Here is a 144179-nt window from a genome sequence, read left to right as displayed (position 1 = left end):
CTGCAGAAAATGGCGCACAGTTCTCCCACACCGGCAGCATCAGCAGTTTGGTGAGTAGATTCAGTAAGAACAATTCAGAATGCTCCATTCACAAGAAGGACCATGACATCAGAGAGTCACAAGACAACTCTCGTGCGTGGGATAGTAGCCTCCACAGGCTGGTTCGAGCAAGATGGGGGGCAAGGGATCTACGAAAAGCTCATTGAATTCTGAGAGTCATGTGATGTCTTCTGCGTTCGAGAGTGCAGAGAAAAGTCCAAGCAGGCCATCTCCTTTATTTCAGTCAGGTGGGATGCTGCCCCTCATCTGCCATTGTGGCTTTAGAGCATCTCCAGAGCAGCAGCTTTAGGACATAGAAAATTCACCGAAAATTTAGCCCTTTTTCCATCTGTAGGACAATGATTCAAATTCTGTTTGTGTAATTATTCTGATATTCACGTCTGTGCTTAGACACCAGTGTGTGCTTTGAGAGGAAAATAACAACCCTGACCCCAGCAGCAGCAAACATAAACTAAGCCCACTCACCGTTTCAGAAAAATCATGAACACAACTGAGTTTGATTTAGTAACTCCTGAAGCAACCCTTTATCAAAGACAAGGTTATTACTCACAAGCGCGTCAAGTGTCTCAAGGGTGGTTTCACAAGTGTGTCATGACGTTTTTAGTGTCAGTGTTCAAGTGTGGCAGTATACACCGCAAAACTGAGACAAACTACTGTGAAGCGATCTTTTTGAAAGCGCATTTATAGACATATACAATTGGATTTAGTAACTTCTGAAGTAGCTCGTTCTGAAAGACAAGGGTATTTTCTACAAAAGCGCGCGAATTGTCTCAGGGATGGTTCCTAAGTGAGCCACGATCTTTTTTTGGAGTCCACATGTAAGTGCAGTGGTGGTATTCCTCGGAATAAAACATGTAACTACATCGCAAATTGTTTAAATATTCTTGTGACATCTTCAAAGCTCCCTCACTCTCTTTGTGCAGTGGTACATTTAGTTCCTGTGACATATTCAAGTTATGTATGTGACAGTATTCCGCACATTCCTTGAACACCTGATGTAATAACTCCCAAAGCAGTTCATGTTCAATGACAAAGGGTGTCTGTGCGCCAGAGATCGGTTGAGGGAAGGCTGCGGGTATTTGCAATCCAACATGAAGGACACGGCTGCTCCTGCAGATACCACACAGTGGTGCTGTGAGCCCAGGGTGTGGCCTCTCTTCCAGTGGATGTGGAGACTCCGGGCTGAATGTCTTGCCTCTGGCACTTCAGAAGACAGACTGGACTTTTAACGAATGACCTACAGTTAGCCCACCCAGCTAGTCGCGCAGTGTAGCAGACTGCTTCCCACAACCATAAGGCGTGCCAGTCCCCAGCACGAACCCAATGGCAGATTAGTGTCGAGGTCCAGTGTGCCTAATAGCTTATGGTTGGTTTTAATGCGGTGTTCCATCTGGCTCAGCAAATGCGGGTTGGTTCCCCTTACTCCACCTCAGTTACACTATGTCATTGATTGCTACCCAAACACTGTCTCCTCATATGCATACACCATAATTACTCTACCAAGCAAACATCTGGGGCTACACTCATCTGGTGTGAGACATTCGCTGGCCGGTGTGGCCGTGCGGTTCTAGGCGCTTCAGTCTGGAACCGCATGACCACTACAGTCGCATGTTCGAATGCTGCCTCGGGTATGGATGTGTGTGATGTCCTTAGGTTAGTTAGGTTTAAGTAGTTCTAAGTTCTAGGGGACTGATGACCACAGATCTTAAGTCCCATAGTGCTCAGAGCCATTTGAACCATTTGTGAGACATTTTCTGGGGGCGGGGAGGGGGTTCCACTGGCGCCAAACCACACAATAACCCTGGGTTCGGTGTGAGGCGACGATGGGGTTGGTGGACTGTTAAGGCCTGTTGTGGGCTTGTGAACCACTGAAAGCTACAGTGGGACGAAGACTCTCCGTCGTTTCTAGGTCCACAGTTCAATACACACACACCAACATTTACAGCACATTCGTTTACCAGCATTAGTTGCAAAGTGTAACTTAGCCCCATCCTACTGCATCTTCATTATTTGATTAAGCATATTTATCTTCTTCATACACCCACCAAATATAATTGCTTTTCAAACATCATGCAACTGGCTATGGACACAGTCCCCAGGAGCATGATTACTGCTAATATACCTGTTAAACTCCTCCTCCTCCATCACAAATATCTCATCCATTGAACACATAGTACACACTGTAAACAATTATGCCCAGCAGCTAGGTATAGGGTGAGCAAACTTCTCGCCATTTTCCCCCAGACCGCTGTCTTTGATTACACGATGGGAAGGGGAGGGGGCAGGGCCAAAGTGCCCTCTGGTGGTGGTGTTGTGAACTAGGTCAGTTGGACTCTGAACATCAAGGTGAACACACCAAATAGAGCTACTGCCTATGATAACTCAAATTTGTAGTGGCTGGGTGCCAGGAGGTGCCGTATTAAAACTCAGCAAGAACTTTCCAAGTGATTTATTGTTTCTTAGCGACAGTGCCCTTGTTCCTCTTGGTCTGCATCACAGGACCCCATAGTGCTGAGGAAGCACACCAGCGGCTCATGTAATGCAATGGTGTGTCGAGACGGCTTTGTATGCCAGTGGAGTTGCGCCACAGTTGACTCGGCAGTCTGCATTCCTGCTGACTCAGCTGTCCCCATCCTAGTTGTCTCTGTACCACTCCGAGGAGCTGCCAAGCAGCCCGCTGACAACTGCAAGATGGTCTCTTCACTGGCATGGCTTAGGATGTGGCGACGACAAGCGGCTGTGATCGGCAGCAGAGTCTGCGCCCCCTGCCTCGGTTGTCACCAGCGTGTGTTTGAAGCCAGGATGACTGCCCACAGTAACGAGCTGGAGTGGCCCAGTGCTGGCTGGTTAGCTATGGACCCTGTGTTGGCCTCAGAGGGCGCAACCAATGACCAGCCGTGGACTCGAATGCTGGCGCTCCACCTGCTGCTGTGTGAAGCTGGTGGTGTCATGTGCCCTGCCATCCAGGGAAGCTGGCCATCCAGGAGAGCTGCCACACTTGAATGAATCTCGTTAGAAAACGGCACCTATTTACATTCGGCTGTGCAGCTCTATTTTGCCAAGCGCGCCACTTCATGTCACGTACACATAGCACGCAAAGTTGGCCAGTGGCCCCTTCTGCCTGTGACTTGTGCCTCATTCAAACTGCTGTGTGTACCATCTCTGGCAGTTCTACGTGGCCTCTATTTGACTTTGCAACTGTTGGTATGCGCAACTCACTGCAATCCGGTCCGCACCTGGCTGTAATTCGTGCTCTGAATATCGCACAAAACTAACATTCCCTATCCTAAACGGTGGTGCTGCTACAAGTCGTTTAAAGTAACAATGCATGCAAAATAAAGACTTTTATCCATCCTATGCAGCAGCTCAGCTCAGCTTCTTCCACCAACTGCCAGATAGGGGAGTGGAGAGTTGGTGATGGGAAAGGGGCGAGGGGAGGGAGGATGGAGTTAGGTTAGTGGAAGTAGCCAATTGACCTGTATGATTGCCATCATGTATTCATCATCTTGTAGAAATTTGGCAACAGTGCAGAGTGGAGTGATGCCTCCTTTGTCCCATAATGGTGGTCAATACAGTGTGCTATTTGCGCAGATCTTACAGGTTATCTTTTATATATAGCTAAATATTTTAATCTCTTTAATTTACTAGTAGACCAATTATTTATACATATGACACTCCCAGAGAGTGCAGTAGCAGCAATGGCCATTTGCTAGACTAGCAGATGCTTAGGCAGGACAGCCAAGAATTGGGTACATGGGCAGTGCACATGTGGAAAGCTTTCCCACCTGGCTGCACACTTCCCATGTCTCCACATCTGCCGTCTGAGTGTGAGAAGTAGGAACAGATGGAAAGTGTGAAAGCACCCCATTTAGATGGCACTACTTTCACACTGCATATGGCTTAGTTTGATATTTTGCAATAGATAACAAACAAAACAAATTTTCATTATTATTTTACTATTTTCGGTTCTGCTAAGGAATAATATAATTTATATCTGGTAGAAAAGTCCGTAATGGACAGACGCAGATAATTTCACATATTTTCATATTCAAATTGCCACAGAGTAGTGACTTAAGGAGGTAGCTCGGAAAGTAAGTTCCGCTTCGATTTTTCTCTACGACACTGCTACGATCGCAGTTCCACTCATGCCGATAGCAACTCTGGTTGAGGCAGAACGAAATGATTCTATTTCGAGCTCTCTCTGTGTTGAGTGTCGTTCGTAGCGATTGTTTATAATGGCATCGCTGTTAGAGAATCCCACCCCTTGTGAATTCAGATCTGTGATTGGTATTTTGAATGCCAATAACGGTAAACCAAGTGACATTCATCGACCAATGTGCGAGGTTCACGGAGAAAATGCAATGAATATTTTATTGGTGAGAAGCAGGTTCCAACAATTTAAGGAAGGGTGTGATCAATTGCATGACGATGAACGAGGTGGGTGTCCGTTTGTGGTTTCTGATGAACTGGTTAGTGCAGTCGAAGCAACGATTAAAAGAAACCGTAGGTTTACGATTAATATTATTGCTCGTTATCTTCCACAAATTCCATTTACGAGATTCTTACTGAAAAACTGGGGTTTGATAAACTTTGCATGCATTGGGCGTCTAAACTTCTTAGGGCAACTTGCGACGAATGTCTATGACAAAGGAATACATAAACTTACACCACACTATGAGAAATGTATGAAACTATATGGATGGGGGGGAGGGGGGGCTATAATGAAAAGTAGTGTAATTGTTATAGATTTTTGTGAAATAAATTGCTTTCTTTATTTGTATTCAACTCCTTTTTTTTATTACCAAATAGAACTTACTTTTCAAACTGCCGTCGTATTTAGTTTCATAATCGAAAAAAATTTTCACACATTATGCTGTTCGAAATCTTTATGACGTTTGCTATCTCTTTGTGGAGATGTGGAAAAACTGATCAAGGGAAACAATATAGACCACCTAAACAGCTTTAACGTAAACGAATTTCTCTTTCAAAAGAGAATTACTTCGCAGGTCAGTCAGTACAATCTGCACATGCACAGGTGCGCTTTCAACTGAAACGGTATATGGTCCCGAAAATCGATGTAAGATTGGCAAGTCCACAAAATGTTTAGAAAACCTTCCTTGTAATTCTTTCAAAGCCGCCATGAATTATCCAAAACTCGCGATTTCTTTAGAGCCAGTGATGTTAGGGAAATGAATGGACAGTGTATGTAGTCAGAATTAATCGGTTCCTCAACACAATTTTGCAGTCTCTTTCTGTGGGCAGTCTGCAGTCGAGTCCACTTAAAATACAAGGTCTGCAACCAATTCCGGATATTCTAATATCAGTTCCTGCTCTGGTTTTTCCTTCATAAATTCAACAACAGCAAGTTTTAAGTCAAAAAGTTGTTCCAGGCCTCCCCCTTGAATTAAACAACGTACTTTGCAGTAGTATATGAAGTCTCCATACCCTTCCACAATTCCATCGAACACAGCTGCAACTGAGTGTTTAATAATGCATGCGCCATCATTAAATTTACTATTTGCACCATCAATTTCATCACGTTCTCAGTGCTTACAGAGCTAGCACTATTTCTTGATGTACAGAGCAATGAATCCCTTCGTCGATTGTCATAATTTTTAGCTCTTTTATCGTCAACTAAATCTTTAAATTCTTTCCATATAGTGGTGTCATTCCATAGTAAATTTATGCTACACATCCATAATGCGACTGCATAATAGATATTGAGAATTCTCATCCTACTTCTCTGTCATTCCCATTCATTGTAAAAGCTTGTGATGACAGATCTCCCAACTCCCTCTTTTTTAGCAGATAGCTACTAGATCTGTCAACTTCCTTTACACTACAGCACACATACAGCAGGGAGCGGTGATGTAAGCTGGCGGCTGAGTTGAGAGGAAGCCCAGGCGGCTCCAGAGAAAGGTGGCTGCAAAGGTAGCATGTTCTTAATTGTTGCAGCTGCACTGTGTAGTACACAGATTTAGTTGCCGGCTGACTGTTGTGTTCTCCTGGACTGGCTGCTTGCATGCCTCATGATGCTGACATGGAATCTCTGCTGTGTGCCAGCGGCCTTGTTACTTGAGCTGCCCATGTGGCTTTCAAGCTAGTGTAATGTACACGTGATGATACCGTATTTACTTTTGCCCCAGGCGATGCTTGGTTGTACCATGGCTGTATTTCCACCACAGCGAAAATGTCCACAGGTAGCCCTGGCTTCACATTCACCCAAAGCGATTTCCCAGTGCCATGTTTCACTGCAAAAAGGTGGGAATTTAAGGAGATGGGACCTGGATAAACTGACAGAACCAGAGGTTGTAGAGAGTTTCAGAGAAAGCATTAGGAAACGATTGACAAGAATGGGGGAAAGAAATACAGTATAAGAAGAATTGGTAGCTTTGAGAGATGAAATAGTAAAGGCAGCAGGGGATCAAGTAGGTAAAAAGACGAGGGCTAATAGAAATCCTTCGGTAGCAGAAGAGATACTGAATTTAATTGATGAAAGAAGAAAATACAAAAATTCAGTAAATTAAGCAGGCAAAAAGGAATATAAACGTTTCAAAAATGAGATCGACAGGAAGTGCAAAATGGCTAAGCAGGGATGGCTAGAGGACAAATGTAAGGATGCAGAGGCGTATATCACTAGGGGTAAGATAGATACTGTCTACAGGAAAATTAAAGAGACCTTTGGAGAAAAGAGAACCACTTGAATGAATATCAAGAGCTCAGATGGAAACCCACTTCTAAGCAAAGAAGGGAAAGCAGAAACGTGGAAGCAATATATACAGGGTCTATACAAGGACGAAGTTCTTGAGAATAATATTATGGAAATGGAAGAGGATGTAGATGAAGATGAAATGGGGAATATGATACTGCGTGAAGAGTTTGACAGCACACTGAAAGACCTAAGTCGAAACAAGGCCCCCGGAATAGACAACATTCCATTAGAACTACTGATAACCTTGGGAGAGCCAGTCCTGACAAAACTCTACCATCTAGTGAGCACGATGTATGAGACAGAAGAAATACCCTCAGACTTCAAGAAGAATATAATAATTCCAATCCCAAAGAAAGCAGGTGTTGACAGATGTGAAAATTACCGAACAATCAGTTTAATAAGCCATGGCTGCAAAATACTAACACGAATTCTTTACAGATAAATGGAAAAACTGGTAGAAGCTGACCTCGGGGAAGATCAGTTTGAATTCCATAGGAATGTTCCAACACGTGAGGCAATACTGACCCTACGACTTATCTTAGAAAATAGATTAAGGAGAGGCAAACCTACGTTTCTATCATTTGTAGACTTAGAAACAGCGTTTGACAATGTTGACTGGATTACTCTCTTTCAAATTCTGAAGGTGGCAGGGGTAAAATACAGGGAGCGAAAGGCTATTTACAATTTGTACAGAAACCAGATGGTAGTCATAAGAGTCGAGGGACATGAAAGGGAAGCTGTGGTTGGCAAGGGTGTGAGACAGGGTTATAGTCTATCCCTGATGTTATTCAATCTGCATAGTGAGCAAGCAGTAAAGGAAACAAAAGAAAAATCGGAGTTGGAATTAAAATCCATGGAGAAGAAATAAAAACTTGGAAGAGCAGCTGAACGGAATAGACAGTGTCTTGAAAGGAGGATATAAGATGAACATCAACAAAAGCAAAACGAGGATAATGGAATGTAGTCGAATTAAATCGGATGATGCTGCGGGAATTAGATTAGGAAACGAGACGCTTAAGGTAGTAAAGCAGTTTTGCTATTTGGGGAGCAAAATAACTGATGATGGTCGAAGTAGGGAGGATATAAAATGTAGACTGGCAATGGCAAGGAAAGCGTTTCTGAAGAAGAGAAATTTGTTAACATCGATTATAGATTTAAGTGTAACGAAGTCATTTCTGAAAGTATTTGTATGGAGTGTACCCATGTATGGAAGTGAAACGTGAACAAGAAGAGAATAGAAGCTTTCGAAATGTGGTGCTACAGAAGAATGCTGAAGATTAGATGGGTAGATCACATAACTAATGAGGAGGTATTGAATAGGATTGGGGAGAAGAGAAGTTTGTGGCACAACTTGACTAGAAGAAGGGATTGGTTGGTAGGACATATTCTGAGGCATCAAGGGCTCACCAATTTAGTATTGGAGGGCAGTGTGGAGGCTAAAAATTGTAGAGAGAGACAAAGAGATGAATACACTACGCAGATTCAGAAGGATGTAGGTTGCAGTAGGTACTGGGAGATGAAGAAGCTCGCACAGGATAGAGTAGCATGGAGAGCTGCATCAAACCGGTCTGGACTGAAGGCCACAACAACAACAACATGATTGACATAGTTGTTAGCAGTGAAAATCGCAAAATATACTTGCACTTTTCTGCATTTATTTTCTTTTAACGCAGCAGTATTGCTAAGAATATTCCCCTCTTTTAGAAATGCTTATTACACGATATACAAAGATAGGCCCACTCTTTTCTTCTACAATACAAAAAAGCACTCCGTCTTCAGGCCACAAGTGGCCCATCGGGACCATCCGACCGCTGTGGCGTCCTAAACTAAGGATGCGGGTAGGAGGGGCGTGTGGTCGGCACACCTCTCTCCTGGTCGTTACGATGGTTTTCTTTGACCAGAGCCGCTACTGTGTGGTCGAGTGGCTCCTCAGTTGGCATCAAGAAGCTGAGTGCACCCCGAAAAATGGCAACAGCGCGTGGCGGCCTGGATGGTCACCAATCCAAGTGTTGGCCACGTCCGACAGCACTTAACTTCGGTGATCTGACGGGAACTGGTGTATACACTGTGGTACGGCCGTTGTCCCTTGTACAATACGCTATAAATTAACTAATTCGTAAGTAATTATTTGTGAGATCTTACCTCCATATATTATTGTAATGCTATAGCTATTGCTGTAAGTACTTCTGGCAATGCATGTAAAGCGGAACATGTACAAACCAGAAAACTATAGATCCATAGCTTTCTTGCCAGGCATATAAAAAATAATAAAAAAGTGAAGCACACAGAAGAAACGGTTTGCAGATGTACATACAATCAGCAGACATGTGAATGATTAGAGTTGCAATTCTCTGTGGCAAGTAGAACTGCCAGCAGAGTATATTACTATTGTTCATGTCGATACCAGGTCTGGCAGAGTATGTAAGTGGCATGAGAAGCATTGTATGTGCGTTCTGGAACAGTCTGGATTATTACCAGATTTCTGATGATGTCACCACCTAAAGACATCACCTAATGACATCTGCCAGATCTCTACCCCACTCTTCTCCCAGTACTCTGACATCATAATTCAAGATGGCGGAACAAGCCAATTGCCCTAAGTATAAAAGGGTGGGAAATTCAAAAAATGGCGCTAAATTGAAAAACTCCTGGCTGTCATTGATGTCATATCTCACTTGTGATAAGAACTCAATTCTCCTAAGAGCAAACTAGCGGAAAATTCAAAAAATCCAAGATGGGAAAATGCTATATTGGTGGGATAGTCAAAAAATCTAAGGCAAAGAATCAGGTAACTTGTGCTAGGTATAGAATCGAAAATAATGGACCTGAGGCTACTGGGGCAGACTACTGGGACTGGCTGTAGACTTGCCATATCCCATCTCCCAAGTACAGAATCCTAGGTGATGGACCTGAGGATATTGGCATAGCCTGCTAGGTTACCAGATGACTTGTGCTAGATATAGAATCCAAGACGGCCACTTCTCCTTCTGGGTTTTCCCATTACATCATAGCTCACTAACAGAGCCAGCATAGTTGCCAGGTGACTTGTGCTAAGAGCGCACTTGTGTCAAGTTAAAATTCCTAGTTTAAAATAGTGTCAAGCATTTATAGTGTGTTTATAACGATAAGATAGGAACAGCTACATCAGCGTTTTGTTTGTTTACACGAATGCTACACTGGGAAGGCATCTTGTGCTATGCAGGAGAGAGCTTCCACACTGAACTGCCAACCTGCAGGCCACCCATGCTCCACTGGTTGAGAGCCATTCTGTCAGCTCTAGAGTCTAGTGTGGAGAATTGCTATAGCCAGCGGCATATTTCCTTTCAGTTTTGGTTTTATATCACTCATCACAATGTGAGATTACATCTCAGTAATCTTCTCCCTTCATTTCAAATAAGAATATCTTACACTAAACATAAATTATCCTAAGAGTCTGTGATAACATTGAACACAACTGGCTACTATTAATAAAGTGTAAATGCATTATTTCTTGTAGAAATCATGTAAGCAGTTCTGTTGTGACTGCACATTGTGTTATCTACCAACATTTATTGAACTGTTATAAACAATTATTCGAAAAATATGGCAGAGTTGATGTAGAAAAGAAACAATTAGGTATAGTGTAATGAAGTATACTTACTTTTCTCACAGATACAAACTGTATGTTCTATAGGTTGGAACAGTTCATACAATTTCACAGTTAAGCCAATAACATGTTTTCACAAATAACAGGCTATAAAACTGTGGATAATATTTTACAAAATACTATTTATAATAATATAGTAGTTTAACAGTTTACAATAGGGAAGTATTTACAAAATTTAGCTCCTGTAAATTTAACAGCTTTACAGTTCGCAAACACATGCACACACACCAATACATGTATATATGGGTCATTCTACTCTCATCCTCTCTTGACAAATGACTTGCTTATTCCTATGGCATGACAGCGCAATTTTCAGGTGCAACACACTATGTACCACATGTTCTTATGATTGATAACTGACTTGACACACCAATTGGGAAGGAGGAGGAACTCCATCTGCACTGTCAATATTACCCTACAAGCACTCAAAGTAATCTTCAACCATGAGAGCCATTGTGACCACATGCTCTACAGCCTTAGCCTATCTTAGGATGGCACCCCTCTCTGTAAGGCATCTGTACATTTTTAGTGGAAGCCTACAAACTCCACAATCTGTGGCCCTTGCACCTCATCTTTCATCAAGCTGATAACCGTATTGTCTGTCAGCTTTATTTATTAGGATTATCAGCTGCATATCCAGACATGTCGAATGCATGGGAGTGGCACCTTACTGCTTCTTATGGATCACACCCTTCACCAAATAAATAATGCTACCCATCTGCTTATAAAACAACTTTGGGTCTTCAAAATGCAACGGATACATGTGGAGTTTAGATGGATTTTATGTACTCATACTTACGTAAACAGTTGTCATGCACTGTATCAAAACTTTCACCATCTCCAGAGCCACATATTCTTTTTTTGAAGATTGTAGCCCATTTAAAATTTGACTTTACGATCTATTGTCTTCCACCTTACTTTACTTTACTTTTTCGTGTCCGGAGATTTTTTTCAAAGCCTTTCAGCCCAGTGTCGGACCAAGTCCAATGTTTCTCTCTTCTCAAGCCATAGTTCGCCAAGGGTACACCTTGTGGGGCAGATGGAACACTGTAGAAGGTGTTCCATACCCTGAACTTCACCACAGCCGCATTTGTTGTCTCCTTCATCCTTGAAGCCCCATTTGACTAGGTTTGCTTTAACTGGTGCTACGCCTGTTCTGATGCGGTTCAGTGTTCTCCAAATCTTCCAGCTTGATGTACTGCCGCTGGGTATTTCTCGTGAGGCAGGATAGTCCTTCGGAGGCTCGTTCAGTTCACTAATGAGAAATCTCTTGCGGGATTTAAGTCTGCTACGTCCACATGAAGAACCATGCAGTGGGTGGCGCTCGTCGAAAATCTGTTTAAATTTTTCTGTATGTTCGTGCTCAATTCTTCGGGATTCAGGAGATGAGAATTCAGCTGCTTTGTATATTTTCCCAAGTGGAGTGGGTTTCATGCATCCTGTTGTTAGCCTGCATGTTTCATTAAGGACTGTAGTGACTTTTTTGGCATGTTTGGATCGAGACCATACAGGGCATGCATATTCTGCCGTGGAGAAGCAAAGTGGTTGAGCAATTGTTCGTAATACAGTTGGACTAGCTCCCCATTTACTATTCGTCAGTTTTCTTAAAATATTGTTCCTGGCAGCAACTTTTTGGCAGGTTTTTTCACAGTGATCTGTACGTCAGTGATCTATCCAACACGACACCAAGGTATGTTGGTTTGTCCGTATGGTCTAGTTTGTTGCCATTCCAGGTGACGTTCAGCTTCCTGTTTGCCTGTTTTGTGCGGAGGTGGAGAGCGCTAACCTGTGTCTTAGATGGATTTGGTTTGAGTGAGTTCTCTTTATAGTATTCAGACATTACGTGTAGCGAACTTTCTAATTTCCCTTCTACTTCCTCGAAGCTATTTCCTTGGGCTGTAATGGCCAGATCATCGGCATACAAGAAATGGGTAGTACGTTCTGGTGTTGGTTGATCATTGGTGTATAGGTTAAACAGTAGGGGGGCCAGCAAACTGCCCTGGGCGAGACCGTTCTTTTGTCGACGCCATCGGCTTTTTTTTCCGTCAGCATTACACAGAACTATCTGTTTTGCAGCAGAGATTCAATGATTTTTGTGAACTAATGATCCTTAAATGTACAGTACAGTTTTTCCATGAGCTTTCTGTTGTTGACGGTGTCGTATGCATAACTTCAGTCCACCAATGCTACACCTGTTATTTGTTTGTTTTCAAACCCTTCCTCTATGTGTTCTGTGAGTGCTAGGATTTGACTGGTGCATGATTTCCCGGGTCTGAACCCAGCCTGTTGGGGAATGAGCTTTTGATCTGTGATATTTACTATGCGGTTTAGGATTATTCGTTCGTACAGTTTGTACAGATGGCAGAGGAGTGCTATTGGACGGTAGTTCTTCGGTTGATCTCCGTCTTTCCCAGGTTTTAGTAGCGCCACTACCTTTGATTTCCTCCACATCTTTGGGATCTTACACGTTTTTAAGCAATGATTAAAGAGCTGCAGGATCCATTGCTTGGCACAACGTCCGAGATGTTTGATCTGTTCCACGCATATATCGTCGACTCCCACTTCTTTCGCGTTTTTCATTGAGTTCATTCCATGATTAAGATCTTTCATGGTAAATGGTGTTTCGAACATGCTTAACTCTTGATTCTGAATTCTCGTGATTTTTATTTTCTGACATTTCTTGTTGGGTTTTCCATTTAGTAGGAGCTGATGGGCAATTTGATTGGGTGTTACTGAAGAGCATTGTTTAGCTTTCCCAAAGTTACAATTAAGTTTTTTTATTAAGTTCCAAGCGACTTTGCTACTGTGGGTCATATCCATTCTTTCCAGAGTTTCGACCCATTTCCGTTGTCTTGATTCGCTAATCATTTCCATTAGTGTTTCTCCACATTGGACTACTTCTTCACTAAAGGAGTCCTGTTAGTAAAGCATTTCGTTCTCCCTCAGCATGTTCTTTGATTTGTCAGAGAGACCTGGGATGAAATGCTCTCTGCAGCCTCGGAGTATGTGTCTTCGAGAAATCGTTTGGAGGGTCTCTACGAAAGATTGATAATTTTCTGGAATTGGGTGTAGATTTTTTATTTTGGGGTCATGGATCAGGGATACGTTATTTATTTCCACCCACTGCTCTAATTTATGTCCGTTGTCGTCTGTATGTTTGTAGCCCCATGATGTGCTGTGGCAGTTGAAGTCTCCTAAGATGAACTGTGTTTTATGGTTGTTGAAGTTTGGTGGCAAAGTCAAGTTGATCTTCTCTCCGGGCGGCTTGTATACTGACGCTACGGTGAAGGTGCTGCACTCAACAGTCAGTAATTCTATGGTATTGTATGTAGTTCTGTTAGTTATGGCCATCTCAGGTTTTGTGAAGACAGCGCTGCCATATTTAGGATGTGGATTTTCTACGGCTAATTTCATTCCTTCTATTTCTGGTCTTATTGCCCCTTCTTTCTTGTGTGTTTCTTGTATACACAGTATGTCCCATTTGTGCGTGCGGTAAAGTTGTGATATGATTTGTTGTTTGTTGTTGGTGATACCCTCTACGTTTAGGATTGCAATCGTCAGAATTGGCTCTGAGAAGGGCCCATTCTTTTTGCTTTTCCGGTGTTGGAAGGATGGGCCATTGTCTTTTATTGCAACGTTTCTGGGGGACGCCGGTATTATCTGACAAATGATTCTCGGTCTCTTATCTCAGATAGTGCTCGCGTGGAGGCACCTTCCTTGTCCCCCTGTCTTTCACCACAATGCTTCTCCCACAAACTGACTAAATAAATGTCATAATGTTTCTAACATTCTGCATTGTTTCCTAAAAATTGCATTTGTCATTAACCTTTAGAAGTCTTTAGCAAATGAACATGACATAGAAGCCCTATTTCGCTATTTTTATCGATGTATGCCTTTCAGCAAGAGATTCTAGTTGAAGTCAATAATGCTGTTGACTCTATTCAGCTGCAATCCTAACTTGAGACATTTCTGGGGGTTCTGGGGGTTTCAGTAATGTAGTATGTGTCATGTTTTTTCCTCTTGCGTTGTAAATAGCTTGTGGTAGGAACCATTTTGCTGAAGTCACTGTGAGCATCATGCAAACTGCAAGAATACATTACGTCTAACGCCAAAACGTATCCTCCACCAAAATATGGTGCCACAGTTGATAAATTACGTAATCTGGCGACTGCAGCACTAGACATCCCCTTAAACCCTGCAGTGGATAGAAATTGTTACATGTCAGCCTGGTGTAAATTATTGACATCTAAGTACAGGATGTAACTGTAATGGTTAGATATTTTATTGAACTTCTCATCCATCTGTGGGTTATTTGCCTCAGAATGCTTATGGACACAGTGGCAAAGTCCTCTGTGAATCTCATGCTAAAAAGAAAAGGAAAATGACAAGACTGATTAAGAGTTCGATTTCAACACCTGTACAATTCTGCACGGTGTTCCATGAAAACTCTGGTATGTTGTAGTAGAATCAGGATGTAGAATGTATGTTTCCATGCATACATTCCAGAACTGCTCAGAAATATCTCCAAGTATGATATTTCTGTGTCCAAGTCTTGCATGCACACCTATATTAGAGATGTTTAACTTCTGCGAAACACTCATTTACTATCTGTATTCCATATTCATTATGGTATTGCCTGTAAGTTTACTGGAAATGCGATTATGTTGGACAGTGTGGTTTCTCTGTTGAATCTAAATATTTGTACGGGAAGATCCCTTTCTTTGTTATGAGCTAAAACATACCATCATCAGGATGCGCAGCTTGAGTGAGATGCATGTGAGATATGGAGTACTGCAGGTCTGATAGCAGAATAGTGACACAACACAGAGATACCTTTTCCATATTATTTATTACTGAACACAATGTACACAATTCGTGTACTCATTACAAGTGCACAGAACACACTAGATTCTCCTTGCCTCCTTTTCTTCAGTCAGGCTCCACTGATCTCTTACTGTAAAATCTGGATCGGCTCCCAGGACTGGTTCAGTTGTCTCTTCCACTAGAAATGTTCTGAGGTCGAGCGTGATGTGTGCAGTTCCAGCAGCTGTGATTACAGAGTCATTGCTGCCCGCAGTTGCAGCTGCTATGGCGACAGAGTAGTAGGCGTGAGGGCAGGTGATACAGTGCTCATATCAGCGCCTGTATCAAATAAGAAATACGTGTGCAGGAGACTGTCTTGGACGAACAGTCGTCAACTGGCTGCCCATTAAAACGCCGATTCGGTGCCTGTTTTGTCATGGTGTGCAGAGGCGTCTTGTTAACGAAGGGCGGCCGGGAGTGCTGTGCACCTGCCCGAATCTGGTGTGAAACCAGCAGCAGCGGTGCTGTGTTTTGGGCGTGGAAGCAGGTGATGCACTTGGTCGACGTGGGTTTTATTTATACACAGGGTTAGGACACTGACCGGTTGGTGGGAGGGAGAGGTGGTTAACAGCCTTGGCTATCGCAGTAGGTGACTGTTGTGAAGTTGGAGCCACGAAAGGCGCTCTGGGTGGTGGAGGCGTGGGGTACATCTCGGTTCGGGTCCATCAAGTCGTCGACGGGCAGTCCGCAGCTGAGCAGTAGGTGGGGTGACTTGGCTGGGATCGTGCAAAATCGGTTTCGGTGCAAGTGTACTGGGTGTCAACTGCAGTGTAGTGCTCTTGTTTGTTGACTGGAATGCTTTGTTGCGATAGTAGCTGCATTCTGTCAACGAGGTAAAGTTTTAACTGCAGAGGTACCTTCCCATGCGCTATCATCGCTATCTGGAAGTCCTCTGGCAGTTTTAAGAGCCAAAGTGGCCATAGCGTACGATCAGGCAGTAGCACTGGATCAATTAGAACTCTCAGGTGACACCACATCGAAGACAGCGTGCTGTTGCTCAAAGTGGCCTCGTTGATGACGAGATGTAGCTGCTGTTCAGACGAGCGTCTTAGACATTGTAGCAGTGATGCGGGTATGATGTCATATGAACTGGGAGGCAGCAATATCTGATCTTTCCGAGGCGAGGTTGTTAAAAACGCGTTCACCCTGTCCATTGTTGGTTTTGGTGTTGGGTGTGAGTTATACACATGCGAAGTCCGATGCAGGACTGGAAGCGATTCGATTGTAATGACCTGTGTGGCTGGGATATGAATGGCGTCATAGTCTGTTTCGTGGACCTCGCATTTGGTCGGAACCGAATTTGGAAAATCGGAATGCACAGGAACTGAAAGATGATGTAAACCTTGACCCCACAGTCCATTGGCAGATGGATGGCGAAACAGAATGGCGGAGTGGTATGGTGCGGCCATTGTTGTCCAACTGTAACGAAACTGTGGGAGGCGTCCATATGGTTCAGGTCAGTAACACGAGTGTCATAACGTTCATGAAAACGAGCACTGGAACATGCGGTGTTTTGTTCTGTGAGAAGCTCGAAGGCGTCTAAATTAAAGTTTGTTACAGAAGCAGGTGGCCATAGGTCATCACGGTCCTCTGCAGCACTTTTGTCTGAAGTACCAGGAAGTGATTCACTGAGTGTCAAATCTGGCAATATTTATGGTGAAGTCACTCTGTAATTTTGACACTCGTTGTGGCACAATTTGCTGCTTGACATCTGCGCCAAAGATGTTGGCGAACAATGAAGGTATTGTTGCTACATCGTTCGGCATTGTAGTATCGCCCAAGTCTTGGTGGGTACTTAGCTACTTTGCCCATGGAATGATCATACAATTCATTAGCACTTGTTGAGAGATGTTGTCGGTGAGGTTGTACCGTTAGTAATGGCAGCATTCTCTATGGTGCAATCGACGTGGCAGATTTTCGACTTAACAGCAAAATCGCGGCGCGATGGGGAAATTCGGGTCACCACTGGGACAGAATGAAGGCTTTCACGACCGGGTGACATGGCTGTTGATTACTTTTAGGGATGTGAGGCCGTGGTCCAAGAACTTTTTCTGCTCCTTACGTTTCGTCCAGGACTGCGCTGGACTTTCTCGGAGGCGCTGCTCCGCTGAGTCTTGCCGGCAGTCGGCAAGACTCAGCGGAGCAGCGCCTCTGAGGAAGTCCACCGCAGTCCTGGACGAAACGTAAGGAGCAGAAAAAGTTCTTGGACCACGACCTCACATCCCGAAAAGTATATCAACAGCCACTACTGGGACAAATAGAGTATCGGAGGTGTAGTGGTAAAATAGTGACACACCACAGAAATACGATATCCTCATTATTTATTACTGAGCACAATATACATAACTAGTGTAATCATTACAAGCATACAGAGCATGCTAAACTTTCCTTTCCTCCCAGGGCAGCGGTCTTCCTTTTCTCCAGCCAGTGATGTTACTCTGTTACGTGTATATCCTCCTAGTTGCAGACATCTCTTCAGAAATTGGTTTCAGCAACACATTTGAACATTTTTTTTTTTAAATCACAGCTTCCTTTGCAAGCTCTTCAAGCACAGAAAGCAACCATCTTCAGGATCTTCCCTAACGTATTATCTGAATTAGTTACTGCTCAGGTTGTATGAACATGCAGTCTGATACACTATTGCAAATGGCAATTGTCGTTTTATCTGAGACAGTGGTGCCACCCTCACAGCCTGCCACAGAAGTTCGTTTATACTATAAAGTCTATATGCTCCTTATGCAGAAAATACTTCAACTTCAAGAACTTAATTTGATCATCCCAGTAAGCATTTCTACATGTGCTGGCTCCTGTGTAGCAGATGCACTGTTAATTCCTCACTTGAATAAAATGGGTATCTAGGACAAATATGCAATAAACCATGACATCCTAAAATTGGGATGAAATTAGGTGTGACATTTTCTTGATCCATCAGTAGTGCTGGTTCTTCTCCTAGGAGATCATCAACAAATCAGCATATTTCACATGCTGACTAGCGATATTGGAGAAGTGAAGCGATCCAGCAAGTTTATGAAAATCATTATTGTGCTTATCAGGCTTGCACTCATCCAAGCTGTGTACACAAATAAGTATATGAGAATTCTGTCACTGAAATTTAGCGACATCCTGGAGTTTCATGAGGAATTCACTATCATAATACCTATGAATATCACCCATGAGTTACTGACATTTATATTCAGGATGTATCTAAATATTTCTCTTGCAGTCCAGAAGTGAGCATGAAAAGCAAAAGTTGTTGTCATTTTGATCATTAATAAAGTCCTTTTTACTAGCAGTACCCTTTGGAAGAGGAGTGAAGGAAAACCCCCTCTTTACTGAATCAAATACATGTCTCTGAAAGTCCAAATACCAGAATCTACGAGGGTTAGAACTTTAATAGTGGCAACTATTTATTTACAGGTCATACAAAATAGATAAATGTTTCAAACTTTTACTGACCTTCAAACTAGTCACCAACATTGTGTATAACCCATTGCCAATGATGTGGAAGTCGTAGGATACTCTTAGCCGTGCCAGGTCTATTGCCCGACGAATTTGTAGCAGTTCTGAAGCGAAAGCCGTGAAGCGTTTCCTTCAGTTTAGTAATCGAGTTAAACTCATGAGGGCTTAAGTCAGGGGAGTGCAGTAGGTGGTATAGCACTTAGCAGCGCCATCAGTCAAACGAATCAGTAACACCTTGCACTGTAAATGCTTGAGCATTGTCCTGCAAAATGATGGCCAGGTCGTGCAGAAAGTGTCATCACTTCTGTCTCTAAGCTGGTCATAGGTCGTGTTCCAAAAATGAACAGCATAGAGGTAGAAGTGATGAAACTTTCTGCAGGACCTTGTAACGGAACATATTAAAGGCTTTACTTTACCGAAGTATGTGATACCCTCCAAATTCAACCAGTTTAACGAGTATTTATGATTATAGAAAAGTTATTGTGTATGTTAACAATGATTGCATAACATGTCTCCATAAACAGTCAACCCATTAAATTATACTGAATAACTGACCCACACAAAAGTTAATATCACTTGATCACTGATACAGCAAATGTCATCATGTAAAAACACTAAGTTCATCTTAAATAATTAATATGAAGTACGAAAAATAGTGACCACCGTAGGTATTTTGGATCTCCTTAAATAAAAATCACCCAGTGAAACCTGTTTGTTCACTAGGAGTGTTTTCACTCAGTGTTCACTTAATCAATCCTATTTTAGACGAAAACATGTCTCTGAAAGTCCAAATACCAGAATCTACGAGGGTTAGAACTTTAATAGTGGCAACTATTTATTTACAGGTCATACAAAATAGATAAATGTTTCAAACTTTTACTGACCTTCAAACTAGTCACCAACATTGTGTATAACCCATTGCCAATGATGTGGAAGTCGTAGGATACTCTTAGCCGTGCCAGGTCTATTGCCCGACGAATTTGTAGCAGTTCTGAAGCGAATGCCGTGAAGCGTTTCCTTCAGTTTAGTAATCGAGTTAAACTCATGAGGGCTTAAGTCAGGGGAGTGCAGTAGGTGGTATAGCACTTAGCAGCGCCATCAGTCAAACGAATCAGTAACACCTTGCACTGTAAATGCTTGAGCATTGTCCTGCAAAATGATGGCCAGGTCGTGCAGAAAGTGTCATCACTTCTGTCTCTAAGCTGGTCATAGGTCGTGTTCCAAAAATGAACAGCATAGAGGTAGAAGTGATGAAACTTTCTGCAGGACCTTGTAACGGAACATATTAAAGGCTTTACTTTACCGAAGTATGTGATACCCTCCAAATTCAACCAGTTTAACGAGTATTTATGATTATAGAAAAGTTATTGTGTATGTTAACAATGATTGCATAACATGTCTCCATAAACAGTCAACCCATTAAATTATACTGAATAACTGACCCACACAAAAGTTAATATCACTTGATCACTGATACAGCAAATGTCATCATGTAAAAACACTAAGTTCATCTTAAATAATTAATATGAAGTACGAAAAATAGTGACCACCGTAGGTATTTTGGATCTCCTTAAATAAAAATCACCCAGTGAAACCTGTTTGTTCACTAGGAGTGTTTTCACTCAGTGTTCACTTAATCAATCCTATTTTAGACGAAAACCAATGTAATTCTCAATAATTCATGTTATTTACTTATTTATGCAAATTAGAGAAGTCAATGGACACACTTATAAAAAAACAGCCTTTTTGTAACAAAGAATTATTCTGTCAAGTCAACAAATCTGTCTGTCCTTTTAATAACATGTTAACTTATGACAGTCAATGTAAATTAATAACTTTTCTGCACGAATTATGATAACAGATGTACATGTGACTTATAAACTGTATCTCTTTTTAGTAGTTCTTTGACAAGGTTATAAATACATGCAGCAAGAAGGGTCAGGAGCGCAGTCGGAATGTCACTTTGGTAAAGTGTGTACTATGTGTGTTATTGTCCGATGTGGATAAACAATGCAAAGAACATGTAAAAGAAGTACTACTTTGTGTTGTGTCGTTGTCTTTGGTGGACAGTGGAATTAAGATGGCCACCAGAGTAATAAATAATTGAAGTTTAAATATTTGTTGGTTTCGCTCGTTATGTATCATCAAAAACACAGGACCTCATCTTTTTAACCCTAGGAAACCAGATTTAAAGCCAGCATCAACATTGAAACACAGCAGCGATCGAGCAAGCAGCAGCGATTACTACAATGCATTTTAATGGCGCCAACCCAACATCAAGTGCTAACAAGCTCCTTAAATGGGAGTGAAATAGCGCGATGATAGCAATTAGCAATATCTATGACTAGGCGATCATTACAACCTGACCATCATTTTGCAGAACAATGCTCAATCACATACAGAGCAAGCTACTACTAATTTTCTTGACTGATAGGGCTGCTTAGTGCCATACCACACACTGCATTCCCCTGACTTAAGCCCTCGTGAGTTCAACTCGATTTCTAAACTGAAGGGAACACTTCACGTCATTCACTTCGAGAACTGCTGCAAATTCGACAGGCAATAGACTGCGTCACGCGAACTGTCAACACAACTGGCACTGCTAAGAATATCCTACGACTTACACATCACTGCAACGCGTTATACACAATTCTGGTGACTACTTTGAAGGACAGTGGAACTTTGAAACAGGTATCTATTTTGTACGATCTGTAAATAAATATTTGCCACTGTTAAAGTTCCAACCCTCGTGCTAACAGCTTTTCTGGAATCTCTTCCTTTGAATCACAGAATCGCACAGGTATGTGTTTTAAGATAAAGTTCCCACACCACTAACCAATTGAAGTGCCTTGCAAAACCATGTCAATTTCATCCCAGACATGTATGAGGGATGTGTTAGCAACACCTTTCAGTTTTGGCAGACCTATGAACTTACAGCATATTGCATCACTACACTTAATGGTGGTATATCATGGATTGCCTACGATCTTGGAAACTTCTTATTACAAAACTTGTTGACAGTTGGTTAGGAGTAGGGTAGACTCACGATACCTAACTCAGTTATCGATGTGAACAATTTATTTACTGTCCTCAAGTGATTTTCAAATTACTGAGTGTTACTTTGCTGTGGTGCAACATACATGATGTTTACGGGCACTAACTGAAAAGGCATAGAAGCTGCTGCTGCTCCAAAAAATGATCATTATTAACAGTTTGATATTTCCATCCAGAGATTGACAGTCTGGGTGAGATTGATGTAGATTTCATCAGTGTGGGTAATGGTGCAGGCGAGAGTGCTGGTGACAGACCAGATGACACCACAACGCTCATGACAGTCTGAGTGAGGGCGACGTTGCCTGTGGCAGTGCTAGCAATGGTCCAGATATGGACAATGACGCTGGTGGTAGTGCTGTCACTTGTTATGGTCCAGGTGTGGGCATAGGTGGTGGCAGACTGAAATTATTCAGAATTTCTGAAAACAATACAACAATCTGTAAGTACCACGTGAAAAAAATTATATAGACAAATATAGAGATAGAAAGACTGATACATATAATCTCATACGCAGCCACTTCAGTCCAGTTTCCTTGTGAAAATGCACAATCCTCCAGCTCGTTCTCGAGTATGCATGCACACTCTTAGTCATCTGCAAAATCAGGTTACAAACCCTGAGATGGTGCAGTCAACTCATTACCCAGATTGTTAGGCCACCTGCCCTGATACACTGCCTACGCAGTGTTATTTTTGCCTAGGCAAAAAAATAATGATCTGAAAGTATACATATACACATATATATAAAAAAAATATTGCATGATGGTTATACTTCTTTCTTCATCAACTTATGGTGAGTTGGGTGCCATATAATCAGAGCCCTGAGATGACATGAACTGGTATGAATCACTGTTCCAGATGTATCGGCCCATGATGTGTAGACAGCCTTACAATGATGGCACCTTTTTAACATTTCCAAATAGAAAAAAACAACTGCCTCTAAGTGCCGGCCGGTGTGGCAGTACAGTTCTAGGCGCTTCAGTCTGGAACTGTGTGACCGCTACAGTTGCAGGCTCGAATCCTGCCTTGTGCATGGATTAGTGTAATGTCCTTAGGTTAGTTAAGTTTAAGTTGTTCTAAGTTCTAGGGGACTGATGACCTCAGATGTTAAGTCCCATACTGCTCAGAGCAATTTTTGTCTCTAAGTACACACACACACACACACACACACACACACACACACACACACAGACAGACACCTGAACATGTGGGTGCATATACAGTGTGGAGAAAAATAGTGTCACAAAATTTTAATCCTCGATAGCTGATGCCAGTAGGAACCAAAATTACTAATGTTGTGCAGGTTGACAACACATAATTTTTAAACTATGGAAACTTGGCGCCACGTGCTTCGACTGGCCATGGGTTTGCCCTGTTGCTGGATGCTCTGGACAATGCACGACCAAGAATGCTTTGCCTGCTGGAGATCGTGACGTATCGTAGGTGGCCTGCATGCTCGGTGGTAGCCCGCCAGCCTTCCAGTCAGGGGGCCTGGAGGCAAATCCTGAAACATCCTTTGTAGTTTCATGATAAGACGTACCAGGAACAAACCCATCAACAGGTGTTAGTTTGCATACACAGAAAGTCTTTTACAAGTTGTGTCACTGCTGAAAAGGGCCTTTTTTGTAGCTAGGACATTGTTTACATAAAGCGGTCCTCGAACTGGAGTCCCTCTGACACGACAAAAGTTTTGTAACGTCGAACAGTGTTTTTCTGAAGTATTTCAAAGATTCCTGGCATTACCCTGATGTGATTGGCAGCATGTTGAATGCAGTCCATTAATTCCCCTTCATTTCTAGGTGGTTCGTGTCGAGGTGGGTGAAATAGAAGGTTGAAGAATCTCCACAGGGAAAAGTCGAGTGGGATGATGTCTGGTGATGGCGGGGGCCATGTCCTACGAGCACCTCTGCCAATTACCCGACCGTCGAAGAATTCATTCAAATATCTTCTCACAGCACTGCAACCACATGTGTAACGGTATGTCCAGGGAAACATCTTCCAGCAGGCCAGTTATAGTTCTTGCCAAAAGTGAAGGTAATTTGCTCCGGTAAGTCGAGGAGGTAGACAGACCAGCCAAATCAGTTGGTCATCCACAACGCCTGCCCAAATGTTGAACCGAAATCCTTCCTGGTGTCCATGCATCTACTTGATGTGAGGATTTCCCCTTGCCCAGTGATGAACATTTCGAGTGTTGTAAAGGTCATCCTGATAGAAGACACACTCGTCAGTAAACAACACAATGGCAGGGAAGTTGGGATCTCATGCAACACGTTGCAGACACTACCGGCAAAAACCTAGACTGTGTTCATAGTCCGCCACAGGATTTAGGTCTTGACCAGGTTGGAAACTAATTGGATGCTAGCATCATCCCTCAAAACACACCAGGCTAACTGATGAGTGACCCTCGTGTCATGTCCAACCACTCGAGTATTTGTTGTAGGTGCTTTCGAGAAGTGCTCGAGAACAGTCTCTTCTAATGCAACATCCCATTGAGTTCGAGGTTTTCCAGCATAGTCATGATACCCCACTAACAAGCCTGTTTCGCCAAGTCGCCGGTGAATTGTGGGTGTGGGTGGCGTCTTGCTGGGTACCGTTCCATATACAACTGTTGAGCTTCATGTGCATTACCATTGGCTAGTCCATAAACAAAAGCCATATCTCGTTGTTCTTCAAATGAATACTGTGCCTCCATGCTTACTGTATGGCTAAATCGTAGGTGATGTGTGTGTGCTCCTCAGCAAAGCTTATGTGAGAATGCTTCTGATGTGAGGTGAAGACAAACAGCAATATCACACTGGGGCAATGATGGGGTGAGGGACGTTTGTACGTGTGAACTGACAACCATATTGCTGCTCATCTACTGATGAATGGCAACAGGGCAATCCCATTGCCAACCAGAGTGTGTGGCACCAAGTTTCTATAGTTTAAAAATGGTGTGTTGTCGACCTACACAGCATCTGTAATTTGGGTTCCTATTAGCATCAGCTACCTGGGGTTAAAATTTCGTGACACAATTTTTCTTCACCAAGAAACTTCTGAAAATTTTGTTGGTACTGACCATCATTCAGATGCCTTATTTTATCAGTAACCAAAAACCCATCCCTTGTCTGATTCTAGCAGTCTCTGCATAAATTTATAAATTCACTGAATGTCATGTCAATTCACACATTCGTTAGATAAATATGTTTTAAATTCATAGTATCTTGCTTGAAAGCAATAATAAGGTTCGAATTATCTCTTACCAACGATTTGGAATCCTGGAGTATGTCTGGCTCAAACAAAACACATTGCTTTAAGCACTATGGGACTTAACATTTGAGGCCATCAGTTCCCTAGACTTAGAACTACTTAAACCTAACAAACTTAAGGACATCACACACATCCATGCCTGCAGCAGGATTCAAACCTGCGACTGTAGCAGCAGCGCGATTCTGGACTGAAGTGCCTAAAACCGCTCGGCCACAGCAGCCGGCACATCAACTTCATATGTTACCTGTATGTGACTGATCTCCATTTTCCATCAGTACATCATCAAATATAAAGACAGGATTCAGCTTTACTTCTTGAGGTTGTGGGACGTCACTGCTTTGTCTGGAAATTTTCTTTGTAGTACCATTGACACCTGTCAGTATCTACTACAATAATTGATGTGTGAGCTAAAATAATGATTTTGAAAATATTTATAAATGTTTGAAGTGAAGTGAAGTCAGGATGCACTAGCAGAACCACGAGAACATTTCTCTTGTCACTGTCCAATAGACCTACAACTATCGATCGTATATTGTCTGGCAGTAGTGAACCATTCCTCTTCTTATTCTGTTTTTCTGCGTTGTTCTCAGACCAATCAATTGCCACAAAGTCCTTCTGCAGGCAGTGTTTCATCCATCCACTCATCCCAGGTACGTTTCCTGGCCGGGATGGGGATTTCCTCTGCCCAGGGACAGGGTGTTTGTGTTCTCATCATCACTTCAACATTATCATCATCATTCGTAATAGTGGATCGATTTGATTGTGTAAAACTTGGACTGTGTAAAAATTGGGACTTTGTATGGGCGATGAAGACCACGCATTTGAACGCCCCATAAACCAAACATCATCATCAGCAGCAGCAACAGCAGCATCCACTCATGATAACAACTGTGTGATTATATTAGCATACATGGGATTTTGTAGGAAAAAACATACACATATCTTACACATTTCTTTTCGTATTTTGTAAGCTCCTACGTATAGTTGGATATATGTAAATGCTCAAATAAGAATACAGTTCTAAACTTGCTAAACTCATACATATTACTGCATATTGATGTGTAACAAGTGTCAAAATATTGAACTACGTTTTCTACTGGGGGCTCAGCTGTTTGCCATGATAATTTTATTAAACTGATCCATAGGCTTTCATCAAATCTGAACATATAAGGCTGCCCGCTCAGCCTCTGGTCGAGTGCACACTATATGGTGTAACTGCAGTTCAATTCTTTTTATCTTGGCAGTTCGCGCATGTCCGCCCAGACGCCGGTGATTGCTGCGTAGCCAGTTGCACGCGCCAAGCATACTTACGTGTAGGGGGGAGCGCGCAGTTTATGAAGTAAAGCCACCACGGCCGCATTAACCCTTTCACTGCTACAGAGACGTACTCCCCGCACTCCGCGCTGTGCGCGATTTTATCATCACTGCACTGCTTGCCTGTGTAGACACATGGTGTTCCGACTGCTTTGACACTCTTATCATTCGATTTTACAAAAACTATTTGGCCCAAAAATTTGATTTCTACACATCTTCTTGACTGATACTTTCCCCCCATAAATGACTTAATTTTGTTTCGATGATCAACGCACTTATTGTGCAGCATTAAATGTAGTAAACCACTGCACCAAATTTTGAATAGTTTGCAGAGGTAAAAGTCCATAGCGTATACTTTCCGTATGGTTGATATCAGTCGCAACTAGAAATTTCAAAAAACTACATTCAAACGAAAAAATTCATGAAGTAGGACACTTTGATATTGTTTTTAAATAGGGAAAATATGAAGCACTGAACAAGGTTTGAACTCGGGACCTTCCACTTAGCAGCCATATGCTAACTCAGCTCTTCATTCAGTGTAGTACTTAGAGGACTTTAAATTAGGACATAAAATACCGACAAACACTGTTCGTATGACCATGAATTACTCACGTTTTGTTGAAGTACAATAGGAAATAAACAATTACAGCTGTTTTTAATTGCGAAAAAGCGGTTAGTGAGAATGATACGAACACCTTTCCTTGCTATTGCCTGAATTTGGAGGCTTATTGCTTGTTTGATTTAATTAATTAGTAGAATATGAAGCAATTGGTATAAAGAATGCTTTTTCCAAACTTTCTATAAAAGAAATTCTGCTATCAAGACATTGCTTTCGTTCAGTTACTTTATTTATGACTGTACGATTCTAAAACTGAAGACACTTATCCGTGCTCTGTACTGCAGGCGAGCTCTGGCAACGTAGTTCTCTGTTCATTGGCTGACTGTGTTTTGTGACGTCAGATGCGCAGAACGAACCTAAACTCGGCCGCCGTCATAAATGACACGCACTTTAGCATACATTAAATTCTTAAGAGTCTTCGCCTGCATATGAGTGCTCCCTGTTTCATTGAGAAGTTCAGCTGCCCATGGAAAGTCATCTGCAGTGATCTTGTGTTCGCCTAATAACACTGTGGCAATCTATTTCGAGCAAATGTTCCTGCTACTGCAACTCAGTTATTTCATAACCAACACTATTCTGATCCAGCTAGTATCATTGCAGCAGTATCATTGGTTTTCAAATACCACAACTGTATAGAACTCACTGTCAGACATCATTCCAATACTGACACTTTTATTTTGGCTAGAATATAAATTAAGTAATACATTGAATACTGATATGCTCTCCTGTTGTAGTGTTTTTATCACTGGTGTTCACCATGTTACCTGGAAATAACAAAAAGAAAAAAAATCAGTAAAACCATGCACATACACAGATGCACACATATACATGTATACTGGGTGGTCCATTTATCGTGACTGGGCCAAATATCTCACGAAATAAGCGTCAAACGAAAAACTACAAAGAACAAAACTTGTCTAGCTGGGAAACCAGAGCCGGCCGCGGTGGTCTCGCGGTTCTAGGCGCGCAGTCCAGAACCGTGCGACTGCTACGGTTGCAGGTTCGAATCCTGCCTCGGGCATGGATGTGTGTGATGTCCTTAGGTTAGTTAGGTTTAAGTAGTTCTAAGTTCTAGGGGACTAATGACCACAGCAGTTGAGTCCCATAGTGCTCAGAGCCATTTGAACCATTTTTGGGAAACCAGATGGCACTATGGTTGGCCCGTTAGATGGCGCTGTCATAGGTCAAACGGATATCAACTGCGTATTTTGAATAGGAACCCTCATTCTTATTGCATATTCATGAAGTACATAAAGAAATATGAATGTTTTAGTTGGACTACTTTTTTCGCTTTGTGATAGATGGCGCTGTGATAGTCACAAACACATGGCTCAAAATTGTAGATGAACAGTTGGTAACAGGAAGGTTTTTTTAAATTAAAATACAGAATGTAGGTACGTTTGAACGTTTTATTTTGGTTGTTCACATGTGATACATGTACCTGTGTTAACTTATCATTTCTGAGAACGCATGCTGTTACAGTGTGATTACCTGTAAATACCACATTAATGCAACAAATGCTCAAAATGATGTCTGTCAGCCTCAATGCATTTGGCAATATGTGTAACGACATTCCTTTCAACAGCGAGTAGTTCACCTTCCATAATGTTCGCACATGCATTGACAATGCACTCACGCACGTTGTCAGGCGTTGTTGGTGGATCACGATAGCAAATATCCTTCAATTTCCCCACCGAAAGAAATCTAGGGACGTCAGATCTGGTGAACGTGCGGGCTGTAGTATGGTGCTTCGACGACCAATCCATCTGTCATGAAATATGCTATTCAATACCACTTCAACTGCACACGAGCTATGTGCTGGACGTTCATCATGTTGGAAGTACATAGCCATTCTGCCATCTTGTAGTAACATCAATAGAACATTCCGTAGGAAATTGGCATACATTGCACCATTTAGATTGCCATCGATAAAATGGGGGCCAATTATCCTTACTCCCATTATGCCGCACCATATATTAGCCCGCCAAGGTCATTGATATTCCACTTGTCACAGCCATCGTGGATTTTTCGTTGCCCAGTAGAGCATATTATGCCGGTTTACGTTACTGCTGTTGGTGAATGACGCTTCGTCGCTAAATAGAATGCGTTCAAAAAAATCTGTGGTCGCCCCGTAATTTCTCTTGTGCCCAGTGGCAGAACTGTACATGACGTTCCAATCTGTCGCCATGCAATTCCTGGTGCATAGAAATATGGCACGGGTGCAGTCGATGCTGATGTAGCATTCTCAACGCCGACGTTTTTGAGATTCCTGGATACTCGCACAATTTGTCTGCTACTGATGTGTGGATTAGCTGCGACAGCAGCTAAAACATCTATTTGGGTATCATCATTTGCTGCAGGTCGTGGTTGACGTTTCACATATGGCTGAACACTTCCTGTTTCCTCAAATAACGTAACTATCCGGCGAACGGTCCGGACACTTGGATGATGTCGCCCAGGATACCGAGCAGCATACATACCACACGCCCGTCTGGCATTTTGATCACAATAGCCATACAGCAACACGATATCGACCTTTTCCGCAATTGGTAAACGGTCCATTTTAACATGGGTAGTGTATCACAAAGCAAATACCGTCCACACTGGCGGAATGTTACGTGATATCACGCACTTATACGTTTGTGGCTATTACAGCGCCATCTATCACAAAGCGAAAAAAGTGGTCCAACTACAACATTCATATTTCTTTACCTACTACACAAACATGTAATAAAAATGGGGGTTGATATTTTTTAAAAAACGCAGTTAATATCCGTTTGACCTATGGCAGCGTCATCTAGTGGGCCAACCATAGCGCCATCTGGTTTCCCTTTAAGCTAGACGCGTTTTGTTCTTTGTAGTTTTTTCGTTTTATGCTTATTTCGTGAGTTATTTGGCACGGTCACAATCAATGGACCACCCTGTATATATATTGACAATACTTCCATGATGGTAATATGGGCTGTTTTGGTGTTTGGTGCAGAACGCTGACTAGTAGTGATGTTAACTCTTTAACATTTGATTTATAACTGAAATTATTCTATATTGCTGGAATATGTGTACATATTACTGTATTTTCCCATTACAGTGCGAGTACCAACTGAGGAAAACGTTAAATGCGATACAAGTAGTTGAGGAAACTTCTGTTTGAATCTATGGGTTTCATGCACTGCTGCTGCTGCTGCTGCTGCTCCTGCTGTTGCTAAAGAATGGAGTAACTGTCAGCTTCAAGTTTCCTTATTTGCTCTCTGCCCCCCACCCCCCCAGCCCATCAGTTTTCATTAACATGTTCTTTCGTTACCATATCTATGGGTTTAGTAGTTACAATAGTATCTGAAAGTTTACAGCCTTCAAAGCGTATAGATTCATTATATTTGGAAAGGTGTGTGAACTGCCCTGCATCGATTTTGTCCGAACGTATCCACTGTGTGTGTGTGTGTGTGTGTGTGTGTGTGTGTGTGTGTGTGTGTGTGTGTGCAATGGCTTGAGGCACTATATACAGTGCCCACCCTAAAAGTTGTGATGCACATGTTTCTGGTGTTTCTGTAGATGTTTCCAGTTTCATTTTTGCAATATGTAAATGGAGTGACCCAGCAGTTTCGTGCTGGAAGGAGGCTAGGTGTAAGTAAATCAGCTATGAACAGTAACCGTCCTATGTTGGAATGTGCTACAGATTTAAACATGTGTGCATCAGTTTCAACCTGCAAGGTAACAGCTTAGAGGAAAGTATGTCAAGCAAGTATGTTTGTGCAGGCCTAAGTGCATTCCTACATGTTATAAATAGAATACCAAAAACTATAATGTCACATATATCACGTTAAGTTCAGACACACCAACGCAGGCTCCAGTCTGCCTGCTGACATGTGCATCAGGTGGCAGTCGGCATGGTCATGGCAGTGTGGCATTGGTCATGTGTCACACCATACTTGTCAGTTGTCAGTGGCATGACCTGTGTGGCATTTGTTTAAACAAGTAAGATACTGATGTGATTGCTCCTATCCTATTCTGCTACAGACATTGTAAATGTTTAATATGACACCATTTTGAACTGGGACTATAAACGTGGCACAAATGGCCTCTTAGCATGAGTCACCTGGAAACCATATAGGCTGTTCCCATGATCCGTGACATGAGAGGAAAATCCTGTGGTACAAGTGTACATCTTGGATTCTTTACATAGTGCAAGCCACCTGACAACCATGCAAGATGACCCAGTAACCTCAGGTCTATCATCTGGGATTCCATACTTAGCAGAAGTGTCGTATTTCTGCTATCTTGGATTGCCTGACTATCCCATCAATAGTACAACTACCCATCTTTGATTTTTTTACTTTCTCCTCGGTTTACACTTAGGACAATTGGGCTCTTAACACAAGTGAACTGAGGCATTAGAGGGGTGGAGAAAACTGAGGTTGTGAATTGTTCTCCACTTTATACATACGACAATTTGCCATTTTGGAATGTGATGTCAAACATGTGGGAGAGCATTCTGGCAACATTGCATAATGTCATTGATAACATCATGGAAATATGGGAAGAATGCAGATTGTACCAGAATGCACATTTTCCCACTGCTGTTGTGCTCCATCTCTTTTAAGTCAAAATTCTAACACAATTAAATATTCCTGACACATTTTGTTAGCAGAGGCAGATTTGTGGAAATCAAAAGTGTAATAAAGAAATAATTTAAATAATTATATAAAATCCTATAGCATAGTAATGCGGGCTCAAACGAATTGTTTAAACTTAAAAATAAATTTTGTATTCCAGATATGTGCACATAAATATATGAATGATAAATGAGTTGAAAATAGTTAAACCAGTAATGCAAAATTTGGTGATGTAGTGCATTTACACACAGTAGCATGGACAAAATATTTTCATACAGCCATGAATTAACTCACGAAAAACAGTTGGAAATCTTGAAGTTTAGCAGCCAAATCTGAAAGGCCATCGTCATGGAATTTCACCAACAGCCACAGCAAAAACTAAAGTTCACCAATCATGAACACTATTGCAAGAAATACTTGACACGTTAGACGTATAATTGGAAATAATGATTGCAGTGAAATAATACAGTGCTCAGCCATGTAAACTATATAAATAACGATAAAGGTCGTGAGATTACAACAAGCAGCAACTGAAGGCACAACAGAATCTTTGAATCATAAAGAATTTAAAGCTCAGAACTCATTCTCATGAAACTATCGTAAGTCCTGACTGTTTTCTGAGTGTTCAACACTAGATCAACCAGCAATTTACAGTCTCAGAAGCACTACCTTATGCAATGTGGTGCTACAGTTCTCCAAATACACTCACAGAACTCTTACCCAGAATACTTGCCAATGGAAGATCATGAATGTTGTTCCAAAAGACACTTATTGCTTTTAGTTATGTGACTACTACTGAATCGTACACCTACACACATAGTACTCCACAAGCCACCGTATGATGCATGGTGGTATATACCTTGCACCTCTACTAGCCATTCCCTCTCTTGTTCCACTCGCAAACAGAGCGAGGGAAAAATGACTATCTGTATGCCTCCATTATGCCATAATATTTATTATCTTATTTTCACAGGCTTTTCGCAAAATTTATTTGATGAAATTAGAATTACAGTCACCTATAAAAGCTGGTAATGTTTTGACTGAACAGATCTACTAAAGAGACTGCTTACACCATGCTTGTCCGCCCTATTTTGGAGTATTGTTGTGCAGTGTGAATCCGCATCAGGTGAGACTGATGGATGACATCGAAAAAGTTCAAGGAAGGGCGGCTCGTTTTGCACTATCGCGAAATAGGGAAGATAGTGGCACAGACATGATATGTGAATTGGAGTGAGAATCATTAAAACAAAGGCGTTTTTCTTTGTGTGGGACCTTCTCATGAAATTTCAATCACCAGTTATCTCCTCCGATTGCAAAAACATTCTGTTGGGACCCACCTACACTGGGAGAAATTATCATCACGCAAAAATAAGAGAAATGAGGGCTCGCACAGAAAAATTTAAGTGCTCTTTTTTCCCTCGCACCTTTCGAGAGTGGAATAGTAGAGAGCTTGAAGGTGGTTCATTGAACCGTCTGCCAGTCACTTTATTGTGAATAGCAAAGTAATCACATAGATGTAGATGAACCTGCTGGTGATAAATCTAGCGGAACGCCACTGAATTGCTTCATTTTTCTACATCTAGAGCAAGCTGTCATTTATCACACAGAACAAAAATACTGTCTAAGTCATCATGTATAGTCCTACAGTCGCGCACAAAGACGACACCTTTTTGTACAATACAGCAGCATCAGGTAAGAGCGTTATGATTGCTGCTCACCCTGTCTGTCAGATCAGTTAGGTATATACAGAACCAGATCGGTCACACCACACGCACCTGGGGCACGCCTAATGAACACTCGCCATTCAGGACAAAGTACTGAGTCCTATTATCCAGGAAGTTTTCGAGCCACTCGTATCTCTGGAAACCTATTCTGTTTGTTCAGATCTTCATTAACAGTCTTCAATGGGAGACTGTGTCATACACTTTCTGGGTACCGAGAAATACAATATCTACCTGTTGTCCTTCATCCATGGTATGAAGAATGTCGTGTGAGTGGAGGACAAGCTGAGTTTCGCACGAGTGATACTTTCTAAAACTATGATGAGTTCTGGATAGAAGTTCATCTGTCTCGAGGAAATTAATTATATTTGAACTCAGAACATGCGAAAGAATTCTGTAGCAAATCGCTGTTAAGCATGGAGATCTTTCTTTTACCCTTCTATATACAAGAGTCAGCTGCACTTATTTCCAATTACTTGGGATTTTGCTCTGAGTGGGAGATTCGTGACAGATGGAAGCTAAGTAAGGCTCCAGTACTGAAGAGTACTCTTGGTGAAACCGAACTGAGATTGTATAGAGACCTGGCATCTTATACGTCTTCAACATTTAGAATTGCTTCTCAGTGTTAGGGATGCCTGTTTCTATGCCTTTCACATGGAAGACGTTGCAACTGTCAAACTGGGCTATGGTATATCTCTACCATCCTCTTGGGGGAACGAGCTTATAAACGAGAAATTTAAAGCACATTGTTAATCTTGCGAAATGGATTAGCGAATACTGATAATAATAATAATTTCACTTGCCTCAATGACCTGGTGCAAGTCTTTGAGTTGCACGCTGCTTCGGCGACTTGTGTGTCCCCAACCTATTGCAAGTAGGGAAAGGGAGGAATCCGAAACACGTGTCGTTTGTGGCGAGTTACTTATGTGTAAGAGAATTTGCCATTAAAAGCGAGAGTGACTGGAACAATTTACAAATAAACTCGCTACGGAGAATATAGGGCTGTTGCCTTACAGTTCGACTTAGGTAATTCAGTAAATGTATTAGTGTTTGAGAATTTCTCTTCATTACATATTTATGCCTATAACATACACTTCTCGTCAGGTAAATAAATGAAAAATTTCCTCGTTAGTCCAAAGCTTCTTTACTTTCACTCTATACAAAATTTCTTCGCCCTTATAAACCATCGTTTTAAAAAGCATTTAGCGACATGAGAAGCAAGTAACGCTTTAAATTCGTTACAGTTGAACGTTTAAAAGGAGCGAAACCCGATGGCGTAATCGAAATCCTACAAGATACACGTTTTCGGAAACGAAATTAGAATGTTTATATGACCATCAAGATGAAATAGGAATACGGAAACCGAGTTACGCGAACCCACGTACATATAGTTGTAACAAAAAGAAACACTACAAAGTCTCTCGTAGAGGATCTGTCGCTAGTGATAAAATACGTATTCGCTGATCCTGTGCGCATGATGGTTAGGCTATAAAATCTAGCCAGCTGTATCACATGTTTGCCGAAATTTTCATTTACTGCTTTCGTATAAGAATCAAGTTATCAGAGCTCAGATGGATGAGTGTTGTTTCTTACGTTGACTGGTGGTACTCTTTGAAATACAAACACAGATTTTGTGTTTATGTCAAGTGTCTTGTAGCATATGGTGTTGATTCTGGGAAAATGAGTATGTAGTAGCACCCAGTAATATTTTGTCACATCGTTGCCTGAATTGCTGCAAGACATTAAATGGCAGGAAATGGATCTGTCAAAATTTTGGATAACAGCACACTTATTTGGAGCTCTAGAAAGGATTCTGGGAATGGGGCTGCAGTGGACGATAGCGGAATTGACAGCGATCCAAAACAGCAAACAGCTCATGAAGACGACAAAAGCTTTCATGTAAGAATGGAAATTGTTCATTTTCGGCACTTCATTCAAATTATACCGTTGTTCGTAGATGCAGCGATGTAGTTGCTTGTCGATCAAACGCACACGTCATAAAAAGCCAAAAAACAAGTAGTTTGAAATTCCTAAAACTGGAGAGATACTCATTTCCTAGTTCACACATTGTGCGAAATTAGTTAAAATTGGGACCCTGATCTAGAGTCTGGCGATGTGACGATTGAATTGAAACACAGTCAGTCTTCAGGGGGAAAAAAGGGGAAACTTTGATATAGGCCTATAACGTAATATTAAAAGTTCTTTTTATTAAGTAACATAAAACATAGCTTTGGGCAACATTTTTATGTGAAATGAGGATGAACGTAGCTCCACTGACACGTCAGTGTCTTGTCATTTGGGTGTACACGCGGATCAGTATTTGTAAACGCTTTATTAGGCTATAGCGTGCCGCATGGGGAATGAAATGTATATTCTTTGTTTTTGTGTCTTATATGTTTACAAAACGTGTAACAAAACTATCAGCAACCGCACTTACGCGAAATCGAAATGACATGATTTGTGGACGAAAACATATGCCTTTGACAATGCAGCATGGCAGTGACAAGTGTGGGTTTGATTATTCTCTGCTTCAACAATGCTTCGCTGAATTTGTACTGTACTGCCAGAGCTTATTTATTGTCGCTTCTTTCCCCAACTGTACATGATTTCAAATTAATTTCAGTGCTCTGTTGGTTCATATCAATTTGTAAATTTTCTGAAGTATACTTAAGAAGGACTTGTGTTGCTTGATCTGGTTATCTTCCTTCCTCTCTTTTTATTTGTTATTTTTCCTAAAATAATTCTAAGTGAATGTTATGCATAAATGGCATTTTTTACTCACTAATTTTATAACGAGAAAAATGTTATTTTTGTAAGAGATGGAATGCACATTACATGTGAAATCAACAAGAAACATGTAGCTTTATATTTTCCTATACCGTAAGAAGGCCAAGAAGTGCACCACATCAGTAACTCTTTTATGCATGTAAACATTCGTGATGGGCATTGTAATTTGTACCCATATATTTACCATTTGATTATGATATAAATATGAGTGTGTATAATAATGCATGCAGAACAACTTGCACATGAAAACAGTTTTGCATTAATAGCAATAAAAGGTAAGTACTTGAATCAACATGCCAAACTGTGATGAGAAGAGAAATCATGATCACATATAAGCGAAAATATTTACCGTCAATTATATGCACAAATTGTTGACAGATTGAGAGCGTCTTTCGTAGCCTGACATCTCAATGACACTTCAGTGAAAAGTGTGACATCGTTAGTGCCAGTTTCCTGCTATTACATTCATTTGTGATAACACAGTACTTCATTGTTGGTGTTAAGTAATGTTTGTAGTGAAGGAACATTAATTGCAAAGTGTGCATGAGCTGTCGAACTTTCGTATGAGGACAACACAACTATTTGATGAAACCCGAGACCTCACATTGAATTCTTCATTATTTGCAGATACATCATCTTTTTACCGAGGTTTTTTTTTTTTTTTTTTTTTTCGTTCTTGGTATTGGCAGCACTACACCGTAACTGAAGAACAGTTCACTTAGTGGCTGGCATGTATACGCTGTGTTATCAAAAGTATCTGGACAGCTGGCTGAAAATGACTTAAAAGTTCGTGGCACTCTCCATTGGTAGCACTGGAATTCAATATGGTGTTGGCCCAACCCTTAGCCTTGATCACAGCTTCCACTCTTTCAGGCATACTTTCAATCAGGTACTGCAAGGTTTCTTGTGGAATGGCAACCCTTTCTTCACTGAGTCCTGTACTGAGGAGAGGTATTGATGTTGGTCAATGAGGCCTGGCACGAAGTCGGCGTTCCAAACCATCCCAAAGGTGTTACATAGGGTTTGGTAACGACTCTGTGCAGGCCAGTCCATTACAGGGATGTTATTGTTGTGTAACCATTCTGCCACAAGTCGTGCATTATGAACAGGTGCTCGATCGTCTTGAAAGATGCAAATGCCATTCCCGAATTGATCTTCAACAGTGGGAAGCAAAAAGGTGCTTAAAACATCAATGTAGGCCTGTGCTGTGAAAGTGCCACACAGTACAACAAGAGGTGCAAGCCCCTTCCATGAAAAAGCGCAACCACACCATAACACCACTGCCTCCAAATTTTACTGTTGGCACTACACACACTGGCAGATGATGTTCGCTAGGCATTTGCCATACCCACACCTTTCCATCGGATCGCCACATTGTGTGCCGTGATTCGTCACTCCACACAACATTCTTCCACTGTTCAAACGTCCAATGTTTACTCTCCTTACACCAAGTGAGGTGTCGTTTGACATTTACCAGCGTGATGTGTAGCTTATGAGCAGCCGCTCGCCCATCAAATCCAAGATTTCTTATCTCCCGCCTCACTGTCATAGTACTTGCAGTGGATCCTGATGCAATTTGGAATTCCTGTGTGATGGTCTGGATAGCTGTCTGCCTATTATACGTTCTTCAGCTGTTGGTGCTTTCTGTCAGTCAACAGATGAGGTAGGCGTGTACTCTTATGTACTGTATGCATCCCTTCATGTATCCACTTCACTGTCCCATTGGAAACAGTGTACCTAGAGATGTTTCGGTGTGTGGAAAACTTGCAGATAGGCGTAAGACGCAAGTAACACCCAATCACCTGATCACATTCGCAGACCGTGAGCTCCGCAGAGCACCCCGTTCTGCTCTCTCATGATGTCTAATGACTACTGAGGTCACTGATATGGAGTACCTGGCAGTAGGTGGCAGCACAATGCACCTAATATGAAAAACGTATGTTTTTTTGGGGCTAACCAGATACTTTTGATCACATAGTTTATGTAATATACGATGTTATGTAGGCCAGTTCAACTGCACTGTTGGTGAAAAGGTGATTGAATAGTTTTAAATGTAACATCATGTTGCAAGTACAAGAAAAATAGTAATTTTTAGTTTTTGGTATGAGAAAGCTAAGTATTACGTTTTGGCCCTGTTTATTTTTAATAAATGTTATAAAGTACAGTCTATTACAGCTTGTTTCCTGTTTACAACAGATATTTTGCAATTCATTTCAGAATGAAAATTTCTTCTGAAGAGTGTAAAAATTGGAACTACAGAACAGTAGGAGTAGTCATAGATAAAAAAGTATCAAACTTGTGTCAAGATACGTAGACAGCATTAAAACAGACAAAGTAAGCTGGAAAAATAGGTCAAAATTATTGCAACAGTGCATGTTTAAAAAGTAAATTACGTAGTTTGGGTCAGGAATAACAGGAGGGAGTAAAGCCATTCAACTGAGAAGAGAAAAAATTATTAAAAACTAATGTCGCCTCAGTTTCACAGGGGCAGCACTGTACTGTTATCTATGACAGGACAACCTGTCTTTTGTATAAGAAATATCTCATGTACACAAACATTCTTTGTGAATCCTTCTGTCTATTAGTGAAAACCATACCAAAATTCCTAAAGTAGCCTTGACATACAAACAGCAAAATGTGGCAGGGGACTTTAAATTATAATATGTGACATGTATTACAGGGGTAGCCTACACACTTATTATTTCACCATAATACTTTATACAGAAAAAAATTATAGTTGTTTCCCTACATAGATCCGATGTACAAGAAAGAAAGCAAATAAGGGAATCAGTGAACTGGTTTGTGGAATTAAGACAGTATATTACATAAACAATTGTGGTTTACCACCATCCAAATTTTAATAAAATTTCTGTATTTTCGCCATATTGCCCAGGTTATTAAGTAATATCCACAATATGACATGATGATGCACGTAACTTTCGCAGTCCTGACATGCGACTTAGGTTGAAGATGTAATTCTGTTGGCGGTATGTATTTGGAATGAAACTGGCAGTAACTTAACTGATTTGTAAAGTAACTAGAAGTCATAGATTAAGTTGGAAGGTGATGTTATTGTTATGATTTGGTGTAGTCAATAAATGCAACACCAGATAAAGCTTATCTTCAGTTGTTTAACACTCAAGCTAAGGCACCATTTTTCATAACACGAGTGGCCACGCAGTGTACTTTGTATCTTTGTAATGAATAGTTGTCTTCATGTTACCAAGTTATATGTGTGTGAGCAGAATCACAGTTTTATCTTAGTTTACATACACGAAGATAAACTTAAATTATATCAGCTAAATCACTGTTTAATTAAACGGTAATGAAACAAACTTTCATTATATCACTCTGTTGCCTCCTGCATTTGTTCCCCCACACTATTAACCCACTCAAAGCATTAAACAGTGCAGTTCCATCAGATCCCTGCCAACTGTTTATTTGATTACTATTTACCTCATTGATAACTGCCTCACTGGTGGATTGTGCTGCTAGCTTAGAATCTGGGTCTTTTTCTTGCACGGATTGTAATTTTTTCCTCATATCACTGCTCACTTGGGAAAAACAACTTATCACTCTGTTAGCTGAAGTAGTGTTGAAGCATTAGGTAAGGGGCTCACAATTGTAAAACAACAGTGGAATGGTACAAAACAATGTTTTTTTGTGATTGGCACACTTTTTACATACATGCACTTGATCGTGAGTTAAAAGTTTGAGTAGTAATTCTATAGATGGTCGATATTCAGAGATTGTGTGCCTTGTGCAGTTGGTATACAGGTATCAGTGGCCAAAGCATATGGCTTGCATTGAAAACTCACCTCTATCCAGCATGATGTCACGTAGACATAAGAACATAACAGTAAAGAATTCACTCTCTCAAATACTATAAAGACTCGTTTATTTTCTAATCATGTCTGTTCACAGGGTGTTAGCAGCATTCTAAGTGGGAGACTTCCTCTTCTCAACTTCTGTTGAAGTGCTGGTGCATCCAGCTGTATTGCCGGCAGTTGAGATTTAAATTCTGGAAGTGCCCACAGCAAATCAATCCTCCATCTTTTATATTGGGGGGGGGGGGGGGGGGGGGGGGTGGCGGGTTCAGGGTCAGTCATATCACAACTGGGTACTACTTTTGCACAAGATGAAGCATAACGTCACATCTGTCTCACCTCTGTTCTGTAGCTTCCGAAGTGAGCCGCTAATCTGCACTGAAGAGAAAGTAAAGCTGTACTGCTTGACACCAACAATGAATTTTATATTCTTAGATACTATGTCAGTATTATAAAAAGGCTAGATTGCTACTCACCTTGTAGAGATGATGTTGAGTTGCAGACAGACACAACAAAAAACTTCTATACAGTTAAACTTTTGGCCAAAGGGCCCTCTTCTGAAGTAGAGTGAAGTAGAGAAAACACACACACACACACACACACACACACACACACACACACACACACACACACAAACCGGGGCATTCAGTTGATACTGTTAATTTAGAAAAATGTACTATTATGCTAAAATTCCATCACCAATCAGTTGTAATTGTTAGTAACATAGTATTATGTATGCTTCAGAGACGTTAGCAGAAAATTGTGTTGAAATGGAGAAAAAATGCAGGGTAAAATTCCTTAATGAGAAAATTGGCAACAAGCAAATAAGTGAAAATATTGTATGGTATTTGACATATTAAATGCAGAATTTCATTGGAGCCAGTCACATCAATGAAATATACAGACGTAACAGCTTCAGTGAATGTGAGATTGATTAGGCTCAAACTCATTGTTTACTGCACCGACCCAACATCCAGTATATGTGCAGGAGCTCATAAGCCATCGGCCTCAACTGAATGATGTCTACTAAGAGTAAGATACCCTATACCATATTATTGTTACTGTAATTGTTAAAATATAGTTAATTTTCTTGGTCCAGTTCATGAGTGACTGTTTAGGTATGGGTAATGTATAACAAAAGTATTCATAATCTGAGCTATGATAATAGCTTTGGTGGTTAGGTGTCGACGAGACTGAGACTGAAGCAGGTACTTACACTCACTAATTCCATGTAATTGAAATGTATAGCATGTGTAGTAGGACATTTTCTGCTCTTATATAAAGCATTTAAGTGGATGACATGCCATCACACTAAGAAATTTCTCATCTGTTGACTCTCCGAATATCTTCCACTTAACATGGGAGATCCAGACAGCAGAGAGAATGGTTCAAACTACTCACAGAGCCCTCCTGATCATTCAAAATGAAACGAATTTTTTGTTAGGTGCCATGCCATGTGTTAAAGAGAATAACTGGCCATCTTCACTATTCCAGGTTAAATCTGACATTGGCACAGAAAGGGGTACCACAAAAGTCTTTGGTCATTTACCATACAGCATCAAAAGTCTGACAGAGATCTAACCGGCATTTACAAACAAGTTAAAGGAATTTCTGAGTAACAACTTCTTCTACTCAGTAGATGAACTTGTAGACATGGAGTAGTAATTATAAAAAAAGAAAAATTTAATTATAACATGTAAAGAAACCTTTTGTTAAACTTCCACATTACACATCTTTCTGAAATGTTGTACTGAAGATCCATGGAAGAAATATTAATGTAATGAGTCAGTGGGAAGAAGAATCGCTGCAAGTAATAGACGACAAACTGTGACTAATACGAGGGTGGTTTGGTAAGTCGGGTAAATTTCCATGAAAGAATGGAACATTTTTGTTGCACCTTCATAGCTAGTATGCTTGATTATTCCAAGGATTGTGTGAAGAACTTCAATGGAGTACAGCATACATTTCACTGTTGGCAACTGTCTCAGTTGGCCAGTGAGTCGGCTGCAATTGAAAACGGAGAAAACCAAGTTTCATGCTATTACTTTAAAACATTTCTATTTGAAGACATGGACTGGTGCTCACATCAAAACAGAACTGAATGAAGTACTTGCAGAGTCTGTATCATCGTTGAAGACTATTTACTTTTGGATTAATGAATTTAAATGTGCTCAGCAAACACTGAAGTAGTAGTGTGCTCAGGCCGTCCAGTTGAGGTTATCACAAAGGAAATCATTGACAAAATCCATGATGTGGTAATGCAAGACCACTGAATGAAGAGTTTAAGATTACTGAGACAAGGCATCTCAACTGAGCAAATGCATAAATCTCGCATGGAGAATTTGCCATGAAGGAGCTGTGTGCAAGGTGGGTACCGCGATTGCTCATAATTGACCGAAAGCACATGTGGCGTTATTTCAGCACAATGCCTGGCGATGTTTAATCACAGTTCGCAAGACATTTGGTGACTGTTGATGAAACCTGGATCTGTCATTACAAACCTGAGTAAAAATGGCAGACAAGACAATGGACAAAGGCTGGTGAAAGTCTCCGAAGAAGGCAGAGAACATTTTGTCAGCTGATAAGCCGATGGCCCCTGGTTTTTGGGATTTCCGAGAATAATCCTTGTAGATAATATAGAAGAAAGGCAGAACCATAACTGGGCCAATTATGCTTCATTGTTGGGTTGTTTGAAACTTACGTTGGCTGAAAATGGACTAAGGTTGGCATGCAAAAAAGTGCTCTTTTACCAGGATAATTCACCATCCTACACATTGTCGATAACAATTGCAAAAGTGGATGAATTAGGCTTGGTTCCTTACCCACCCTGTTCATCAAATGTAGTCCCAAGTGACGTCTTCCTATTCCCTAACTTGAAACTTTAACTTGCTGTGAAATAGTTTTCATCAAATGAGTTAGTGGTAGTTGCAGTCAACAAGTATTTTGCAGAGTTTGACAGAACTGTTTTTACGATAGGATGTAAAAGCAGGGGGACTGATGGACTAAGTGTATACCTCTCGAAGGAGACTATGTCAAGAAGTAAGGTGAGTTCTTTTATGAAAGAAAAATTTTTTCTTTCCTTTCTACCAGACGTATCAAACTACCCTCATAAAGTCAGCATTCTAGCCATGGGGCGTACCCTCCCTAGCACAAAGACAGAAGGAAGTGATACAGACCATACTTAGATTAAGTCATTAACTGATCTACAGCAGTACTCTGCAAGCCACCTGACTGTGTATGGCAGAGGGTACTTCTTGTAGCACTGACAGATTCCCTCCTTCCTGTTCCATTCACAAATGGTGCGTCTCTGATTCATGTAATTTTCTCGTTCTGGTCATTTTGCGAGATGTATGTGGGAGGAAGTAATATTTTGTTCGACTCTTCCCAGAATGTAATCTCTCAGAATATTAATAGTAAATTAGTCTGTGATGCCCAATGGCACTCTTGTTGTGTCTGCCACTAGAGCTTCTTGAAAATCTTTGTAACACTTTTTTGCTAACTAAACAATCCTGTAATGAAATGCACCACTCTTCATAGGTTCTTCTCTCCTTTCTGTTAGTCTTACCTGATAAGGGTAGAAGAGTGATGAGCAGTATTCAAGAATTAATAACAAATGGATGTTGTAAATCATTTCTTTCTTGAATGACTTATATTTCCTTACGATTCATGCCCTACAAGTCTCTGTTGGGCATCTGCTTTTCCTACTGTTTGCTTTATGTGGTCACTCCACTTACGCTCACTCCAGATGGTTACTCCTAGATAGTTTGTGGCAGATAACAGTTTCCAGCAATTTGTCATCAATGTTGTGGTTGTACAGTAGTAGGTTTATTCTCCTATATATGAGCAATATTTTGCATTTGCTCTCTTCTGTGTTAACTGTCAGTCCCCGTACCATACATCAACCCTGTACAGGTCCTTTTGGAAATCACTACATTCTTCTGGCGTAGCTAACTTTTTGTAGACAATCATATCATCTATAAAACCTTATAGAACTTCTGACATTTTCTGTGAGATTCTGTATGTATGATGTCACCCTCATTCTGCCAACAGCCTTGTCAAAGAGAGCAGAGTAGTGGACAGAGGTTCATGGAACTCTCTTGTCCTTTGGGTGGGAAATTGCCCCTAAAGGTGGAAGAATCAGCAATGATCAATGGCATGAGGATGCAGAAGGCAATGGAAACAACTGCACTTAAAACACAAATCCACAGGACATAAGGCCTTCAACTGAAAAAGTGTCATGATGATCTCTTCATTGGCAAAAGATTCTGGAATAGGCCCCCATATGGATCTCTGGGAGAAGGTTGATAAGAGGAGAGGTGACGATGAGAAAAATATTGGATAACCAATGAAAGGGTAATGGTTTACGAGCCAGGGCGTGGAATGCCAGGAGCTTGAACATGGTAGAGAAGCTATAAAATCTGGAAAGGAAAATGCAAAGGTTCAATGTAGATACAAGGATTTCTGGCCAGATGAGTATAGGGTAATATCAACAGCAGCAGAAAATGGTGTAACGGATGTCGTCATGAATAGGAAGATACGGAGGAGAGTGTGTTACTGTGAACAGTTCAGTGATAGGGTTGTTCTTATCAGAATTGACAGTAGGCGAACACTGACAATGGTAGTTCAGATATACGCATTGATTTCGCAAACTGAAGATGAAGAGAGAGAGAGAGAGAGAGAGAAAATAGGAGGATATTGAAAGGGTAATACAGTATGTAAAGGGAAATTAAAATTTAATAGTCATGGGAGATTGGATTGCAGTTGTAGGGAAGGAGCAGAAGAAAAGGTTACTGGAGAATATGGGCTTGGGACAAGGAATGAGAGAGCAGAAAGACCGAAGGAGTTCTGTAATAAATTTCAGCTAGTAATAGCGAATACCTTGTTCAATAATCACAAGAGGAGGAGGTATACTTGGAAAAGGCCAGGTGATACTGGAAGATTTCAGTTAGATTACATCATGGTCAGACAAAGATTCCAAAATTGGGTACTGGATTGTAGGGCATACCCAGGAGCAGATACAGACTCAGATCACAATGTAGAAGTGCTGAAGAGTGGCTGAAGTTTAAGAGATTAGCCAGGAAGAATCAATACTCAAAGAAGTGGGATATGGAAGTATTAAGGAATGAAGAGAAGTGTTTGGATTTCTCCAAGGCTATAGATACAGCAGTAAGGAATAGTCTGTAAGCAGTGCAGTTGAAGAGGAATGGACATCTTTAAAAAGGGCAATCACAGAAATTAAAAAGAATAACGTGAGTACGAAGAAGATAAATGTGAAAAAAAAAAAAAAAAAAACCACAGGTAACGGAAGAAATACTTCACTTGATCGATGAAAGGAGGAAGTATAAAAATATTCATGGAAATTTAGGAATACCGATACACAAGTCACTGAGGTATGAAATAAATAGGAAATGCAGGGAAGCTGAGAAGAAATGGGTGCAAGAAAATCTGAAGAAACCGAAAAAGAAATTATTGTCAGAAGGATGGACTCAGCATATAGGAAAGTCAATTAAAAGCAGGGCTGGTAACATTAAAAGTCCAACGGGAATTTCACTGTTAAATGCAGAGAAGATAGAGGATAGATGGAAAGAGTACACTGACGGCCTCTATGAGGGGGAAGACTTGTCTGATATGATAGAAGAAGAAACAGGATCCGATTTAGAAGATAGGGGATCCAAAATTAGAATCAGAATTTAAGAGACCTTTGGAGGATGTACGATCAAATAAGGCAGAAGGGATAGATAACATTCTGTCAGAATTTCTATAATCATTTTGGGAAATGGCAACAAAATGTCTATTCACATTGGTGTGTAGAATGTATGAGTCTGGCAACATACCATTTGACTTTCGGAAAAACATCATCCACACAATTTCAAAGACTGCAAGTGCTGACAAGTGCAAGAATTATTGCACAATCAGCTTAACAGTGCATGCATCCAAGTAGCTGACAAAAATAATACACAGAAGAATGGAAAAGAAAATTGAGGATATGCTAGATGATGATCAGCTTGAGTTTAGGAAAGGTAAGGGCACCAGAGATGCAATTCTGACATTTCTGTTGATAATGGAAGCAACACTGATGAAAAGTCAAGACACATTCATAGGATTTTTCAACTTGGAAAAAGGCATTGAAAAATGTAAAATGATGCAAGATGTCCAAAATTATGAGAAAAACAGGGGTAAGCTATAGGGAGAGATGCGTAAAGTACAGGAGCTAAGAGGGAATAATAAGAGCGGACGAATGAATACGAAGTGGGGGGGCGGGGGGGGGGGGGGGTGTAAGTCAGGGATGTAGTATTTCGCCCCTGCTGTTCAATTTGTACATCGAAGAAGCAATTTCAGTCCTACTGTATATTGAATAAGCAATGATGGGAATAAAAGAAAGGTTCAGGAGTAGAATTAAAATTCAAGGTGAAATGATATCAGTGATACAATTCACTGATAACATTGGCTATTATCAGTGAAAGTAAAGAAGAATTATATAATCTGCTAAATGGAATGAACAGTCTAATGAATACAGAATATGGATTGAGAGTAAATTGAAGAAAGTCGAAAATAATGAGGAGTAGCAGAAATCAGGACAGCAAGAAACATAACATTGATAGTCATGAAGTAGATGAAGTTAAGGAATTTTACTACCTAGGCAGCAAAATAAACAATGATGGACAGAGCAAGGGGAAATCAAAAACAGAGTAGCACTGGCAGAAGGGGCATTCCTGGCTACGAGAAGTCTGCTAGTATCAAACATAGGCCTTAATGAGGAAGAAATTTCTGAGAATGTATATTTGGAATATATGGACTGGGGGAAAATAGGAACAGAAGAGAATCAAAGCATTTGAGATGTGGTGCTACTGGTGAATGTTGAAAATTAAGTGGACTGATAAGGTGAGGAACGATGAGGTTCTGTGCCATAATGGAGAGGAATGTGAAAAACACTGACAAGGAGAAGGGACAGGCTGATAGGACATCTGATAAGACATAAAGTAATGACTTCATGGTATTAGAGGGAGCTGTAGAGGACAAAAACTGTAGAGGAAGGCAGAGATTGGAAAACATGCAACAAATAATTGAGACATAAGTTGCAAGTGCTACTCTGAGATGAAGGGGTTGGCACACAAGAGGAACTAGTGGTGGGCCGCATCAAACCAGTCACAAGACCGATGACACACAAAAGAGTTAATGTTCCTATCACTCCTCCTTGCATTAAATTATCTTTATGAGTCAGTTTTGTTCCGTTAAGAGCAACATGTTGATTTCTATCTGGAAAAAACCTTGAACCCAATCACAAATCTGGTCTGATATTTGGTAAGCTCATGTTTTTTTTTCTCTGGATGGCAGTGCATGATGGTGTGGAATACTTCAACAGAGATCAAAAGGACACTACATCGACCTGAGTGTTGATATCTTCATCATGGTGGACCTCGTGGAGGAACAGAGCTAGCTGAGTTTTGCAAGATTTCTGTTTACGGAATCCATGTTGATTTTTATAGAGAAGATTTCCATTATCCAAGAATATCATAATACATGAGCAGGAAACATGTTCTAAAATTCTATAGTGGATTGACATCAGTGGAATAGTATATGATTATGTGCATCTGCCCAGTGAACCTTCTTGAAACCATAAACAACTTGCACTTTTTTCCAGTTGCTAGGAACACTTCTTTGCTCCAGCAACATACGATTAACTTCTGCAAGTTCTTTTGCATTATTTCTATGACATTGGTCCTGATATCTTTCTACTACTAAGTGATTTGGTTGCTTTGCTACAGCAGGTTTACTTATCTCAATATTTGCCCTTTCAACATTCGTATAATGATTGAAAGGAGGAGACCATATTACCATCTTCCGTGATTATTTTGGGAGAGCGAATTAAGTATTCTGTCTTCTCTCTGTCACTTTTTGTTTCGGTGCTACTATAATCACTGAGTTACCAAATAGATGATTTTGATCTGCTTACTGATTTTGCATAAGATCAAAACTTCTTAGGATTTTTGTCAGATCTGTAGGCAAAATCTTACTTTTGGGATTATTGACTGCCATCATTGCTCCTCTTACACTAATTTTTGCTTCTTTCAGCTTTTCAGCTTCTGTTTGTCACCTAGGTCTTGACTAGTCCTTCCCATCTCTTTAAGACCTTGCTTGTAACACAGTTATCTGCAGTATATTGAATGATACATTTGAATTTTGTTCCATTTGTACCCCACATATTCTTCCTCAGCACTGAATATTTGATGTTGACTACTCGCACTGAATATTTGATGTTGACTACTACGATACTCACCAATTTGTACCCTGTTACCCTTGTTAAGCAAAAGTATTTTCCTGCCTTTCTTAGAATTGCTTGTAATGGATGTAGAATAGATACTGTCACAGCCGTATGATCACTGATGCCCTCCTCTACAGTAACTGATACAAAAAGTTCATGTCTGTTGGTTGGTAAGAGGTCTAAGGTATTCCTTCACAAGTTGGTACTCTGTATATCTGCTTGAAGTAATTTTCAGACAAGACACTCAGTATGATATTACATGAACCCACGCCTCTGGCACCAGTTTTGATCACATGACTCTCTCATTCTATACCTGGCAAGTTGAAGTCACTCCGAATTGCAATAGCACAATCAGGAAACTTTCACAAAATTGTGAAAGTTCTTTTAAAAATGCTCTACCACTACAGCTTCTGATTCAGGCGATCTATGAAAGCATCTGATTACTATTTTTGACCCCTTTCTGATGCTAACTTCACCCAAATTGAGATACATTCTGAATCTTAGATAACCTGACTAAATACTATTAAATTCATTACTGCAGCAAATACACCACCATCTCTGGTGTGTAACCTATCCTTTCAATAATTATTCCACCTTGAATTTAGGATTTCTGTGCTATTCACTTCCAGTTTCAACCCACCACTGTTGCTAATACTATCTGGGCATTATTACCTTCAATAAATGATACTAATTATATAGAAGCTCCTGCAGTTTACTGATATCAATTAACCTTTTCTGTTTCTGGTCTGTGAGGTCTAGCATTCTGTAAGAATAGTGTGGCTGATGTATCTTTAATGTTGGGAGGCAGTTCATCTCTTATCCCAGGTGAAGGTTCCTTTAACCTTAAAATCTGTATGTTCATGCCACACGTACTTCACTACCCTAGTAGTTGCTTCCTGTATGTAATGCGCACCTGACCTATTAAGAGGAACCCAAAAATTCACCACCCAAACATGGAGGTCGAGAAATTCGCATCCTATACCGTCACAGAACTGTCTGAGCCTCTGGTTCAGACCTTCCACTTTGCTCCAAATGAGAGGACTGTGATTGGCCTTGGGTACAATTGTACAAAATTTTGTGTAGCCTGAACACCAAGTATGAGATTAGCTGCCTTCTTCAAATCAGCCATCTGCCAAAAGTAACCAAGGATGGCTTCAGAAACGAAGCACAGGTGTCATTCATGCCAACATGTGTTATGATATGCAGCCTGTTGAACCCAGTGCTCTTGATAGCCGCTGCCAGATCCACCTTCAGGGGCTTGGCATTCATTTGCTGGGTATTGGCCTGGTGACCCTGGGTTCCCTGAGTTGGGGCTGGTAAGTGCTGCCAGTCCTCTGTCACCATAAGCTCTGGACATGTTTCAGCAAGTGCCATGCAGCACTACAGTGTAACATTGCGTGTGTCCGGATTACAAGGATGGTAAAAACTTCTATAAAAACCCGTCAACCTCAAATTTGCTGCATGCCAAAGAGATATGTGGCTGTTGAGGCAGAATAGTTGGTAGCGGGCAACCTCTGGGGAACTGCCACACCTCAGTCATATAAGGTTTACTTAGACAAGTGGGGCTCTTTCTGAGTGGACCTTTGTATCCCTAGCTGCTCATGGGCTGAGATGGAACCCTTGAAATTTGCTTCTCCTCCTTCCAGTGGAATGGGTGGGCTGCTGGTAGTTACTAACTCCCAATCTAACAAGAGGGCTTATGTGGCCAGCCCTCCGAACTCAAGGAATATTTCAGAGCTCTAGTGTATGAACGCATGCTGCTAATCAATATGTGTTTTTATTAGTGAAAAGGAAAGAGGGCAGCACTGAAATAGTCTCATCTTTCTTCATTCAAAAGAGGTTAGAGGGGATTGAAGGTATATTAAAATCTGTTAAGCAATTGGTCAAAACCACAAGTTTCCAACAATTAAACAAACCTGCAGAAAGCCAAAAGCCTTGGGGAATATGCCATTGAGACTGAGCTCCTTACCACCTTAACTACAGCAAAGCTGTTATGTCATGCAGGAATCTAGTGGACATACCCGTAGACAAACATAAAGCTGTATGGACCCAAGAAGGCATTGTTGACGTCTAAAATATAATAAAAAGGGTGGATGGTGATCAGGGTTAAGTAGAAATCATTTATACTTATTTTAAACAGCACTAAACTTCCAGAGCATGTGTAGGCGGGTTTCCTATACCTAAGCATCTGGCCTTATGTCCCCAACCTAATGTGCTATTTCCAATGGCAGCATTTTGGGAATACTACTCTTGGGTGTAAGGGGAAGCCACCATGTGAAGCAAATGTAGCAAGGCTGCTAATGAAGGAGTTCCTTGTTCATCTCCTTTGAAGTGCACAAATTGCTCCGGTGATCACCCTATCTTGAGTAGCATCTATGGTGTATATCTTGAAGAACAGAAGCTACAAGGGCTTAAAGGAATGAGTACATCCCATATGGTGAGGCCAAAAAGATGTATAAAGCCATGCTGCCACTCATGTTTGCTGCCTTCTTTGCTTCTGTTATTAAACAGCCAGTTCATAAGATCAATACTGCTACACAAAAAGAGGTTGCTAATGTTGGCAGTATTACCTGCATTTGTCAATGATCAATTGCTTCGGTAGTTACTTCAAAACCGATATATCCAACCAGAACATCAGAAAAGGCTGTGGTTGCCAATGCTATGGAGCTCTATTCCCTCTCCAAAGATTCCGTCTGATCCACTGCCCACTGCTGTCACTACCACTTCAAATGTTGTGGCTGAAGCCTCCCCAAGCCAAAAAGTCGATGTCAAATGCAAATAATCAACCACTGATGGACATGAGAAAGCAGTCTGATGACGTCAGCATAGCTCTCTCTGATGTGTGCCATTATTTGTCTTCTTCCCCCCCCCCCCCCCCCCCCCCCCTGCGGGTTCGGGGGTTAGAATAGGCCTGCGGTATTCCTGCCTGTCGTAAGAGGCGACTAAAAGGAGTCTCAAACTTTTCGGCGTTATATGATGGTCCCCTGTTGGGTTTGACCTCCATTTTCCGAAGAGCGAGCCGATTGGGGAAGGGCGCCTTACTTGGTGCATTGTGTCCATCTTGCGATCAGACCTTTCGCCAGCTTATACACCGTTGAATTGCAGTCCTGTCTGCTGTCCATCTCTTGGGCATGACTCTGTTTCTGCATGCAGATTACACCTTGCACTGTGCAGTGCCTCTTTCTGCACCGACGGCGACCATGGAGCACATGTTACCTAACATCCAGCACGGTAGCCAGTCCGTTGTGGTGGGGCCGCCATGTACCCTGTTGGTTGTAGCCCCCTGACAACACAGGGATCGCTCTACTGATGCCTGCGCTGTTAACTCCCCACGTATGCCAAGGAGTAGATAGATGCCTATCCTCCTGGGGTATCGAGACTCCCGGCAATGGCCATTCTGCCAGGTGGTTCTTGCCGTGGCTGGGTGGCGCCCGTGGGGAGGGCCCTTGGTCGGAGTAGGTGGCATCAGGGCGGATGACCCGCAATGAAGCGTGGTACATCGTCTCTCGCTGGTGGCCAGCTGCCAGCAGTCTCTAAGCGTTCTCGGGCTCAGTTTAACGCTCAGAAGTATGATCCGAAAATGTTCCCCTCCCTGGCCACACCATGGGAGGAACGTAAGTCTCAGGATGACAGTGGCAGTTATTCGCCCCGCTTCTTAGTTTGTACGAGGGCTGATGGGGAGTCTTTTCTCTCCACAAAGCCTCAGTTCTTCGTCGAGCATTTCCTGATACAAACGGCATCCTCTGCCCAGTCACGACGGTTACTCGCTTGTGACAAGTTGGGGGATGTTGCCGTTACGATCACACCCCATAAGAGTTTAAATGTGGTCCAGGGAGTTATTTACCATAGGGATCTTCTTTTGCAGTCTGATGAAGAGCCGCGCGCCAATTTAGAGCGCCGAGTTGTACATTTCGTCCGGCGCATTCGTCAGGGTCCGAAGGAAAATCAGATTGCTACCGGTGCCTTCATCTTGGCCTTCGAAGGGGATACATTACCGAAAAAGGTCAAGCTGATGGTCTACCGATGTGACGTTAAGCCCTATATCCCTCCCCCGATGCAGTGCTTTAAGTGCTGTAAGTTTGGCCATATGTCTTCTCACTGCACTTCCAGCCTCACATGTCGAGATTGTGGATGCCCATCACATCCCACTACTCCATGTGCCCCGCCTCCCATCTGTGTCAACTGCGGGGAGCACCATTCACCTTGCTCACCAGACTGCCAAATTTTCCAGAAAGAGCGTAAAATCATGGAATAGAAGACCCTAGACCTACTAATCTATACTGAGGCCAAAAGGAAATACGACTGACTCCATCCTGTGAGAATGACATCTTCCTACGCTGCTGCTAGCCTCGTCTGTTTCTCCAATTGTGCCCGGATCGACGAGTAGTACAACTCCTCCTGCCCCCTCGCCAGTGGGGGGCTCTACCCACCGGGTTGCTCCTGCGCTACCTACCTCAGGAGCAACACCATCCCACCCATTGGGGACGTCTGTCCCCACTTCTAAGCCGAAGAAGTGTCCAACTTCTTCGGCTTCTCACAAGGGTTCCCTTGGGTCCCTCCCTCCCCCGGTTTCCGCCAGCGAGAAGGCTGACGACCGACAGTGCCGTAAGTGCCCACAATCAGCTGGTCGTAGGGCTTCACGATCCTCCTTCGTCCCGGAGACTGAATCGGTGAAGCCCTCCCAGCCAGTGCAACCCAAAGAATGGCGTGAGAAACCCAAGAAGAGCTCTCAGCCCAAGGAACTCGCTGTGGCAGCCATCCCACCGCAACCTTCCAGCTCTGCGTCTGAGGATGCGGTGGAGATTCTGGCGTCCGCTGAGGACCTCGATCTCGCCGGTCCATCAGACGCCATGGAAAACACTATCACAGGTGCTAAATCGGAGGTAGCAGGTGACCCAGCGGCGTAATCTCTCTTCCCAGTCCCGTCAAGCCTTTCTCGGCCATGGACAACAGCATCCTCCAGTGGAACTGCAACGGTTTCTACCACCATCTAGCTGAGCTCCGCCAACTTATCAGCCTTCACCCTTTGCTCTGCAGGGAACTTGGTTTCCAACAATGTGAACCCCCGCCCTCCATGGCTATCGGGGTTATAAGAACTGGGCAGCTTATGAAAGGGTGTCTGGTGGCGTCTGCATCTAAGTCCTGAACTCTCTTCACAGCGAGTCTGTACCTCTCCACACACCTTTAGAGGCTGTCGCTGTTCAGGTGTGGACCCCACAGGCTGTTACCGTCTGCAGTCTTTACCTTCCACCGGATGGTGATGTCGCGCAGCATGTCCTGGCTGCTCTGATAGCTAAATTGCCTCCACCTTTCCTGTTACTGGGCGACTTTAACGCCCATAACCATCTGTGGGGTGGGTCAGTGGCAACAGGTCGAGCCGCCATCGTTGAGCATTTATTGGCGCAGTTCGATCTCCCGATCTTAAATGATGGTGCCTTCACACACTTCAGTGTGGCGCATGACACATACTCCGCCATTGACCTTTCCATCTGTAGCCCTAGCCTCTTAACGTCTGTCCAATGGAGAGTGCATGACGACCTGTGTGGTAGTGACCACTTTCCGATCTTTCTGTCGCTGCCACAGCGTCAGTCTTCTGGGCGCCCTAGCAGATGGGCTATGAATCAGGCTGACTGGGACTTGTTCTCCTCCACTGCCGCTATTGAGCCTCTCTTTAATGATGACATTGATGCAGTGGTTCAATCGGTCACCACCGGCATCGTTACTGCCGCCGAATCTGCCATTCCCCATTCTTCTGGGTCCCCTCAGTGGCAGACTGTGCCTTGGTGGTCGCCTGAGATCGCTGAAGTGATTAAAGCTCGCCGGCGGGCGCTCCAGCGTTACAAGCGACATCCCTCAATCAAACACCTTATCGCCTTCAAACGGCTGCACGCGCGAGCCTGCCGCATTATCTGCCCACGCACGCAGGAGTGCTGGGAGCGGTATGTGTCCACCATTGGCCTCCATGTCACTCCATCGCAGGTCTGGGCCAAGATTCGCCGCCTCTATGGCTATCGGACACCTGTCAGCGTCCCTGCGCTCTCACTGAGTGGAGCAGTTTGTACTGATTCCGACGTCATTGCAAACCGCTTGGCAGAGCACTTTGCTCTAAATTCCGCTTCTGCCAACTACCCCTTGGGCTTCCACTCCATTAAAGAGCGGATAGAACATCGGAGTCTTTCTTTTCGCATCCACCATCCTGAATTGTACAATGTTCCATTCAGTGAGTGGGAATTCCGCAGTGCCCTCGCCGCTTGTCCTGATACCGCTCCTGGCCCAGATAGCATCCACTCTCAGATGCTGAAACATCTTTCAGTGGACTGCCAGCGACGCCTCCTCAACCTTTACAACCACATTTGGGTCGAGGGTGAGTTTCCGTCGCAATGGCAGGAAAGTCTTGTTGTCCCCATTCTGAAACCGGGGAAGAACCCTTTGGAGGTGGACAGCTACCGTCCCATTAGCCTCACCAACGTTCTTTGCAAGTTGCTTGAACTGATGGTGAGCCGGCGCTTGAATTTGGTACTGGAGTCTCAGTGCCTTCTGGCTCCGTCTCAGGGTGGGTTCCGTAAAGGCCGCTCCGCCGCCGACAATCTGGTGAGCCTGGAGTCCGCCATCTGTACTGCCTTTGCCCGCCGTCAGCATCTGGTCGCTGTCTTTTTCGACATGCGGAAGGCATATGATACGACATGGCGTCATCACATCCTTTCTACGCTTCATGGATGGGGCATTCGGTGCCCTCTGCCGATCTATATCTGCAATTTTCTGTCGTATCGTACCTTCCGTGTGCACGTCGCGGCCTCATATAGTTCCTCCCAAGTCCAGGAGAACGGTGTGCCGCAGGGTTCTGTTCTAAGTGTCTGTCTGTTTTTAATAGCCATTAACGGGCTCGCTGCGTCCGTGGGAAATTCTGTCTCCGCTTCCCTGCATACTGACAACTTCTGCCTTTACTACAGCTCTATTGGCATTGCAGCTGCTGAACGTCAGCTACAGGGCGCAATCCGCAAGGCACAGTCTTGGGCTGTAGCGCATGGTTTTCAGTTTTCGGCAGCAAAGACCTGCGTTATGCATTTCTGCCAGCGATGCACTGTTCACCAGGAGCTGCGGCTTTATCTTGACGGCGAGCTTCTTACAGTGGTGGAGTTACATAGGTTTTTGGGGATGGTTTTTGATGCCCGGTTGACTTGGCTGCCTCATATTCGGCAGCTTAAACAGGCGTGTTGGCGGCATCTCAATGCTCTGCGATGCCTGAGCCACACCAGGTGGGGCGCCGATCGATCTACTCTCCTACGGCTTTACCAGGCATTAATCCAGTCCCGTCTGGACTATGGGAGTCTGGCTTATGGCTCAGCATCCCCATCTGCGTTGCGGCTGCTGGACCCAATCCTCCACAGCGGGATACGCTTTGCCACTGGTGCCTTCCGGACAGGCCCTATGGACAGCATACTTGTTGAGGCAGGTGTCCCTCCACTGCGGTTACTACGCCAACAATTACTGGCTGCTTATGCTGCCCATGTGTTTAGCTTGCCCGGGCATCCAAATTATCGTGTCCTGTTCCCGCAGTCAGTCGTCCGTCTGCTAGAACGTCGGTCCCGGTCGGGATGTCCGATCGCCGTCTGCGTCATACAGCTTCTCTACGGGCTTGGATGTTTCCCTGTACCAACTCCTTTCCAGGCCCCTGTGCGTACACCCCCATGGTGTGTGCCTCGCCCTTGCCTTCGGCTCGACTTGGCACAGGGCCCGAAGGACTCAGTCCCTCCGGAGGCCTTCCGCCGCCGCTTTTATTCCATCCTGGCCACATATCAGTGCTCTGGCGTTGTCTATACCGACAGATCGATGGTTGTGGTCATGTCGCTTATGCACTAACTCTAGGGGACCATTCTGAACAACGTTCGTTGCCGGCTGGCTGCAGTGTTTACACTGCTGAGCTGATCGCCATCTTTCGTGCCCTAGAGTATATCTGCTCCTGCTGAGGTGAGTCCTTCATTATCTGTAGCGATTCCCTGAGCGGTTTACAAGCTCTCAACCAGTGTTTCCCTCATTCTCGTCTGGTGATGGCTATCCAGGAGTCCCTGCATACTCTTGCCCGTTGCGGCAGATCTGTGGTCTTTGTTTGGATCCCAGGCCATGTTGGGATACCCGGAAATGAAACTGTTGACTGCCTGGTGAAAGAGGCCACTAGTGCACCATCTCTGGAGATTGGCCTCCCGGTGACTGATTTGTGGGCACTATTACGCCGCAAAGTTTTCGATTTATGGGACACTGATTGGCGCAATCTGCCCATGCCAAACAAACTCCGCCGTATCAAGGAGACGACTACTGTGTGGCGGTCATCCATGCGAGCCAACCGCAGGGAATCAGTTGTCCTTTGTCGGCTCTGCATTGGCCACACCCGACTCACGCACAGTTATTTACTGTGTCGTGAGGATCCCCCTCTTTGTCGTTGTGGGGCATCCTTGACGGTGGTCCATATTCTGTTGGAGTGCGCCCTTTTAACTGTGCTCAGGCAGACCTGATACGCTCTCTGCACTTTTATCTGATGACTCTTCCATAGCGGACATAGTTCTGCGTTTTATTCGGGCAGGGGGATTTTATCGCTTAATGTAAGTGTGAGTTTTTTGTGTTGATTCTGGCCAGTGGCCTACGATTTCTCATGTGTTTCTCGGTGGTTGGCTCTTCCCTTTTTGTTTGTATGGTCGGCCAACCACCGTCACACTCTGTGTGATTTTAGTTCGTCTTGTCTGGTCTTTGTCTACGTTTCTCTTGTTCTGTGTCGTCTGTCTTATCGTCTGTTGATCGTTTTTATTCTCTGTGGGTGTTTTTAGTATTTGGAAAAGGGACCGATGACCATAGCAGTCTGGTCCCTTTAACCCCCACAAACCAACCAAGCGTGGAGTGCTCATCTCGCCTTAAGACCGATCCTCCAACCACTACAGACTCCCACCCTGATGGAAAGACAGAGTGAAGATGCTACCCTCCATAATAAATGGCCCCCATACTGCAGTGGAACATTAATAGGTTCAGGACACAGGTGGAGATACTGGAACTTCTGATTAAGGAGCTATTCCTCCATGGGAAGGATAACCTGGTGGGAGGTATGGACAAGGGTGGGGCCACTGTGTTTGTTGATAATGACAATGCACACCACTCCTCTGACCTCCCCCTGGCCACTGACCTGCAAGAAGTTGCAGTTGAAATTCATTTGACTCAGAGAGCCATTGTTGCTCATTGTACTTACCTCCCCCAAGATGTGATAGACTCTGAGGCTCCCACGGATCTTATACAGGGTGTTACAAAAAGGTACGGCCAAACTTTCAGGAAACATTCCCCACACACAAATAAAGAAAAGATGTTATGTGGACATGTGGCCGGAAATGCTTAATTTCCTTGTTAGAGCTCATTTTAGTTTTGTCAGTGTGTACTGTACTTCCTCGATTCACCGCCAGTTGGCTCAATTGAAGGAAGGTAATGTTGACTTCATTGCTTGTGTTGATATGCAACTCATTGCTCTACAGTACTAGCATCAAGCACATCAGCACGTAGCATCAACATGTTCTTCCACCTATGCTGAATGGAGCATGTTATCATGATTTCATATGGGATACTCTACCTGTGCTGCTGGAAAATGTGCCTTTACAAATACAACGCAACATGTGGTTCATGCACGATGGAGCTCCTGCACATTTCAGTCAAAGTGTTCGTACGCTTCTAAACAACAGATTTGGTGACCGATGGATTGGTAGAGGCAGACCAATTCCATGGCCTCCACGCTCTCCTGACCTCAACCCTCTTGACTTTCATTTATGGGGGCATTTGAAAGCTTTTGTCTACGCAACTCCGGTATCAAATGTAGAGACTCTTCATGCTCATATTGTGGACGGCTATGATACAATACGCCATTCTCCAGGGCTGCATCAGCGCATCAGGGATTCCATGCGACGGAGGACATTTTGAACATTTCCTGTAACAAAGTGTTTGAAGTCACACTGGTACATTCTGTTACTGTGTGTTTCCATTTCATGATTAATGTGACTTGAAGAGAAGTAATAAAATGAGCTCTAACATGGAAAGTAAGCGTTTCCGGACACATGTCCACATAACATATGTTCTTTCTTGTGTGTGAGGAATGTTTCCTGAAAGTTTGGCTGTACCTTTTTGTAACACCCTGTAGAACATCTCCCCCAACCATTTCTCTTACTGGAAGACTGCAATGCCCATCATGTCTTTTGGGGCTCGACCTCTACTTGCCCTCGGGATTAGGATTTGGAGAGCCCCAAGACATTTCATGAGCTGTGCATCCTCCACACAAGCTCTCCCACTTGTTTCTGTGCTGTCAATAGGTCATCTCCAGTCATCAACCTCTCTTTTTGTGATGCCGTTCCAGTGAGCACTTCCCACTCTGGATTCATCTACTGAATGGAGCTCTCTTTCAAAGGACAGAGCTGCAATTGATGATCAGCAGAGCCAACTTGGCACTCTTCGGCCAGCTGATTCTATTTGAATGCCATGACAGAATCCAGGAGTGGGCAGACCACACCACATGAGTAATCCACCATGCAGCTGACTTCTCCATCCCAAAGTCCTCTTGTCATCCTAGGAGACCACTTGTCCCATGGTGAGCTGATGAGTACTGTGGAAAATCTTGCACCCTTTCCCTTGGCAAGGGCTGCGTGATGTGAAAACTGGCAGTTGACCCTAAATAGTGAAAAGTGTGAGATCATCCACATGTGTGCTAAAAGGAACCCATTACACTTCAGTTACATGATAAATCAGTCAATTCTAAAAGCCATAAATTCAATAAGTTCTTAGGAATTACAATTACGAACAAAATTTGGAAAGAGCACACAGTAAATTTTGTGGGGAAGGTGAACTAAAGGCTGTGTTTTATTGGCAGAATACTTAAAAGATGTAACACATCTAATAAAGAGACTGCCAACATGATGTTTGTCTGTCCTCTTTTGGAGTACTGCTGCACAGTGTGGGATTCTTACCAGATAAGATTAATGGACTACATCGAGAAAGTTCAAAGAACAGCACATTTTGTACGAGGGTAATGCCAAAAGTAAGGTTTACAACAGTTTACAGCTTGAACATTTAGCTATTTTTCGACATAATCACCATTTCTGTCGATGCATTTTTGTAAACGCTTTGGCCGTTTTTGTATGCCCATGTCATACCAGTTTGCCACCATGCTGCAAAGAAGGATGCCGCGACTGGCGTGATTGTTGCTCGGTCTCAGGTGTAAAGTGGTATGCCCAGGTTTCGTAACCTGTGACAATTGAGAACAGAAAGTTGTCCTGTTCGGCTGCAAGGTGGTGAAGAAATGCACAGGAAGCATCAACTCGTTGCTGCATGTGGTTCTCAGGCAGCATGCATGGCACCCATCTTGCGCACGCTTTCCGGTAGTTCAATGTTTCTGTTATACACTCCTGGAAATGGAAAAAAGAACACATTGACACCGGTGTGTCAGACCCACCATACTTGCTCCGGACACTGCGAGAGGGCTGTACAAGCAATGATCACACGCACGGCACAGCGGACACACCAGGAACTGCGGTGTTAGCCGTCGAATGGCACTAGCTGCGCACCATTTGTGCACCGCCGCCGTCAGTGTCAGCCAGTTTGCCGTGGCATACAGAGCTCCATCGCAGTCTTTAACACTGGTAGCATGCCGCGACAGTGTGGACGTGAACCGTATGTGCAGTTGACGGACTTTGAGCGAGGGCGTATAGTGGGCATGCGGGAGGCCGGGTGGACGTACCGCCGAATTGCTCAACACGTGGGGCGTGAGGTCTCCACAGTACATCGATGTTATCGCCAGTGGTCGGCGGAAGGTGCACGTGCCCGTCGACCTGTGACCGGACCGCAGCGACACACGGATGCACGCCAAGGCCGTAGGATCCTACGCAGTGCCGTAGGGGACTGCACCGCCACTTCCCAGCAAATTAGGGACACTGTTGCTCCTGGGGTATCGGCGAGGACCATTCGCAACCGTCTCCATGAAGCTGGGCTACGGTCCCGCACACCGTTAGGCCGTCTTCTGCTCACGCCCCAACATCGTGCAACCCGCCCCCAGTGGTGTCGCGACAGGCGTGAATGGAGGGACGAATGGAGACATGTCGTCTTCAGCGATGAGAGTCGCTTCTGCCTTGGTGCCAATGATGGTCGTATGCGTGTTTGGCGCCGTGCAGGTGAGCGCCACAATCAGGACTGTATATGACCGAGGCACGCAGGGCCAACACCCGGCATCATGGTGTGGGGAGCGATCTCCTACACTGGCCGTACACCTCTGGTGATCGTCAAGGGGACACTGAATAGTGCACGGTACATCCAAACCGTCATCGAACCCATCGTTCTACCATTCCTAGACCGGCAAGGGAACTTGCTGTTCCAACAGGACAATGCACGTCCGCATGTATCCTGTGCCACCCAACATGCTCTAGAAGGTGTAAGTCAACTACCCTGGCCAGCAAGATCTCTGGGTCTGTCCCCCATTGAGCATGTTTGGGACTGGATGAAGCATCATCTCACGTGGTCTGCACATCCAGCACGAACGCTGGTCCAACTGAGGCGCCAGGTGGAAATGGCATGGCAAGCCGTTCCACAGGACTACATCCAGCATCTCTACGATCGTCTCCATGGGAGAATAGCAGCCTGCATTGCTGTGAAAGGTGGATACACTGTACTAGTGCCGACATTGTGCATGCTCTGTTGCCTGTGTCTATGTGCCTGTGTTTCTGTCAGTGTGATCATGTGATGTATCTGACCCCAGGAATGTGTCAATAAAGTTTCCCCTTCCTGGGACAATTAATTCACGGTGTTCTTATTTCAATTTCCAGGAGTGTAATTCTGTGGGCGGTGCTTCGGGAAACCTCAGGAACCAATGTACAGGGATCATCCAGGGTGATCTGCCGATCACCAGTGCTTTGCTCAACCTTCAACACTGTTTCTTCAGAAATTGACAGTCTCCCGCTCCTTTGTTCATCGTGAATTTTGGTCCGACCAGCTGCAAACTCTCTACACCACTTATGAACATTTTTAATATCCATGCACAACTCACCATACACTTCTGTCAATTGGCAATGGATTTCAATCGACGCAGTGCTCTTTGCGTTCAAAAACTGAATAACTGTGAGCAATTCGCACTTTGTGGTAACATCCATTGGGAGCTTCTTTCTCAACGTCTGCCAAGCCAAGACTGAGCGCCTAAGAGCGTCATGAACATATTTACACAAAGCACATGAAGCACTCTTCATAACAGTGTGGCCAACTGCCACAAAAACGGAGCTCTGTAATTATAAAACAATAGGAGACCTAACCTTTGGGTTTACCCTCGTATTATCGAAAAACAGGGAGAAGAATGTCGCAGACATGGTACGGGATCTGGGGTGGACATAATTAAAACAGAGGTGTTTCTCGTTGCTGCAGGATCTCATGAAACATCAATCACCAACTTCCTCCTCTGAATGCAAAAATATTTTGTTGACACTGATCTATGTAGAGAGAAATGATCATAATAATAATATAAGGGAAACTAGAACTCACACAGAAAGATATAGGTGTCCGTTTTTTCCACACGGTGTTTAAGAGTGCAGTAATAGAGAATTATTGTGAAGTTGGTTTGATGAACCCTCTGCCAATCACTTAAGTTTGATTTGTAAAGCATCTATTTAGATGTAGATGAAGGCTTGATGCATCACAAGGCGAGTGAGAGGAGGTCATGGCAAGCATTCCTGGACACACTCTGCTGTTCCATTTGTATATTTTCCAACATTTTAAATGAGCACAACTACTATGTAGCTGTATTCACAGGTGGGTCAAAACAGGGGTTTTCTGTTGGCTACTCTTGTTTTTCCAGATCGTATCCTCACAAATGCCTCCAGAATTTGATGTATTCAACGCTGAATTATCTGCATTCTTGAGAGTGCTGGACCAGGTGAGATGTACCATGCCTGCTAAGTTCCTCGTGTGTTCTGACTCCTTGAGTGCCCTTCAGTCTCCTTATCCAGCCAATAAAGTAATCCAAGATATACAGGATGCCCTTCTCCATTTACAAAGTCTAGGGAAGGAGGTGTCCTTCTGCTGGGTGCCAGGACACATGGTTATTGCGGGGAATGAAATGGCAGATATAGCAGCCAAGGAGGTGTGTCATGAACCCCCTGCATGCTGCCATCTCACTGTTGAGGTACAGAGCCATGTGTCAATGGGAAGATGAGTGGTTGGAAGTGACAGACAGTAACCTCTGCTTAGTAAAGGCCACAATGCATCCATGGTGTACCATCTCCTAGCCATGCAGACAGGATGAGGTCCTCCTTACTTGTCTTCGCATAGGCCAGAGCATGTGAGAGTGCTCCAGTGAGAGAATTTTCCAACATTGGTGCCTGAGGCAGGCAGATCACTGTGTACCACATTTTATTAGTATGTGTTTTATTTTCAGATGAGGGCAGTGGCAGTTTTGCCAACAGATCTGTCTTCTGTTTTAAGTGACTTTCAAATGAACGTGGTTAGAATTTTAAGGTTTTGTGATATGTCCAACTTGTTTCCTAAAATTTGAAGGGAGATTTTAATGTGTTAACAGTATGACTGGCTCCTCCATTTCTTTGGTAAGTGGTCGGCTAGTCACATTTCCCCGTGCCTTTCCATTAGCTCCTCTTTTGTCTTATTTGTGTTTTATTCCCAGGTATAGCACCTTCCCCCCTTCCTCTGTTGTCTTACGGCGTCTGAGATAGAGTGATTCTATGGGTCAGTGCTAACGAGGTGGGAGTGTGTGAATGAGTGTAATTTTATAGATTTCTTCCTCACCATGTGACAACAGCTAGAGCCTCCTCCACATCTTGGATGAGATCCCTGCTCCCGGCAAACATAGAATACATTAGATTTACTTTCATTCCATTTGATCCATAGTGAGGAGGTCCTCCAGGATGTGGAACATGTCAGAAAAACAATAATACGTGACAAATATTTATTGGATGCACATTGGCATTCTGTCCTGACCTGCCTGCTATTTTTCTGAGGGGCTCCATAACCCACATAACATTGGAGCTCCCAATGACTAGCATACTTGTCTTCTGCATTTGTCTAGACTGGACAGGAAAATCAGCGTCTGGCCTAACAAGAGAGATATCCCATGCTGGCTCAGAAGTATTATCATTGCTGGATAGCATGTCGTACCAGTTGGTAAGGTGTAAGGAGTCAGCTGTACAGCTGCCCAGAGATATGCAAAACCACCACTGTTCATCACTCATTCTCGGGTGAAGATGTCGCTTATTGGAAGACACAGTGACAGTGGGCTGGTCGTGGTGGCCGAGCAGTTCTAGGCGCTTCAGTCTGGAACCGTGCGACTGCTACAGTTGCAGGTTCGAATCCTGCCTCGGGCATGGATGTGTGTGATGTCCTTAGGTAAGTTAGGTTTAAGTAGTTCTAAGCTCTAGGGGACTGATGACCTCAGATGTTAAGTCCCATAGTGCTGAGAGCATTTGAGCCATTTTGAGCGACAATGGGCATTACTAGGTGATTCCATTGTCACCAAAGGTATTGCAGAGCTCGTCACTAGTGGCACAGTTTCACAGCTTTGAGCAATAGCTCTAAGCCTGTCAACCATGACCAACACAGCTTCCAGCTGTTTGTGAATAGCGTCCACACACTACATGCACAGTCCCTACCCATATCGCACTGAGAAAAGCAGCCAGGACTAATTGAGAAAGAACAAACGGACACCCATAGGAGACAAAATCTCTCAACTGGGGTGCAACTGAGGTAGGACTGTACACGAAATATAAACAAAAAGAACAGACAGACAGTAGCATCTGCTGTGCAGAGTTCTCACTAAACACTACGATCGTAAGATCTTTATGATGTTAAAACTGAAATAAATTTCACTACTGAAAACAGATGTAGCAACAGTTCCTTTTGCACTAGAAATTCAGTTCACCCGAAAGCTATTATAGGAAATAAACATGCAAGCTCTAAATATAAACAAACACTAGACAATCACATAAAAACACAGATAATATTCACTTCCTGACAGAGGTTTGTGAGACGGGGACTACAAATGCTGGCATTGCTGGATGCTCACCCTGCCTGAGTAGCTGAAAATAGACTGAGTTATAAACTATTTTCCTAAATGTGAAAACCCACAATGTGTGATTCTTTAGGGGTGTACTTGCCTGTATTTAATGCTTTAATTCTGAGTATCTTAAATGCTGGCAGGAAGACGACTCTATACTTTCAGATGAACTATCACCAGTTTTGCTATGTCCATGAGTCACTGGATACTGGTGCTCATTCAGAGAACATGGAAAATGATGGTGATACAATACAGGAAGACAGCCTGCAGTCAGGACTCAAACCCACGCCAGAGTCAAGCAATATGGTGGATTAATGGTGGATCTCGACACAAAAGGAGCAAGGCAATAGCAAACTAGGCTACAACAAAGTGCCAGAATCTTTTGACACAATGCTGCCAACAGATCAAGTACAAGCCACAATCCAAATCGAGACTACAAAGTTTTTGTCAAGTACTCTTGAGCAATAGTCAGTAGTACGGAGGAAATAGCAATGAACACTATCAGACACAGTGCATGACGGACTGAGTGGTCGATGTGCGTCAGTATTTATGCCAGCTGCGAGGGACACTATTGGCTGCTGTGTATTCACATGATGAGACGGTGGCACACTCACTAGGCGAGTGCAATGCTGTGGTGACGCTGCCGTCAATGCTGTGGCAACACTGCCCTCTATCAGCTGTTGTGATCCTTTTGTTCCAGTGGGCATTCAACTTCCACTTGGCCCACTATCTAGCAACAGTGCAAATGTCACTTACATTTAAAGTTTGAGATAAACTGTACAACCTCTGTTAACTTTTGGGTGGAAATTTTATTGTGTAACAAAGTGCCTGACTCATCTCTCATTTTGTGTCTTTGGAAAGATAGTCCAATTTATCAGTGGAGGAATTTTATCTTGGTCATTTTATATCAAATTTCAAGTATTAGTAAATTTTAACACACAAATCCTATTACAGAGTCAATACAGAGACTTTATTTTTAAATTATGATAGTGTAAGACCTAAGACTAGCCACCATGTATCCGCAGAGTGAATCACCACTACCGCTAGTCTCCTTCCAGAACTTTTAAACCATAATGATCTAGAAAAGAAGAAAGAGTGGTTTGTTGAGCATTGAGAAAAGAAAAAGTCACTTAACTCTTAAGGGTTAGAAGCTACATCAGATACAACAGTATTGTTCAAAGTAATAAAGGAAGTACAACAAATATTTAAAAGCAGGAGTAATAGTTGTGAGGTTTTAGTAAGTCAGGGGCAAGAGGTTAATGTGAGAAGTATGCAAGTGGGACAAAAGGATATAAAGACAGGAAAAAGTGAGGAAGAGATTTGTTGAGTTAGCTTATTTGGCAATGAAATTGATGTACGATCCATTTTTATTATGTATCTCAAATCTGATATCACTTTAGCCAAAAGTATATTACCATATACATTCTTCGGCACTCTGCACTCTGTAAAATGCTCATTCACTGAAATAGTTGTATTGATGAGTATGATAGTATATTTGAAACTCTTCCAGAGCTGCTTTCAGTTGTATGATTATTAAAATGATTTGTTGATTAGTACACATAGAGCACTAATTGCTATATAACATGTTTCTGAAGAGTTTTGTGACAGCTGCAATTAAGAGGTTCTTTCAGAACTAACTGTGTAAGCCAGTTATTGAGCCATAGGGATTGTGTAGACAAGATTAACTAACTGCTGCATGCGCAGAGGCAATTAGGCAGTTGCTCTTCCTGGATTCCATTTTACAGTAGATTGAGCAGAAACCGTGGTACACAGTAGAGTTAGGAGTATCCTGTGACATAAATTTTACATTGGTTGGCAATTATCGATGTAGATTCAGATAACCTCGTTTATGATATTTGTTGAAAGCTACATAGTGTCATTTTAGCTCCAGTATACCATTTACAAATGATGCACAGGTAAAATGAGTCTTAGTACATATTCTGAAAGCTGGAATCTCTCTAATTTTGCCTTGCCATAGTGATCATTATGTGAGATATACATAGTAGAAAGTAATCTATGTGTAAGCATTTTGAAACATCAGTTCATAGTATTTTAAGTATCTATTGTGCTGCACGGTGTCCTATTCTGAGGAGGCAAGTGAGCATTCACCTAGCTGCCACCAATGTTAGACCCATGGCCACCACTCTGTCAGCTATCCATACCCAGAGCGCAATAGTGACCTTGCAGCGTGTTGTGCACTCAGTTTAGACCCACACAAGAAAACTGGTGCAACAAATATAATGAGGTCATTGCATAGAACATATGATGAAGGCATGTTTTGGAAATTTTGTCAAACGTTTGGAGATGTCTCTTTAATATGTTTATGGCCACTAGGGAATGACACTAGAGAGCTATAATTCAGCAGTAATGTGTATTTCCTATAAAGCAAGCATTCCCAATGCTCATTTATAACTATCTTTCAATTTTATATAGCTATTTTGAAATTAATGATTTCAATAAATATTGTGAAAACTGTTTATTAACTACCCTTGATTTTTATCACTCAGTATCAATAGTTTGGTGTGTTGTACATTATAGAATTATAGAAGTTGTAGGGATGTGTGGTTTTAGAGCAATGCAAAGCTAGTACTCCAGCCAAAAGAAAATTTTTTATAAGTTCCTTCAGTTCCCTCAGCTGACCCAGCCAAGACTTTAATAAATTCATGTGCCTTTATTTTGCAGACTAGGATGATACTTTTCTCTGGGCTACATTCATAAAAATTTCCGTGTATGTTAAAAAAATTTAAAGCTATAACAGAGACCCATATGAGAATGCTGTAAGTGATTTAGTTGGTTCGATAAACCAAATTTTCTCAGAATGAAAGCAGCCGCTAGTGAATTGAGAGTGGATGTCCCATTTACTCCACCAGGTGAACCGTGTGCCCCTCACTGGCCAGAGGTGAGTGGGAATGATACGAGGACTCCACCACTGTGGCAGTCTGTGCTTTGCCTTGGAAACCATGTGAACGCAGATGATTTTTCATTAGGCTAGATTTCGTACTCAATTTCAGACTCTAAAGTTTTGTTGAGGCACTGGAGCACGATAAACCTTATAAACTGTTTCTTGTGTAACATCAACGTATATTATCCTGTGGCTAGTGGATTCTTTTCAGATTAAGGAATTGTAATTGAACTTTATATTTACCAGAACATTCTTTATTGTGAGCAGTTAAACGAATTTTTCTGACATGAATTGCAACTTCTCTGTCAGTTTGTAAAGCTATGGTGAGTGTGGGCTCTGAATGTCAAATGTGAGGAGCAAATTACATATACAACTGCTGTGAAGGACTTGATTGAGTTAAGTGTTTTTGAAGAGTTTGTTCCAAAATATACCTAGTGTGTTTTTCTTCTCTGTCGTCAGTCACCAACAATATTTTGAGGGTATACATCTGAAGGAGCCTGCAGATAGACAAACATTCATGGCAGTGCTTTTTCTCAGTAATTTTCTGGTGCCAATACCATCTGTTTGAGTTGCCAGTGTTGAGTCGGATCAGTATTTCTCCTTGATGTAATTAACCAACAAACTACAAATAAAGAACTTCATGCATCCCTGCACACCCATTAGCCACCAAAGTTAAGCTTCCCTTTAGTGATGTCCTCACTCTGATTAAACAAAGTGTAATCATTTGTTCATTATGTGAAAGTTGGTACAATCTAAAATATCTAAAATTTTGGGCAATTTGTTCAAGGCAAGCAAATGACAATTATTTAAACATTTTGTTTGTATTTGTGTCCAAATGCTCTAACACACTAGTATGAAGTGCTAAGTGACTCCCCTAACTCTTCTAGTTTGGCTAAAACCATAGGTCACTAGCCAGAGTTGAAGGAATGAGCCTCAGTATGTGCCATTTTCAAGGAATGCCTCCACATTATTGGTTCCTCTATAATATCAGACCCCACTTAAAACACCATGCCTCTCTTCTGTATAATCTACCATTTCAGAAATACAATAAGCAACTACTGATCAGACAGTTTAGTTCTTTGAATTTATTTTCATTTGATGAGCTCAGTGTCAATTACACGGTCAGTGAGAGTGCACCACTAGTTCCTGCTACTAATAAGGCAAGTACACTGTTCTTTTATTCCATATTTTTATGAGCTTCAAACAGGAGCAACTTATTTTCAGTTACCTGTGTAGTTATTAGTTTATTTTTGTAATTTCTTGCATGTTCGAGTGCTTACTAGGCACAACATTTTATTTCAATAACGGTGTAATATACAGTACCGCCATTGCTATAAACCGTTGTATCGACTCTCGTATTGTGCAGGCTGTTGTTTGTTTGGTTAGAACAGCTCAGTGTCAGTTAGACCATCAGCGAGAACGCACTGCTAGTTCCTTCTACTAATAAGGCGACCCTTTGCTCACAGCTTCAGGCTGCATTGGCTTGCATCACACAGCTTGGGGCTGCTGCCAAGGGGGGTCACTGTGGGGGATCGAGCACGGGGATGTGAGGGACGTCGAGCACGTCCCACTTGTCCTCCAATTGGTCCACTGCTGTGACTTTCCCAGGTACTGCCTGCACTGAGGTTGACCCCTCTCCTGTGGTAGAGTGAAAGATCATTCTAAAGTCTGGTAGGCAGCGAAAATTTTCCCAGGGACTGATCGTAGGGCCTCCCTGGTTCGTTTGACAAACAGTTTTCGAAAGTTATCTGTGGCTTACAATGTCTCTGTCTTGAAGCTGTCGTCTACCCAGTTCCAGAGGAAGCTTCTTGGCCTGCAAGGTCTGGGCATTCACAGAGGGTGGGTTTGCTGGTAGTTGGGAGTTCCAACGTTAGGTGCGTAATGGGGCCCCTTAGGAACATGGCTGCCAAGGAGGGGAAGGAAGCCAGCGAGCCCTCCGTGTGCATTCTGGGGGGAGTTATTCTGTATGTGGAAAGGGTGTTTCCAGATGCCATGAAGAGTACAGGGTGCAGTCAACTGCAGATGGTGGCTCATGTCAGTACCAATGACATGTGTCACTTTGGACTGGAGCAGATTTTGTCTGTTTTCAGGCGGCTAGCGGAAATGGTAAAGACTGCCAGTCTTGCTTCTGAGATTAAGGCAGAGCTCACCATCTGCAGCATTGTCCATAGAACTGACTGTTGTCCTTTGGTGTAGAGCCGAGTGGAGGATCTGAATCAGAAGCTCAGGCAGTTCTGTGACCACTTAATAGATCAGGAGTCCACTACACACAGGAGGTGGCTACATGGGTAGCGGGGGCTGTGTGGAAGGGCCTGGGCAGTTTTTTAGGTTAGAGGGTCTCGGAGAACCACAGAAGGGGCATCCGTCTAAAAGTGGGCAGGTAAAACACAGTAAGATAGTTGTAGAAACGATCGGTATTGTAGCTGTAAATTGTCGTAGCTGTGTTGGGAAAGAACCAGAGCTCCAAGCCCTAATAGAAAGCACTGAAGCTCAAATAGTTGTAGGCACAGAGAGCTGGCTAAAGCCAGAAATAAGTTCAGCCAGAATTTTTTCAAATGATCTAACAGTGTTCAGAAAGGATAGATTAAATACCGTTGGTAGTGGAGTATTTATTGCAGTAAGAGGTAGTTTGCCTTGTATCGAAATTGAAGTAGATAGTTCATGTGAAATAGTATATGCGGAGGTTATACATGACAATCGGACTAAACTACACTCCTGGAAATGGAAAAAAGAACACATTGACACCGGTGTGTCAGACCCACCATACTTGCTCCGGACACTGCGAGAGGGCTGTACAAGCAATGATCACACGCACGGCACAGCGGACACACCAGGAACCGCGGTGTTGGCCGTCGAATGGCGCTAGCTGCGCAGCATTTGTGCACCGCCGCCGTCAGTGTCAGCCAGTTGCATGCCACGACAGCGTGGACGTGAACTGTATGTGCAGTTGACGGACTTTGAGTGAGGGCGTATAGTGGGCATGCGGGAGGCCAGGTGGACATACCGCCGAATTGCTTAACACGTGGGGCGTGAGGTCTCCACAGTACATCGATGTTGTCGCCAGTGGTCGGCGGAAGGTGCACGTGCCCGTCGACCTGGGACCGGACCACAGTAACGCACGGATGCACGCCAAGACCGTAGGATCCTACGCAGTGCTGTAGGGGAGCGCACCGCCATTTCCCAGCAAATTAGGGACACTGTTGCTCCTGGGGTATCGGCGAGGACCATTCGCAACCGTCTCCGTGAAGCTGCACACCGTTAGGCCGTCTTCCGCTCACGCCCCAACATCGTGCAGCCCGCCTCCAGTGGTGTCGCGACAGGCGTGAATGGAAGGACGAATGGAGACGTGTCGTCTTCAGTGATGAGAGTCGCTTCTGCCTTGGTGCCAATGGTGGTCGCATGCGTGTTTGGCGCCGTGCAGGTGAGCGCCACAATCAGGACTGCATACTACCGAGGCACACAGGGCGAACACCCGGCATCATGGTGTGGGAAGCGATCTCCTACACTGGCCGTACACCTCTGGTGATCATCGAGGGGACACTGAATAGTGCACGGTACATTCAAACCGTCATCGAACCCATCATTCTACCATTCCTAGACCGGCAAGGGAACTTGCTGTTCCAACAGGACAATGCACGTCCGCATGTATCCCGTGCCACCCAACATGCTCTAGAAGGTGTAAGTCAACTACCCTGGCCAGCAAGATCTCCGGATCTGTCCCCCATTGAGCATGTTTGGGACTGGATGAAGCGTCGTCTCACGCGGTCTGCACGTCCAGCACGAATGCTGGTCCAGCTGAGGCACCAGGTGGAAATGGCATGGCAAGCCGTTCCACAGGACCACATCCAGCATCTCTACGATCGTCTCCATGGGAGAATAGCAGCCTGAATTGCTGCGAAAGGTGGATATACACTGTACTAGTGCCGACATTGTGCATGCTCTGTTGCCTGTGTCTATGTTCCTGTGGTTCTGTCAGTGTGATCATGTGATGTATCTGACCCCAGGAATGTGTCAATGAAGTTTCCCCTTCCTGGGACAATGAATTCACGGTGTTCTTATTTCAATTTCCAGGAGTGTATTAATTGGATCATTTTACCGACCCCCTGACTCAGAAGACATAGTTGCTGAACAGTTTAAAGAAAACTTGAGTCTCATTTCAAATAAGTATCTCGCTCATACAATTATGGTCGGTGGTGACTTCAATCTACCCTTGCTATGCTTGAATGTTTTAAGCTGGTGGCAGGCATAAAACATCATCCAAAATTGTACTGAATGCTTTCTCAGAAAATTATTTTGAACAGTTAGTTCATGAGGCCCCTCGAAGTGTAAATGCTTGTGAAAGCATACTTGACCCTCTAGCAATAAATAATCCAGGACAAATAGTGAGTGTTATGATGAATACAGGGATTAGCAACTACAAGCCAGTTGCTGCTAGACTGAATACCGTAACACCTACAACCATAAAAAAGAAACGCAAAGTATATCTGTTTAAAAAAAGCTGATAAAATGATCTTAATGTCTTTTTAAGAGACAGTCTTCACTCCTTCCCATCTGAGCATGTAGGTGTAGAAAAGTTGTGGGATCTTTTGAAAGAGGTAGTATCAACAGCAATTGACAGATATATACCACATAAATTAATAAGTGATGGTACTGATCTCCCCTCCCCCTCCCCCTCCCCCTGCCCATGGTACACAAAGCGGATCAGATCGTTGTTGCAGAAGCAATGAAAAAAGCATGCCAAATTTAAAAGAACGTAAAATCCCCAAGCTTAGAAAAGTTTTACAGAAGTTTGAAATACAGTGCATACTTTAATGCGAGATGCTTTTAATAATTTCCACAACAAAATTCTGTCTCGAAATCTGGCAGAAAACCCAAAGAGATTCTGGTCATACATAAAGTACACCAGTAGCAAGATGCAATCAGTATCTTCACTGCATGATAACAACGGTGAAGTCACTGATGACAGTGCCACTAAAGCAGAGTTATTAAACACAGTTTTCCAAATTTCCTTCACCAAAGAAGACGAAGTAAATATTCTTGAATTCCAATCAAGAACGACTGCCAAGATGAGAAACATAGAAGCAGATATCCTCAGTGTAACAAAGCAGCTTAAATCACTTAACAAAGGAAAGACCTCCAATCCTGATTGTATACCTGTCAGGTTCCTCCCAAAATATGCTGATAAAATAGCTCCATATTTAGCAGTTCTATACAACCACTCACTCACAGAAAGATGCATACCTAAAGACTGGAAAATTGCTCAAGTCACATCAATACCCAAAAAGGGAAATAGGAGTAATTCGCTGAATTACAGGCCTATATCACTAACGTCGATTTGCAGTAGGGTTTTAGAACATATACTGTATTTGAACATTATGAAATACCTCAAAGAAAACGATTTATTGACATATAGTCAGCACGGATCATTCTTGAGAAACACAACTAGCTCTTTATACTCATGAAGTAATAAGTGCTATCGACAGGGGATGTCAAATTGATTCCATAGTTTTAGATTTCCGGAAGGCTTTCGGCACCTTTCCCCATAAGCATCTTCTAACCAAACTATGTGCCTACGGAGTATCGCCTCAGTTGTGCAACTGGATTCGTGATTTTCTGTCAGAAAGGTCACAGTTTGTAGTAATAGACAAAGTCATCGAGTAAAACAAAAGTAATATCCGGCATTCCCCAAGGAAGTGTTGCAGGCCCTCTATTGTTCCTGATCTATATTAAGCACATAGGAGACAATCTGAGTAGCCATGTTAGATTGTTTGCAGATGATGCTGTCATTTACCATCTTGTAAAGTCATCAGATGATAAAAATAACTTGCAAAATGATTTAGATAAGATATCTATACGATGGGAAAAGTGGCAATTGACCCTGAATAAAGAAAAATGTGACGTTATTCACATGAGTACTAAAAGAAATCAGCTAAATTTCGATTACACAATAAGTTACACAAATCTGAGGGCTGTAAATTCAACTAATATTTGGGATTACAATTACAAATAACCTAAATTGGGACAGTCACATAGATAATATTGTGGGTAGTGCAAACCAAAGACTGTGATTCATTGACAGAACACTTAAAAGGTGCAACAGGCCTGCCAAAGAGACTGCTTACACTATGCTTGTCTGCCCTATTCTGGAGTATTGTGGTGCGGTGTGGGATCCGCATCAGGTGGGACTGACAGATGACATCAAAAAAGTGCAAAGAAAAGTGGCTCATTTTGTGTTATCACAGACATGATATGTGGATTGGAGTGGCAGTCATTAAAACAAAGACGGGATCTTTTCATGAAATTTCAATCACCAGTTTTCTCCTCCGATTGGGAAAACGTTCTGTTGGTACCCACCTACATTGGGAGAAATGATCATGACAATAAAATAAGAGAAATCAGGGATAGCACAGAAAAATTTAAGTGCTTGTTTTTCCTGTGTGCCGTTCGAGAGTGGAACGGTAGAGAGACTGCATGAAGGTGGCTCATTGAACCTTCTGCCAGGTCCTTTATTGTGAATAGCTGAGTAATCACGTAGATGTAGGTGTAGATGTAGATGTAGATGTAGATGGTGGACAAAATATTTTTATTGTGTGCATTAGGCAGTCTGCCATAAATTCACAATCATGCGACTATTGCAATTCTAATGCAAATTATGCCACTCAAATGCATTTAGTTGATTACACTGTACTGTCTGCCTCTAATGCAAGCCAGCCATTGTGGCCGAGCGGTTCTAGGCGCCTCAGTCCAGAACTGCGTTGCTGCTACAGTCGCAGGTTCGAATCCTGCCTCGGGCATGGATGTTTATGATCTTAGGTTAGTTAGGTTTAAGTAGTTCTAAGTCTAGGAGACTGATGACCTCAGATGTTAAGTCCCATAGTGCTTAGAACCATTTGAACCTCTGATGCAGATAAACTTATACAGTGAGTGGATGGACATAATACAGCAAGTTGGAAAGTAGGTCCAAAAAATAAGTTGTAATAAAACTAAAATAAAATACAATGAACAAATCACTTAACAATGAAATTTTAGGCTCATTTAATGAATGTATTTAGGACAGTTGAAAATAAGGACCAGATGGACAGAAAAGGAAATGAGCAGCAGAGTAAAAATGACTTGGAGTGCTTTTTCTAAATTAAATAGAATTTTTATATATATTTTGAAAATTATGATACCTGACCATTGCATATTGCCAGTTTTGACTGTAGTGATAAGTGATTTTTTGATACGAAAATCATTCAGAAACAAGTTTCCTTGGCAAGCTATACGGAGACAGAAAAATAAACAAATGGATCAGAGCCCAGACTGGAGTAGGGGTCATAAGCGTGCCAAAAAATGAAATACAAGTGTACAGGACATGGCAGATGGGATGTGGCTGGACGATGGAAGTTTTTTGGTGGATTCCAAGAAACAAGTAAGGACTGAGAAAACAACTAAATGGAAGATTAGCATATGAAATTAGAAAATTTTCAGAAGAAATTTGGGTACGTGTAGCTAAAGACCATAATGCATGGAAAGGTCTTGGAGCAGTTAAAAATTGCAAGTGTAAAGGAATCTATGAAAACAGGTGGTATGAGCTTAGATAGTGTAGCAGAGTGCTCCTCATCCTCATAAACAGTGATTGCTGTAATTAAAATCCTAGAACATCTATCTCCGAAGAGCAGTTTTTGTTGGATGGAAAAAGTCTCTCTCTCTCTCTCCCTCCCTCCCCACTCCCCCTCCCCCACCCTCTCCCTGTCCCTCTCTCTCTCCCTCTCTCTGTCCCTCCCCATCCCTGCCCCAACCCGCCCCTCCCCCACCCCCTCCCTCTCCCCACCCCACCCCTCCTCCCCCACCCCCTCCTCCTCCCCCACCCCTCCCCCTCCCTCTCCCCACCCCCCTCCTCCTCCCCCACCCCTCCTCCCCCACCCCCTCCTCCTCCCCCACCCCTCCCCCTCCCTCTCCCCACCCATTCCTCCTCCCACACCCCTCCTTCCCCCACCCCCTCCTCCTCCCCCACCCCTCCCCCACCCCCTCCTCCTCCCCCACCCCCTCCTCCTCCCCCACCCCTCCCCCCTCACTCTCCCCCTCTCCCCGTCCTCTCCCTCCTCCCCCTCCTCCTCTCCCTCACTCTTTCCCTCCCCCTCCCCTATCCCCCTCCTTATTTTATTCACATCTCAAGTATGATGCTTTTCTACTTCTTTTAAGCAGTAGTGTATTGCAGTAACACATGGTACTCACAATCAGGAGGGCAGTAGTTCCACTCCCACTTTGAGCAGTCAGCTTTAGGTTTTCTGCAATTTCCTCCAATAGTGTAAGGCCAACAAGTCCCCCTTGAAAGAAATGCAATTGATTTCCTTCCCTAATCTGAGTATATGCTCTGTCTCTCCAACATCCTCATCATTGACAGGAGAGCATAATCTTTTGTTTTTCCTTTTCCATTCTTTTAACATCTTCAAACATTGTGGTTAAAAGTTACAGCTAGCTACATAGGAAAACTGAAGATCAAATTTATTAACACTGCTTGGTCGCAATGGGAAGATTACAAGTAAATGATTTTGAAACCAGAGACTAAATAAAAAAAGTTCTTCCCTACTTCCCAGCAACACTTCCAGTCCTGTTACCGCCTAAAATGAATGAATATAAAAATCAAACAGATGCATGGACAAAGGCTGGACAACATCTAGGATGAAAATATCTTGTATTAGGAAAAGGAACCTTTTCACAATTCAGAAGCCAAGCTATAATTAAAAGGTCAAGTTCCATTACCACCAGTGTTTGTAGAATTTCGAAAATGTTGTAAAACAGTGAAACACATGTATTAAGCATGAAAATAAGCCACTGGAGCATTGTTAAATGAGAGGGAGATCTTGAAACAGTGAGGTAAATAAAACTGAAGAGTGTTCCTGAAGCCACTCTGTAGCGATTCTGGACATGTGTGGTATCGCATTGTCCTGCTGGAATTGTCCACATCCATTGGAATACACGATGGACAGGAATGGATGTAGGTGATCAGACAGGATTCTTACATATGCGTCACCTGTCAGATCCCTATCTGTAAATATCAGGGGTCCCATATCATTCCTACTGCACACGCCCACCATTACAGTGCCTCCACCAGCTTGAACAGACTCCTGTTGACATGCAGGGTCCATGGATTCATGTGGTTGTCTCCATACCCATACACATCCATCTGCTTGATAAAATTTGAAATGAGACTCTTCCGACCAGGCAACACGTTTCCAGTCATCAATGGTCCAATATCGGTGTTAGGCCCAGGTGAGGTGTAAAGCTTTGTGCTGTGCAGTCATCAAGGATACATGAGTGGACCTTTGGCTCTGAAAGCCCGTATCAATGTTGTTTTGTTGAATGGTTCGCACACTGACACTAATTGATGGTCCAGTATTAAAATCTGCAGCAATTTGTGGAAGGGTTGCACTTCTGTCACAATGAACGATTCTCTTCAGTCGTTGTTGGTCCCATTCTTGTAGGGTCAGAGATTTGATGTTTTACCAGATTCCTGGTATTCACAGTAAACTAGTGAAATGGTCGTATGGGAAAGTCCCCACTTCATCTCTACCTTGGAGATGCTGTGTCCCATTGCTCGTCCACTGACTGTAACACTATGTTCAAACTCACTTAAATCTTGATAACCTGCCTTTATAGCAGTAGTAAGCGATCTAACAACTGTGTCAGACACTCATTGTCTTATATAGGCATTGCCGACTGCAGTGCCATATTCTGCCTGTTTACATTTGAATAAGCCTCTTTATACGAGTTTCTTTGGTGCTTCATTGTAGAAAAGACAGATTAGTTGGCTGTAGAGATCAAAGTTGGGTCTGATTGCGAAGTTATATGGATGCAAGTAACTGGCTTATGTGAACTCAAGTTTTTACATCTGAAGAATCATGCAAAGAAAGTCTGCTAAAAGCAGCGCAGAACTACCACAACAAGCACTACTAGTAATCTAATTGAGTATAGACTAGGATGTCTTATGAGTGCATTGCAGTTGGTACAGACAAATGTTCTTGTGAATTCTGATGACATTTTCTGAAAACTGTTTTGAGCAGCTAGTTTGACATCCTTCTTACAGTGAAAATACTGTGGACCTTGTAGCTACAAACAAGCATGACCTTATTGATAGTGTCAGTACAGAGACAGGTATTAGTGACCACGATGTCATCATAACAACAATGCTTACTGAACTTCATAAATCCACAAGAAGGCTAGCAGAGTTTTTATAATGGAAAGAATAGATAAGCAATTGTTAGCATCCTACTTAGACAATTAGTGTACATTGTTTAATTCAGATATGATGAAGATAGAGGAATTATGAACAAAGTATAAACTAACTGTAAATTGCACTCTGGAGAAGTGTATGCCATGTAAGTGTATTAAGGATGGGAGAGACCATCTGTGGTTCAATAACAAGATTCGGAAATATGAGCAAGCAAGACTGGTAAAAAGAGCAGGCGACTCCTGTATATAGGAAGGCTAAAGAATGGACCCAGAAAATCACAAACCAATATCCTTAAAATTGGGTTATTACAGAATTCGTAAGAATATTCTAAGTTCGAATATAATAAATTTACTTGAGGCAGAAAAGCTTCTGTCCACAAATTAGCACAGATTTAGAAAGCACTGCTTGCGCAAAACTCAGCTTGTGATTTTCTTGCGTGATATCCTGCAAACCATGGATGAATGGCAAGATATAGCTACCATATTCATTGATTTCTTGAAACTGTTTGACTTGGTGCCCTGTGGCTGAAAGACCTCTTAAATAATAGCCTTCAGGGATGCAGCATTTTTTTGCTGGTTAGAAGCTTGGCAAACAGGAGGTTCCTGAGCTATGTACTGATGAGCCATCTGTCACCGTAACCTGACAGGATATCAGCTTAACTGTCTGGTGCAGCCCTCTCTATAAAAAAAAAAAATTAAAAAAAGTCTTAAGTGTTGTGTACACTGATGAGGTGCATGGCTGTTGGAAGGAAATGGTCATTAGTGGGCTACCACTGTGGACCTCTTGTCCCTCATTTGTATAAGGTGTACTCCGGCAAGTGGGGCTTTGTTTGAGTGGAGCCTTATTTCCCTAGCTGCTCATGGGACAGAGATGGAACCCGTGGACCATTTGGGATTACTCACACCCACACATCCAAATGAATGAGGGAGGGTAGTCCTCCTGATAATCAATTCATAGTTAGTAACAGGGCATAAGAAGACATAAACAGAATTTGTCTGTAGTGATCGAGAGGAAGGAGAGGATGTTTGAAAAAGTGTCCGATTTATGTCTTCATAAAGGCTTAGAAGGTCTTACTGGTACCGTTAGTATCTATTATGTAGTTACAAAATAGTTCCTTATTGATTAAGATCATCAGGGCAAAGCAAGTGGAAGTTCTTAGGAAATCAGAAAAGGTGGGTGACTATGAAATGATTGTTGAGTTGCATGACTCCATCCATTGAGGCAAGGGTGTGGTCACATGCTGTGTTATTATGGACGTAAACATCTGAGAACTTAAACAAATATGGGCATCACAGGGGACAGTGGATGTGGAGCAAAGGACATGAATGAATAATGGTGAAATTGAGAAGACTGCCATCTTTATTGTGACCTTCAATTCTCCAATGCTGTGTGAGCACATTATGCAGGTTTCCTCTGACTTAAGAGTTACACGTTTTGTACCTCACCCTATGTGGTGCTACGAATGTCAGCAAATTCGCCACGCACCACTGAGTTGTGGAGGTGAAACAACTTATGGTAAGTGTGGAAAGGTAGCAAATGAATCTGGGACTGAACACCTGTCTCCTGCAGTATGCATTGACTGCTCTGAGAACCACCCATTCTGGAGCTGAGACTGCCATGTTTTTATTAAAAAATGCAAAATTTGGCAACTAAACTACTAAGAAACCAAAAAAGAATATAAGGCAACAAAACCCCCCTTTTTTTGCCACTTCATATTTTTGCATGGTGCAAAAATCTGTTCCCGAGGTAGACACTTTGCCACAGAGCCCAGAGCGCCAGTACATGTCAAATCAGAGTGAAGAAAGACATAGCAATGCAGGCAGCTACAACAGAAGAGACCAGCAACATTTTTACAGTAAGCATTGAGAAGGTACCCCAAAAGCAGAGTACCTCTCAATGCTTCCTTTCTCATCATCCTCGAAGGGAGAGGAAATAGGGAAAGGGTCACGATGTTTAGGTCAAAGGCTGACCTGGGCGCCATCAGATGTCATTCTGGCGTGTGTGACTGTTGAGGAGGACATAATGGATTTCACTACCTCGTCCCAGAATCTAGGTAGCCCCTCCACTCCCCCTGTCTCTACAAATGTCTCATCATTCCAGTGCAAGGACACAGGTAAAACAAAACCATATGGCTGAGAAGGTTCCCATTCTTCATTGGAATATGAACAGATACAGGATTCATCTGGAGGAACTGAGGCTGTTTGTAGAGAACAGACCTTTTTCTGTCTCCAAGAGACTCACTTTAAACCGACTTATGCATCTACATTTGGAGGCTGTCACCTCTGCAGAAAAAAATATCTTACTGGTGACAGGGCGAAAGGTGGAGTAGCAGTGTTCATCAAGGACATATTCCAATCCTCACATGGACTCAACCGCAATGCTACAAGAAGTTGCTGTTTGGATACTAGCCCATTTTGCAGTCATGGTGTGATCCGTTTATCTACTGCCCACATAAACCCGTTGACAGTGAGGTTCTCACACATTTTCTTGATGAACTACAAAGTTCCCTTCCACTTTTAGGGGACTTAAAGGTACACATTGTGGTATGTGGTTGTAACATCACTTGCCCTTGCATTTGGATACTTCAGGATCTGACATTAACTACAGACATGAATCAAGCTAAGCATTTTAGCACTGCTATGGGTTAGTCTGCACCCATACTACACCTATCCTTCCGCTCGCCCACCCACACAGAGACTGCTCATTCTGGAGTGAATGATGACCTTCGTGGTAACGACAATTACCCTGTGTGGACCCATATGCCTAATAGAGCAGATCCCGAAAGGACCCTGCCAAAATCGCTATTCACAAATCCTAAATGGATGCTTTACAGGCAGTTAATTGTTTTTGAGCGATGCGACGTTGTCCAGGACATCTACATCGATACCCTGCAAATCATATTTAAGTGCCTGGCAGAGGGTTCATCGAACCACCCTTCACAATTCTCTATTATTCCAATCTCGTATAGTGCGTCGAAAAAAATGAGCACCTATATCTTTCCATACAAGCTCTGATTTCCCTTATTTTATCGTGGTGATTGTTTCTCCCTATGTAGGTTGGTGTCAAAAAAATATTTTCTCATTCAGAGGAGAAAGTTGGTGATTGGAATTTCGCGAGAAGATTCCGTTGCAATGAAAAACGCCTTTCTTTTAATGATGTCCAGCCCAAATCCTGTTTCATTTCTGTGACACTCTCATATTTCGCGATAATAAAAAAACGTGCTGCCCTTCTTTGAACTTTTTCGATGTACTCCGTCAGTCCTATCTGGTAAGGATCCCACAATGCGCAGCAGTATTCTAAAAGAGGACAGACAAGCGTAGTGTAGGCAGTCTCCTTAGTAGGTCCTGCCGCCAATAGAACGCCGCCTTTGGTTAACCTTCCCCACAACATTTTCTATGTGTTCCTTCCAATTTAAGTTGTTTGTAATTGTAATACATAGGTATTTAGCTGAATTTACGGCTTTTAGATTAGATTGATTTATTGTGTAACCGAAGTTTAGCGAATTCCTTTTAGCACTCCTGTGGATAACCTCACAGTTCTCGTTATTTAGGGTCAAGTGCCAATTTTAGCACCATTCAGATATCTTTTCTAAATCGTTTTGCAATTTGTTTTGATCTTCTGATGACATTATTAGTTGAGAAAGGAAAGCGTCATCTGCAAACAACCTAAGACGGCTGCTCAGATCGTCTCCCAAATTATTTATATAAATAAGGAACAGCAGAGGGCCTATAACACTATCTTGTGGAACGCCAGAAATCGCTTCTGTTTTACTCGATGACTTTTCGTCAATTACTATGAACTGTGACCTCTGATTGGAAATCACAAATCCAGTCACATAACAGAGACGATATTCCATAAGGACGCAATTTCACTTCGAGCCGCTTTTGTGGAATCGATCTGAAATCCCTTGTCAACTGCACTCAACACTTCATGTGAATAAAGAGATAGTTGTGTTTCACAGGAACGATGTTTTCTAAACCCATGTTGACTGTGTGTAAGTAGACCGTTTTCTTCGAGGTAATTCATAATGTTCGAACACAATATATGTTCCAAAATCCTGCTGCATGTCGATGTTAACGATATGGGCTTGTAATTTAGTGGATTATTCCTACTACCTTTCTTGAATAATGGGGTGACCTGTGCAACTTGCCAGTGTTTGGGTGCGGATCTTTCGTTGAGCGAACGGTTGTATATGATTGTTAAGTATGGAGCTAATGCATCAGCATACTGCGAAAGGAATCTAATTGTATGCAGACAGGACCAGAAGAATTGCTTTTATTAATTACTTAAGTTGCTTCACTACTCCGAGAATATTTACTTCTACGTTACTCATGTAGGCAGCTGTTCTCGATTCGAATTTTGGAATGTTTACTTCGTCTTGGATAACATTCGGGAGGATAACCAGAGGTGTTGGAAAGAGTTCTTGAACTCCAGCAATAGGTGCTCATCTGCTAGTAAAGTATGGGAAGCCATCAGGAGGATCTCAAAGCGGAAATCAGGACCACCAATAGCGGCTGTACGAGAATAGGTATGCCTCCTAACACCACCAAGATGGCTCGATTTCATAAGACCATTATACCTGATTCTAGACATGATACAACTTTCTGTTGTTTTTGGGGGACAGAGAAGAGGGCTAATTATTGAGGAAAAAGAACTTGTTTCAGAAAGTGCCTAGCATCCAGCGCACGTTGGTGTATCGATTACTCATATGATTTTGAACGCATCCCTGTTGGTTTTTGAACATTTTTGATCAAATTCTAAGTTAATTTCTAAGTGAATCGTAAGTTGATTTGTGAATGCGTGCATAGTACGCGATGTCTCTGCCAGGGGAATCCCCGTCGCATCTAGAAATAAACTTTCCTGCAGACAAAGGGGGACGGGGGTACACAAGCTGAGCGAGTAAAGCCGAACGGGTGAATGCCAATCGCTGTTCATGTGGTGAACTGGTTTTGCAACTGATCAGCGCTGTTATAATTACTAGCGAATTCCATAGATTTAGACTACCAGAGTGGAAATAAGCGACTAATAGGAATAACAGGCAACAAAGATTATGCATTGTCTTCTCCGTGTATCCAAGAAAATGAAATTTTGACAGTAAATTTTTGCCAGACCGCTACACTACTAAGGACTAGTTACAGCAGTCGCTAAAGTTCTATTCTGGGAGTTGCGCGGAAAACGCGTTGTACGAACGCGTAATAACACCTAACCGGAGAATAAATGCGGAATAACTAAACCGGTGATTGTGGCAGCGTTAGTGAAGTTAACCAGAGAGTAAGTATTGACTCTGGCAGTTGTAGTGATGACAAGATTGTTTGTTAGAACGAGGAAGGAGAAGAAACGGGGACTCACGCAAATTACGGAAGAATATGACGATTCCAAATTTATATAAAAATTTCGTACTACTACTACTTTTCGATCTCATGCTCCAGAAGCTAGAGTGTATGAATGAATATGTGAAACTATTTCCTAACAAAACTTTTTGCTTGTAGTAGGCCTAATAGGCATTTGACTTGGTACTTCGTGAATTATACTCTGTCGAGTTATAAAAATGACCATTTATGCCAAAAGAGTCTCGTTTATTTGGTGTGTGTAACAATTGCTGCAATATTAGCCAGGGCTATTTCGTTTTATCTAACAAACAGTGACAAAATACACGTAATCAGATCGAGAAACCACTCCAGTCTTGGGTACTATTTGTATTAACAGATTATCTTTTATTAGACAAGGACATTTTGTTTTTTTCATGTAGCAAAACGTTGACGAACTTTGATGAGGTAATAGATTCTTTCCCAGAAAGGAAAGTACGCCGTATAAAGCTGTGGCAAGGTTAGAGAGAAAAAAATGCTAGGACTTAAGGAATGTACACTGTCTTGCGCGTCTCTTGTCTTTACTCGTTTTATGTACCCTATATTTAATTTTCTGTCACCCATAACAGTTATTCGCTAATAGCCAGTAAAGACTGCAAATTTTCGGAAGAGCTCTTGTTCTGCCGGTTACAAATAATCTCATCCAGTATTAATAGCGAGATTTTTTAAAAAGAGGGGCAAGATGTCAAACCGACCGACTGGGAGCAGGAGAGGCACCACAGGACATTTTTATTTCCACTGGCCTGAATATAGTTTGATGGCACCCATTGCAAAATATTACACGTTTGAATTACACAGAGCGAAATTCAGAGACGTGCGATGGGTGAATGCTGTGTGAAGAGGCGTGGCAGTGCGCTTCGGCACACTTAAGACCAAATAACATATATAACATGTATGTTTTATGTATCAGACTCTTCAGAAATGTGTACGCTAAAAAATGAAGGTATCTTTAAAAAATTGAATTTTTATTTTATTTCCACCTTTCTGACAGTCCAGCATTAATCACCTTGCAGAACAATGAAGTTATTTTTGTCAGTTTGTTAAAGAAATTTGACTTTTCTTAATCTTTTCTGGTGAGGCAGTCAATTTATTTGAAACGAAGTGCTTAATTCAGCACTATTGGCTAGTTTCAATTGTCCGCTGCATTTCAAGTTCACGTTTTCATCTTCTAGCACGTGTGGCGTTGTTGTTGTTGTTGTTGTTGTTGTGGTCGTGGTCGTGGTCGTCTTCAGTCCTGAGACTGGTTTGATACAGCTCTCCATGCTACTCTATCCTGTGCAAGCTTCTTCATCTCCCAGTACCTACTGCAGCCTACATCCTTCTGAATCTGCTTAGTGTATTCATCTCTTGGTCTCCCTTTATGATTTTTACCCTCCACGCTGCCCTCCAATACTAAAATGGTGATCCCTTGATGTCTCAGAACATGTCCTACCAAACATGTCCTATATCCTTGTAAAAAGAGATCTACGGATGAATAAAACTACTACTACTACTACTAAACGATCCCTTCTTCTAGTCAAGTTGTGCCACAAACTTCTCTTCTCCCCAATCCTATTCAATACTTCCTCATTAGGTATGTGATCTACCCATTTAATCTTCAGCATTCTTCTGTAGCACCACATTTCGAAATCTTCTATTCTCTTCTTGTCCACGTTTCACTTCCATACATGGCTACACTCCATACAAATACTTTCAGAAACGACTCCTGACATTTAAATCTATACTCGATGTTAACAAATTTTTATTCTTCAGAAACGTTTTGCTTGCCATTGCCATTCTACATTTTATATCCTCTCTACTTCGAGCAAATAGGAAAACTCCTTTACTACTTTGAGTGTGTCATTTCCTGATCTAATTTCCTCAGCATCACCCAACTTAATTCGACTACATCCCATTATCCTCGTTTTGCTTTTGTTGATGTTCATCTTATACCCTCCTTTCAAGACACTGTCAATTCCATTCAAGTGCTCTTCCAGGTCCTTTGCTGTCTCTGACAGAATTACAATGTCATCGGCGAACTTCAAAGTTTTTATTTCTTCTCCATGGATTTTAATATGTCGTTATGCCTCCTGGCGGAGGTTCGAGTCCTCTCACTGGCATGGGTGTATGTGTTTGTCCTTATGATAATTTAGGTTAAGTAGTGTATAAGCTTAGGGACTGATGACCGTAGCAGTTAAATCCCATAAGATTTAACACACATTTGAACATTTAATACAGAACTGGTACTCTAAGAAAATTTACATATGAATCTGAACATACAAATGTGCACTTTATGCCAAATTATGCATTTTAGTGTGGTTCACAAAATTCCCATGTTCTTGGAGTATCCTCTAATGCCTTGTTTCTTTTATGACATAATGTAAGACCTTTTTATGTTTTACACGTACGAACGCACAGACTTCCTGCGTCATCATAGCTACGCAAGCTCGGCGATGCCTGTTATCTGGCGCTCTCTGGCAACTGCTGAAACGAATCTATTTCTAAAAGGTCGCCAGAAAATATTCTGAATGGTTGTTTGAAAAGCGTTACTTTCAAAGTAAATTTCCATTTTTGCAAGATGAACTCTACGCGAATGTCCGATGAATTTCTTAAATCACAGAGCGGTTGACACTCATTCAAAAATCAGATCTTTGAGGACGACCAATTAGAATATTTTCGCTCCCAGAAGATCAGATATTTATGTCATCATTAAAAAGTTTACTGGCACAAATGTGTGATGTATCTTAAAGTGTAACACTTGCAAAAAAGATCAACTTAATGTGTGACAGCTTAGCTTCTCTTGCAGCCTATTAATCTTACAAACCAATATTATACGTGAAAGCTTTTCTTTTCTTGTAGCAACACTATTAATTAAAACAATAATCTTTTTCTTTTTGTGTGTTCGCACTTCTTAACAGTGGTGTTGCTATTGGCTGACTACATCATGTGTCCTATGCTCTGAATATCCGCTGTCATCGGCTGGCGAGATCGCTTGACACGAGCTATGACTGGCTACAAAAGGGCACCACAATCTCGATTTCAATCCTTCAGAAAGTAACATGTGGTGTGTGGTGGAATTCGAATTTATACACTACTCACCATTAAAATTGCTACACCACGAAGATGACGCGCCACAGACGCGAAATTTAACTGACAGGAAAAAGATCTTGTGATATGCAAATGATTAGCTTTTCAGAGCATTCACACAAGGTTGGCAAATACACGGTGTGATGGTATGGGGTGCCATTGGTTACATGTCTCGGTCACCTCTTGTTCGCATTGACGCCACTTTGAACAGTGGACGTTACATTTCAGATGTGTTACAATCCAAGGCTCTACCCTTCATTTGATCCCTGCGAAAACCTACATAATGCACAACCGCATGTTGCAAGTCCTATACGGGTCTTTCTGGATACAGAAAATGTTCTACTGCTGCCCTGGCCTGCACATTCTCCAGATCTCTCACCAATTGAAAACGTCTAGTCAATGGTGGCCAAGTAACCGACTCGTTACAATATGCCAGTCACTACTCTTGATGAACTGTGGTATCGTGTTGAAGCTGCATGGGCAGCTGTACCTGTACACGCCATCCAAGCTCTGTTTGACTCAATCCCCAGGTGCATCAAGGGCATTATTACGTCCGGAGGTGGTTGTTCTGGGTACTGATTTCTCAGGATCTATGCACCCAAATTGCATGAAAATGTAATCACATGACAGTTGTAGTATAATATATTTGTCCAATGAATACCTGTTTATCATCTGCATTTTTTCTTTGTGTAGCAATTTTAATGGCCATTAGTGTACTTTTTTTAAAGCAAAAATATGCACTGTACATGTTGTTGCACATCAGACATCTTTCCAAAAAGTGTTTTTTCCCCCCAAGTTTCGTCTTCTAAAATGCCGGGAAATTCTACACTGGTGTACAAAACCACAGCCATTGAAAGGATTGATAAGTCTTACAGTTCTGAGAAAAAGAATACTGTTACTTAACATGGAAAAAGTGTATTTTCATCTGGGAGAAAGTGTATTTTTAAACGGGAAAATCTGCGAAAAATTCAGGATTTTTTTTCCTCGTCCACGTTTACACCCTGGCTAGGTTTATGGATTAGCAAGATGCATATGTCAAGATGCTAAATTTTGTTCAGCATGAAGGTATTAGGCTGTCAGCAGGGGCTTATCGCATGGGTCCAGTTACTAGCCTGTGCACAGCGGCTGGTGAGCCTCTGCTGTCTATTTGATGTCATCTCCTCATGGTACACCAAGCATAAAGGGCTTTGCCCATTTCGTAATCATGAGCATCCATCTCTGTTGCACAGCTACCACTGTAACACTGTTCCATAACCAACCATGGGCAAAGAGGTTATTTGGAATCCATGCAAGAGAGGGTCTTGAGTCGCTACACGTGGGGGAGGGTGGGGGGCATCAGTGTCCAAAGTAGTTGGTGGAGTAGGGGATCCTACTGGCTACTAAAGAGTCCCACCTTACTTTTCATATTGGCTGCTTATGAGAATAATTGTACAGCAGGCTATATTTTTTAAAAGTAAATTCAACCAGATTTTACACCACCACCACCACCAAGATTGTATTCTTGTGTACATGGATGGGATTAAGCAAAGGGATTTTATCTTCTGCTCTGTTATGTTTCCCAAACATTGTCCTCAGGAAAGGGCTCCCAGAGCAGTTTTCAGTTTATTACATAGAATTGTTAGCTATCCTGAGGACACTGGAGTCTATGGGAGGCCATGGCAAGAAATTCCACATCTGCTCAGATTCTCACAGTGCTCTTCTCACTATAGGTCAAATGTACCCAATACATCAGTGGTGGAGGAAGTACAGGATGCTCATCTTCTCTTGCAAAGACAGGACAAAGAAATAATATTCTGCTAGGTTCCAGGGCACACACAGACTTGAGACAGTGAACTTGCTGATTCTGCTGCTGCTAAGGAGGCTTGCTCCCTTCCACTTCGTGTTTGGTGTTCACTCCTTATGCAGGCTGTTACCTCATTTGTGACCAATATCATCAGGTATTGTTGGTATGATCAGTGGCTGGAAATGACGAATAATAAGCTGCATTCCATAAAACCTTCAGTGAGATTGTGGTTTACATCCTCATGACCATGATGAGCTGAAGAAGTGGCCCTTACGTGGCTTAGAGTGGGACATTGCCCATTAATGCACGGCTTTCTCTTGCATCAATAGGAGCCCCTGGTGTGTCACAGATGTGGTACAAAGCTATTGATATGACAAATTGTAACTGAGTGTATTTTATATGACAGCCTGAGGGATGGTCTGTGTCTCCCACATGACCTGTCGTGCATTTTAACTGATGATGAGGTGAGTCTGGTTTGTGTTTGAAGATTTTGTGTTATGTCTGGAATTCTTCCCAAAATAGTAGATGTGAAATTTTAATTTGCCACAGAGTGGCTCAGTCACTCATTATATCTAAGCGATCACCCTGCCAGTCACCTGTGCTTTTTTTTTTAACAATGTCTGTACTGGTATTTTATCTTTCATTTCATCTAGTTATTCTGCAGAATTTTGTCTGACTTTTTTGAGGTTTTTTTCTGGTCACCTTATCAGGTTGTCTCATCAGTTCTTGTTGGTCAATGCAACTTGACTGATTTATTATTATTTTTTAAATAGGTTTTTGCCATGCTTGTCTGTATATCATTGGTGCATGGCTGCTGATTACCTTGCTTTTTAGCACTCTCACCCACATATCATCATCATCATCATCATCATCATCATCTTCATCTTAAACAATAGAACCCAGTATGTTGTCCTGGACAGTGAATGTTCATTGGCAGCAAGGGTATTGTAAAGTTGTTCCAGGGAAGTTTAAAAGGACCATTCTTGTTCTCTGTATATGTGAATGATTTGATGAATAAGTTGAGTAGTAAACTGCAACTGTTTGTTGATGACACTTAATTCCTTTCTAATTTGGTAATCACTGTTGCTTTATCACCTGATAGTCACTGACACCAGTTCCAACATGGATGTACACACTCGGTTTACCATTAAATCTATTTGCATCATGAGTAAGTTTCCTAACAATCTGTTTTAGATACCGAGCGAGGTGGCGCAGTGGTAGCACACTGGACTAGCATTCGGGAGGACGACGGTTCAATCCCGCGTCCGGCCATCCTGATTTAGGTTTTCCGTGATTTCCCTAAATTGCTCCAGGCAAATGCTGGGATGGTTCCTTTGAAAGGGCATGGCCGACGTCCTTCCCCATCCTCCCCTAATCTGATGAGACCGATGACCTCGCTGTTTGGTCTCTTCCCCCAAACAAACCAACCTAACAATCTGTTTTAGATAGTTTTCAGAGAAAATGTTTAATATTATTTTGCAGGACATATTTCTATGTCCAACATTTATAAAACTGTAATTAACTCAATCAACTGTTGGATGATTAAAGTCTCCTTCAATGACGGAAGTATTAGGGGAGAAAGTATGTACTAGATAGCTGAGGTTTTCTTAAAAGTTTCTCACTAATGGCACTACTTCCTACTGCCTTGTAGGCCTACTGCCAGTTGTTAGGTAACTGTAGGAAGATACAGGATGACACAGAATTTCTATTTGGAGTGATGAAGGACAGCTTGCCATAAATGTAGAAGAATGTAAGCTGATACAGGCATTAGGAAGTAGTGCTATTAGTGAAAAACTTTTAAGAAAACCTCAGCTATCTAGTACATACTTTCTCCCATAATACTGCCATCATTGAAGGAGGCTTTAATCATCCAACAGTTGATTGAGTTAATTACAATTTTATAAATGTTGGACATAACGAGATGCCCTGCAAAATAATATTGAACATTTTTTCTGAAAACTATCTGCAACAGATAGTTAGGAAACTTACTCATGATGCAAATAGATTTAACATTAACCCTAGTGTGTACATCTGTGTTGGAACTGGTGTCAGTGACAATTAGGTGATAAAGCAACAGTGATTACCAAATTAGAAAGAGAACCTAGAAAAAATAGTAAAACCAATAAAGAGTTGTAGTTTTGTACCTGAAAGTGGAAAATGTGATGTTTAACTATGAGCTGGAAGATGATAGAGTGGGCTGTACCACCTCGCATAGCTGCTAGCAGCAGCCAGGTGCCCAAAGGCACAAGTAGCTAGGAATGGAAGAACAGCTGATACATGGGTAGTCAGGCAGTTGGGCTGTAGCATATGTGATTGTACTACAATGACTAGTGGCCTGTGGGCAGCAGTGGCCAAATGACCAGGACATGTGCAGGAGAGCCATTTGGCAGGTAGCGTATCCAACGTGTGTATGCTCACAAGTAAGCTGAACGGTACCTGGCAGTGCCAACAACCTATTGAGTAGCATTGGGAACTGTGGCTCAATTTTAGAATACTAATCAACCTAGCACTGGAAAATTCTGTACCTATCCTGCATTCATAAACCTGACGTATACATTACCTGCTGTATTCTTCCGCATTTGCTGGAACCTCATTGGATTTTGTTTCACATGGGATGGAGGCCAAGCTGTCTCAGGCACAGTCAAGTACAATAATAAAGATACATTTTGTGTTTTTGTTACTCGCAAATAAACTCAATGATGATCACGGGCCTGAGCTTTGAAAGTGTGAGTGAAACATTCGACTTCACTGTTCAATTGAGGAGAGAACGATGCCATCTGGATATGTTGAATTAAATTTGATTGGCAAAATCATTGAAAGCCTGATGAAGAAAATTGCAGACAGTTCTCCAAAACAATTGTTTGTGACATACCTTCTAACCAAAGACAGAAACAAATGCTTCAATAATTCTAGCATTAGTAGTTGAGTGCACTGGAACAAAATAATATTTGAAATTACCAAATATTCAGCAACCAGTCACAAAATCATGTTTTATTTATTCACTTTTGCAAATCGATTTCAACTGATTAACAGCCATCATCGGTGCTTAGAACCAATATGTACCCTGAGTAGTAATACTGTCTTAAGCAGAGGTGTTTTTTTGTTTGACCTCTGCTTAAGACAATATTACTACTCAGGGCACATATTGGTTGTAAGCACCGATGATGGCTGTTAATCAGGTGAAATAGATTTGCAAAAGTGAGTAAATAAAACACGATTTTGCAACTGGTTGCTGCATATTTGGTAATTTTATAGTTTGCAGTCGCTGCACGACTTGGGAACCACATGGAGCCCACCATTCATAAGAATATTTGCTGTGTGCATCAATGATAATGAGCCATCTTGTGTTCCAGAAAGAATACGCAAAATCAATAAGAAATTGTCATCAAGTACCATCAGGTCAAGTCGAGGCCCATTTAAAAAATTCTTGGCCTGGTGCTGCCAGGTTATCTACACATGGGCAGCATTGGGCTGTCATATCTTCAGTCTGTTTATCAAGACCAAGCCAGACAATGCTGGCGAGGTAGCTGCTTAGTTCTAATGATTCCTTAATGTCCTCTGTGTGATAGTTTCAACACATGTTGTTGCAAAGGTGTGGGGATGAGGGCTCATGTTTGTTCATTAGGAGAATGCAGTAAAATTACACCATTCTGAAGATAAAGGCTGCTGTGCATGGTATTTGCAAACAAGATTTAGTTCAGATTATAAGGGCAACCCATCTGAATGTAGTGTTTGAGTAGTCATGGCTAATGGTGTTTAGTGGTTCGTTTGATCCACTCAGGTTTAATGGGAAACATTTGCAGTGCTTGTGAATCAGAGTGATCAATTTGGAGATGAGGAACTTCTGATGTGTCTAAACACGGATCATTTACTATAGGTAAGAGACAGTGTATCTGCATTTGCATGCTTGGCAGGAGGGCCATTGAGAATTTCATATTTGTAATTGGAAGGAAGTAGTGACTGATGTTTCAGCTTCTGTATTATATGATCAGGTACATCTTTTGCCAGATGAAATAAAGCAGTCCTTGGCTTATGATCAGTCACAAGGATTAAAAAAATTCTAATACCCAAATATTGATGACATTTTGTGAGACCATAAATTATGACTGAAGCTTCAGTTTCTAGCTCATTGTAGTTGACCTGATTCTTGTTCAATATCTTTGATGCAAATACTATGGGACATTTTGTGTTACCAAACTTGTGATATATAACTGCCCCTATTCCATGTGATGACGCATCAACTCCAAGCACTACACTCCAAGCACTACTGGTTTTTGCTGATCAAAATGCATAAACATGGGTGACAAAGCAAATGTATTTCAGTTTCTGAAAAGATTGTTAACTTTCATATTCCATTCAAGAGCAGCAGTTTTATGCTGAAGGCAATGCAAGGTAGTAGATATTTGCACTGCACTGAGACTGAAGTTAATGTAAGTATGTCAGTTTGCCAGGAACAGGTTGGAGTTTTCATACATTTATGGGAAAGACAGTCTCTGTATGGCCTATAAATCTTAGCTGAGGGACAAGTGCAATGGAGGTCAGTGATATATCCCAAATATTAAATTTCACTGTCGAAAAATGAACATTTCTGTGAATTGCACTTGAGTCCTGAATTGGATAAAACTTAGAAAAGAAACTACAAATTTTTAAGGTGCTGTTCTTGTGTATGACTGGAAACAGGGTGGAACTTCTGACATCATTCTTTTAAAGAAATCCTTGAAATAATAAAGGAGCAAAGGCACTTCCAAATGGAAGCTGTCATTATAGAAATAGTTTGGACAATAAGAGAATAGAAGCTTTTGAAATGTGGTGCTACAGAAGAATGCTGAAGATTAGATGGGTAGATCACATAACTAATGAGGAAGTATTGAATTGGATTGTGGAGAAGAGAAGTTTGTGGCACAACTTGACCAGAAGAAGGGATCAGTTGGTAGGACATGTTCTGAGGCATCAAGGGATCACCAATTTAGTATTGGAGGGCAGTGTGGAGGGTAAAAATCGTAGAGGGAGACCAAGAGATGAATACACTAAGCAGATTCAGAAGGATGTAGGTTGCAGTAGGTACTGGGAGATGAAGAAGCTTGCACAGGATAGAGTAGCATGGAGAGCTGCATCAAACCAGTCTCAGGACTGAAGACAACAACAACAACATTATCGAAACAACCTGTTGTGCATGTTAATGAGCATAAAAGTTTTGTTTCCTCATCCAGGGGGAAGATGAAGATAAGCATTGGCTAAATCAATTTTTGGAAAGAATTGTCCACATGCTAGGTGATCCAAAAGTTCATCAGTACATGGAACCATAAAGAAGTCAATCACTGTTTGAGTGTTAATTATAGCTTTAAAGTTAGCACAAAGTCTGATCTTTCCATTTACTTTTCTCATGATCATAAGGGGAGATGCCAATAAACCTGTAGAAATGGGTTTAAAAACTCCAGTTTTTTGTAATCTGTGGAGTTCAAAAGGAACTTCATCATGAATGGCATTGTAAACTGGACAAGTGCAGCAAAACTGAGATTTTGTATTGTTCTTTCAGTGTAATGTACACATAAAAATTCTTCATACGTCCTAGTGTGCTGCCAAACAATTGCCCATGCCTGTCTTTCACACAACTGGTGACCAATGGTGTGGGAAAATTGTGTATCAGTAGCAGGCATATTCCCTGAATAGTTAGAACATAAAAACTCAAAAACAATCATGCCAAAAATATTGTGACTAGGTTGTGATTGAACTATTGTGAAAGCTGCTGATGTATTTGTATTTTTGTATTTTGCATGTAAAGTATTCATTCTGAGAACAGAGATACTTCTGCTACTTAGGCCATGAACTGAAGGCATTTTTTTTGTATATGAATATCTCCCAGTTCATCATAAATATTTTCATTAATTAGTGTGACTGAAGCATCAGTACGTAACTAAAGTGGTACATATTGAATACAAACCTGCAGAGAGGTAAATTGTTTGCAATTTGCTCTCTGAGTACGATTGCCTGTTCAGACTTTCAGGGAACTGTCTTTGTCTGAACTGCTATTGAAAAAGCTTTTAGCTGTACATCTAATAGAGGAGAGCTGGTTTGAATGAGACAAGTTTTGCTTTTCTCCATGTTACCTATCTGGATTGTCAGGAGTACTGCATACAGACTCAAAATGAGAACTCATATTTATTTCAATTGTCTCAAATCAATATTTGTGTGGAACGGAATTTACATTATGTTTGTTTTGCATGCATACATGCTGGGAGCCCTGCAGTGTTGTTAAGCTATTGCCTGTGGTGCCAGTTATCCCAAGCAATTCATACCAGAGTCACTGCGAGCTATCTGCAGTCACTTTTGCAACAATAGGTACATTACAGTCAAGTTCAGCTGAGTCTCACATTTCCTGAGCTCTGATTACTTTAAGCATGCCATTAAGATGCTGTAGAATGTCAGTCCACATTCTGTTATCAGCAGGGTTTTGAATAATAGCATCGTGAAACATATCTTGAAATGGGACTCCACAAAAGCAGATAAAATTTACAGTTTCTAGTCATGCTCTTGAGTTCAGATATTCATTCCTTGTAAGACTGATTATTACGACATGTATGAAGAAATTTCAAATGAGTCCAGCTACATGAATCTGAGCTCTGAAGAAGTTGTCCATTTTCAAGCAATGTTTATGTAGGATAGAGTTTGTGGCACTTAACTAAGGAAAGAATTCCTGAAAATGTAAAAATATACACTCCTACATATGAAAACAAGAAAGACCATCATGATTTACCTTATATGTTGTATGCTGCTAAATATTGCTTGAGTTGCAGGTAGTACTCTGTCCATTTCTCTTGTTTTACATCAAAAGAGTGGAAAGGAGGATATGGCACTTGGCATTCTGTGCTTTGGTTGATATTGTTTGCTGGTTTCATTGTGCATCCATCAATCTGGCAATATTGGTTAGTGAAGGATAAGTGCAGTGAGTAACTGCTCTCCATAAGTTGCCATAACATATAGAAATTAGAGATGCTGTGAAATAAATACCACACAAAATGCTGTGAAATATATGTTGTTGTTGTTGTGGTCTTCAGTCCAGAGACTGGTTTGATGCAGCTCTCCATATTACTCTATCCTGTGCCAGCTTCTTCATCTCCCAGTATCTACTGCAGCCTACATCCTACTGAATCTGCTTAGTGTATTCATCTCTTGGTCTCCCTCTACAATTTTTACCCTCCACACTGCCCTCCAATACTAAACTAGTGATCCCTCGATGTCCCAGAACATGTGAAATATATACCATACAAAAATTATTAAAAGTTTTATCTATTTCTAACAACTGCCACACTTATGCAGAAGACTCATTTCCAGTGGATATACGATGTGTTAGTAGTTTAACGGGCCAATTAATACAGTCAGACATCTACAAAAAGATAATGCATTAATGAGTTTATTTACAATATGTACAGTTAATAATTGAGATACACACAACTTTGTGCAGCTGTAGGTCTTCTGTGGTGCTCAGTTATCTGCAATGTGTGTGGTGTTCTTAATACAGAAAGAAATAGTCTTGGATGCTGATATGACCTGGTAAGTCACTGAAACTTATAAATACTTAATAGCATTGTGATATGTTGATGCAAGTCTGAAAGTTCACCGAATCTGGGGTGAAGCAGTGAGTGTGGCTGCTTATAAAGATGCACCAGTCAATCAGAGTTGCATGTTAATTCAGCATTCTCTGGCAGAGTGTACACATGACACCCCTTCCCCTCTCTCCCCTACCTCCATCCCTCCCCCAACCTTCACCCCCATCCCTCATCCTCCTATCCGCAACCCTCACCCCCTACTACCCCCCCCCCCCCCCCATCCATCCACCCGCCCACCCATCACCCGTACCCCATCCAAGCTGGCAAGCAATGGAAGAGAGAGCTGACTGGCAGGACACAGGTGGAGATTTATAAGTGCCATCTCCCATGTAACTGTGAGAGGGTTGCCAGATGGAGTTGACAAAGATGCCATCAATGTCCCATGATCAAGTTCTATGTCCTGTGCATTACAGCTTTCTTTTCACAGCAGGATCCTCTTTGTCAGAAACCTTATTTTGCAACCTCTCTGATACGTTGTACTTCAACAGTGACTTAATACTGTCACCAAAACTAACTTTTGTACTGCAATACATTGTGATAATTGTAATCTGTTGACTGCAGATATTGTTGAGGTCTTTCTGGAGTATGCTGATATTATGTTGTGGTTAACTCTATATTTTCAGTTCACTGTTGAGAAATGAAGAATTAATAATTTGTTTGATCTTGTTTCTGTTTATTTCCAGGCCAGTGACAGTTCATGCAGTAGCACCACTGTGGCAACTCCTCAAAAAAGCAGTGCAAAACAGCTACACAGAAAGCTCGGTATGAATGTAGCTGATCAGTATTCTTGTTTACTGTGCATACTGTCACACTGGACCCAAATATTGGGTGTTACAGCTATTACTGAAAAACAAGAAAGCACAAATAAATTAATATAGTGAACCTTTGATCATTTTAATGTTTGACTGTACATATTATTACATTATGTCATCACTTATAAAACTAAATTGTATAAGAAAAATATTGTTGAAATTTTATTAACTTTTGTACTGCAATACAATGCACCTTTGACATTCCTGGCATGTGAAAGTACCAGTGCCAGCATTACCTTAAAGATGAAATGTCCCATTAAATGGACACCCATGCTTTGGCTGTGACTGATGTATTAATGTCAAGCACTTTGCCCATCTTGATCTTGACTGCCATACCAATATTAGTCAATTCTCCCACATAATTATTTTGTTTACAATGTGACATTAGTTATCCATGTCCAAAATGACTCCCATTTATAATTTAGTTTCACTTAAGATTATTTTCAGAAGTTATGTGTTATTTGCGTGTGCTAGAGAATTAGGACTAGATTGATTTCTTGATTGGCTGGAGATTTTGTAAATGTTTCTTAGCAGTCTTTGAAACAGCACTTGAACATTTGTTTAGCAGTCATCAAGCAGTAGTAAATTGAGCTGGGATAAAATAAATAAAAGTTAAAACTGCATTTTCTGTACTTTGAATTATCAATCTCATAACAGGGTATATACCATGTGACTTATGTAAAATGCATTATACTTTTGTTGACAGTGATCGTGAACACCACAAAAGGTGCTCAGTCAAAGGGTGTTATCTGTCTGATGATTCTGTTTGGGATTGAACAGGATTTAGAAATAATTGTCCAAAAGCCATATTCAGTAAAGTTTACTTTGTTACATTATTGGATTCCGGATATTATGACTCATTTTCAGGTGATTGAATCTGATAAGCTGGCAGTATGTTACACCTTTGATGTGTCTGCAAAAGGTAAACAGTACATGCAATGGCTTTCAGTGCTGTTTACCACTGATGTGTGCATCTACAGACTAACATATTAATAGAACACCAACTCAAGCCAGTGGAAGGTGTGCCTTTGAAAATGGATGGTAAGCTTCTCAAACCAGTAAATGAGGGACGTTCAGCAAGTAATGCAACACATTTTTTTGTCAACCAATTTTGGCAGTGAACAAAAGCATGGTGACTTGTTGGATAACATGTCTGTAATCATCGCAGAAAGATCTCAGAGACCTATCTTATCTCCCATGTGCCAACCAACCGCACACAGCTGTGACTTCTGCAGTGTTGGAACATATGGAAACTACCTTTTGAGGTGATCGACAGATCAAAATGAAACATCACACTGCTCAACTGGATTTATCTATTGCTAGTGCTGACACACTCATCCATCAGTTGTGATACTTAAAGTGTGTCTTCCCACTAGGTTCTGTGTCATCTAACAGAGAACCATAAAGAGCAACAAAGGATTCTGTATAGAACTAATAGCACTTTACGAGTCTGAACATGACAATTTTTTTGTCAAACATCACCACAGGTGATGGAACATGGGTTTATCACTATGAACTGGAAACAAAATGGCAATACATGGAGTGGCACCCCACCACCTCTTCTCTGAAGAAAAAGTTCAAAACTGGAACCTTGGCTGGTAAAGTCATGGTGATGGCCCTATGGGATTTTGAAGAGGTTATTCTGTTTGATGTTCTCCCTTATAATGCAACAACCAACTCTGAAGTGTATTAGACATGTTCATCACCACAAAAATGAAAATAAATGTCCCCTTCATGAAAATACAAGGCCTCAAATAAGTGTGCACACCTGAGAGGAACTCAAAAAACTTCATTGGACTGTTCTTCCTAATCCAACCTACAGCCACATTGCTTGTAATTTCCATTTGTTTGTCCCTATGAAGGATGCACTCCACAGGAAGCAGTATGTTGATGTATGGAAGGTTATTGATGAAGCAGGATGATGGCTCTGACTTTGACCAGTAGAGAGGTACCACATAAGCATATTTGCCCTTATAGTAAGGTGGCATTAGGCCTTTGCTTTGAATGAGGATGTGGTGAAAAGTAGGGGTTTACAGCCAAAATATTGGGGAATAACATGGAGTATTGGAATACTGAATAAAACCATCCTGTTTTCAGACAAAAATGTTAAATTACTTATTGAATGCCCCTCATGAAGTAAAGAAAATCATGCTGATTGTGGCCATCAAACAGCGATATCTATCCATTTCTCCAAAAGTAAGCTTTATTTTTTATAAATCAGTATGAAATTTTTTTTACGAACTTGTCAGAGGTATTATTCCAAACTCAGTAGTAGCCGATCGTTTAAATGAAACATTATATATGATTTCAAGGATACATAGTGAAGTGTTCTGGAAATACTCTCAGTTATTTTGATGGCATTTTGTAGCTTACAAGTGCTCCAACTTTCTTGTCAGTGCCTCCTATTTGCTTTCTGCACCTTGAAGCTACAGGTGATATTTGCATTCTTCCTTTTTATGAAGTCACTATTCCATGAAATGTCCTGTCGAGAATAATACAGTACTTGCCTGCCTTTCCATTTATTTATGACCACATGACATTATGATATCTAGTAACTGGGATGAGAGAAAATGATGTGGAAAACTGTGTTGTCTAAAGGACAAAATATTGAGGAAATTAAAGCTGAAATGTATTCTGCCTAACCTGAGACAATCAGTGATCTGAAAATGGTAATGTAATACTAACACATTCACACTATGACTTAATTTAATGGGATTATAGTGGTGTACCATTACCAGTTACGAAGTTAACAATTCCTTCTAAAAGAAGAAATGAGATAATTAGAAAAAATGAAAAAGAAACATATAAAGATTATGTTGAATAATTAAATGCCGTAAATCATGGATAAGAACGCGATACATAAACTGTGCTCAGGTGGTGTAATTAACAGGAAACTGCTTGAAAAAGGCAGGAATTAGATCTGAATTCCAGACTAGCATATAGTTTTAACTTTTCACATGTTAAGTTAGTATTAAACTAATTCCAAGATTATACCTCGTATTTTTATTTGTGTGTTTGTCTGCCATTTTTCAGTGTCTATTATGGGAATTGATAAGCACACACTCTTTTTTTATTTGTAAAATTGGCAATATTTGTTGGTGATGTTCATTTTCATATTGTGTCATTTTTATGGTTTCATTGTTGCTTTTATTTCCATCTCTGCTATCATCAAATATGCACATTGTAATGTCACCCACATACACCTGTGATTTGAGAGTTGAAAAATTGACTCCACCTGTCATTTTGTTCATACCGGCATTAGTTTATACCTGCATTCATCTCTCTTCAAAAATTTTACATACTGGTTCATATCATGCCACAACGTATGATAAACATATTTATAACACTTCAAATACAACACTATGTGTCACAAGTGCTTACCAGTTGTTCATACTACATGGTTCCCACATCTGACAGAGAGAAAATGAAGGCAGAATCAACTCTCTGTTGTAAGGTGTTATGAAGAAAGAGATGGGAGATACCAATGTTGCTTTCAAAACATTTCAGTCAGTTGGGACTTGTCATTTTCCCCTAGCGGTGCTTCATAACATGATAGTAAAAAGACAAAACTTGATAACTCATAGCTTCTCTAAACCTATCCAGGTAAATTACTCTATGTTCATGTTAAAGCTTTTAAAATAATTTGTAACTTATGACTTGGCAGTACAATTGACGGAAAACAGATAACAAAAAGCAGGTTTTTATGAATGGATTATGGTTCCTTACATGGTTGTAAAGTATCTTTAATGTGCTGGCGATTAAAAACTATGCAGAGAGAAAAAAAATTCATTCAAGTAGCAACCCTGTGGTGGTTATTAAATTACTTATTACACTATGTTTTGTTTCCCAGGAGTGATAGTTCTGTAGGGCCATCAGAGGAGCTTATGAGAAATGGTGGGAGAAAGGAGGAGTTCAGATGGCTTGCATAGAGCAAGGTAATACAGTGGTAAGACACTGGTCACTTATACGAGAGGACAATGGTTGAAATTCACATTGGCATCCAGAATTATGTTTTGTATGGTTTTCCTGAATTGTAGAAAGGCATATTGGGATGGTTACTTTGAAAGGGCATGGTCGAGTATCTTCCCCTATTCAAAATTAATAATTTTAGATATAATTCATGTAGCACTATAGAGATATTTCTTTCTTTTTAGCACAAAAACCACATAAACACCAACACATGGCAGTGGTGGAGGTAGCAGTGCTAGGGATAAAATTGGATATATATATATATATATATATATATATATATATATATATTAAAAACAAAGATTCCAAGACTTACCAAGCGGGAAAGCGCCGGTAGATAGGCACAATGAATAAAACACACAAACACACACACAGAATTTCGAGCTTTTGCAACCGGCGGCTGCTTCGTCAGGAAAGAGGGAAGAAAAAGGAAAGATGAAAGGATGTGGGTTATAAGGGAGAGGGTAAGGAGTCATTCCAATCCCAGGAGCGGAAAGACTTACCTTAGGGGGAAAAAAAGGATAGGTATATACTCACGCTACACACACACACACACACACACACACACACACACACACACACACACACACATCCATCCATACATACAGAGACACAAGCGCTTGTGCCGAAATGCACGCATTTTAGCTCACGCAGGCTGGCATGAGGTCTGGAACAGGCAAGGGAATTAGAATTGAGAAAAACGGATGTAGCTGGTGGAATACTTAACTTTAATCCAATAATGGAGAACGTTGCTCTTTATGGTACATGATTCACAATATCAATAGTACGGATACTGGCGCCTTGCTAGGTCATAGCAAATAACATAGCTGAAGGCTATGCTAACTATCATCTTGGCAAATGAGAGCGTAGAAGTCAGTGAACCATCACTAGCAAAGTTGGCTGTACAACTGGGGCGAGTGCTAGTAAGTCTCTCTAGACCTGCCGTGTGGCGGCGCTCGGTCTGCAATCATTGATAGTGGCGACTCGCGGGTCCGACGTATACTACCGGACGGCAGCCAATTTAAAGGCTACCACCTAGCAAGTGTGGTGTCTGGCGGTGACACCACATTCCTCCCCCCCTCCCCCGCAAATCGGCATACGGTTGTGGCATAAGGCTTCCACCCGCCCTGGGGAGGACCGCATGTTGACGTATGCGACGAGTTGGGGAGCCTAACAACAGGCGAGGCTGTGCCACCCGCACCCTGCCATTCGGACTGCGGGGAGCTAGGAAACGCCTGAAAACCTGCTCCAGGGTGCACGCCAACATGTGGTGTATGCGCCCTTAGAGAGACAGGAAGGGCCGGAGGGTCAACCTCCATCGGGCCGGGGCACCCGACAGGTGAAGACGACATATGGTCCGTAGCGGGCAAGAGTTCCATGTCGGAGGACAACTGGTCATGGGAAGTGATTGGCTGCGTGACCCAGGGAGGTGCCCGGCAGTTGCAGCGACGCGTCCACTGCAGGCGTCACCAGCGGGAGTACAGGCAGCGGCGGCGGCGCATCGCCATGGGGCAAAATGGAAGGCAGCGTCGGTAACACCTGGGGCTGAGGCGAGCCAGTAGATGGGTCCCCGGGTCCCCGGGGCGCTGACCGGACGGCACCGTCGCGGAAAGCAGACGGCGAGCGGCAGATCCTGTGCGACGACAGAGACGCAGCTGATTGAGATGCCGACGCACCTCACCAGAGGCCCCCAAAACCAGATACATAGCGCTTCCGAGGGAGCGAAGAATGCGCCCTTCGAGCCAACGGCGTGAACCTCAGTAGTGGCGATAGTAGACAACGTCGCCTGGAGCAAAAGCAGGTGTCTGCCGCTGCACAGGAACCTGATGTGGCGGATGTAGCAAAGACATCAAGGTTCAATGATGACGACCATGGAGCAACTCAGCCGGCGAGCGACCATCTCGGGGCTGAGAGCGATACAAGGACAAAAAGAGCAATAATGCGTCCTCCCGAGAATGCGACTCTTTCAACTTCACCATCCGTGACTTGAAAGTCCTGACCAATCGTTCAGCTGCACCGTTTGGCTGTGGCGAAAACGGCGCGAACGTCGGATGTTGAATACCATTGGCCTTGCAGAATGACTGAAATTCTGAGGAAATGAATTGTGGGCCATTGTCGGAAGACCTTCAATGCAAAAGATAGCGGATAACGCTTGGATGGTGGCAGATGACATTGTGGAAGACATCCGGACAACAAAAGGAAAATTACTGAATGAATCTATCACAAACAACCATCGAGCATTCCAGAAGGGACCAGCAAAATTGATGTGTAAGCGTTGCCAAGGGGAAGTGGCTTTTGGCCATGGAAAGAATTTCCACAGTGATGCTGATTGTTGTTCGGCACACACCATGCAAGAAGAGCACATATTCGTAATCGCGGCATCGATTCCAAACCACGTACAGTGCTGACAAGCAAGTTGTTTCGTTCTCACTATACCCCAATGTCCTTGGTGGAGAAGCTGTAAGATAGAGGACTGTAACGAACGTGGTACCACGACCCTGGACTGATCATTATCAGAACGCAACAGCATCACACCACGTCGTACAAAAAGTGCCTCCTTGTGAGCAAAAAATCGGCGATCCAACGGGTGCCCGATCCGTGACTTTGACAAGGGCCATTGCATAGCAACAAAATGCAGAACGGGAGGAAGGACAGGGTCAGCAGCTGTGGCTGTAGCTACACGATGAAAATCAATCGGAAACGATTCGACCACATCATCGGTTTCCGCATCAATGAACATGCAAGCAAGTTCAGAGGAATCGAATGCCCTATCCTCAGCAACAGGCAAGCGGGACAACGCATCGGCGTTTCCGTGCTTAGCAGTGGACCGATACAAGATATCGTAGCGGTACTGCGAGAGGAAAATAGACCAGCGAATGAATTTCTGCGCTGTACGTGGAGGTACAGGCTTGGTCGGATGAAAAAGTAATGTCAAAGGTTTGTGGTCTGTGATTATGGTAAAGTGACAACCATACAAGAAATCATGAAACTTTGTAACAGCAAATACGAGAGCCAATGCTTCTTTCTCGATCTGTGAATAATTTCTTTGCTCAGACGAGAGCAATTTGGATGCAAAGGCAATAGGGCGATCGTGCGATCCATCTTTGCGCGAAAGCACAGCACCGATCCCGAAATCAGATGCATCCACCATCAACAAAAGGGGCTTCTGGGGATCGAATGGCATAAGGCAAGTATGGGAAAGCAACGCCGATTTCAAATGGCGAAAGGCGTGGCCGCATTCCGTCATCCAGACGAACGGAACACCTTTACGGCGTAAGCGATGAAGCGGAGCTGAAATGGAAGAGGCATGCGGCACATAGCAATGGTAATAATTTATTTTGCCCAGCACACTCTGTAGCTGCTTCAAATTCTGCGGCGACGGCAAGTCTTGTATGACACGGAGGTGCGTTGGACTGGGGTGTATGCCTTGGGCATTGAGTACATGTCCCAAATATGGCAAGTCCCGAGCAAAAAACACACATTTGTCCTTCCGCAAGCGAAGACCATGTTGTCGCAAGACCTGAAATAATGTTCTGAGATTGGCCAAATGTTCTTCTTCCGTCTGTCTGGAGATCACAATATCGTCCAGATAATTTGCTGCAGTAGGGACCTACGCACAAACAGTTTGTAGATATTGCTGAAACAATGCAGGAGCGGATGCACACGCGAATGGCAGTCGTTTGAATCGATACAAACCAAGATGCGTGTTAACCACCAAAATGCGCTGGGCTTCTTCGTCCACCAGTATTTGCAAGTACGCATCTGCGAGGTCCAACTTCGAAAAATATTTATCCGGGCACAGTTTGTCAAAAAGATCTTCCGGTCGGGGTAAAGGAAAAGATGCAGTCACTAGTTGTGGATTCACTGTTGCCTTGAAGTCCACACAAAGTCTCAACTTTCCGGAAGGTTTTGGCAAAATTACTAAGGGTGACGCCCAGAGAGAAGCCTGCACATGTTCAATTACACTTTGTGATTCCAATTCGTGTAATGTTTTTGCGACGTCATCACGCAATGCGTGGGGAACATTATGCGCTCTGAAAAATTTCGGTTGCGCATTGACTTTCAGTTCCAAATGTGCTTTATAGTTCTTAGCGCAACCGAGGCCCGGTGCAAAAATGTCTGCAAATTCTTCACATAGACGAGAAACACTGTTTGAAGGCACAGTCTGGTTCACTGAGAGGACCTGATTTACTATAGACAAGTTAAACAACTGAAATAAATCGAAACCAAACAAGTTCACTGCAGAAGAAGAACGAAGGACGTAAAATGACACAAGTTTTGTTTATCCTTTGTATGTTGCAAGAAGGCTGCACTGTCCTAACACAGGGATACGTTGCCCTGAATAGCTTGTTAACTGAACATTTGCGGCACGCAACGGAGGTGTGCCCAACAGTTTGTAAGTGTCTTGATTGATCAGTGAAACTGCAGCTCTGGTATCTAGCTGGAATGATATCACTTTGCCATTAATGTCCAAGTCTACAAAAAGTTTATTGTCCTGCTGATGACAAGAGCGACTGTCTCGTGCAATGTGAACTGACACAGGTACATAATCACTTGCGACTTGACGGGAGTTCCGGCGATGTCAACGCACACTATTTTTGGGACGAACACAGTCACTGTGAGAGAGAGTGGCACTGGGTGGAGTGGAATGAACTACATGAATTTCTATGGGCGAAGTGTCACGAGCCTGAGTATCCTTTGTTTGATGCCGATTCCGGCGCGAAGCAAAGGGCCTGGAACGGTTTTGAGCTTCTGATCTGAGCTTTTTCTGGCAAACACTCTGAACATGTCCTTTTTTATTACAATAAAAGCAAATAGCTTGGCGTGATGGGCAATTCTCACGCGAATGTTTAGTAGCACACCGCGGGCATGATTTGATCACTGCATTAGCTTGCCTGCACGGCACACGTGGCTGAGAGCCTGGCGGCAGCGGCGCGGCCGGGCGAGAGGGCTGTTTACTGCTCCGTGCAGCTCGCCCGGCGGGCCGGTTAACCTGACACACTGCTGGCGAAGTTTCAAATGATTCCTGAGCAAAGTCAAGTGTGTCCTGCTGATCCAATATGTCCATCACTTGTTGAAGGGAGGGATTGAGTAGTTTCAAAAGCTGTTCCCTTATACGAACATCAGAAACGTTCTGTGCAATTGCGTCACGTACCGTAGTATCTGAATAAGGGAGTCCACATTAACACTCAAAAGCACAATCCCTAGTAAGGCCTTGCAAGGTTGCAACCCACTCCTGATTAGTCTGACCTGCCGTACGTTTTGTACGGAAGAAGGTATACCTTTTTGCAACTACACTGACTGCCTTTGAAGTATGCATCTAATGCAGACAAAATTTCTTCGTAGGCCAGAGTTGCTACGTCGTGTCGGGGAAATAATTTGACTATCACGCGGTACGTGGTCACTCCTACTGACGATAACAAAAAGGGGTGCCACTCGTTACCTTGAATTCTGTAGGCAGCGAGATGGAATCCAAATTGGCATGACCACTCCATCCAGCTTTCCAGCGCAGCATCAAAAGGTCGAAAAGTGAGTGCAACAGCGTGTTGTGGCTGCATAAGCGGTGAAGTGGCTGCTGCTGCATCGTTGCATCGCACGATGACCCTAGACTAGCTGTCCAAGGGCATTCAGTAAGGCCTGCGTCTGTTGATTCTGTAAGCGATAAAATTCGGACAGTACATCTGGAGATTGTGGCGAAGCCATTATACAAGTAAATCAGGGCAATATCGATAAGAACATGGTTTGCCTCGTCGCCAATTTTGTGGTTGGCAGGAGAGCCAACACCGTGTTACTAGAGGAGGTCGAAAGGCATGCGATTTAGCTCACGCAGGCTGGCGTTAGGTCTGGAACAGGACAGGGGAATTAGAATTGAGAAAAACGGATGTAGCTGGTGGAATACTTAACTTTAATCCATTAATGGAGAATGTCGCTCTTTATGGTACATGATTCACAATATCAATAGTACGGATACTGGCGCCTTGTTAGGTCGTAGCAAATAACGTAGCTGAAGGCTATGCTAACTATCGTCTCAGCAAATGAGAGCGTAGAAGTCAGTGAACCATCACTAGCAAAGTCGGCTGTACAACTGGGGCGAGTGCTAGTAAGTCTCTCTAGACCTGCCGTGTGGCGGCGCTCGGTCTGCAATCATTGATAGTGACGACACGCGGGTCTGACGTATACTTCCGGACCGCGACCGATTTAAAGGCTACCCCTAGCAAGTGTGGTGTCTGGCGGTGACACCACACATTTCACGTGGGAAAAATATATCTAAAAACAAGGATGATGTGACTTACCAAACAAAAGTGCTGGCAGGTCAATAGACACACAAACAAACACAAACATACACACAAAATTCAAGCTTTCGCAACGGTTGCTTCTTCAGGAAAGAGGGAAGGAGAGGGAAAGACGAAAGGATGTGGGTTTTAAGGGAGAGGGTAAGGATTCATTCCAATCCCGGGAGCGGAAAGACTTACCTTAAGGGGAAAAAAGGACCGGTATACACTCGCGCGTGCACACACACACACACACACACACACACACACACACACACACACACACACACACACAGATACAAGCAGACATTTGTAAAGGCAAAGAGTTTTCAGGGGGGGGGGGGGAGGAGTTTAATTTTCACATGTATGTCAATAATACTTTTCATCATGGCTTATTTTATTGTTTTAAGCTGTAGACAATCCACTAGCTACATTTGTTATTTTTCCCATGTTTTCCTGCAGATCTGTAAATGGTAATTGCTGACAAAAACTGGTAGTCTGAGAACCTAATAAGCTTGTGATCATAGACAAGAAATAAAGATATTTATTCTACACTTTCTGGATGTTTGTTCCTTTTGCGACCATCTCACAGCTTGTGAAATTTGTGCTTATTCTCATGCTCATATTCAGGTGGTGTCAGGACACTCTGCTCCCCATAGATTGACTTGCTCATTGAGTTTAATTCCCTCTTCCAGAGTTCAGTTCTCAGCTTTGCTGTTGAGCCACCATCAACTCATATAATTTATGTTTGTGCCATCAATGGCAGTCTGTGCTCATGTCACACCTTGTGTAGATATAAAAGGATGGAAATGATAAACAGAAGTGAGGGAAGACAATAACTCACCTGTAGCTGATTGTGGTATGATGCATATACATATGCATCAGCATCGAAATTTGCTTAGCTTTCAAACTACGACTATTTGTCGTTAGTATTTATTCTGACAAACACAATCCCACACATACCTAAATGCACCCGTCTGCAGTCATGACAAAACAAAATGTCAATTAAGCACCTGTGCTGTTATATGCATCTGTGCGCCACATACCAAGCATGATGATGATGATGATGATGATGGGGTCCCATACTTCGAGGAGCGTAGGGGACAATGCGGGAGACCTGCACTGCCGTACTAAGAAAGGTCCTAGCCAAGGTGGCTTCCCATTGCCTTCCTCCAACTGTAATAGGGATGAATGATGATGCTGAAGATGACACAACATCCAGTCATCTTGAGGCAGGCAAAAACACCTGACCCCCCCCCCCCCCCCACCCAGGAATTGAACCCGGGACCCCGTGCACGGGAAGTGAGAATGCTACTGCAAGACCATGAGGTGCAGACACATCAACCGTAATAAATGTTATAACGCACTTTCAATTTATTTCACAGTTGCCATTTGACCGTTTGATTCAATTCTCTTCCTTTTTTTAATTTTTTGACATTTTTGCAACCAAATAGTTCAAAGTGATTTTTGTGTGTGTTATTTTCAAAATCATTGGATATTCTATTTCCAGAATCTGATATCTGATTGCTATAATGACTCAAATCCTTGTGAGCATGTATTTCATGTATATAACAAAACCAATTTTCCTGTTAACTTTTGAAACTGTGTTGTTATTATGGTCTAAATATTTTAACTGTTGTCAAGGTTTGTTTGAACTGTGAGAGAACATTATGGAAATGTTGGATTTGGCAGACTTGTGAAGATAGATGCAAAATATCCCACAAAAGCCTACACAACAAATATCAAGTGAGGAATATAGAGGTATTTTTTAGTCCCCTACATATTCTTCCCATAAGGACCTTGAAGACAAGATTAGACTAATTACAGAATGCACAGAGACATTGCAGCAGTTATTCTTTCCGCACTCCATTCACGAGTGGTATGTGAAAAAACCATTGCATCTGGTGGTCAGTGTGGAACAACACTTAGTACCCTCTCTCATACACTTCCCAGTGGTTTCCAGAGTATGGATGTAGGTTTAGATATATGCATTTGTAATTGTGTTTGATCCAGAAATCTTTTTCCTTGTGTCAGTAATGATACTTCTGCTTTTGTCCTCTCTGGCTTTGAGTTTTTATCCAATACAGAAAGTATAATTTTCATTCATACAACTGTAGGCCAGAACATCAGTGGGAAGCCTGAATAGAAATGTTGTAAGAGGTGTCACTCATCCTTGAGACCCACAGATCATTTCGGCTTGTGATAGGTGAAAGCTGGCAACCTACCCAATGTCTTTTGTTGATGTGTTGAATATGAACAGAATAAAATAAAATTTAACTGTACGGAAAACTATGAGGAGACTTCAAAAAGTAAGCTATGCATGATTATGGCAGGTCAAGTAATTTTCACTGAATGCTGCACTACATTTCAAAGTGCCACAGACACATGGCACTATTTTGCAACAGTCACGAGTCTTTATAAACAATTGGCAGAACGTTCTGTTAGTCAATCTAATCTAATCTAATCGCATTCAAGTCCTTGATAACAGAAATCCACTTGTTTGTTGCAGAGGCACAGAACTGCTATGTGAATGTCCTCATTGTTGGAGGTTATGTGATTAGTGCAAATCAGTTCTAGAAATAATTCAAAAGCCAAGATCGCTTAAATACTGTTTACTGGATAACCGATATGCTGGCCATTGTTAGTTGAGCAGCGGTCATGTACCAAATAATTTTATCCTGTGGCTGCAGTGTTACTTATCTTATGAAATGAATGACCATGAGAGCAGTTGTTCTTTTATTTTTTGTGACAATGATTTTATGTCATCTGGTCTGCCTCATGTATCGTTATATCCAAATGGTTTATAAATGTTAATCTGCAATCAGATCTGATGATGGCACTTTTAGTGTGTTGAAACCGGTTATCCAGTAAACAGTATTTAAGCGATCTTGGCTTTTGAATTATTTCTACAACAGTGTGATCTCCCCACTATGCATTATGTGTTCACTGCAAATCAGTTCCTCAGTTGCCTGGACATCAGTTGCCTGGACATTGTCTCTAATTTTTAATGTCTATGGACTTTTCTGATCAGCATCATGTACACCCTTGGTTAAATTGTTGGCACTTTTCCACTATGGTTGGACACTGCTTTGTATTTGGTCTCTATAGTGCCAGAATGTCATGGTGCCTCTGTGTGCAATTTAAGACATTTTGCCTACAAGAATTGTACTATTCCTTGTACATCAACTTTGGTGTATGCTCCCAGTTGCCACACCATTTCACCCCAACATTGTAGTTCACATGTTAACCACACCACAATGGAAATATGTTGGCAGGAAATCTAGAACCTGTGTTCTCTTCCCCCAATGCAGCATTCTTGTTGTACAATGGTCTTAGTGTGGGACATGTGTAACTAACTGTTTGAAGTCCACTAATTGCATAACAATGTGAAATAGAATAGTAGTGCTTATTGTGACTACTATGGAGCATTGAGATATGAAGCTCTACAGAAAAGAGCCACGCCCCACTCCTGACCTTTTTCACTGTTTAGCTTTGTTGTATCTAAGGCTTATAAAACAGTTTTGTGACTGTCATATCACTTTAATTTTACAAACAGCACAAGTCTTCTTATTTTCAGAGCAAAGGATAGAGCAAGCTAAAAAGAATCACAGACTTCAAGAATATAAAAAGAATTCCAGTCTAATACCTATACAGAGACTACCAATTCCGAATAAACCAGGTGCCTCGACCCAAAGGGAACAACAACCATTAGTTGAGTGGGAAACAGATGAAAGGTACTGTATCTTTTTACTTTTTAATTTGATCATAGTATTATCTGTTCGTGAGGAGATAAGTTTTCTTTCAAATGTTGATGCAGTGAAATTATGTGAAGGAGTGAAAGTGGTGATGAGAAGAACTAGGGAAAATGTGGGTCTTACACTGTGGAATGGTTAGTACAATGAGTAAGAGATAAGATGATAAATGAAAACACTTTGGAACTGATTGATCATAACAGAATACCATTGTAATAGCATGGCAGTCAACAAATTCTGAATTTTGCATCAGGTATCTTATTACTTTAATTTCTTATCAGCCCATTTGGTGATATCCAAGTCTCCTTATGGATGTCTTTGTGTGGGAAGCACATACTTTTAATTACCAGTTCTTTGCTAAAAGGAAATTCAATCAGTTTCCAGCCATTGTTATTTGATTCCAGAGTAACTAAAGCCTAATTTTAATGAGTACAGGAGAATATGGTTTCTCGGCAACCAGTGTCATATCATAAATACATAATACTATGTACTCTGTTTGCACTACTATTTAGTGACTTTGCAGGGGCTAGAACATGAAGAGTAATTTCTCAGTTGTGCTCATGAATATATTTTATGAGGAAAAATACTGTATTAGTTAGTTGGAGGTTATTAGCCATAAGGTTCTTGAACTGGTTGCACCCAAATGGAGAGTGACTCCATCCAACTGTCAGAAAAAAACTGCAAAAATTTATATATCAGATTAGTTCCTAGGCAACCACTGATAAATGCACTTGAACATGAGTACAGCATTTTTCTTAATTTCAGTGACCTTCTTTGTTGATGATAAAACACTTTGGGAGAGTCAGTTCCTTGGATAAAGATAAAATGGTTGCAATACAGGTGTAATTCACCTGGGAATGAATACTATAAATTTTACCTTCAGTCCATAAGAGGAGTTCAGGATATTAAATCTACCAAAGAGGCAAATATCTCTTGAATTATAACTTGCAACCCATTCACATGGCACCTAAACAGTTATCTGCAGAAAAGGTCAAAAACCTACAGCCATCAGTGTCTTTTATACATCCACAGAATAGGGTATTTTACCAGCAGGAGACTGTGTGGGGTACTTATTGGATGAAAGCAATGATGAATAATGTTACAGTATGAAAATTATATTTTATTTGAGTTCTTAGGAGTTGTTTCAGCTTTTGCTATTATGAACTGATACACACAGCAGTGATTCCATGTGGAGAAGATCTTCAGATATTATAGGCAACATTATCAAATATTATTTCTTTTTATACCAATATAAAGGGATAAGACTGAAATGTAGAACATACTCTGGTTTTAATTACACAAGTTTCTGGTTTTATTCTGTTACCTAAAACAGCAAAAATATGCATATTTTGTAATTAATAAAGGTAATAAAAATAATCAAATTCTAAAAGTTACTGAAACTAATTCAATACAAAAATGTCCAATGTCAAAAAATTATAGTTCAGAAAAGCACAAGAGAGCTTTTAGATAACACCAATAATGGCATTTATGATCATGTTTATTAGTGCAGAATAAAGTACTAATGTTTAATAAAGTGATTAGGCTTTATTGTAAAATGCATTCAAGATGGATTGCTTTATTAAAATTGAATTTAGATCACTGTTTTCCACTCACATTATCAAAAATAAGTTTGAAACTTTTCTCTAGATTTCAATTCTTGACTTCCACAAACAATATTTTTTGTGTTGGTTGTTCTTGCATTAAACCACATACATATTGAGTTTACTGCATTCTCACTGAAATGTACATCTCGCTGATATGTGTATTCATACAGAATCACCAACTGAACATAATAGATATTTTGGTATTCTACTGTTCTGCTTACAGTACTGCATCCCACAGCAAATAGTCAACACTAGTCTGGATGCAGTTAGTTTATACATATGCAAGACATGCATGCAAGTCGATACTGGATCCTTCTATCCAGGAACACACAATGAAATAGTTCAAGAACTGTGGATCTGGACAATAAATATTTTTCAGGAGGTGCAGCACCTACTTGATTCTGCCAACAGTCATTATTAACACATGGAATATTGCTGAAGATTTAGAGCCTATCAGACAAGACTATTTAATATGAATCTGGGAAATATTCTAGAGTTAATGACTTACCAAAAAGTGCTGTGGATGGAGTCAAAGCCTGTGGAGAATCAGCTGGGTGAGGTGGCAGTGGTGAAGCCTAGCAGAGTACTTCAGGATGGCAGTGGAGGATTCCAGTGGTCTGCTGTGAACTGCTTTAGCTTTGCTCTGTATCTTGGCAGTGGATGTTATAGTGGTGGTTGAGGTATGATTCTGACCTCAGAGTGGTTGGTGTTGACATGTCTGCTGACATAGGGAGTATGGAGTATGGGGCTGTGCCATCCCCACTTTTGAGCCAAATTTCCTTGTTAGTTGTGATGTTGAGCTGGGCTCTTCCTATGAAAGAGGGAGCAGTCTGTCCTGCTACGGGCTATAGGGATGGCTCAGTAGATGGGTCATCGGATGATTCCTGTTTGTGGTGGTCATAGCTGCTTCTTGGAGGTCATTGATGGTTCTGCATACCCAATGGTGTTGATGGCCAAAGCTGTTGAATAAATTAAGTACTGTTCGTGATTGGTGTCAATGGAATAATTCAACAGTGCCGTTACCAATGATGTGGTAGGTTATTATAAAGGTGGTTAATAGTGTTGCACAGTCAGTCTCCTGAGAGGCAGAGGCCATTTGGTGACTCTATACTAGGTGTTCCACTGGACTATTAATATATGAATGGAATGATGATGATGATTATGTTGGTTCGTGAGGTGCTCAACATCGTGATTATCAGCGCCTGTACAAGTTCCATTATTTCAATTTCCAGTCTCGCCACTACCCAAATGATGATGAGGTGATAAAAACAACACAATCACCCAATCCCCAGGAGGAGAAAATCTCTGAGCCAGCCAGGAATCCAACCTGGGACCCCGTGATCCAGTGGCAGCAATGCTAGCCACTAGACCATGAGCTGGATAATATTGCATATAGTACATGGCAGATATTAGTAATGTCATTGAAGTTCTTCAATACTTGGTGTTGGACCTGGGAGGGATCTATTGTGAATTTGTTGACTAATACCTCAATGGTGACTTCCACTAAGATGTTAGACATCCAGATCACACACGAGAAATATGTCTTTGCATCTGCAGTACCATTCACATATGTTTCTGAAATGGTTCTGTAGAGATCACCTGAAAGCAACAGTACTGCCCTTTGGTTGTGGGTGGACTGACACTGCTGATGAGGTGTTTGCTGGGATGTACCACACACCTTACAATGTGCAGCCATCTCAGTTGTGTCCCTGTTCATGCTATGCCAGTACATATAGTGGTGCACAAGCTGTTTGTCTCTAGTGTTGTCCCACAGTCTGTTATAAGGAGTGCTAAGATGTCTGACTGTGAAATAATTAGATAGTTGCCTTCAGTCATTGTGGACAGCAGGAATGCTACCTAGTGCATCTCAAGTAGATGGGTGGCGAGCATGGCCCTCAGACTTTTTGGTCAAAATCCTATAGACCAGCTATTGCAGATGTAGTCAAATACATGCTGTAGAAGGTGATCCTTGACTGTCATTTATTTGACATGCAATGCTGTTAGTAACAGGTCTTAGAGGTGTGTTGGAGGTTGATCCTCAGTGTGACAGCAGATGTGGTGGGGTGTTTTTGTCTGGCCCCAGTGATAGGATATTTGCATTGGCATGGTATGCCATGGATTAGAATGAAATTCTATGTTGAATACCAATGTTGAACCCTGCCTCTCCCAGGTCACACCACTATCCAGCTGTGATCCTCCCCCACCTCCCACCTAACCACTCCCTAGTCACCTTTAGGAATTTCTTACCTCCAACCTGGCCTCACCATCCTTCCCCAGGTTCCTTCCTAACAACACTAACCTTTCTGCAGAAGAAAGGATAGCCATGCACAACCTCAAAACAGATCCAGATTAATCATCCTACCACGAGACAAAGGTTAAAAGTTCTACCACTGTCTTTAGGAAACACAGTTGTGCGGCTTTGTGTGACTCCTCCACCTATAAACTCTGCCAGTGTGATCTCATCCCAGAAGTTGTAATCTACCCCTCCCCCACATCATTTGTTGATTTTCACTGTCTTCGTAGTTAATTCTTTTAATAAACTTTGAGAGGAGTAAAGTCTACAATAAACTTTTTACATATCACCTTTTCTCGTAGTTGGTTCCAGTTCTTCACTTCAAGGGGCTCATTCGTGAAGCTGAAATTTTTGACACTGTAGGTTCTCATGGTTCCAACTGACGTAATAATTTCAAAGTAATCCTGCGCTGACTTTTCTTTGTTTTACTCAAAATTTTATTCTCTCACATTTTTCTATATCACATTGTCTTTTCAGCTTCCACTTCAACAGAGCCACAAATTACATTGTTCTGATCACATCAGAGGCATGCCCACTACCACTTCACTCTGCGGTACTAACAATATTCCAAAGAATTTACAAATTCTCGTGACAAATGAATTCCTATGAATTTCTATTTTTATTTTATGAATAAATCCAGAAATAAATTTAATAAATTGCACTAAATTGCAAAATTAATAATAGAGATTTTAAATGTGCCAAATATGTTGTAATTTTAAATGTTTCTAAAAGAAAAAGTCATTTTAACTGTATATTCAGAGTTAGTAGATATCGATTGTAACAAAGAAAATAAAGTAATTCTTTTTTATGGATTTTAGCCATAAATATTATACATAGTCTACAAAATCATTTGAAGTTCTTTTAGAAAAACAGCTGAGATAATATTAATGTACTCAAAATTTGAAAAAAATGTTTTTGGTATTGATTACTTCTGTTGAAGAAAGGTAATGCTAGAGGAGGGTGTCCCTTTACAAAGTCAACATAACCTCCAATCCCTACGTAAACTCTTAGGCCCTTCTGAGAACCTCTCACCTGAGTCCATGTCCTTACCTCTGACACCCCACACACCTACCTTCTGCACACTTCCAAAGTTCCACAGACCTAACAATTCTGGATGCACTATCGTAGCTGGCTATTGTGCCCCCCACTGAAAGAATATTGGCCCTCATTGATCAACCATGTCCAACTAATTGCCCAAAATCTAGCCTCTCACATTAAAGATACGAGCCACTTCCTTCACCAACTCTCCACCATCCCCATCCCTTTAACTCCTGGATCATTGCTCATCACTGCTTAGGCTTTGACATCCCTCACACCTCTGGTCTGACTGCAATTGAACACTACCTCTCCCAGTGTCCATCAGATTCTAAATCCACTATGTCATTCCTCATACACTTTACAAACTTTATCCTAACACACAACTAATTCTCTTTTGAAGGGCAGCTATACAAAAAAAGTTGTGGCACAGCCATGGGCATCAACATGGCACCCTCTATGGCCTCTACATGGGCCATGTAGAGGAAGCCTTCCTAGTTTGCAGAAACCACAAACCTCTGGCCTGGTTCAGGTTCATTGATGTTATCTGTATGATCTGGACTCATTACTTCACAGCCTCAACACTTTTCCCCATTCACTTTACCTAGTCCTTCTCAACACAGTGTGCTACCTTCCTGAACACTGGCCTCCTCATCCTCCTCTCTGATGGCTGTCCTGTTAATAAGCTGGTACATTATTTCCCTATTCTTTGTCACATGTGACGAGATCAAAATGATGGGCAGTGGGACAGTCTACAGGATATGTATACATGATTAGTATTGACATTAATGAATGCGTTATTATTTTTAGTCATGTGGAAGATTGTCAGTATCTGTTTCCTCTCTAATGCTGCTGTCTTAGTTGGCTTTTTCATTGGCATAAATTTAAACTTTCCCATGAGAGTAAAAAAGAAAAAAAGACTTCTGTAAACATTATGCAAAAACTAATTTTGTTTACAATATCATCTAAATTAATCGTCTCAAGCACAGCAGTTTTGTAGTAAGAAGGCCAGATAAATAAAATGATTTAATTCCAAATTTTATATTGTTAAAATGTACAATATCTTTAGGAAAAATTTTCACAAAATCAATTTACATTTTTAAGTTCAGGAGCAAGGTTTTTTTTTTTAAATTCAAGAATGATATTAGCCAGAATCTCGTTCAGCATGCATGTGCTGTATCTTAGGTGGCTTTTGTAGACCGATTTGGTCTGTTTTCTGGCTTGACAGTCGCACATGTTGTGTACTAATTTGTTCACCTCGACTTCCACTACAGCACAGTTACCATTTACACCCGACATGTATTTGTTGAGTTTTGAGAATTGGAAACTCAAGTAATATATTCAAGAGTAGCTTCACATATCTGTAAAAATGAAGTAGTAACAAAATGTCAGTTTGGTTTCCAGAAAGGTTTTTCAACATAAAATGCAATATATGCTTTCACCAATCAAATTTTGAATGCTCTGAATAACCAAACACCACCCATTGGGATTTTTTGTGATCTCTCAAAGGCTTTTGATTGTGTAAATCATGAAATTCTGCTGGACAAGCTCAAGTATTGTGGCATGAGTGGGACAGTGCACAAATGGTTTAAATTGTACCTAACTGGAAGAGTGCAGAAAGTTGAAATAAGCAGTTTTCATAATATGAAAAGATCAGCACATTCCTCAAACTGGGGAACTACCAAGAATGGTGTTCCACAAGGGTTGGTCTTGGGTCCCTTGTTGTTGTTAATATATATTAATGACTTGCATTTTATATTCATGAAGAGGCAAAGTTAGTTCTCTTTGCTGATGATACAAGATAGTAAACACACCTGACAAACAGAAATTAACTCATGAAATGGTCAATAATGTCTCTCAGAAAATTACTAAGTGGTTCCTTGTAAACTGACTCTCACTGAATTTTGATAAGACACAGTACATACAGTTCCGTACAGTAAATGGTATGACACCATTAATAAATATAGACCTTAATCAGAAGCATATAGCTAAGGTAGGATATTCAAAATTTTTAGGTGTGTCCATTGATGAGAGATTAAATTGGAAGAAACACATTGATGATCTGCTGAAACGCTTGAGTTCAGCTACTTATGCAATAAGGGTCATTGCAAATTTTGGTGATAAACATCTTAATAAATTAGCTTACTATGCCTATTTTTACTCATTGCTTGCATATGGCATCATATTTTGGGGTAACTCATCACTGAGGAATAAAGTGCAAAAGTGTGTAATCAGAATAATAGCTGGAGTCCACCCAAGATCATCCTGCAGACATTTAATTAAGGATCTAGGGATATTCACAGTAGCTTCTCACTATATATACTCTCTTATGAAATTTGTTATTAACAACCAAACCCAATTCAAAAGTAATAGCAGTGTGCATAACTACAATACTAGGAGAAAGGATAATCTTCACTATTGGATTAAATCTAACTTTGGCACAGAAAGGGATGAATTATACTGCCACTAAAGTCTTTGGTCACTTACCAAATAGTATCAAAAGTCTGACAGATAACCAACAAGTATTTAAGAAGAAATTAAAAGAATTTCTGAATGACAACTCCTCCTACTCCATAGAGGAATTTTTAGATTTAAACTAAGAGAAAAAAAAATAAAAAATAAAAAATATAACCACTTTTTTATTAACTTAATTATGTTGTTAAATTAACTTAATCATATCATGTATTGGAAAATTTGACTTATTCCACATCATTACAAAATATCGTATTCATGATCCATGGAACTAACTTTAATCTAATCTAATCTAATCTAATCTAGGGAAATGAACTACTGCTCCAATAAGGGCTAAAGGAGACCAAACAGTGAAACAGTTTTTGAATCCCCTTCATGTCAACTTCTTGCTTTTGAGAAAAGTAAAGTAATTAGTGGATGATAGATACCTAGTTGAAAATGAAGTTAGTAGTTAATGAAATCAACAAAATGAGGGTTCTTGACTTCCTCTAGGAATGAGTATAGGAAATGACTTTGCATCATGAGCCATGAATTCCTTCCCTTGCAGCTCTAATCCCTTTTAGCATATTGATTTAATGATTACAGTACGTCAGATTTTAGCTAATTGTGTTTTGTGTGTGGATAATATGGAAAGTTCTCAGATTATTAGAGTCTTGACCTCTACTTTAGCTGATCGTTGGATGAACTGAGAATGAACACTGAACTCCTCTTTATCTGAGCCACAAGCTTCTTTTTATTTTGTTAGGACGCATTTGTCCCAATTTGTTGGCATGTAGAGCTACTAATGTTGATTTGTTTTTAACAGTAAAATTCCCAACAAGAAAATGGCACAGCACAGTAGTAATAACAGATAACAGATTCCTAAATCCAACTGTTATTTCATGAAACAGGTGCAAGTGCCATAAGAAATGGTTTGTTAGACCATGGTGATCAAATGGCAGCAATAAAGCAGTCTAAACAGCTGGTTTCTGCTAAGAAGGAAGATGAATAGTTTCACAGAATTATGTATATTGACTCAGTTACAGTGTTATGCAGAGAATATACTGGATGAGCAATGGGAAGAAGTTCACCAATGGCACATTAGGTATTATTACAATAAGATGAGTCCAGTTTTCCTTCATAAGTTGGGGAAAGTACAGGGGAAGATGAGAGGAAAGATGGCTAACATCTGGGATCAAAGTACCTTATGCCAGAAGGAAGAGTGTTATTTAATAGAAAGGACTAGCTTTAATCATACATTGAATCTGTATGAAAATCAGTGTTGCACAGTTCTTCATCCTGTCATGCACTTGGCATAAAACAATTAAACATTACAGTAAGAAAATGAAAGAAATTTAGAGCATTGTTAGACACAAAATGAAACTAGCGGTGTGATAATTGCAGTCTTGGGTATATCTTCCAGTCCCACAGGCCAATGCCAGTGTCACAGGCACCCTAACAGTCAATTACACTGAAGATTGAAGCATCCGGTAACAGGTGGGTGAAGTTGTTGAGGTTCGGCACTGGGTAATTGTCTATAATGGTCCTCATGTTTAAATGCCTGTAGTCCCCACACGTGTGAAATGAGCCGTCATGTTTGGTAGCGAGGTAAATAGGCAACAACCAATTACTGATAACGTCTGTAGTAGACCTGCAGCAAACGGATTATTAATTTGCTGTTGTGCCACACATAATTTAATAGAGTTGAGGTGTTTGCCTTTATGCTGGATAGGAGGGCAGTCAGTAGTAAGTATCTTATGCATTGTCCTGTCAGTGACGGAGAATACTGAACACTGCACATGAGAGGTTCCGTGTTTACAAACATGTCTGTGGTGTGGTGAGTACACCCATGGGTTGAAGTATGACCATTGAAATGAGTAGTCAATGGCAGTGTGAAAATGACATGTTTGGCTCGTGCATGTGACGTGTGCGAATGCCGGGAGACCGGTAGCAAGTGCAGCGAATGATGAGCAAGGATGTGTGGCGAATGTTGACTGTCACTAGTGCGCACGGAAGCTGGTGCAGCCTTGAGTGGTGTTGGGTGAGTGTGAGAAACAGAGATGTGTGCTGAGTCATGTGGCTGGCACGCGGGAGAGGGGGATTGTTTATCAACACGCAGCATGTCAGTCCGTGCGGAGGAGGTGGGCATATCACTTGTATGAGGGCAGGGTTGACATTCATGCACCCTGACTGGTACATATGGTACAGGGAGGGACAGGCGCATTGTGGGTGGTATGCCTGCTGCAGAAACCATTTCATCACACGCAAAATGTTTCATAGGATTGACCTGAGAAGCTGCTGGGCCGGTGGAAGAAACTTGTCATGTTGCTGGAGTCATGACTTGCAGGTTCTGCAGCTGAATGCTGGCGGAGATGAGCTCGTTGGAGGTGAGCGAAATGCAGCATCATTCTCCTGACGGATTTTCATCGCAGACGCATACTCTGACAGTGAAACGTTCACACTCCTCAGAATGTCACCCAAGAGGGTGGAACACTTGTTCACCAAACAATTTGCCGCAAGAACACTTGAGCAGGAAAGTGAAAGGCGAGCGCAGTGTATGTGTGTGTTCATAGGGTGGTGCAGCACTGTGCCCTGAATGACGTTTGCAGAAACTTTGTGGTGTGACAAGAAATCCGCCCCTAGGATCGGCTTGTCTCTGTTGGCTATGTTAAAAGTCCAGGGGAAACACAAGGATTGTGATAGGTGAACTTTAACTTTGACTGAGCCAGAAGCTTTTAGGGTGGAAGTGATTCCTCGGAGGAGCTAAGTCGACAGAGAAGACATGGGTGGAGCCATCGATGTAGGGATTATAGATACATACTTTTTTTTATTTTTCAATGGAGTCTCCTTGTAGATTAATGTGCTTGGTCCAACAATGTCCCAGTGCCTTGATCCCATCTCAAAAATGAGTTTGCTCCAGACCTGCAAAATAGTTGTCAACTCCAGCTATCAGTTCTTCATCTGAAGTGAATCTTCGTCAGAAAAATTTTCAGTTTTGGGAAGTGATGGAAATCTGATGGAACCATATAAGGTGAAAAAGGTGAGTAATTTCGCCATGCCAATGGCACATGTGAGGGCACAGATTGTCATGATGAAAGATGACTTTCTTCCTTGCTAAACCTGTCCTTTTTTCACCAAATTTGTTGCAATTTGTCCAGTAGCTTAGCATAGTATTCTTCAATAATTGGTTGCCCAGTGGGGAGATAATCTACAAACAAAATCTCCTTCACATCCCAGAACACTGGTGTCATGATCTTTCCCACTGAAGGAATTGTCTTTGCTTTCTTTGGTGGCAGAGAATCATCATGTTTTCACTGCTTTGTTGTTTTATCTCTGGGGTATAGTAGTACACCAAGGTTTTGTCTGTGGTCACAAACTGATACAAAAAATCTTGTTTGTTTCTACTAAAATGGGCCAAACATTGTTCCAATATGTCCATTCTCATGAGTTTTTGATCTCATTCTCATGAGTTTTTGATCTAGCATCAAGAGTCGCAGCACCCATCTTGCAGATATTTTTTTCATTTCTAATTCTTTGGTTAAAATGTGATATACCCTTTCAGATGACATCTGGCAAGCAAGAGAAATTTCATGCACTTTCAATTGCTGATTCTCCATGACCATTTTGTGCAATTTTGCAATGATTTCTGGAGTAGTGACAAATTGTGGCTGACCACTGCATGGATCATCATCTAAGCTCTCCTGACCAAATTTAAATTCATTTGTCCACTTGGCAAAAGTTGAATATGAAGGAGCAGAGTCCCCCAGTGTATTCTGGAAATGTGCATGAATGTCCTTTGCTTTCATACCCTTTTTTATGAAGTACTTAATCATTGATCAAATCTCAATTTTTTCCGTCTTTGCATATCACTATGCGGGAACAACTACAGAGCCACGTCACTGCCACAGCTCTCCTCCTAGAGTACTGACTTGGCATGTGTTTACAGGAAACAGTTCAATGAATATCACATGAACAACTTGTTGTACTAGTGCTGACCTCTCGTGGTGATTCCGAAACTTTTCAAACCACCCTTGTATATATTCATTTCAAGTCATTGTAGGCCAGAAAATTGTGGATTTTATTTGTCCTTTTTTTCTTGGTTGGCATTTTTGGGGCTTATTTATTTTTAGATATGAATGTTTTTCTCTGGAGCTGCATCTTGTTTTTACTAGTACTTGCCATTCTAAATTCTTGATTTGGGCTGTCATTGAGTCACATGTAACACATTTTCTGTAGTAAGCAGAACCTGCTCTGGAGATCGAGATCCTTTACACCTAAGAACATGAATACTACTTTTGTACTGCAATACCTACTAAAGTAAGGTTTTGGAAGACCAGTTTCTGCAACTTTAGTGTGTTTTAGCCAAATATGACCCCAGTTATACCAACTTTAATTACTTTTTCCAGGTTGGTTATTGGGGGTTTGCTGAATTCATTCTGAATTGCCGAAATAGTTCACTATAAATTACCCCAATACATTTTAAGTAATGCAAAGTTCATTTTTTATATTATGTTAATCCACAAAATATATGTCAGAAAGAAGAAGCTTTTCATTCATATTATGCTTTCTTTACACTAAGTTATGTACCACCAGATTTTTGTATTTTTAATTTGGCTTATATTTTTGTGCTATTTTCCAGGCTTTATGTCCTTATAGGAGTGTTTCAGGCTATTTTTATAACTATTCGCAGGCCGTTTGTAAGTTTGCAACTTTGCAACTTCTGAGCCATAATTATGAGACTTCTGTTAATATAAAAATGCAAGAATGAAATTACTTTCTGTAGTGTATACGGGACTCAACACAAAAAATTGTTCATTTAAACAATTTATATTAGGTATTGCCTTGATCAATAGCAAATGAATATATTATTCTGCAGATTAGATTTAAATATGTACAAAATAGCCTTCATTTCCACTGAATGAATTATTTCAACCAAACCAAATCATCTTAAAAATGTTTCACTAATTAGCAAACATAAGTAAGTGAAAATAGTTTGTCAACAACAAATATCATTTGAGAGGATTAAAATGAAAAGGTTTAATCTCAAACAAAAATAAATTACTTAAGTAGTACCTTATAATACATTGCCTCAGGAATCGTCTCCGAAAAAGAACAACAAAGAAAGCTAAACACTTCAATACAAAATTATAATTCATATTTTATTTCTGATGTTTAAGCTGACTGTGTTCTTAGTGGATGTACCAACTGTGGTGTGACTGTGCTTTGATGAGACTGTTACGCCTTTCTGCATGAAGACATGATCACCTTTCAGTAATTATGTTTGCCATGCAGCAAAAGATTCTGTCACTGGAGGCACTCATGGCAGGTATATTTAGTATTTTTCTTGCCACAAAAGTAAGCTGAGGAAGCCATTGGGAGTTATTTTTCCACCACTTTATAGAATTTTTGTTGAATATGTAACTTTCATGTAAGTATCTACTGACTTACAGAAATAGATTTTCATACTGAGTGGACTGTGTACTGGTGTGAAACTTCCTGCTGGAGTAAAACTCTGTGCCAGACTGTTCAAACTAGAGATCTTTGCCACTTTGGAAGATATGTGATGAGGTTCTGGTGGATTATGAGCTGTGCCAGTGTAGCTCAATCAGTAGAACACTTGCCAGTGGAAGGCAAAGATCCCAAGTTTAAGTCTCGGCTAGGCTCATAATTTTAATCTACCAGGAAGATTCATGTACTGACTTCATTATGTAGGAGAGGGGAATCTCTTGCCTAGTCCTCAATTTTCATGCAATGCACTGAAAATATAACAATACTTTGAGAAGGAAAGTTGCTTTGCATGTGTGTCTGTGTGTGTGTGTGTGTGTGTGTGTGTGTGTGTGTGTATTGTTGACGGAGGCCTGTGGCCGAAAGCTTTAATGGTGAGAGTCTTTTTGTTGGGCCTACCTGCACAGCATTTCCGCTGTATGGTGAGTAGCAACTTTCCTTCTCATAATATTGTTACAGTCTATCTTGGATTTTCCATTGTTTGATTTATGCACTTAAAATATTCATTCACATTCAGAAAAAAAACAATGCCTTGAACAACTATAGATAGGATGTTCATATTCATAGGCCTTGTGCATTAGTATGTTCTGCAGAAGTGATCAGCATTTCAGCCACCTCGGTTCAGCATGTGTCCTGTTGCCTAGAAAGCACAGGACCTGCCACGGGCCATGATAGCTTGGTCCATTTGTGATGGCATTGACATATATAAGATGCAAATGGTGTCCTGTGATATAGGCATATCCCATAAATTTTCTATTGGCAGCAAGTCTGTGACTTGACATGCCAGGGTAGAAGGCTGACATCCTGTGACACCAAGAAGGCATGTGTTTATGCAGCAACATGTGGTTGTGCATTATCTTGCTGAAAAATGGTGTCAGGGGTGTTATGCAGAAAGGGTATGGGTGGCAGGATGTCATTCACATAGGTCACTCTGATCACAGTGCCCTGGATGTGCACGAACTGTGATTTCTGGTTGTACCCAATAGCACCACACACTGTAAGGGCTCAAGTTGGCATTGTATGTTTTGTGGGAATGCAGTCACTGTGATTCCGCTCTCCCTGTCTGCAGCAAACCAAAATGCGACCATCATTTTCAAGCAAATAGAACTATTTGATGCCATTCCTGCCTCAGGGATGTCATTTCATACACCATTTCCATCTAGAATGTTTGTGCACATTTGTCAAGGGTAGGCGGAGGAGTGGATGAAGCGCACATAATGCATGCCATGATAACCAGTGACGGACTCTCGCACCTGATAGTGTATGATGTGTTGCACTGTTCCTCTAGAACTGAAGAGTAAGCAGATCTGTTCTGCAATGCCATTTGAACAAGGTGTTGGTCTTTTTGGGGATGGTCTGAGTGGTGCGACCTGCCCTATGGCCTTCTGTGAACCATTCGGCACACACCTGTTGCGCTACTGAAACACAGGCCAATAATGCACCCTCTTTCGAACTCACTGATTTGATGGTACAGTTTGTGCATACATCTGCGAAGTATCCTGCACTGCTCAAGTCACACTGATCCATTACCTTTGGTTTCCAGCAACAACAGGAGCTGTGGGCACATTTTACCAGTAGGTGATGTTGCACTTTGATATTGATATTGAACTTGAACCTGTGGGCTGACATGATCCAAATGCTAAACATTTCTGCAGAACACAGTAATGTACATGTCCTGTGAATGTGAATTTCCTATCTCCTGTAGTTCAAGGTATTCTGTTTTTTGTGAACATGAGTGTATATATGTTCAAACTAATAATTTCAGAAAAATGTTGGGATCCTACAATTAGTTAACCCACACATAATTAAAATGAAGTCTACAAAAACTTAGAAACTTACCTTTAGCACACATCTTTTGAGCTGCTTGATAAACACACATTTTTTCATCAGTTAGCTTCCTTAATGAGTGGTATTTAGGCAACACAAACATTGCAGTTTTATACAACATAATAATGTCCATTTTCTGATCTGGAAATGAACTCGCAGCTTGTTCCAAAGGTTTCAGGCTCTGAAAACACATTAATATCAACATTTAAACTTCAGAAGAGATATCATAAGATACAGATGAAATAAAATTACATAAATATTCATTACCCTGCAGAATACAGCGTACTTTTGAGGCATAAAATCACACATATCACATAATTTGCTGTCAAATGTACAGTTCAGCTTTAGAAGTGGTTTAATGACTGAAAATGCTATATTCTCTTTTCTCTGTGAGATACTGGATGGATTAAACAAAAGGTTTTGAATGCTAGGCATCTATTTTGCTTTAACTAAGGCATTTTATTGTGTTGATCGCAAAATATTGCTCCAGAAGTTGGACCATTATGGAATACGGGTAGTAGCTCACAATTGGTTTAACCTCCAACTTTACAGCAAAAGATCATTATTCACAGTGTTGAGAATGGCTGTGATGTGGGGTCTGAAGGGGGCATGGACAAACGGGGTGCGGGGTGTGGGGGTGGGGGCAAGGGAAAGGATCAGTGTTGGGGCCACTCCTGTTCCTTATTTATATAAATGATGTGCCCTCTAGTATTGCAGGTAATTCTAAAATATTTATGTTTGCTGATGACCCTAGTTTGATAGTAAATGGTGATGTGTGCAACACTGGCTCTGTTTCAAATAGTGCAGTTCATGACATCAGTTCATGGCATGTAGGAAATAAACTATCACTAAATCACAGTAAGACTCAGCTTTTACAGTTTATAACATACAATTCAACAAAACCCAACATTTTAATTTCACAGAATGGGCATATGATTAGTGAAACTCAACAGTTCAAATTTCTATGTGTTCCGATAGATAGTTAACTATCGTGGAAAGCCCATGTTCAGGATTTTGTTCAGAGACTTCTTGCTGCCATCTTTATTATTTGAACAGTATCTGATGTAAGTGATCGTTCAACATGAAAATTAGTGTACTTCGCTTGTTTTCACTTCCTTACTTAATATGGTATTACATTTTGAGGTAATTTTTCCTATTTTCACAGGATATTTTTTGCTCAGAAACAGGTGGTTCAGGTGATAAGTGGTGCAAGTTCATGAACCTCTTATTGACCCCTGTTCACTAGTCTGGGTATTCTGACATATACATAGTTTTTACTATTTTTTCTTGTTAACAATATCAGCAAGTTTCCATGGATTAGCAGCTTTCATTCAGTTAATAATAATTGGCATAAATCCAATTTGCATTTCGATCACACTTCCTTAACTCTTTGTGCAGAAAGGTGCACAGTATACTGCGGCATCCACTTTCAGTAAGGTACTACAGGAATTCAAAAATCTTAGTAGTAATCCATATGATTTCAAATCAAAACTGAAGAGTCTCCTTATCGATCACTCTTTCTATTCTGTCCAGGATTTCCTTGAAAAATTAAGCTGATTCCTATTTTATATTGTTGACTGTGTTTACTTAAACATGTGGCTTGATTCCTTTTGGGTTCATAAACATTTTATTTTATATGTTTTTACTTTATGTTGTACTTTCATGTACTGACACATTACATGCCTTTGGAGATTTTCTCCTTATTTAAAACATCCTTCACTGACTCAGTCTATGTACTGATTAAAACATGTTAAAATAACTGTTCCAAAGAGTTGAAACTTTCTGCTTTAAAGATGAATTTAACCTCGTACAGTGACCTCTTCTCTTGAAGTAGTAAACTATCCTCTTCTCTTAAAGTCGGTAACTGTGGTCCTAACTGAATTAAGAATGTCTAATACATCTGGGACATTTTCTTTCAAAGTTTGTTTGCTCAAAATGTGCCTGAATATCATGTTTATACTTGTGTGGAAGACATTTATATGTGTTGAAAGCCTTGACAGTATTATTGCATGATTTGTGACAAACGTAATTTTAAATGTTTTTTATTCCAGTTTTTGACCACAATATCAATTCTTTTGGTGATGACCGGTTTCAGTCCATATTGACCATCCTCAGATATTTTTTACACCATGTCCTAAAGTGATAAGGCCATAATTGCATCATCAAAACATATAAATATAATCAGCACAGCATCATCACATTATATCTATATGTCACATTATATTTATATGTTTTGACGATGCTATTACAGCCTTATCACTTTAGGACATGGTGTAAAAAAGATCTGAGGATGGTTATTACAGACTGAAACTGGTCATTGTCTAAAGAATTGATATTGTGATCAAAGATTGGAATAAAATAACATTTGACAGTACTGGGTCACTGTTTGTATACGCAACTATGTCACAGTCGGTGAAAATGTAATTTTGGCAGTTCCCTTAAGAGAAACAGCAACAGTTGATTGATCTTCTGACTCACTTCAAATGTTTGTTCCAGTTTTTGGACAGTCAGGAAATACTGAACATATTAATACATACTTATTCACATGCCAGTCTGAATTTCAGTGGTGCATTGTGATGAACGTATAAGGCATTCCTTTGTAATTGCCTGTTCATAAATCACATTTACTTGCACAGATACCACAATAAATTGCACACACTATGTCAGGTTTGGATGTTCATAGATACTGTCACACAAGAAACCACAAGATTTTCCAGATCCACTGAGCCATTTTTTTTTTTCATATTTCAGTCAATGTTTGTCATAAATTTAGGAAGTCTGCTCCCTCTATACTTCTAAATAGCACAAAGTTCTTAACATACATTTGTCAGCCACTATGTCTTTGTCCTCTTTCACAGTAGTTCTGGAGTGAGGAAACTGATGACCAAATTTGCAAATATGACATAAGATACTGAGATTCCCAAATGAGTGCTTAGTAACTTTTTACACAGTTTGCATTGTAAGACACCTACTGATTTATTTGCAGCTGCTTCATAAACACACAAAAACTTTTCCATTGCTGGACTTGAGCTAATGTACAATATCCATCATTCAGCCTTAGTGTGGTTCCCAAAGGAGTGATGTATTCAACAATAAAAAATCTTTGACTGTCAGCTGAGAGATGTAAAAAAATTATTAGATAATGAATTTAACCTCAAACACAAACTGAAAAGTAACTTAAGAAATCGTGTAAATGATAAGCAGATTGGCATATTTTCAGATGAGATGTTCTGTAATTGTAAAGCTGACTCCTTCCATATTGTAGCAAGAGGCTGCAGTTATGATCCATGGAACATGCAGATAACTACCTGACTAGTCTTTAAAACAGTTTTGATCTCAAGATTAAAGTATTGTTGATGCTAATGGTTGACAAGTGTTAAGTGGTGCAATAGAAATATCTGTTTTACCTGTCTACTCCCACTCTCCGAATAAGTACACTTCTTTCCTCTGTCACAGTCTCACTGAAACTATTTTAATGCTATCGTTTGTTAATCTCTTGTGAATAAGACTTGGAATTACTTATTGTTGCCCTCTTGAATCCAAAACAAGCTCATAGTTCCATGAAGTTCATGTCAGAGTTTCCACCACATTTTTCCTTTTCATTCCAGAAGATGAAAAGTACTGTAATGGGTTCAGAATTCTCAAGATATTGTGCCCATGTTTATTTATTTACTTTTGATCAAGTTTTATGACTAACACTCTTCCATCATTCAGCATAACATAGCAGAAGGCTCATTTTTACCATTATATATTTATTCAGACACTGTGTTTTATAAAGCAATACACAGGAAGATGTAGAGTAACAACAGTAGCCTATGAGAAGGTTATTCACTATCATTTAACCCACTGAGTGGGTGCGCCAATTTTCATAACCAAAGAGGGTGTGCGGAGTACATTGTACACATGTAAAGAATAGCTGTCTTTGTGTTACCAAGGTAAGAATGTAAGGGAAAAAATCATAGTTTAATTTAATTAAACAATGATAAAATAAACTTAGATCGTATGAGCTAAAGCACTTTTTAAGAAAACAATAATAAAATAAAGTTTCATTGTATCACTCTGTTGCCATCACAAGTGTTACCCCATTGTAATAATCTACTCAGTGCATGAAACAGTCCAGTTGTATCAGATCTAAGCCAACCACTTATTTGATTACTCATTACCTCATAGACAACTACCTCATTGCGGGATTGTGCTGTTGGCTCATAATGTGGGTCATTTTCTTAAATGGATCATACATTCTGACGTAGCTCACTGTTTATTTTTTGTTACTGCTGTTCACCTGTACATATTGCAACACAATTTGTCACTGTGCTGACACAGTAATGAAGCATTAAATATGGGCTTATAACTGTAAAACAACAATGGAACAGTGCAAAACAGTTTTATTTGTGTTTGGCACATTTTATATATAGGTGCACCTGCTCGAGGGTTAAAAGCATTTTAGTTAGTGTTGAGAGATATTTTGCAGTAACTAATGAACTTAGTGAATTTCAGATTTGAAGGTGTCTCATAGAGTTGGTGCAGTAAGAGTGTGAACCTATTTTTAAACACAAAATAATTTTACATACACAAGATTAAATGGGAAAACAAGTTTCTCTTTTTAATCACACCAATATCGACGACCAGTGCCCACTAGTTTGTCATATCATCAACAATCTAGTCTGTTTACATGATGTGTACAGTTGTCCTGTGACAACATATGTTCTTATGTTACCCATACTGCAAGGGATTGCTCTCCTGATAGTGTGTTTCTCATCCCATATACAACCTACACTTTGGACATTGAAATTTCCATTTGTTCAGAGAAATGATATGTATGAGAAGAGACTGTCCCACTGGCAGTTAACCAAAGTCCAAAATGGAGAAGTAGTGCAGTGTGCCACTGTCTGTCACAAAAGGATGGGAAACCTCATTGTATTGCATAACACATAATTGATTCATATGAATGACAGTTATCTAGAAAAAAAAAGTGTTGCTGCAAAACAGTCATGGTCTTTCTTTATTTTTCTATTCATTGCCAATAATTCAAGTAAGCTTAGTCGACTTTCAGACCTCTGAATCTATCGTGTTGATAAGTCTTTCTGCTTATTGACTGCTTTTGTATTAACAAAGCATATAACTACATTTAATTTAAGTTGAACAAGTGTTTTTGTTAGCAGCACAGTGGTACTCAGAAAACAGTTAATAGAATGATTTAGATCTTTCAAAGTTACCAGTAATGGGTCCAAATTTTCACTTTAATTGGCTGAAGTAGTTCAAATTTCTTTTTAAGTATGTAATGAGTGTAATTGTAAAAGAATAGCCATACAAATAAAACGACAGGGTGTACATAAAGTCTGGGAACACTTTCAATTATTTATTGCATCAGAACTAAACATTGTATAATTGTCATACATATTGCATTTTGAAGTTTTTTTTTACAAACATTTGATATGCAAACCATGAGTGACCCAGCAAACGTCAGTACGTAATTGAATTCTTGCCATATCCATCCCAGCATGGCAATGTCAATTGTGGCACTCACTTCCTGTATTCTCTCTCAGAGCTCTGCTACATCACATGGTATAAGTGGTTCATACACCAGATCTTTAATGTGTCTCCTCAGAAAAAAAGTCACACAGAGTGTGATCTGGTGATCAGGGAGGCCATTTCATGAAACAGCTGACCCCTTCTGAAGCACAGCCGATCCATCAACGTGGCAGCTCTGTGTTCAGGTACCCACGAACTTCACAATGAAAACGAGTTGGAGCTACATCCTGCTGAAAGATGAATGGAGAGTCCGATTGCATTTGAGGCAACAGCCATTGCTCTAACATGTCCAAGTAGGAATATCCAGTGACAATGCCCTCGGCGAAGAAGAATGGCCCCTACAGTTTTCAGTGTGACACGGCACAAAAAAACATTTACCTTTGGGAAATCACACTCAAAATTAATGCATTAGTGTGGATGCTTTGTACCCCAGATTCGACAATTATGCCTGTTCACTTTCCCATTTGTGTGAAAAGTGTCTTCATCACTAAAAATTAAGCAATCAACAATTCCATCCCCATCCTCATTCAGTTGTTGCAGTTGTGAACAAAACTCAAAATGTTTGTCTTTGTTGTTGTCATTGAGCTTCTGCACTAGCTCCAATTTGAATGGTTTCATAGACAGCTTCTGTCACAGGACTTTGCACACTGTCATTGGAGCCATTTCGAATTCACGGGATGCGTGACGCACCGATTTCTTTGGGCTACTTATGAATGTCTCTCGTATGTGCTCCACATTCACTTCACACACACACTGGGATGTTCGCTCTTCTCTTTGCCGGGCACAAGCAACCTGTTGTAACGAATTTGTTGTGTCAGTGGTAAATGCCCTTCCTTGTCCATGGTTTCTTACCATACTTGGTTCTAAACATCCATTGAACAGCTGTAGCCCACTTGTTTTTGTTGAACTTCAACTTACAGAAAGCTCGCTCCACACCTGAACTCATCATGTTTGCCACTAGCGCTAATTATCGGCAAAATTGGCAAATTATCAAACGATGCTATGGTGGTATACATGGAGGGGGGGGGGACCTAACTAACTTTTAGGGATTCTCTTCAAAATGACGCCTGTACAATGTTTGGTTCTTGTGCAGTAAATAATTGAATGTGTTCCTGGACTTTATGTGCACCCTGTATATGCTAATTTCACATTGTCATGAATTAAACAGTGACCTGTGTATAGAATAAATTTCCTTTACTTCATGTCCATGGTCACAATTTTTTTCTTTCTCATTATAGACTGAAACCAGTAGCCTGATAAGAAAAAAAAGTTGACCATAGATGTGAAGTAAAGGAAATTTATTATATGCTAATTACCAAGAAATTTAGAAATTGATTTGAGAAGTAATAAAAAGAACATTTTTGTAAATGAAAATTAATCAGTTTTTTAAAAAAATTTCCTGTGTATTTGATAATGTGAGATCTTCTTTATTTGTAGTGACGAAGACATCAATTTCTTCCCACTTTCAAGAATGAAGGATGGTAAACAAGAACTCACTGACACATTTAGTATTGAAGATTTTGATGTTTCTCCAGATGAAGATGATCTTAATTTATTGCCTCCAAAGCCAATGTACCAAAGATGTATTTGTTGTGTTATTCCTGCAGACTGGAAATGTAATATTATATAAACACAGAATGAGGTTCCTCTAAGAAAGTCATTCCATCGTAGGACATGAAAACTTACTGTTGCTTTATTTCTTGATGTTGTACTGCTTAGTGTTATGATCTCATTTACTAAAATCTAATTTATTCTATTGTTGAATTAAAGAAATGGTTTAGAAATCCTGTTAGAAATAGTACAAAGAGCACAAATAATTTTTATTTATTGTAGTTTATAATGTGTGTGTGACATCATGTGCACCTGTGATACAATTAACATACTTAGGAAATTACAGCTTTTATTTCCACCCATGGTTGACTGGTTTAAATGCCAATCTTTCTTTCATTCTATATTTTACTTTCACATGAAATGAAACCAGTGACTGGAATTCCATGTTCTTCCGTAACAGACACTATTTAATTGTGAGCAAAGTGCAGTTATACTGATAGTGCATTATGTCATCTTAAATTTTAAATGCAGAGAAAATACTTGAAGAAGTACTTAACTTTTATAAGAATGTGCCAATTTTTTAATATTTTTGTTTGTAATCACTGATTACTTTGTCTAGTCATCTGTTAATACGAACAGAATTACTTTAATTTATATTTACATACAAATACTTAGAATGTATGTATGGTGATATTGTGTTGTGCTACATGTTATGCCAATTTTACATTGTTTGTTGCAAATATTTTTTATTGCAAAATACTGAAAATGACTTTTGTATCCCATATATATTAAAATGCGGACAATTTATAATTTTTGAGACCACAAATAAAATTTTTCAGTTATGAATGCACACAAATTTTATTTTTTAGTAACTATTTTATTGATTGGTTGATTGACTATGGATAAGTCTTTCATCCAGAGAAGTATTTGAAGGCAAATCAAATAATTATAGTGATGTACATTTACCATCAGTGCATGTCAGTTATTCATATGTAGAACTGCTTTTCAAAAAATATTTCATTTCTTGTGAGGGAGATGTGTTGTATAGGAAAATTGTGTGCTACATTGTATAAATGAGATACGTAGCTGAGGTGCTAACATGGAAAAGCATGCAAGTGACAAAAAGTAAAATTTTCAGGAGAAAGAAGAAATTTAACTGGGATCTTGAAAATGATTTATTTGTGTATTTTTATGTAAAATCAGTGCTATATTGTGTTTTGGACTATTATCATTAATAATTTTATCAGTAATTTTCATAATGATTGTTATCCACAAAATACAAAATTAGGAAGAACAGATTTCGTCATATAACTCATGATGTTTTGGGTCCAGATAGTCCAACGTTGCCAGTAAATCTTTTTTCTTGCCATCACTAGTGGATAGTGGATATTACCAGTTTGTCACTGTTGAAGGTGTGTAACTTCTTGAATTCTGCTTATTTTCCGTTTCTGAAAACAATATAATCCTCCCAATCTTCCATTTTTCTGAAGATTTTCTTTGTATTTATTTGTGAAAAATTTCTCACTGATATTTTAATCCATATTTTATTAATGATATTCAATGATGATGTGTTTATGAACATTGCATTCTATTGTATGTTAACCGGGGATCTAGAAACGATGGAGAGGCTCCGTCCCCGCCGCAGCCGCAGTGGTCCACAACCCCACGACGACTACCGTAGTCCACTTCACCCCTCCGCCGCCCCACACTGAACCCAGGGTTATTGTGTGATTTGGCCCCTGGTGGACCCCCAGGGAACGTCTCACGTCAGATGAGTGTAACCTCTATGTTTACATCACAGAATAATGGTGGTGTACGTGTTTATGAACATACCAGGTTCATGAGAGACATCAAAGAAATCAGTTTTATCCATAGTCTTCAGCAGAAATGGATTTTGAAGATCTGCAGTTCTAATTACAGTCTGAAATTCCTCATATACCATGGCCTTGCAAACATGTTTTTGTTTCTCAATAATGCCAAAATCTTGATCTCAAGGCATATAAGAATGTCTGGAGACTAGAAACTTCAGTTCAGTGTAATCATAGTATTCTGTAGCCACTAGATATGTTAGAACACGCAGCATTTTCCTGTTATTGTGTTCAGTGCAGTTGTCAAACCATATTTTCAGTAGTGTTTGAGTGTAAACTGAGTGAACAGAATCTTTAAAAGACATGAACAGTGTTGCGTCCATATTCTGCTCCTCCTTCATGCCACATATACATGAAAGCAGAATATCCCACATGAATACACAAACTGTGATTTGACAGTGGATGTAGAATATGTTGTTATGAGTCAAATTAGGTGTTAACATAACCTTTTGCACACCAACAGCCACAGTACTACAGTGCTTTAAGGATATTGACTAGATACCATGGAATTAGGAAGTTGTCTTTCAGATTTCTCACCTTCCCTGAGTTGTTCTTTTGTAGCAATCACAGAGTATGTTCTAATGGCATTTATTTCACAGGTCAGTTTATTGCAGGTGTGGCAGGTATCTATTTTCACCATTAAAACAGAGATTGGTAATGTCTCTTTTGATAACTCTACAGTAAGCGAGCATTGATATATGTGCCAGGAAATTTCTCCATGAAAACATGATAAAGCCAGTTAATATTCTAGCTAAACTTTGGATCTTCTGCCTGGAGTAGTGGCTCTCTCTTGTTTGTGATGATCACACATGATTTTTAGTGATATATATGTCAGTGACATTATATTTTCTCTTGTGTGACATGGCTGATGTGCATTTGGCATCCCTGAACACAGTATACTCTTTCTTCTCACTTCCAAGAGAATTTGGTTTCTCTTCTTTGATATCCCTGTTACTGCTAAGAAGGTATTACTGCGGACCCATACTGTGCTTTGATGTGTTGGAATAGTAAATGTAGTCGCCACCTGTCTTCTGCTCTCCAATGGAACTTCATAGCTTCCATGGCATCTTCTTGCAGTGTTCACAAAATGAATATGACTCATTGAATACATGCTTTGGGCTTCCCTTCATTAATGTCAGAAAACCTCACGCAGCATCTGGATGTCACTCTTGCTTAATGATTGGCATCCATAGTGGCATTAACAGCATGCCTGGATAGAATGAACAAAGTGGAATCACCATTAATATCGAAGGGGTTGCAATGTAAGTACAGAGTATTTTATATTCACTATGGCTTGAAGACTTCCATAAGAAATGGATAAAACTTACATTTTTGGGAGGTTAAATGCCTTCTTTGTTTTTGGGATGTTACTTGACATCTTAACTCTGTTCAGTTATGGTAAGTGAATGAAGCACATAAACAAATAGTGAATACAACACAACATGCAGTGCTTACTAAACATGGTATCCATTCTCCTGGAGTAAAAAAAGTCACATGCATCATTCTCCATGCCAACTACCCTGAACTTGCTTCAGATGCCATCTGATGGCATCTTGGGAACTGCAAGCAGACACTCCTGACTTAGATTTCTCTCAACACTGTTGGCAAAGAAACATAGGTTGTTCCCATGCAAAATTGGAATTTTGACCATTTTGTCACTAACACACTCTTCTGTGTCAACTCTTCAGTTATTTGTCTGTCCTCATGTAATACCTTTATCAGGTTCTTCACTTCAGCATTGTGTAAATGGACTAGTTTAAGCATTTACAGTTGTTCAAAAGTTTTATTTTTATGAGCATAATTGCTGTTTTTTGTACACATTCATATACATTTTCCTTTCCTTAGTGGTTCATGCTTGTACAATGATCTTATTTCTAATTAGCACTCAGGCTCATCTTTGCTTTCAGAGGACTCTTGCTTGTCTGACAAAGAAGTGGAGTGAGATTCTTTTGTGTTCTCCTGAACTGTGACATAATGTTTCATTATGGGGCAGGCAAGCTGTACACATCTCATTGTGAGTGGCATTTGTCTCAGCCTTTTCACAGGTTCGCCGCTGACCTCCATCTCTTTCTGTCTTATGCTAATATTATGATCTTTGAATATCTTTGTCTACTTCTTCTTCTTATTTTTGGCTTTTTAGGGGCTCAAAAATCCTATGCTGGTATCACATGTTGCTTACAAATGCTTCTATCTTGTGCTACTTCTTGCCAATTATTTATGCCTTTCCTGTTGCATATTGATTTAACTTCATATAACCATGTAATTCTGGGTCTCCTCATTGGTCTTTTACCAGTTGACTTCTCCTTGAAATTTTTGAACCTACTTGATTCTCTTTTGTTCTCATCAGCTGGCTGGCCTGTTGAAGTCTTCTGGAAGTTGTTATGCTCATTGTTGTTCTCATTGTGTTAGTGTGTGGAATTCTGTTTTGTGTGCCTAATCCAGCTTTGTGATTCATTATCATAGAAAATTTGTTTTCAAAAGCAGGTAAGTGATGTTTTTCCATTTCAGGCAAACTCGTTGTTTCTACTTCATTTATTAGGACTGGTCTGATGATTGTGTTGTACAGCTTCATTTCATTTTTCTTTCTCAATAATTTGGATGCTAGAAGTTTTTGTATGGGTAAATGTGTTAGCATTTTGCAGTCTCATTTCCACTTCTACTTTTCTGTAATTTTGTTTAACTTTGTGCCAGAAATTTGAAGTGCTCAACACATTCAAATAAATGTTAGCTGATTGCTAGATGTGATTAACTGTCTTCTTTATCTCCATATCTTTGAACTGTACTTATTTGGTTTTCTGATCATTTATTTTGAGGCCAAGTTTGGAACTCCATAAATAATTTAATATCTGTTTCACCTTTTCTGATGAGCACCATATCATCTGTATTTGCTAACACCTCAGCATACCAGCAGGCACTAGTTTCAGATTCCTAACAACTGTTCCCAAGACTACAGTAAAGAGAAGAGGGGACAGATTGTTACCCTGTCTTAATCTAGTTTTATTTCTAAAATTGTCAGAATTTATTTCATTTGGCAAAATTCTGCTTTTATTATCATCCAAGCACATTTTACAAAGATTTATGAGTTTGGTTGGGAATCCAAATTTCGCCACTAAATTCCAAAGGCTTTGCCTATGAGTGTAGTCATAAGCTTTTATGAAATCAATGAAGACGTGATGTATTTTTTATTTGCTTTATTTCAAATGCAATTGTCTAATTTATCTCCCCTCAGCATTTTTGAGCAATATTAGATAAAATATGGTAAAACGTTGTAAGGTTTGATTTGTCCTACGGATGTCTTGATCCACAAAGCAGTGTGGAATATATCAGCATGTAACAGCATAGCATGTTTCTCTAATTGGATTATCTGATAACATTTCTGTTAACACAATCAATAAGTACAGAACATATCTGGATACAGTGAATCTTCTTGTGGAGTCCAACACATTATATGTGACTTGTTGGCTTTGTATTAATCTTTATCAAGCAGATGCATCTTGTTGTACTATCACTGTGCACATCCATTGCTTCTTAAGAACACATTGAAAGAACACTCTACGTGACATGATGGGATGGCAGCTCGTCCAATTTGGTGTACTGGCAACATGTCTTGCTCAGTTTTAACAGCAAATGGAAATAGCATTGAACACATCTCTCTAGATGAAATACAATGCTTTATCAGTGTTTCTGTGCATGGGCATGAACTGCACTGTAACAAGAGGATGCTGTACAAAAAATTGAAATTGTTGTCCAATACAATCTGCCTATATGTACAGAACCATGTAATTACAGTCATATATATGATATAGTCTGTATAGTGAGTGATTAATTCTACATTTATGTGGAACCACTGAGTTTTCACTTTTCATTTTCTGGTAGTCTGTTTCCCTGATTCCAACCTCATTACTAATTATGAAGTTTCAATTATAACCAAAATCTTACAGGTGAAATGTCCACAACAGGCGACACTGATTACAGAGATTCCTTAGTAATATGTTGATTTCATCTGTTGTTGGTGGCAAAAATTTCTACAGAGTTGACCCCCAGAATGCTGCAGTATGATTTTATGTCATTGAAGGACTAGTTTTCACAGCATTATTATTATTACCACCATCTAGTAAAACACAATTCTGACTTACTGAGCAACTATGGTGAACAATTGTCATTTTCTGTCAAGAATGATTGTACAGAATAAAGATTTATATTTGGTATATAGCTGTATAATTAACGTGGCCTATGGTATTTGTGAATTTTGCAGTGTATAGCTGCATCTTTATTGTAAAGGTCACAAATTTCAGACTGCACTAATTGTACAGGTACTGATACAAATGCTTATATAATTTAATGATTTGTTGCACATTATGATAATGGCTATCACCATAGATAGACAGTAAGATCTGATTAGTTTCAATCAGATAATAAAGGATCAGAAATAATCACTGTATAAAATGAAGTGATATTGTGGTTTTCCAGTGGCCATGTCTTCTGTTTTCAAATGCTGAGAAGCTGTGGACCTTACCTTGCATAACATATACAATTTCTCCAAAATATTTTGGATTTACATAAAGCTAAACATATGTGAGTAATGGTGAGTAACGTAAGGGATAAGACACACCTTTTTTAAAGATGGATCTGGCTGTTGTTAATAACAGGCTCCAGTATACTTGGAGTGCTGTAATTTGTGGTTCAGTAGAGTATCAAGGAATTTTGTGGATGGGGCAGTCCTTGTTGTATTTCACAGTTACACCCCAATGTCAGAGTCATTGTCTTGTTTTAAATGCCAAAGACACCCAACCAGCACAGAATCTGGTCTGGCTAGAGACCATACTGCAGGATCTGTCTCTCCCACTGGACAGAGTAATGCCTGCTTTAAGGAGTTACTCTGCATGTTCAGCGTGTCTTCAAGGGCATTCCCTTCAAATTAAGACACCATGGCGTCGAACTGTGAGCGCCAATAAAGGCAAATTTTAGCGCTGCTGGAAGCCTATATCAAGATTCAAGATAAAGCTGTATGGCCTGTCAATGGACTGTGGATAATTTCGAGACAACGTAATGCTTTGTAGTCAGTGGCTGGGTTTATGGCTAGTCTAGTTCTGATTAGCCCATATTTATTTTCTATGTAGCTCAAGATCTGGTACACTTGCAACTAAAGGTGGGGACAATTTAGAAGCTTGTACATAAGGTGTCCTAACTGCAGGTATCTCATGTAGGGGACAGGGAAACAGGTTGTAACAAAACAAAAGTGCTGAACTTTGAGAGGATGTAGAGGATTGCATGGGGAAGGAATTGAGGATAGGAACCCACGCCAGGTAGCATTATCCAACAATGCTACAAAGCGTCGAAGTTAACAGTAGCAAACACCTGGTGTGAGGCGACCTCTTAGGCAACAAACATAAGTTTTTAGGCCTATGTCAATATATCTGCTGCAATTGTGTATAGTTGTCCCTACAAATTTGATGTAGCTTGTGCCAAGCACTATGTCACGGATTGCGCGGCCCCTCCCACCGGACACTGTGGCCGAGCGGTTCTAGGCGCTTCAGTCTGGAACCGCGCTGTTACTACGGTTGCAGGTTTGAATCCTGCCTCGGGCATGGATGTGTATGATGTCCTTAGATTAGTTAGGTTTAAGAAGTTCAAAGTCTAGGGGACTGACGATCTCAGATGTTAAGTCCCTTAGTGCTCAGAGCCATTTGAACCATTTTTTGTTGTGAGGGTAAGTTAGTGTAAGTAGTGTGTAAGTCTAGGGGCCTATGACCTCAGCAGTTTGGTCCCTTAAGAGTCCAAACACATTTGAACATTTTGCAGCAGGTGTGGACACATACGGCATCACATAAGGCACTGAATATTGTCAGGCCCATTATAGGAAGTGCAACAATCTGCCAACATACAAACACGTTTGATTACGAAGAGGTGGCCTTGCGGCATCTACTGGTCCCTACATCCTCGAATAAAGTATCTTGACATGGATTCCTATCCTCCTCGATTTCTTCTTTGGGTCACTCTCTACAGTTCCTTAAAGACTGTTATACCGTGTGTAGTGTCATGTAAGTTTGCATTGACGATGATGACAGACCTTACAATATCCATATAACAGCAAAATAGCGATGTATTTGTAAACATCATCATGACTTATTTGCACGTTGTGTCCATTTAGGGCAGCATATTTTACAGTCTCTCTGGTCAGAATCTCAACCAAATCAGTATCAAAAACTTTACGAAAAAGATCTATTGGAGTCGAGTTTGGCGTGCGGAGATGTTCTAGTACATCAAGTGTAGGATCACGAGGTACCTCAAATTTTTGTGAATAGTCTAGTCTTCCTTCTATTCAGTGTCTCGTTTACCTATCTTCAGCCTGTGATTGTGATCTGGAACAGCAGTTGAAGGGATAAAAATGTTACACTTTTAACAAGGCCATCAGTGAAGCCTTCGTTGTAGAAGTCTGCACATTGTCTCTTTCACCTCGTCGTTATGGAAATGCCTCCCATGCAGTGGTTCATCATATGTTTAAGACGTATTGACTTGTACGTTGTGTTGTGAAGCTTAGGCTGTTGGAAGTCAGCTAGGGCACCCCAAGGTAGGAAGAGAGCAGGCAAATGTGTTAGCATTTAGGTTACCAGAGGTAAACAGTATTGTTAGAGCCCTGCGAATTGCAGAAGCTCTGGGCAGCTGTCCCAGGGGACAAGTTTCACTTCAGAGAATCAACTGCTAACGTAATGACAATGTCAGTGGGTCTACAAAGGTTAGAGTGCTATGACAACAGTCCTCACTCACGAGACACATCACGGCGGTGCCATCTGATGTAAAACACTGTTGTTGTTAGCCATGATGGGAAGGGCAGTGACGTGTAACTTTCAGCTGAACGCTGGTGCTTTAAAACTTGACGTTTGATAATTTAAAGACCAGAATAAAGACTAGAAACATCCGTCCATACCGAGTAGGAGAAGGGAAAGAATCCGAATGTTGTTGGCCAGAGGTCCTGTGGAGGTGCAGAGCCAAAGCCTTTAGAATGCCAGTGGACTTGTGGGATGTCTATAGGAAGAGAGATATACTGCGCCTCTACGAACCCATGTTTTTATATTCCGAGTCACATTGGTGGGGCGCCATCTGCGTGTTTCTCATCGCCAGCCCCAGGTCAGCTCTGACAAGCCTGTTTCTCTCACTCGGCGCGCTGCTCAAAGTTTCGTATTTTACAATACTGCTAGTGATTCCTATGTCTGTTAGCTCTCATCCCAAGGACTCAGACACTTCTTCTTTTGTGCAACCAGTTGCATCCATTGCCTTCAGCGCCATAGTTAATCTGGTGGCACATAAATAGTGTTAATCAGGTCCCTAAGTATACTTGAGTAACCTGCTACAAACATCCAGTAACAAAGTCCACGCCTCTCATTGGTATGCTCTGACAATGTTCGGCGCAGATTCATGCAATTAACCTGCATTCACTGGACGTCTGTGTGTATGAATTTGCTTTGGTTCTAATCACTCGGAAATTGCTGACTGACCTGTAAGTCCCTGTTTTCCTTCTGTCTTGTGTTAGGAGGCGACAGTTTTTTTTTCTTTTTGTACTGATTTTTGTATCCAAAGAAAGCGGAAGAAGTCACTGGGTGCCATGTGAAGAGAATACGTGGAGTGAGTGCAGAATGAGCTGGATCATTGTCATGGAGTAAAAGCACTCCCTCGGACCGCTTCCCCTGACGTTTCTTTCATCTTAGCAGCCTCTAATGACCTTGTCATGAGATAGTAGTGGTATGCCCCTATGACCGTTTACATTTGGCCCTTACGAATATAATCTGTTAATGCCACCACCCACCCACCCCATCCCCACATACTCCCCCCAAAAAGAGAAAAATCTTTGCCTCTTAAAGCAGTGGCAAACTCACATGTTTCCACTGCTTGCTCTGCTCCTTTGGGTCGATGTCATAATGATACGACCAATACTCACCCATGGCGGTTAAACGACTAAAGAAATCGTCTGTATTAGATGACACAGCTGCAACATTTCTGCTACTGCCCTGATTCGGCGAGCATTCTAGGCTGTGACGTTTTTCATGTTAAGAATGTCGTGCAAGATTTGAAAACTGATTCGTGACTGATTTTCACGTTTTGATTGTAAAACGTCGGTCTTCGAGACCAGGGCTGACTGTTCTCTAGCGATTCCGGGTTCTGCACAGATGGACGGTCTGTAACTTCGTGCCGCGCGGGGTAACCGCGCGGTATCAGGCGCCTTGCCACGGTTCGTGCGGCTCCCTCCCGTCGGAGGTTCGAGTCCTCCCTCGGGGATGGGTGTGTGTGTTGTCCTTAGTGTAAGTTAGATTAAGTAATGTATAAGCCTAGGGACCGATGTCCTCAGGAGTTTGGTCCCAAAGGAACTTACCACCAACCTACCTGTAACTTCGTTATTCATTGTTAAAGAGTTGTTTGGCCACAATGGAAGCATCTTTGCCACCTAACCACTGTCTCGTATAATGGTGTGTAGTTGCCTTGTTCTTCCACTGACTCAGCATGGATTGCTGCAACCAGGGCAATTTAAGGCCCGAGTGATAACAGGCATGACCTTAGGCGCTACGCTGAGAGCAGCGCTTGGGAGATTTGTAGACAGGACATACCACAGTTAGTAGTGGCCGCTTCTGGAGCCAAGCCGAAAGGGGCGCCCAAGTGCAGTATTTCTGTATAATAAAGACACTGAATGAAAATTGTTTGTTCCAAATACTGCGTATAACACAACTATACATTACAATTAACAATAGGACAACTTAAATCTACTCAATTTTTCCCTCGCTTTTGACAATGTGAGCATGAAAAACAGAAGACATTTCCAGAATGAGATTTTCACTCTGCAGCGAGGTGTGCGCTGATATGGAACATCCTGGCAGATTAAAACTGTGTGGCGGAGCGAGACTCGAACTCGGGACCTTTGTCTTTCACGGGCAAGTGTTCCACCATTTTTTTAATTTTTTTTCATTTTGTCCGATATAGTTCGTTGCGTTTGGTCTGGGCGGACGTCACAATACATCCGTTCAAATTGATCGTTGGTTCCTTGACTCAGTTTTTTTTGTTACAGAGATCACACAGCCCTCTGACTGAACACCCTGAGCTACCGTGCCGGCTCCATCCAAGATACCTAAGCACGACTCACGTCCCGTCCTCAGCTTTACTTCCGCCAGTACCTCGTCTCCTACTTTCCAAACTTCACAGAAGCTCTCCTGCGAACCTTGCAGAACTAGCACTCCTGGAAGAAAGGATATTGCGGAGACATGGCTTAACCACAGCCTGGGGGATGTTCCAGAATGGGATTTTCACTCTGCAGCGGAGTGTGCGCTGATATGTAACTTCCTGGCAGATTAAAACTATGTGCCGGACCGAGACTCGAACTAGGGACCTTTGCCTTTCGCGGGCATGTGCTCTACCAACTGAGCTCTACGTACGTAGTAGAAGTAAAGCTGTGAGGACGGGGCGTGAGTCGTGCTTGGGTAGCTCAGTTGGTAGAGCACTTGCCCGCGAAAGGCAAAGGTCCCGAGTTCGAGTCTCGGTCCGGCACACAGTTTTAATATGCCAGGAAGTTTCAGAAGACATTCTCTCTTCATAAATAATCGACGTAGAGCAGTGAAATTCTTATTGATAACCCTCAATTTGATGCATGATGACATTTGAAGGTACTGACTGACAAGGAACACCTTGAGTGCGAGGCCGCAAGTTCAATCTTTAGCATGGCTCCTATGAAGGTATCGTGTTGATAATTATGACAGGAAAAATATTAGCTTGCTAATGACTCAACATGTGCATCAGGATGGCGACAGAAAATGAGTGTTCAGTAGGTTCAGAGATCAAGCTTCTATGGGATTACACTTCACCAAATGAACATCGTCAATATTCAACATGTTCAAAACAAATCACTAACTTGTACCATGAACATCGAATGAAAATTGACGCGCCAAAGTGATTACAAAGGTTCTCACCATCAAGATCTGCTTGGGAGTTACAAACCGTTAATGACGTTCAGCAGGATATCAACTCTTAAAGAGTGAATGTACTATAGAATCATGTTGGTGTAAGGAGATGATGAAAACTGTTGGAATGCGATGGCATGCAACCGAAAGCGAACAGAGCTTATCATGAAACTGGGCATTCTTTAAGACGTAGCTGCAGATAGTGCAGTAATATGTTTTATAGGAAAACATCCAGAGGCTGACTTTGTCCCTTGGTTCCAGGTGTTATGATGAGCAATGTCACGCACTTTTCTTACGGATTGTTTGCTCTAAAGAAGAATGATTTTTATTTGCAGACCAGGAGTCAATCAAAAGCAAATCAATTTGACGAGCTATTAGCCAAAAGCAGTGCGCATACCATATTTGTAGTTCTCTTAAGCCCATTTTCCCAATCTTGCTTGCTGTCATGTAAATATTCCCTACCACCATTACAGGGTCACGCACACGAGAGAGAATCGCAGGGGGCAGAGCACCTCCAACTTAACCGAAGCACTGTAAATAACTTTCCGGCCAATTTACCATCCAACGGTAAACGGCCGGCATAGTT

General features: G+C 41.3%; 1 protein-coding gene across 1 annotated transcript; it reads left to right on the top strand.

Moving 5' to 3' along the window:
- The first annotated feature begins 34650 nt into the window (after positions 1 to 34650).
- On the top strand, positions 34651 to 132634 carry LOC126271926 (protein FAM219A). The gene is made up of 4 exons (XM_049974337.1): positions 34651 to 35203; positions 95865 to 95943; positions 109812 to 109968; positions 131671 to 132634. Exons 1-4 carry the CDS (start codon positions 35051 to 35053, stop codon positions 131861 to 131863), a joined length of 582 nt encoding a protein of 193 aa, XP_049830294.1. The 5' UTR covers positions 34651 to 35050; the 3' UTR covers positions 131864 to 132634.
- The last annotated feature ends 11545 nt before the right edge of the window (positions 132635 to 144179 follow it).

This window comes from Schistocerca gregaria, chromosome 5 (genome assembly GCF_023897955.1).
Source record: "Schistocerca gregaria isolate iqSchGreg1 chromosome 5, iqSchGreg1.2, whole genome shotgun sequence".
In the NCBI taxonomy this organism is placed as follows: Eukaryota; Metazoa; Arthropoda; class Insecta; order Orthoptera; family Acrididae; genus Schistocerca; species Schistocerca gregaria.
Note: the sequence above shows the minus strand (reverse complement) of the source record. Positions and strands in the feature narration are given on the sequence as shown.

Excerpts from the sequence above, each read along its gene's own strand:
- LOC126271926 (XM_049974337.1), top strand. The coding sequence starts at position 35,051 with ATGGCAGGAAATGGATCTGTCAAAATTTTGGATAACAGCACACTTATT. Across the intron at positions 35,204-95,864 it reads AAGACGACAAAAGCTTTCAT|GCCAGTGACAGTTCATGCAG; the intron begins GTAAGAATGGAA and ends GTTTATTTCCAG. Across the intron at positions 109,969-131,670 it reads GAGTGGGAAACAGATGAAAG|TGACGAAGACATCAATTTCT; the intron begins GTACTGTATCTT and ends CTTTATTTGTAG.